Source organism: Babylonia areolata, chromosome 10 (genome assembly GCF_041734735.1).
Source record: "Babylonia areolata isolate BAREFJ2019XMU chromosome 10, ASM4173473v1, whole genome shotgun sequence".
In the NCBI taxonomy this organism is placed as follows: domain Eukaryota; kingdom Metazoa; phylum Mollusca; class Gastropoda; order Neogastropoda; family Buccinidae; genus Babylonia; species Babylonia areolata.
Window position 1 is genome coordinate 11292830 of NC_134885.1, and position 110417 is coordinate 11403246.

The window sequence follows — 110417 nt, forward strand, 5'->3', positions numbered from 1 at the left end:
GAAGGGGTGGATGGATGGATGGGTAGCTTGATGGATAGTGGGTGAGTGCAGGGGTGGATGGATGGGTAGCTTGATGGATAGTGGGTGAGTGCAGGGGTGGGTGGATGGATGGGTAGCTTGATGGATAGTGGGTGAGTGAAGGGGTGGGTGGATGGATGGGTAGCTTGATGGATAGTGGGTGAGTGCAGGGGTGGGTGGATGGATGGGTAGCTTGATGGATAGTGGGTGAGTGCAGGGGTGGGTGGATGGATGGGTAGCTTGATGGATAGTGGGTGAGTGCAGGGGTGGGTGGATGGATGGGTAGCTTGATGGATAGTGGGTGAGTGAAGGGGTGGATGGATGGATGGGTAGCTTGATGGATAGTGGGTGAGTGAAGGGGTGGATGGATGGATGGGTAGCTTGATGGATGGTGGGTGAGTGAAGGGGTGGGTGGATGGATGGGTAGCTTGATGGATAGTGGGTGAGTGCAGGGGTGGGTGGATGGATGGGTAGCTTGATGGATGGTGGGTGAGTGAAGGGGTGCCGATGTTCTGTGACTAGAGGGGTGAGTGGATGGATGGGTGGTTGGGGTTGAGGGGTGAGTTGAAGGATGGTGGATAATTGGAGGCGTGATTGGAGGGTATAGGACGGGTCTTTTTAATTGTGGGGGAACCATGGTGGGTTGGTTTCTTAACGGTACACATGCACCCACAGGGCAACGAAATGCTGCTGGTGGTACTTGTCTTAAAGTACACACACACACACACACACACACACACACACACACACACACACACACACATACACACACGCATGCACACACACACAGGGCAACGAAATGCTGTTTGTGGTACAAGTGTCCTAACGGTACACGTGCTGTTGGTGGTACCAGTGTCTTAACGGTACACATACACCCACAGAGCAACGAAATGCTGTTGGTGGTACTGATGTTCCTACGGTACACCCACACTCACAGGGCAACGAAATGCTGTTGGCAGTACTAGTGTACTAGTGTCTTCATGGTACATATGCTGTTGGTGGTACTGGAGTCCTAACGGTACACATGCTGTTAGTGGTACTTGTGTCATAACGGTACACATGCACCCGCAGGGCAACGAAATGCTTCTGGTGGTACTGGTATCCTAACGGTACACATGCACCCACAGGACAACGAATGCTTCTGGTGGTATTGATGTCTTAACGGTACATGTTGTTGTTGGTGCGAGTGTCTTAACGGTACACATACACCCACAGGGCAACGAAATGCTGTTGGTAGTACTAGTGTCCTAACAATACAAATGCTTTTGGTGGTTATAATGTCCTAACAGTACACATGCACCCACAGGGCAACGAAATGCAGCTGATGGTACTAGTGTCCTAACAGTACACATGCACCCACAGGGCAACGAAATACTGCTGATGGTACTAGAGTCTTAACAGTACGCATGCACCCACAGGGCAACGAAATGCTGCTGGTGGTACTAGTGTCTTAACAGTACACATGCACCCACAGGGCAACGAAATGCTGCTTGTGGTACTAGTGTCTTAACAGTACATATGCACCCACAGGGCAACGAAATGCTGCTGATGGTACTAGTGTCTTAACAGTACACATGCACCCACAGGGCAACGAAATGCTGCTGATGGTACTAGAGTCTTAACAGTACGCATGCACCCACAGGGCAACGAAATGCTGCTGATGGTACTAGTGTCTTAACAGTACACATGCACCCACAGGGCAACGAAATGCTGCTGATGGTACTAGTGTCTTAACAGTACACATGCACCCACAGGGCAACGAAATGCTGCTGGTGGTACTGGGACGCATGAGGGCGGAGATTCGTCGAAATGACAGGGGAGGGATCGGGTCCTTCAAGACGGCTGAGTTCTGGTTCAACAACATGACCCGCTACATGGACCTGCTGCTGGAGACCCAACGGGAACTGGCTGTGGAGATCACCCAGGTCGGCACACAGACACACACACACACACACACACACACACACAGACACAGACACAGACACACACACACACACACACACACACACACAATTTAATCCCTGAACTGAAATCATCTTCAGTGTTGACGATCTTCAGCAGTCCATTGCTAATGTATGACTTTTTCAACTCCTTGTTAAACAGTCCAGTTGGTTCGCTGTTATAGTTAGTTTTTCATTAGAAATATGTTATATTGTTATGATTTTTTTGTTTATTTTTTAAACAAAACTTAAATCAATAATTTTCACACACACACACACACACACACACACACACACACACACACACACTTTGACTTACTCGTATGCGTACACAGTAATCGCCCCCCCCCTCCTCCCACTCGATTTTTTTCCTTCCCTCGTCTAATATCACGTACAGTGAAAAAGACGTTAAACACACACACACACACACACACACACACACACACACACACACACACACACACACACACACACACACACACAGCGCCTGACACAGGATTCCATTTACTCTGTCTGCTTCGTTTTGTGTCTGTGTTTGTGTTTGTTACTGCGTCTGTTTCCGTGCGTCTGTCTGCGTCTGTGTTTGTGTCTGCGTCTGTGTATCTGTATCTGTGGGTGCGTCTGTATTTGTGTCTGTGTCTGCGTCTGTGTCTGCGTTTCTACGTCTGTGTCTGTGTCTTGCGTCTGTTTCGGTGTGTCTGTGTTTGTGTCTGCGTCTGTATCTGTGTTTGTGTCTGTGTCTGTATCTGTGTCTGTGGCTGCGTCTGTATCTGTGTCTGTGTTTGTGTCTGCGTCTGTATCTGTGTTTGTGTCTGCGTCTGTATCTGTGTTTGTGTCTGTGGCTGCGTCTGTGTCTGTCTGCGTGTCTGAAATATGTGACTGACCGACTGACTGACTGACTGGTTGATTGATTGGATGGTTGATGGATAGATAGATGGGACTGACTGACTGATCTATTGATTGGTTGATTGGATTGATTGACTGACTGACAGACTGGTTGACTGATAAGTTAATTAACTGTTTGATTGCCTTACTGATCGACCGACCGACTGACTGACTGGATGGCTGATTGATCGAACCGAACCGATCAAGCGATGTACCGATCGATCAGCTGATCAATCGATCAATGGGTGGCCGGCAGGTGCTGGACGAACGGCAGCAGAGCAACCTGCAGAAGATGGTGGCCATCTCTGTGGTCTTTGTCTGCGTCTTCATCCTCTGTCCTGTCATCATCTACGCCGTGTACTCGCTCACCAACGAGATCCAGAAGTACTCCATCACGTTGGCCGACAGGTCAGGAAACTTTGTCTCTGTAGGATGCAGCTAAGTACACATATTGCGCTGGAATTAATTAATAATGACAATAATGATGATGATGGTGGTGATGGTGATGATGATGTCCAGAAGTACTCCACGTTGGCCGACAGGTCTGAAAAGCCAGGGTCTCTAAGCTCTGCAGGCTGCCGCTTTGTGCACACTTTTAGCTGGAAGTTGATTAATGGTATTAATGATGATGATGGTGATGGTGATGATGATGATGATGATGTCCAGAAGTACTCCATCACGTTGGCCGACAGGTCTGCAAACTCTGTCTCTGTAGGATGCAGCTAAGTACACATATTGCGCTGGAACTTAATTAATAATGACAATAATAATGATGATGATGATGATAATGATGATGGTGATGATGATGTCCAGAAGTACTCCATCACGTTGGCCGACAGGTCAGGAAACTTTGTAGGATGCAGCTTAGTACACATATTGCGCTGGAACTTAATTAATAATGATAATGATGATTATGATAATGATGATGATGATGGTGATGATGATAATGATGATGTCCAGAAGTACTCCATCACGTTGGCCGACAGGTCTGCAAACTCTGTCTCTGTAGGATGCAGCTAAGTACACATATTGCGCTGGAACTTAATTAATGATGATGGTGATGATGATGATAACGATGATGATGATGGTGATGATGATGTCCAGAGGTACTCCATCACGTTGGCCGACAGGTCTGGAAACTGTCTCTGTAGGATGCAGCTAAGTACACATATTACGCTGGAACTTAATTAATAATGACAATAGTGATGATGATAATGATGATGATGATGATGATGATGATGATGTCCAGAAGTACTCCCATTACAGTGGCCGACAGGTTAGGAAACCCTGTTTCTGTAGGATGCAGCTTAGTACACACATTGCGCTGGAACGTAATTAATAATGATAATAATGATGATGATGATGATGATGATGATGATGATGATGTCCAGAAGTACTCCCATCACAGTGGCCGACAGGTCAGGAAACCCTGTCTCTGTAGGATGCAGCTCAATACTCATAATTCGCTGGAACGTAATTAATAATGATAATAATGATGATGATAATGATGCTGCTGCTGATGATGATAATGATGATGATGATGTCCAGAAGTACTCCATCACAGTGGCCGACAGGTCAGGAAACCCAGTCTCTGTAGGATGCAGCTTTGTACACACATTTAGCTGGAACTTAAAATGATACTGCTACTAATGATAATAATGATGATGGTGATAATAATAATAATAATAATAATAATAATAATGATGATGATGATGATGATTTCTTTTCTAAATATGATAATGATGATGTATGATGGTCAGTCGCGTCCCACAATGACCATGAGAACACCAGAGGAGGCAACTGCTGTCCCAACTATCTGGGCCAGAATTAACTTTGATTATTGTGGAGAGTATCTTGCCCAAGGAACATCCCCTCTCTCTCAGCCAAGAGGGTTTTAGGACAGTCGGCATTGGGGTGGTTCCAATAGCCCAACTGGTCCCCAAGGCTGCAGCACTAAGAGCCAGTGCGATTTTGCCTCCTAGTTTGACAGTCACAGTCCTTCATAAAAAAAAAGCAGCTGTAAATGACTTCCCATTGCAATGGAGAAACCATTGATCATACAGCTTTCACTTTGCTGTTGGCCCAACTGTAAGCTTATGTTCAATCTGTGATATAAGCTGAGCGTTGGCCTCAAGAATAATTATAATAATAATGATATAATAGTATTTATATGGCGCAAACTCCCAATATAATGGGCTCTAAGCGCCTCACATGAAACAATACATATACACAAGTGCATGATAACTTACATCCGCACATAAAAAACAAAAATGCATGTGTGTGTGTGTGTGTGTATATGTATATATATATATATAGAGAGAGAGAGAGAGAGAGAGAGAGAGAGAGACAGAGAGAGAGAGGGAGAGAGACACTGAGCCAATACTACAAAGTCAATAAAAGCAGACAAAAGAAAGTACATAAGTTAGAATATATATTATACGTAAATGATACAGGTTTTGGATGGAATGGATGGGTTTTTTTTTTCATATTTGACTATTTCGAATAATTTATTTTCTATGTATTCGCAGAAGCCTAACTTTTCCTAATTTTGAAAACGTGGAAAAAAGATCATTTATGTTTGCTTTTTTTTCGTGTTTCGTCTATTCTGTCCCCATTTTCTTTCTCATTTATGTATTAATTTTCTTTGTATTGCCAAAAGGGGAATTTTGAAAATTTTTTTTTTTTTTTTTAAAGAGAGAAAAAAACAAAAACAAAAAAAAAACAAAAAAAACTTCCCAATTTTTTAGATCAAGGAGCGGCAACGACAATGATAACGATTTTTTTTTTTCATTCAGCCGAAAGCCCCACTCTGGAGAGGGTCAGACTGAAAGAGAATAAAGGAGAGAAAAAAAAGACAATATAATGATAACGGACAGGACAGAGACACAAACACACACCACACACACACACACACACCATCGTCTTATATCACTGATAGTAAAAAGACGCGAAACTAAAGAACGAACACACCATCCTTACCCCCCCCCCCTCACGTCCCCCCACCCCACACCGCTCCCCCCGCCCCCGCACTAACCCCCCCACCCCCACCCATACACATACACCACACACACACACCCTACGTCAGTAAACACACTCACATCATTGACACAAAGTGTCCTAAACAACACAACAACAAGATACCAGAGCAGACAACAATGTGAGATGGCCAATATAACCTTCCGATGGCTCTGTGGTTAAAGAGACTGCCAGAAAGGTGACTCAGTCCTGAAGTGCCGACCACCCTGGAGGCGCGGGTTCGAACCTGCTGAGGACCAGGTTGGGGGAAAAGAGAGAGAGAGAGGGGGGGAGAGGGAGAAAGGCGGCAATACAAGGGCATCCAGGAGTCATGACCTGGGTGCGGCCCGGCCCCCTTTGAGTGTAAGGAGTTAATTAAGGGTTGAAACACTTGACTGAGGGGGGCTTCTTCTCTGAAGACCTTGTAGTAGTCCAGCTGTCCTTAGAGTTTCTTATAGAATAGAATAGAATGTCTTTATTACCAAATGCACCGGGGTCACAAGGAATATTAGGGGGATGGGGGGGGGGGGATAGTACATAACAAGGTACGAACATAAATCGAAAATCATACACAAACACAGATACAGTAGAAATTAGGATACATACAAGTGTATATCAAAATAAAAACTTGTGCATACTCACACATGCACGCACTACACACAAACACACACACGCACACATGCACGCACGCACGCACGCACTCACACACACACACACACACACACACACACACACACACACACACATACATGTTTGAACAAAAGCTGCATATTACATATGGATGGGGCTGATGACTAGATCTTTCGGTAGATGGTTGTTGGTTGCACAATTCTATTTATCATACTGGATTTGTTCGAGAGACAGGGCATTGACTGCTTTTGGGGGAAAAAAACTATTGGCGAAGCGATTGGGTTTTCGTCCTTATACTTCTGTACCGTCGACCAGAGGGGAGCATCTCGAAAATCCCAAAAGCTGGATGTGGTTTGTCCTGGCTGGTTGATTTTGCTTTTTTGAGTAGCCGCTTATAATAAATTATATGTCTTGTAGAGAAGGTAGATAACCCTGGTATCACTTCCGGCTTCACTTCCGGTTCACTCACGTAGCCTAAACTGCTCGTCTCTCCCACCACCACCACCACCACCACAGAACCAAAGCGCTGAACAAGGAGAAGAAGAGAACAGACACGCTGCTGTACCAGATGTTGCCCAAGTCGGTGGCCGACCAGCTGAAACGAAACGAGGTGGTGACAGCGGAGACCTACTCCGAGTCCACCATCTTCTTCTCCGACATCCAGGGCTTCACTCAGATCTCAGCCCGCAGCTCACCTGTCCAGGTATGTGTGTGTGTGTGGGAGGGGTGGGGAGAGCGGAGGGGGGTGGGGGGGGGATCTGCTGAGGTACGGGGATGGGTGGGTGGGGGTGTGTGGATGGAGTGGGTGTTGGAGGGTGGTAGCGGGGGAGTTAGATCACTGTGCGTGCTTCTGTGTTAATACTCCAGGTTTTGGTTTTGTCGTTGTGGTGGTGGTGGTGGTGGTTGTGGTGGGTTTGTGTGGTGTGTGTGTGTGTGTGTGTGTACATGTGTTCGTGCCTCTGTGTGTGTGTGTGTGTATTTGTGTGAGGGATCGTGCGCGCGTCTGTGAGAGGAAGGATTTGAGAAAGGATGCGCGATCGTGTGTGCGTGTGTGTACGTGCGTGCGTGCGTGTGTGTGTGTCTAAATGCTCGCACGCACATGTGTGTGTGTGTGTGTGTGTATCTGAAAATGTCGCGCCCTCATGTGCGTGTGCGCGCATGCGTGCGTGGGTGTTTGTGTACGCGCGCGCGTGTGTGTGTGTGTGTGCCACAGGTGGTGGAGATGCTCAACTCCCTGTACCTGTGCTTCGACGAGCGGCTTGCGCTGTACGACGTGTACAAAGTGGAGACCATCGGGGACGCCTACATGGTGGTGTCAGGTAGCCGAACCCCGTCTTCTGAGCGGACATACACACGTACATGCATGTGCACACGCACGCACGCACGCACGCACGCACTCATGCATAGTGCGCCACGTTCGTCTCGTTCACGCGTGCATGCAATATCGCGTGCGTGCATGTGTGCGTGAACACGTTCGCGCATGATACACAGACGCGTGTTAGGGTTCTGAGGGGAACTGTGGTGGTGATGTAGAAAGGAGAGAGGGAGACTGAAGCGAAACCATGTGTGTGTGTGTGTGTGCGTGTGTGTGTCTGTGTGTGTGCGTGTGTGTATGTGTTTCTCTATGTGTGTGTATGTGTGTGTGTGTGTGTGTGTGCGTGTGTGTGTCTGTGTGCGTGTGTGTGCGTGTGTGTATGTGTTTCTCTATGTGTGTGTATGTGTGTGTGTGTGCTTTTGTGTACGTGCGTGCGTGTGTGCATGTGTGTGACAGAGAGAGAGAGGGGGGGCGGGAGAGTGTGTATGTGTGTGTGTGAGAGAGAGAGAGAGAGTGTGTGTGTGATAGACAGCGTGTATGTGTCAGTTGTGTGTGCGTACGTGCTGCACGCGTGTGCACGCCCACGCATAACACGGATGTTGATAATCACTATTCCTATACATGTCTCTCTGCTTACACGTGCGTGCGCGTCTAAGTCTTTGTGTCTGTGTCTGTGTACCCACACCCCGAACCACGCCAAACTCTCGCTAACTGTCTGCGTCCTCGCTCGACAACAACATTAATGATGGACAACCCTCTCCCCTTCCCCCCTCTGCCCCCCCCCCCCACCCCCACCCCCCCCCCACACACACACACTCCCTTCCCATGTCGCCCGCACGTACTCAACGCGGAACGTGTCGCCATGGCAACAGGAGTGCCCAAGAAGAACGGGAAGCGGCACGCGGCAGAGATCGGCACCATGACCCTGGACCTCTTGGACAGCATCAGTCGCCTGGAGATCCCTCACCTGCCCGGCACCAAGTTCAAGCTGCGGATCGGCTGTCACAGTGGTGGGTGCTTTGATGTGTGTGTGGGGGGTGAGGGGGGGTGTTGGGGGCGGGGGGGGAGGGGGGAGGGTGCCCCACGTTCACTTTGCGGAGCCCAAAAGAAAAAAAGAAGAAGAAGAAGAAACAACAACAAAAAACAAAAACAACAACAACAGGCCAACAGAGATCAAATACGTAATCAATCTCAGGTTCGAATCTCGGTAACGGCGCCTGGGGAGTGAAGGGTGCAAAATACATTGTTCAATTTGCACAGACTTGGAAGAAAAGATAAAAACAACACAATATTAAAAAAAAAACAACAAGAGTTACAGCAAGCTTGAGCTTATTTCGTGCTCTTCCATGTAATTCAAACGCAGTGGAGAAATGGTGAAATATATACATGATATCTAAAGGAAACAAGTAGAAGTGCGAATCACAATATTATACTCTCTCTCTCTCTCTCTCTCTCTCTCTCTCTCTCTCTCTCTCTCTCTCTCTGCATGACACATTACGTCTCTCTCTCTCCACCCTTTCTCTCTTCTTTCACCCCTACCCCCCCCCCCCTCTCTCTCTCTCTCTCTCTGTGACACATTATGTCTCTCTCTCCACCCTTTCTCTCACTACCCCTCTCTCTTTCACCCATATATCTATCTATCTATCTATCTATCTATATATATATATATATATACATACACATTCATATATATATCCCTCTACCTTTCTATAATGTCGATATGTCTCCTTCGCTGTCATTCTCTCTCGGGGAGAATTTTGGGGGTTTGGAGGGGGTCACATTATCTATCTATCTATCTATCTATCTGTCTATCGATCTATCTCCTTCACTGTCACTCTTTCTCGGGAAGAATTTCGGTCGTTTGCTGGGGAGGTGGGGGTGGGGTGTGTGCGGGGGTCATATTGTCCTGGGTGATTTTTCATCTTATTTATTTTTTGCCCCAGGTCCCGTTGTGGCGGGGGTAGTGGTAGGGGGAGGGGGGGGGGGGGGGCACAATGTCCAGGGTCAATTTTTATCTTGTTTATTTTTTGCCCTAGGTCTTGTTGTGGCAGGGGTGGTGGTGTTGGTTGGGGGGACGGACGGGGGGCGGGGGGTTGGGGGGAGGAGGAGAGAACAATGTCCAGGGTGATTTTAAAAAATTTTTTTTATCTTATTTATTTTTTGCCCCAGGTCCCGTTGTGGCGGGGATGGTGGGTAGGGGTTGGGCATATTGTCCAGGGTTAATTTTTCATCTATTTTTTGCCCAGGCCCCGTTGTGGCAGGGGTGGTGGTGGTGATTGGGGGGATGGGGGGGGAGGGCACAATGTCCAGGGTGATTTTTTTTTTAAATCTTTTTTTAATTTTTTTCCCCATGTCCCGTTGTGGCGGGGGTGGGGGATAGGGGCCTGGGCACAATGTCCAGAGTCAACTTTTTTATTATTTATTTTTTGCCCTAGGTCTTGTTGTGGCAGGGATGGTGGTGGTGGTGGGGGGGGGGGGGGTTAGGGCACAATGTCCAGGGTGATATATATATATTTTTTAATTTATCTCTCTTTTTTTGCCCCAGGTCCCGTTGTGGCGGGTGAGTGGGGGGGGGGGGGGGTAGGGGCTGGGGCACAATGTCCAGAGTCAATTTCTTTCTTATTCATTTTTTGCCCAAGGTCTTGTTGTGGCAGGGGTGGTGGTGGTGGTGAGGGTGGGGGGGGGAGGGGTTAGGGCACAATGTCCAGGGTGATATATATATTTTTTAATTTATCTTCTTTTTTTTTCTTTTTTTTTTTTTTTTTGCCCCAGGTCCCGTTGTGGCGGGGGTGGGGGGTAATGGCTGGGGCACAATGTCCAGAGTCATTTTTTTTTTCTTATTTATTTTTTGCCTTGGGTCTTGTTGTGGCAGGGATGGTGGTGGTGGTGAGGGTGGTGGAGGGGGGGAGGGGTTAGGGCACAATGTCCAGGGTGATATATATATTTTTTAATTTTATCTCTTTTTTTTTAAAATCTTTATCTTTTTTTTTTTTTTTTTTTGCCCTAGGTCCCGTTGTGGCGGGGGTGGTGGGCTCCAAAATGCCCCGCTACTGTCTGTTCGGCGAAACGGTCAGTGTGGCGGCCAAGATGGAGTCCTTGGGAAAACGTGAGTTATGACTGACTATGGGTCGTGTGTGTGTGCGTGTGCGTGTGTGTGTGTGTGTGTGTCTGTGTGGTGTGTGTCTGTGAGTGTGTGTGTGTCTCTGTGTGTGTATGTGTGTGTTGTTTGTGGGGGAGGGGGTTGTGTGTGTTGTGTCTGTGAGTGTGTGTGTTGTGCGTGTGTGTGTGTCTGTGTGTGTGTGTGTGTGTGTTGTGTGTGTGTGTATGTGTGTGTGTTGTGTGTGTGTGTGTGTGTTTGTTAGTTATTTTATATATATATATATATATATATATAGAGAGAGAGAGAGAGAGAGAGAGAGAGAGAGATGCACAAGTGTGTATGCGAGTGTGTGAGAGTTCGTCGGGGTATGTGTGTGTGTGTGTGCGCGCACACACACACACACGGGTGTGTACGTGAGTGTGAAAGAGCCATAATATACTTACCGAGCAGTATTTGTCTCTGCACTGAAAGTTATCAGTCAGCTGGTTTACAGTGCCCACTGTGGTTGGACCAGCAATTGCACATACACACACACACACACACACACACACACACACACACACACACACGCACGCACACACACATACACACACACACACACACACACACACACACACACACACACACACACACACACACACACACACACACACACAGACTACACACACAGTGAGGCGTTCTTAAACTTCCCTGTCGGCTTGTTGCAGCGGGCCGCATTCACATCAGTCAAACCACACACGACGCTCTTCTCTCCCTTGGAGGCTTCGTCATGGAGCAGCGACAGGATGAAAACGTCATGGTGAGTGCTGCTTTGACGTCATGTTGATGACGAAGGTGATGACGATGGTGATGACACACTTTGACATGATGTTGTTGTGGACCTGTCGGCATTGAGAACATCATTATGTCTTTTACCCTTTACCTTCGAAGGCACAAAGTACATAAATTTTGTATCTGTAAACCTTTGTCTGAATGGAAAAGAAGAAGAACAACAACAACAGATAAAAAAAAAACTAAAAAAAAAACCAACTAATCCGTTATTCCTCCTTGTGTGAATAGATTGAATAGAGTGAATAGACCACTTATAGGTAATGACAATACAATGTCGTCAAAGCATTCCTCTCGCTCGTTTGATTTGATTTGATTTGATATGGATACTTATACAGCGCCTGTCCTCTGTCGGAGACCAAGCTCTAAACGCTTTACAAACTTGGGGTCATTTGCACAACAGGCTGCCTACCTGAATAGAGCCGATTCGAAGCTGCCTTCAGGTGCTCATCAGTCGTTTCCTGTGTCATTCAGTCAGGTTTGAGTCACACGCCATCCTTTTTGTCAATAGACCCTTACAGGCAATGGCAACACAGTGTTGTCAAAAGTGTCCTCATAGACCCTTACAGGCAATGGCAACACATTGTTGTCAAAAGTGTCTTCATAGACCTTACAGACATTGGCAACACAGTGTCGTCAAAAGTGTACTCAGACCCTTACAGGCAATGGCAACACAGTGTCGTCAAAAGTGACCTCATAGACCCTTCCAGGCAATGGCAACACAGTGTTGTCACAAGTTTCCTCATAGACACAGGCAATGGCAACACAGTGTCGTCAAAAGTGTCCTCATAGACCCTTACAGGCAATGGCAACAGAGTGTCAAAAGTGTCCTCATTGACCCTTACAGGCAATGGCAATACAGTGTCGTCAAAAGTGTCCTCATCAACCCTTACAGGCAATGGCAACACAATGTCGTCAAAAGTGTCCTCTTGCTCGCGTGCAGAAAGACCGGGAGCTGATGATGTTCTTCAAGGGAGCCTTCACCACCTACTGGCTGATCCACAGGGAGGGCATGACCCGGAAGAACATGGGCACCGGAGGCTCGCGCTACTCCAGCGGGGAGTCCGACGACGACGAGCTGCATGCCGACGGTAAGGGACGCCTCCTTTTGGAAGTGGAGGGGGCGGGGGAGGGGATTGGTTTAGCGACTTTTTGATTGATTGTTTGTTTCATAGGGTGAAAGGGAGTGGTCGGAAGGCAGACGGATGCAGAGGCCGGTGGATGGGGTAGGGAGTGTTTTGGATGATGGAAGAGAGAGAGAGAGAGAGTGTGTGTGTGTGCTTGTGTGTGTGTGTGTGTGTGTGTGTATGTGTGTGTGTGTGTGTGTGTCTGTGTGCACGTGACGTACTCATGCGCACGCACGCAAGCGCAACCCACTTGCGAGCTGGAACCCAGCAATGCGACTCTTCTAATATACCGTACGCGCGCGCGCGCGCGCGCGCGTGTGTGTGTGTGTGTGTGTGTGTGTGTGTGTGTGTGTGTGTGTGTCTGTCTGTCTGTGGGAGGTAGGGAGGAGGGGCGTGGGGGGGGGGGGGGGGGGGGCTGGGAGGGGCTCGTGAGGGCTGTGCGTACGTGCGTTTATGCATGTGTGTTACAGAATGCAGCCATCGAGGGAAAGCTACCAACATCGTGTAAACACAGAGAGAGAGAGAGAAGGGGGAGAGAGAAGGGGAGAGAGAGAGAGAGAAACAGAGAAGAAGGGGAATCTCTCAGCCAACAGACGTGGGGTTCAACTCTCCGCCTCTGACCACCTTCGCGAGAAAAACATCCATGACGACGATGACGACGACGACAACAACAACGATGATGATGGTGATGATAGCGATGATGACGACGACCACGATGGTGATGATGATGAGGAGGAGGAGGAGGAGGAGGATAAGGATGATGATACTGATTGATTATGATGATGGTGGTGGAGGTGTTTGTGATTATTATGATGATGAACACGATGAGGAGGAGGAGGAGGAGGATAAATAAGGCCGCCATCAGTCTCATCGCCAACAACATTTACCTGTGTAACACTAACAGCCTGCTGCGTGGAGTGACAAGCATGCCAATATCGCTTTATTGTTCGTCAGTGATGGTTGGAAGGAAGGAAAGAGAAAGCAATACAACTGGATGAATAAAACTAAAACAGATAGCGGAAAGCAAGAGCCAACTTCTCAACCATAGACAAAACATAGACCAAAAAAAAAAAAAAAAGAAGAAGACAAAGCGTTTCATTTAATATAACAAATAATGTCACCAACCCACACACACACACACACACACACGCGCGCGCGCGCACACACACACACACACACACACACACATGCGCGGAGGTGTTGCATCATCATTATCATCGTTTGTTGCCGTTGCCAAGTCTTGTTTCATTTGTTTTTTTGAGTTAGTGAAAACGATCACCTTCCAGTTCATCATGTTTGTTTGTTTTGTTTTGGTTTTTTTTTGTTGGTTTTTTTGTGTTTCTTTTTCTTCTTCTTTTTCTTTTCATTGCAGTATATCCAGTTGTTGTGGTTCAATTATTAAAGTCACAACCGAACCTTCTTTTGTTATTATCAACAAGTGTCACACTTTTTTCTTTTTTTTTTCTTCTTAAAGTCTTATTTTGTTTGTGTTGATCGTCAGAACTCTCCGTGTTATTGTTATCATCGTCTTCGTCGTCTAGTTTTAACTCACTCAGTACGGCCAGTCCTTTCTTCTCCTCTACACAGACCCCTCGGATGTCCAGTGGGTGTCTCAATGACCCAACCTTTAGCTTCCGTCGTCAGAATTGTGGTATTCTTTGTGAACATTCACCTCTTCAGTGTAAGAGCCTTTCGCTTGCAATATTTTGATGGTGATAATTGGGGTGAAACGCTGTTAATGTCGTCTCTTTCGCCGTTCGTATGGAGAGGGTTAAGCTTCCCCAGTTCAGCATTAGCTCGTCAACATCTTTCTCATTAGTCATTGATGTTATCAGTGTTGTTGTTTCTGTTGTCTTACTCCCTGTTGTTATGAAACCTTGGCATGACGTTTCTGGTACTTGAAAAAAAAATGTTTTGAGATGTGTATTGTATTGTATTGTATTTCTTTTTATCACATCAGATTTCTCTGTGTGAAATTCGGGCTGCTCTCCATAGGGAGAACGCGTCGCTACACTACAGCACCACCCATTTTTTGTATTTTTTCCTGCATGCAGTTTTATTTGTTTTTCCTATCGATGTGGATTTTTCTACAGAATTTTTTGCCAGGAACAACCCTTTTGTTGCTGTGGGTTCTTTTACGTGCGCTAAGTGCATGCTGCACACGGGACGTCGGTTTATCGTCTCATCCGAATGACTAGCGTCCAGACCACCACTTAAGGTCTAGTGGAGGGGGAGAAAATATCAGCGGCTGAGCCGATGTGTCATTGGATTCCAAATGAATTTTTTTGTGTGTGTGATTCAAAAAGACCTCAAGTGCGAGATTTGAGATCAAAAGTTTGCTTTTCCATCTGTTCCATCTTCTTCCCTTGATCCTTCTTCTCCTCCTTTTTTCATTCTCTCAGTGGTATATTTCCTGTCTTCTTCTGGCTGTCTTTTTTTCTTTTTAGTTTCTTTCTTCTTTTCCTTGTTCTTTTTTCACCCTTTCATTACACCCCTTCTTCTACATCTGCGCGTGCGCGCGCACGCACACACACACACACACACACACACATTTCATTTTTCCTATTTTTGATGTTGGTAATTGGTTGAATGTACACGTTTCAATCTACCTGTCTGTCTACCAGTCTATCTAATCTGTCTATCTGCTTTATCTATCTATATCTATGCCTATCTATCTATATATGTATATATGGGTGTTGCGATTTATCTTTCTATTGTCGATTATTCTTGCGATTTGTTTCCAAATCCTAACAGAACAAGATCATGAATCAGTCATTCCGTCCGTTTTTGTGTGCGTAATGCACCGTTTGTGTTTGGTGACTATATATATTACTGAATGTTTCGTGGGTTTCCATTTATAGATATATACAAATATCACTGTTGTTTGAGAACGTAGTCATATGGGAATCCTTGAACCTGTTCTTCTTTAAGCCCATCGCACACGGGGCGTCAAGCAGCAAATTTCACCTGACAAGCAGCAAGTTTCGCGCAGCGCCCAGTGTGCCAGGTTTTCAGGCACTGAGAGTCCCGCGCCACGCAGCGAGATCGCCGTCGCCGCGCGTGGTGTTTCTTCGATAGAACTTGTCCTATTCTCCCGCGACAAAAGCAACAGACGTGCGTGGAGCAATCAATCACGAGACCAGCTCGTTTCACGTGAGACATCGTTTGGAATCTATTTCAGCAAGTTTCAGCACGTGACTTTCCAAATTTGGAGCGTGATGCGTGGGAAGGTTTGTCGCGCGTGTGCGAGCGACACACCTCGCTACAGGTTTCAGGCGTCCGCGCGACAAATGTAGCGAGGAATCAAAAACTGATGCGCGGCCGACGCTGACGCCCCGTGGGCGACGGGCCTTACATTGCCGAGGTGAAATCACACATATAACACGACAAGCAGTGCGCCGTAAACATAACCTTTTCCGCAACTAGATTGAAAAAGGATAAAGGTCCCATAGTCTTGTACAGCTATCAGGGCATTGAATTCACATCCACTGTGTCCAGGGCTTGTTACAGGAAGGTGGGGCCCAGTCCTCTCCTTCCGCCAATTTCACTAACCTTCCCCACCCAAAGTCAGGGCCCATTCACCTCTGGGTGTCTATGGGAAACCCCACTGAGATATATATCCATCTATGTATATGTCTATGGGAAACCCAGCTGAGATATATATCCATCTATGTATATGTCTGTGGGAAACTCCACTGAGATATACATTCATCTATGTGTATAATATGTCTGTGAGAAACCCCACCGAGATACATATTCATCTATGTATATGCCTATGGGAAACCCCACTGAGACATATTATATTCATTTATGTATTATGTCTATGGGAAACCCCACTGAGATATATTATATATTCATCTGTGTATATGTCTATGGGAAACCCCACTGAGACATATTATATTCATTTATGTATTATGTCTATGTCTGTGGGAAACCCCACTGAGATATATTTCATCTTTGTATATATATCTCTATGGGAAACCCCACTGAGATATATATTCATCTATGTATCTGTCTATGGGAAACTCCACTAAGATATATATTCATTATGTATATGTCTGTGGGAAACCCCACTGAGATATATATTCATCTGTGTATATGTCTATGGGGAATCCCACTGACATATATATCCATCTATGTATATGTCTATGGGAAACCCCACTGAGATATATTTCATCTATGTATATGTCTGTGGGGAACCCCACTGAGATATATATCCATCTATGTATATGTCTGTGGGGAAACCAGAGTGAAAGTGCTTTTTCAAAGGGCATGGAGTCTCCCGTCGGACCAACGGATGAGTAGGCAGGCAGGCAGGCAGGCAGGCTTATCTGTCAGTGTGTGTCCGTCCTCATATGGGAGAAGAGGTCGATTCTGGGTGCGCAGCACTGCCCACAGGTGTTGCAAGGGGCATAACACCGTGCCGACACGGGGCCATCGGATCGTGTATCACTGAGGTCAACACTGGATCAGCAGTTCAACGTCTTACCGATTCTGTCCACAGGCCTTAAGGCGACTACAGGCAAAGCAAACCGAGGCAAATTCAGTTCAGTTACTAAAAGAGGCGTCACTGCATTCGGACCAATCCATATACGCTACACCCACATCTGTTAAGCAGATGCGTGTCAGCGAATCCGAGGCAAAGAGCGAGAGTACCTGCTCATGACACCGTCAAACTTAATGTTCAAGTTCTTTCCATCCATGACAGCAAATTTTCCTGATGGATTTCAGCCTTGGTTCTCTAAGCATTCAGGCAGACTAAAGATCTTCTGTAGAAAACTGCAGACATTATTAGTGTAAAAGACTTGGTTAATTTTGTGTGTACATAATTATTGATGTCGTTTGTATCTCCGCTTGTCTCTGCAAAGTGAGTAAAAAATGTTCTTCTGAGATCTGTCTTCGTTCTGATTCTTAGAAGTGGAACGTGACTCTTTCTCCTTCCCTTTCTCCCTCTGTGTGTGTGTGTGTGTGTGTGTGTGTGTGTGTGTGTGTGTGAATGTGCACGCATAAAAGTGTGTGTGTGTGTGTGTGTATTGCCGATCTAAACCGAATATAGAGCAGCAGTAGCATGACCAGTGGTCAAATCGAAACGGATACAAAAAAATAGATAAATAAATAAATTAATTAATTTTTTTTTTAATTTTAAATAAAAACCTGACGTTTCAGCATTCCACAACATTATAACTTGTAATGTTTCAAAAGTCCGACATATATCTGTCTAAACAGAAAGAAACAGGCGGACAGACATACGAAGGACGAGAGACTGAACGAGAAAAGAGAGAGAGGGGGGACTGCGAGACACAGAGAGAGAGAGGTATAATAATTATATCCAAAGAAACGCAGACGGACTGACAGAAATGGGAGAGAGAAAGATTGAGACAAGAAAAGAAGAGAAAAAAAAAAGATAAGACCACACAAAATTCGTTATGTCCGAGGATAATAGATTAAAACTGGGATCAGGGACAAGAAACATTTTTTTCGTCGACATGGAAGACAAAAGACTTCAAACACTATATTCCCAAGAAGGCATCACTGGAGTTGGACAAAACCCATATTCGCAACACCACATCTACTAGGCAGATGCCTGACCAGCAGCACACACCAACACGCATTGTCAAGCCTTGAGTGCATGCAGAATTATAATTATATTTGTGTACCTATCAGGGTGGATTTCTTCTATAAAATTTTGCCGAAGGACGATCCCTTTGTTGCCACGGGTCCTTTTTCAATGCGCCAAGAGCGTGCTGCAAGCAGGTTCCCAGTTCATCGTCTCATCTGAATGACTAGATGATCAATTTGATTTTCCAGTCAAACTGGAGAGCAAGGGTGAAGCCGGGAATCGAACCCAGCCCCTCACGGACACTGTATTGGCAGATAAGTGTTTTAACCATCCTGCTCCTTTCCTTCTTTGTCAAGAACTGAGATTATTGAAAGCAATGCAACGTTTATACACTTCATGCTTCATACTTAACCTGCTTCTGATCCTGTTTTGTTGTTGTTGAGAGAAAATCAGATTCTTGTTTATTCCCGAAAACGGAGTATGGCTGCCTACATGGCGAGGTAAACACGGTCATGCACGTAAAAGCCCAATCGTGTTCATACGAGTGAAAGTGGGAGTTGCAGCCCCCAAAACGAAAAGATTCTTGTTTACAAAGTCACTCAGTATGAGTGCCTCAGTATGAGCATAACAAATTATTCTTTCAAAATAAGTGATGCCGTCACTTGTGCAATTCGCTATGCCTGAAACATGATGATATGAAGATATGGATACTTATAATGCCTATGCTCAGTCAAGAGACCAAGCTCAAAGCACTTTACGAATTCGTTGTAATTTGCACATGCTGCCTACCTGGACAGGGTTGACTGATAGCTGCTTTTCGGCATTCATTTCCTGCGTCCTTTATTCAGGTTTTGGTCACAGACACACACACTCACACACAGACATGTAACTTTACGTGTATGACTTTTTGTTCATTATCCCACCGTGTAGTTAGCCATAATATTTCCAAGGGTGTGCATGCTGGGTATGTTCGTTTCCTAACGTTGACATGGATTACGGTATCTTTTACACGCATATTTGATCTTCTGCGTAACACATCCACACGAGAAGGGTTTAGGCACTAGCAGGTCTCCACATATGTTGACCTGGCAGACGGGCGCAATAGCCGAGTGGTTAAAGCGTTGGACTGTCAATCTGAGGGTCCCGGGTTCGAATCACGGTGATGGCGCCTGGTGGGTAAAGGGTGGAGATTTTTACGATCTCCCAGGTCAACATATATGCAGACCTGGTAGTGCCTGAACCCCCTTCAATCGTGTGTATATGCAAGCAGAAGATCAAATACGCACGTTAAAGATCCTGTAATCCATGTCAGCGTTCGGTGGGTTATGGAAACAAGAATATACCCAGCATGCACACCCCCGAAAACGGAGTATGGCTGCCTACATGGCGGGGTAAAAATGGTCATACACGTAAAAGCCCACTCTTGTGCATACGAGTGAATGCAGAAGAAGAAGTTGACCTGGCAGATTGAAAAAATCTCCACCTCTAGTTCAACCCACCAGGTGTGTCGGGGTGCTCCTCAGGTGAGAATTCAGTACTCCTAACAATCTGACCACTGCAATTGCCTTATACAAAATACATCACTAACATACAAAACAGTTACTCAACACAGGACAAATATTCATCACAAATTTTATTTACATTCCTGAGGAAAAAAAACTACGAGGAAATTTTTAACAAAAACGTGCAAAATGTAATTGAGAATAAAATCAGCTCTCTGTACATAGAATAACATTCAATGTGAATATATCCGACCTAATTATATGGAATACGTCTCAGATGCATACATTTTTTAGCTACATGTGCCTGTTCTTCAAAAAAAACCCAAACACATGCAATACTGTTTAAACGACAATTATCCACTGTTAAATAAATGTTATGCTATAATTTACTGATAACAGCAAGCTGTCTTGCACAAACCTATAAAATGTTCTTGAGGGAAAATGTGAAACTACCCCTTTCCCTCTGCTCTTTCCATATCCACTGACTGTATGAAGTTGCTGCCACCAAAAATAAAAAATAAATAAATAAATAAAATAACAAAAGAAAAGCAAAGTAGCATGAACTGGTTGAATTCTGGAAGTTGGTACGGATGGGGGACAAGGCATAATTTGCATTCTGTGCAGATAGGCAGGAATCATCGTCTCTATATTTCTGACCAACATGAAACAGAAAGTGTGGAATCAGTATTTTCAAACGGGAACGAAAATGGAGAAACCAATACTTTTCATGCGAATACATACAGAAAAAACAAGAGATTGAAAGCCTTCATCACTCCTGTGATTCCTACTGATTTTAAATATATAGAAAAAAAAAAAGTAGGGGAAGGTGGGGAGGAGGCATGGGCTTGGGGTGATTACCTCCTTGAAAAAAAACTTTTTTTTTTTCTTTTTTTTTTTTCTAGAAAGAAGTGCTGGGTGGTAACATGCAGCTGATACCAAAAAATCAGACTGTTGTGCGGAAGATCAAACTGATTTGAGAAACCACAATGTTGATCAACCAGAGTTCAAACCAGCAGACAACTTGAACATTCAGAGGTCACCACTGCTTCACAGTCGTTTTTGTCAACCAGTCATAACCAACACGAAAAATATTAGTTCTTAACCTGTTAACGTTAGTGCTTGCCACTGTTGAACCGAACGTTGCATTCTAGAATGTAATCATTTCCCCCCATTTCATTGTCTTAATGTGCAGGCAAATGTGAGGGCCAAAATGACCAATGATTTAACCCGGTCCTGCTGACTTTGTCATAGCTTTCCAGTATGGAAATTTCGTAACAAAAGCTTCAAACACTTGTCCAACACACCACAGAGCAAGTGACATGCTGGCATGATGGGGACCCAGATGTCTCTCTCTTTTATTCTTCATGAGATTCTCATGATACCTTCCGAAATTTCCATTTACATGTGGATGCTATGAAGGTTGCCAGCTGACAGCTGTGAACAACTTTCAAGCGTTGTGTCCAGCAAATCACTGATAGTTTTATCTATTCACTTGTTTTTTAAGCACATGTTAAAACATTTTCTTGAAATGACTAAATTTCAATTTATACTCCTTTTCGTTGTTCTCTTCTTTTTTTCATGAACAGGTTATATGGGCCAGTATGCAAAGTCATTTTACACTTAGCTCTTTTTATTAATTTATCACTATAACCTAAAGACAGGTCAACATCATAGGCCTATTGTCAAAACATGTATTACCAAGTCTGAATGGATAAAGAAAACCAGTAATTCTTAATAAAGCTTAGGTTCCAAAGAGATTTTAATTCTGGATGTTCAGGGATTTTTTTCCCCAATTATGTCTCCCATGCTTCTGACCAATTCTTTAACTTTACTAAGTCCATGTTGAAAATGACCTCAGATTAAGTGACACACTTTCTCTTGGGTTCAATCTACAAACATTATCTATCAGGTGACAGCAGCTTTCATTCAATTCCATGCAATAACTGCAAAATCAATCAAATTTCTTTTTTTCCCAAAAATTCAATTCCATACCATATAAAATTCAATAATTAAAAATGCAAACATAAACACATAACAACAAATGCTGCCTTTAAATGTTGCCATTCCGTGTGTCTTGCAAACAAAATGCGCCAGTTTACAATATTATGGACACTTGCGCTGTTATAGTAAAGCACTTTATTGACATCTTCCACCAATTACCTACCAATAAAGTGCTAGTATTCACAATGACCTGAATCAAACATTTGCAACAATGAGATACGAGATCACAAACACATTTCATTCTAAACTATCCAAACAGAAGCATCCAAACAGCATATCAGAGAACTAATCTCTTAAATCTGAAGAAAAGAAAAAAGTCTCCTGCTTCTGAGACAAGTTTTTATATGATAAGCATTAAAGAGATGAGAAAAAACATGAGGCACTATTTCAATTTTGAAGATGAGTGAAAATGAAGCACTGTTTCAGTTTTGTAGAAAACTAAAAGTGCTATTTTGGTTCTGCTGATGAATTAAAAAAATTAAAATAAAAAATGATACACTATTTCAGGAACAGGTATGATCTAAAATGAAACACTGTAGATAACTAAACCAAAGCTCTATTTTAGTTTTGTTGATGAACTTTAAAAAAAAAACCAACCCAGCAAAGCACTATTTTAGTCTTGTAGATGAACTAAAACAAGAGAGGCACGGCCTTCAAGACTCACTTGTGATAAATTAAGTCCCCTAGCATTAATTACAGAGTAATTTCCCTTTTTTACTATCTGCACAAAAACGTTTGCAAAATAAATAAAACTTCCATGCTTAGCAAAAGAAGTTCCTGTTTGAGCAAAAAATGATAATAATGACTCCTCTTGTTGTGTCAGAATAAGAGGTCAAAGTGCCAAGTTTAGAGAATACAAAATAATAAATATAAATATAACAGTAAATGCAGTTTGCATATAATTAGGCTTCTTTAAAAAAAAAAAAAAAATTTGTGCCCATCCAAGAGGTGCAATATTGTTTTAAACAAGATGACTGGAAAGAACTGAATTTTTCCTATTCTTATGCCTAATTTGGTGTCAACTGACAAAGTATTTGCAGAGAAAATGTCAATGTTAAAGTTTACCATGGACACACAGACACACACACACACAGACAACCGAACACTGGGCTAAAACATACTCACTTTGTTTACACAAGTGAGTCAAAAAGAAGCACTATTTCAGTTTTGCAGATGGATTAAAAATTGAAGCACTATTTCAGTTTTGTAGACGAACTGAAAAAAAAAATTAAGCACTATTTCAGTTTTGTAGATGTACTTAAAGATGAAGCACTATTTCAGTTTTGTTGATGAACAAAACGATGAAACAATTCCAGTTTTGTAGATGGAAAAAAAAAAAAAAAAAATCCAACCAAACTAAATACTATTTCAGTTTGCAAATGGACGACAATTGAAGCACTGTTTCAGTTCTGTAGAGAACTATAGTGAAGCATTTAAGAAGCACAATTTTAGTTTTGTAGATGAACTATAAAAAAATATTTAAAAAAATGAAGCACTTTTTCAGTTCTGTAGATGAAATAACATGAAGCACTGTTTCAGTTTTGTAGATGATCTAATATGAAGCACTATTTCAGCTGTGTAGATAAACTAAAAAAATAAAGCACTGTTTCAGTTTTGCAGATGAACTAAAGTAAAACATTATTTCCGTTTTGTGCATGAAAGTAAGTGAAGTGCTATTTCACTTTTGAAGATTAACTAAAATAAAGCACTATTTCAAATTTGTGGATGAGCTTTATATGAAGCACTATTTCAGTTTTAGAGCGTATTCCATGGGCCATCTGCTTCATCGTCAAACAAGAAACTAATGCTTCAAGGATTTACAGAATGAGTTTGCCTCTGGTGATGGTTCACAGGTCACATACCCCGATCCCAACAGCACCTCAGAGGTGAAAACACTCTACTCTTAATGCTGTCCAAAAGTATCAAGGACAGGAACATTTTATTTAATAAAATTTATATTAAAAAATAAATAAAAATTAAAAAAAGCGGCGAAATCATCCCTGACTGTCCATGATCACTGCAGTGCTAACTAGAGGTAAACCCAACTGCATACAGGTTTAAAAAAAAATGTTTTAAATCATTCAGTCTCTTCTTTCAATAAGACACTCATCTTCATAACGCTTTCATTTGTGCTAGTACATGCCATGAACTTTGAATGTTGGTTATACAGATTGTACAGAGAAAGAATATGTCATGGTAATGATGTTGATTGTTCTCTGATAAATAAATAAATGAATGAATAAGTAAATAAATAAATGCAAGGATGAAACTGAAAATAATACATTCTTTCTCATACATCATGTTTATCATGTGGAAATGCATTCAAACAACTCTAATGATCTGAACAGACAATTTTCAGTATTCATAACCAAATTTCTACAGCGCAAGATAAGGAGTTTAGAAACCAGCAATGTTACATGAGCGCTGTGGATACAAGTCACAGACACAAATCTTCATACAACCAAATCTTCGTTACGTGTACCCTTGTACTGCTGAAAGAGGAAGGTGGAAAAATGGTTAAGACGCTTATCTACCAATAAAGAATCCTTGAGGGTCTGGGTTTGAATCCTGGTCTCACCCTTTCTCCCACGTTTGAATGGGAAATCAAATTGAGTGTTCATTCAGATGAGACGATAAACCAAGGTTCTATGTGCAGCATGCACTTGGCACACTGAAACCGAACCCACAGCAACACAAGTGCTGTCCTCTGGCAAAATTCTGAAGCAGAAACCCACTCTGAGAGCCACACAACGATATATATACATATATCTGTGCATGCACTCGAGATCTGACTAGCATGTTGGGCTGAGCCACGTTGGCCAGGCATCTGCCTAGCAGGTGTTGTGTAGCATATAAATATTGATTTGTCTGAACGCTGTGACGCCTCCTTGAGAAACTGAGACGGTGGAATTGGAAATTCAAGACACAAAGTTCACAGGCACATCCATTTCTACGCACTATCATAATGAAATCTTCACTAACTCTATACTCCAGAACGTAATACTTCATTCATTCTTTGCTTCTTCTTATACCACTCTATATTTTATTTTGACTCACTTGCTACTGTTTTCACTCCTGGCTTTCTTCAGTTATCTAACACAACGTTTTTTTTATTTCTCCACATTTGACATCATCAGCAAAAGCAGCATTTAAGTTTCTAGACTCTGTCAAATGCAAGAGAAAAAAAAAAAAATGACCGAATCAAAAATCTCCTGCCGAATCTGTTGCAGTTGCTGGTGAGAATTACTGCAACAGACTTTGCAAGAAATTAGTTGCTAATAATTTCTAATCTACATGATACTGTTACAATGTTAGTTACTGTATGAATTGAACGGAACCTGCATGTGACTGTGTGTGTGCTAGGTGTGTTTTGTGTTTATGAGAAGCTATCTTTATGGGAGTAAGCTGCATATATGATAAGCATGGTCTGAATTGCTTTTCTCTGAGATCAACAGATGTGGCTTTTAAGTGGAATGGTTAACCCTTTCGCTGCCAGGAAAATAAGATTTAAGTGAAATCTATTTGCCAGGGTTTTTCCACAAAAAACGGGTATAAATTTTCAAAAAATTCTGTGCTCCTTGTTAATGGAGAAAGACCCATAAAAGTATATATATTCTGAAAGGGAAATGAATAAAGAATACAAAACACATAATGTTTGCCCATTTTATATATTTTTAGTGACATGCTGTTTTGAAATCAGTGTTTTGTTTTTTGTCACATTTTCAGCTTGTTCATTACAAACATTAGTCAGGTAATTTGCACTAAAATATCATATTTTCTGGACAAATGGATATCTGCACACACAAAATCATACTAGAACAACCACAATATAAAAAAAAACTGAAAAAGAAATAGATACATAATGCATTGTGACTTCTGCAAGTGATAATACGGATGTGAGGCCATGCCCCTCAGTCTCCACCCCCCTTCCTCTTCACCCCTCTCACAGGGTCACTTTGTCTAGTTCTCATCAGACCACGTTGGCTGAGTGCCAAGAAAACAGCCCACACTGTGTCCTGCTAAAAATTCGGTGACTTCTGTCGTCTGCTAGAGTTGAACAGCCAGCATCACTCACTGACAGTTGCATCTTGGCCACTCTCTTGATTGCTCCCTTTATTTTCTATCAAATCGTCCTATAAATGTTCACCACTGTCTTCTCCTTCGAATTTATGCTTCAATTCTTTCGGAGCATCAGCTAAAGAAAGTAATCTTGGTTGATTTAGTTCGCCACAATCACATGTCTTGAGCACAGAGTCTGTCCGACATTTTGTTGAGCGAGCGAGGAGAGGAGCCAGGCAAAGACTGCGGCCAGTAACCCAACCAAAACGTTCAAATAAAGGACTGCCTTATGACGCAGATGGTGTTTCTGGCCATGAATAGAATCTAGAAAGAATCCCCAAGCTAAAGCTACCAGCATTTTTGTCAACGAACTGAATGCAAAGCAGGGAAAAGTCAGAATATTTCGATGATGAGTTATCTCGTCATTGTGGCAGCGAAGCGTACGTGCTTTCCATGGCAAGTTATTTTGTCATATAGGCAGCCTAGGGGTTAAATCAATCAATATGTCAGTGGTGTTGTAAGTAAATACTGCCTTCATTTCTTTCCAAGAGGAGATGTTAATTCTCATGTGATTTCCTGCCACTCCCTCCCTCCATCCCTTCCCCCTTCCTTTCTTCACAAAATGGGCATTCCAAGTTGCTCTAGAAGGCTCGAGGAGGGGACACATGGTGCAATACCCATGACCCAAATTGTTCTCTTCCTGAGTTCTGAACGCTTCTCAAGGTGGAATCATTTCATTGTGGGGTGGTGAGGAGATGGGGTTTGGGGGTCCGGGGGGGTATGTGTGTGTGTGGAGGGGATGGAAATGTGTGTGGGGAATATGAAGTGGTGCCCTATCAATCTGCCTTGGTTTTTCTCACTTAAATTTCTTTTCAGCTACAGCTGAATTTCCATTTTTCCATTCAATCCTGCACCTGCAAGCATACACACTTTGATATACATCTGCGTGTGTCACACACACACACACTATCCTCTATTTGTCTCCGAGATTCCCTCTTGAAAAGAAACCCATTGCAAATGTTTCAATTCAAAACTTCAACACTTCAAAATCATGGTAAAAAAACAAAATGTTCCGCAAGCTTACGATAAGTATGACTGTTCAGGGTGTTCTCATCAGATAAAAATGAGCAAAATCTGACATGCTTCAAAATACAGAGGCAAGAGTACACAAACTGTGAGTAATAAAAACAAATCATATCTGAATGACCACCCCTGACTCCTTGAAAACATCACAACATCAAACAGTAAAACAACAAAGCAAACTTATATTACTGAAGGCTGTGTAACAAGCCAGTTTTATAAACATAAATAATATCCAACTGCAACTTACAACAATAAAGTATAACTGAAAGCGTACAACACAAATGACACTGAGCAAGGAAACCAATGAAGCAAGTGCTTTAACTGGCAAAGTGTAAGGCATCAGATCCATTTGTTGTATTTGTATTTCTTTTTATCCGAATAGATTTCTCTGTCTGAAATTCAGGCTGCTCTCCCCAGGGAGAGCGCGTTGCTACACTACAGCCCCACCGATTTTTTTGTATTTTTTCCTGCGTGCACTTTTATTTGTTTTTCCTATCAAAGTGGATTTTTCGACAGAATTTTGCCAGGAACAACCATGTTGTTGCTGTGGGTTCTTTTACATGCGCTAAGTGCATGCTGAACACGGGACCTCAGTTTATCATCTCATCCGAATGACTAGCGTCCAGACCACCACTTAAGGTCCAGTGGAGGGGGAGAAAATATTGGCGGCTGAGCTGTGATTCGAATCAGCACGCTCAGATTCTCTCGCTTCCTAGGCGGACGCGTTACCTCTAGGCCACCACTCCACTAAACTTCAAGGTGGAAAAGTAACTCACAAATACCCCCTCCCTACCCAAATAAACAGACCAACAACAAGTACAAGTGTTTTCAGGTATGCACTTCCATACCTGGCTGAATGCTATTTTATGCCTCTGTGGTTGCATTTGTGTATACATGCAAAGGTCTTGCTAAAAATTTCTGCGAGCGCGAGGGTGTTTTTGCATGCACAAGTCTTGATCTGAAGTACTAAACTTATTCAATTATGTGGTCTTTCATGCCCTGCTCTCATGGTGACCTCTGTTTCAATCCCCCTCCACTTCCATGCTTGGGATGAGTCCTGTTAAAGTCTTTGGTGTTGGCAGATTCATGGATGGGCTGTTGCTGGAAGGACGTGGTGGCAACCTCCACTCCGGAAGGCATGCTCACTCACTGACTCAGTCTCGCTCTATCACTGTGGGATTATTGTTGTCAAGTGGGAACTCAGCAAGCAGCTGGTGTCCTGTGCATGTTTAGAACAAGATACTACTGAACTCTGAAGTGACTGTGCAGCAGTGCAGGGTCTCCTCTGGTATGTGCCTTCCTGGCGACTTAACGCTGCTAGTTCCCTGAGGGCTGCCGATGTTGGAACTCTGACCAATGAACCCAGGTGTGGCTGTGAACGTGGGACTTTGAATGAGTGGCGTTGGAGTAATACCACATAGATGATGGGGCAGCAAAAAAAGAAGAAAAAAAAGAGACCTATTCAACACAATTCTATCAAATATCAATGAGTTGCAAATCTAGCTTGGTAATATATAGCAGTAAAACAACAGTGCAACCCATAGTTCTTCATAATAATTCATTATGTCCTTGGAAATGCACTATTATCATGACTGGTATGTGTGGAGTAAAAATTAACTTTTCTTCTATTTTCAAGCAAAATTTGGTCTCAACAAAGTATTTCCAGATAAAACTTATTTTCTAAAATTCACCACACACTCACACATACACACACATAACCAAAACAGAGTTATTACACTGATGCAATTTGTACATTCAACCTAAAAGTTTTCAAAGTAAAACAGGTGCCTAAGAAAAAAAAAAGCCTAAAAATATATAAAGAAATGTCTGCAAAGAAATTCTGTCTGGCAACCCACCCTATCCTGCCAAATTCACTGCTGCTGACAGTGAGAGAGGAAAGAATTACCAAAAAGTACAAGTATCCACAGATAAGGCCCACTGACATGCACAGATTCCAATCGACAGCAATTTCTACTGAAAATGGAAGAATGTGGAAACAAATAATTGAAATCACCTTTTGCAGGCATGATACTAATTGTCCTGTAAAGTACCCACTCCGCTCACAATTCATGAACTATCACTCATATCAGTCAGCATACTCAATATAATGTGCGTATAGGTTTTAAGCCAATCAGCCTCACTTTTTACTTGTAGAAAAGTACAGGATTCTGAAGACAGTTTCAGTTTCCAACTTGAAGAAACTTACACTACCCTGGCTGTACCCCATGGATTCACAGAAAATATATTAATTCATGTTTATACAGGAATATGATAATCAAACGAAATTATGAATAAACAAGATGTAACCATGACAAGAAAACTGATGCAACAACTGTCCAAAACAGTGGTACAAGTTACAAACAAAAAAAACAACATCAGTGGCCTATTCACATGACGCTTTGCCACACATCACGTCGTAGCCTGAGTTTGACCGGGGGTAAAGCTGGCTGCGGGGCACACCACTGTGACGGCTCAGCAACCTGCCCGGATGACCTGGCCACTGCCCCTGGAGAAGGTCCAGCCAGAGACCTGTGAGGTTCTCCTGTATCACAGCCTGGCCTCACAGCGTCCGCTTCTCTCTGTTCACTTTTCACATAGTAACCACTGCACGCGCTCTGTTTCACCTTGCGCGCTTCTCTGGGTTCAATCTTCACAAACCGTGACTTTCCGTCCTTCTCCAGAGTCTGATAGAAGTCCATCCGTCTGTCGTCGTCTGGGTGTTCTAACTTTATACACAAAGTTATCGGCTCTTTTCGTTTTCTTTTCTTTGGTCTAACCTGCGACATGCTGGCAGGGATTGCACACTCAGAATTGTTCAAGGCCGCGACCGGACCACAGAAAGGCAGCAGGGGAACAGAGGAGGAGGACTTGTTCAGTTCCTGGTCCGACTCCTCTTCCCCGAGAGGAACAGGGGTTAGTGAGCACGGCGGGTTGGGGGAAAGGTAGGGTGCCTGTCGCTCCAGGACAGGGGGCTCGTGGAAATTGTGGTTGGAGTCCAGCGACTTGTCACACACATCACCCGTCATCTCCCCCAGCCCACTGTCATCATTGTCCAGGTCCAGGGCCATAGGAGAGTGGTCCACGTTGGGGTGACCTACAAACTCCTCAGCCTCGTTCAAGAAACTTCTCTGCGCTGCCTCTGAACACAAGTCCCCTCCCTCTGCATCCTGCTGGGCCGAGCAATGGCGTGGTCGTAGCCTTGGGCTTTGGCGTACTGGTTCTCTATTCAACGACTTGTTCTTCAGAGGCGACCTTCCGTTGGGCTGCGGAGAGTATGAGCCATGGCACTCGGAATGGACGGAGTGTTTGGGTGGGGAACACAACACTGAGGGCACAGTGGTGCTGCCTGCAGCCAGGTGAATGTCCTGGTCTGGGCAGGTGTTTGGCACCAACCGGGGTGGTGGTCTTTCCGCCCCATCAGGGTCTGACCACAGCTGGCCCTCTTCCGGCCCCAGCTCCAACCTCTTCTTCAAACGCTTCAGACTCAACTTGCTGGACCCTAACTGCCACTCTTTCCCCCGCCGCCTTGGCACACAGGGACTAGTCAGTGTGCAGTTTGTCTCTCTCGGGAGGGCCTCCCCTCCATGCTGTGTTGATAAGGCAACTGCGTTTGAGCTGCACTCCTTCTTCAGTGAGTATGTGCGTATATCTTTCTCTTGAGCTAGCTGTCCCTGTTCAGTACTTAACACTTCTGTCTTTGATGCAGCTAGAGATGATTCCTTGAGCACAGAAACAGACGGAGATAAGAGGGGTTCTGGTAAAAAACTATTCCCCTCGATGATGATTTCGGCATCATATCGGGTGATCTTTCTCTTCTTTAGCTCCTGGAAGTTCAATAAGTCCGCATGCTGCTTCAGTCGTCGAGCTCGACCGTTCCAGTTGTCTGTAGATCAAAAACATATGTGTGAAAATATATCCTGACATCATCTAGGAATTTACCCTAACACTGCACTATGTATGTTTGAATACTAATCATACTTTTACCATCCCTTGCACAGTTAAAATTAAACATTTGCTTCATGATGAGACACAGAAAAAGAAGAGTGGTTAAAATTCACTAATTCAGATGGACATACACATTCATGGGTGTGTATAATTATATTTGTGCATGCACACACATGAGCATACACACTCATGTGCATGTAACGAAGTATACGTGTGAGCATGAAGAGAGTGCGTGTGAAAGGGTAAATGCAAATGGAAATGATTTTACAGTCTCAGAGATCAAAAATCGTTATCTGTCAGCACTGATTCATAAAACATCTCAGACAGACACTGCTGTATCTGGACCAGATAACTAATAACAAAAGCACCTGTACCTCTACTACTTAACGAAACTCTCCTGGCAATGCCTATAGGATAAAGTAAGCTTTCCACACTGCACTCAAAACTACTGCATAAACAGGAGTGATAAATACTCAGCATGCAAACCAACCAACCGAAGAGGGTTCAGGCATTAGCATGTCTGCATGTGTTGAACAGAGAAATCCAAAGCCCCTCCTCTACCAGTAATGTGCAAGCAAGATCTGAACCCCAGATATCATCAAATGAAGGCTAATAATACACTCATCTGTGACAAATATTTCATTCTTTGTTTCTCTCTGTTTAGTTCTCAAAGTAAGGGTGTGGATGAAGAGGTGGTTTTGGCAGACAAAATGTTCTTTAAGCTTGACTGCAGATCTTTCCTTCAAGTCGTTAGGTTTCACGTTGTTTATCAAAGTTATAAAACCATGATGGCGATCTCTATTCACTTCTTTGATATGTGGCAAAGATGTGACTTGAGAACAGGGATGAAATCATAAAGCCACAGGATGGAGAATGGAAGTGGAAGTATCTACAGAAGTACATGTGAGCAGTGGTAATTATAATTCAGTCCAGAAGCTTAAGTGTGCAGTGGTAATTATAATTCAGTCTAGAAGCTTAAGTGTGCAGTGGTCATTATAATTCAGTCTAGAAGGATAAATATGCAGTGGTAATCAAAATTCTCTCTAGAAGCATAAGTGTGCAGTGGTAATTATAATTCAGTCAAGAAGCTTAAGTGTGCAGTGGGAATTATAATTCAGTCAAGAAGCTTAAGCGTGCAGTGGTAATTATAATTCAATCAAGAAGCTAAAGTGTGCAGTGGTAATCATTATTCATTCTTGATATGTACTGCTTCTGTTTCATTGTCAATAGCCCACCTTGCAAGCTTGTGCTCCTGGTTGCAGTGCCATTTGCCATGGCTCGCTCTGCCCTGGTGCTCATGCGTGATGGAACTTGGCGCAGCCGGTCCATGTTCTCCTCCACAATCTCTTCTTCTTTCGGCTTGAATGCTCCCCGCTTTAACCTGAAATTATTCATGTTGGTTTAACATGCCTGACTGCAAAAACTGTCTTTGCACCAAAGGCATTTTAAAAGCAACCGGCAATTAACTCTTTTACCACTAAGTTTCTGTGGGAAAAAACACTCCACAACGCTCTCAGTTATACGATTCAGTCTGTGGACTGTGGACTTGACCACTTCAAACTTGAAAAGACGGGGGAAGGTTAGTCACTTTTCCCATTGTGCAGGAAAGTTGGCTGCCGTTGTCAAGCTTTCATACAATGTGAAAAACGGTCCTTTTAACAAAACACCATGGTGTCGGTTAAAATCACCTATGGTGGTGAACTATCTGGTCAAATAAAGCCACCTACGGCAGTGAAAAAGTTTTAGCTGTTCTTTTCAGATAAGTTAAAATACAAAAACTTTGCTAATCCCATTTTCTTCCTGTCTGAATAGGACTGTCCTGTTGCAGCAGAAGTAAGTGCTACAGACAAGCTGCAGCAGAATCAAGTACTACAGACATGCTACTACACACAATCTGAACTGGAAAATAGTGCTCATCAGAGAGTTCCCCCTTCCGGTTCCCTGATTTATAGCAAACGCATGATCTCAAACACAACAGAGGTCAGGCAGGACCTCCAAGACTCAACTGTCACCGTCAATCCACCAAAAATGCCTTTCTTGATAACTCAACTGCCTGACTGGTAGTGGCTGTGATAAAGCACTATTTCAATTGTCTGGTCTGAGCACAACTTTGTCTCAAGTGACACCGAAAATGTAAAATGAAAGAAACCAATTTGGCAAAATCCTTGTTTCAAATATATATGCAAGTTTTTACATATTCAGTTTACTTTCTATCTTTACTTTAGCCAGTCCCCATCCCCCATCTCTCCTCCCACATGCAGGGGTGTACATCAGCACTGAACATCATACAGGCTGTCAGAGGGTTGAGGATGTCCAATAATTCCATTGCTGAAGAGGACAAATGTCCCATTACTTTTCATCAGCAAAGTCATTGTGTCGACCAGCTGGTTTCAATGTCTCTAGATCCATCTTGGTTTGAAGAAGACAAGTGTCCCTATTATGTTTGGGCAAGTCAGGACATTTGTCCTATTGTTTTGTCCATGTGGACGTACAACCCTGCACATGGCTATGTCAAATAGCACAGTATGCTATCCTATAGCATAGTATCACCTGAATCATTTCCTTACTTGTCATGCTAGTGAGCACAATGTTCACACAAAATAGATTCTTCCCTTCCTCCCCAAAGCCACCCCCCCAACCCCCCCAAGCTACACCAATCAACTGTTCCTCTTCATCTTCTTCTGCGTTCGAGGGCTGCAACTCCCACGTTCACTCGTATGTAAACGAGTGGGCTTTTACGTGTATGACCGTTTTTTACCCCGCCATGTAGGCAGCCATACTCCGTTTTTGGGGATGTGCATGCTGGGTATGTTCTTGTTTCCATAACCCACCGAACGCTGACATGGATTACAGGATCTTTAACGTGCGTATTTGATCTTCTGCTTGCATATACACACGAAGGGGGTTCAGGCACTAGCAGGTCTCACATATGTTGACCTGGGAGATCGTAAAAATCTCCACCCTTCACCCACCAGGCGCCGTCACCATGATTCGAACCCGGGACCCCCAGATCGACAGTCCAACGCTTTAACCACTCGGCTATTGCGCCCGTCAACTGTTCATTTATTCACCACTGACTGAGGTGCACTGTTTCTATTCCTGTAAAGATAACTTGTGCATCTGTCGTTGTTATTCCTTTTAAAAAGAACCCAACTGAAAGATGCGCACAGAAAAACACGTACCAAAAAGCAAAGTAAACAGCAAAAGGCTTATGACATAAGTCTAAAGTTGTAACTTTTCCTTGCATATTATATAAACCCCAATAGAATGAAAAACAAAAATCCATCAGCAATAATAAAAAATTAACAAATAACATTCAGCATCCTGTTTGCCATTATCCCACAGAAGTGCAAGGAAAAAAACAAAAGAAAGAAAAGCAAAGCTGAGGACATTAATTTTTCTGATTTCACTGTATTTTCAAAAACTTACTCTTCACATGTTGTGCACTCGCAGCAACAGTTGTCAACACCAAAGAAGCTTTCACCGTAGCTAAGGAGAATTTCATCCCCTGGGACGATGTCACGAATGACTTGAAGGTACGCTGTGTTACCCACAGGTTTGAACTGCACACAACAAACCGCTACACTGTGAGAACAGATTCAACGCAAGCAACAAAACAAAATTGAACAACACCAGAAGACTGATGAGAGCTCTTCAAGACTGTACAAAAAAGACCAACTGGCACACAAGTATCGCTTTTGCTGAAGTATGTTAGAAGACAATCATGAACTTAAGTCTTAAGTTCATCTTTCAAGAACTAAACTCACTTTACACGCTTAAAAAAAAAAAAGAAAAAAAAAGAAAAAAAAGAAATGAATGTGGACACTTTGAATGTAAACTGTGTCATTGAGTAACATCATGCTCTCACTTGTTATTTCAATAGCACATCAACATCTCATGCAGGCATTTCTATTCTTTACCTCTAGATCTAACCGTGCACTGCTTTGAAAAGCAAGAAGATCAGAAATAGCAAACAGAATTACCATTACTTCATGGCAATTTTCTTCCCCCCCCCCACCCCCCCCCAAAAGTATGAGGTAGTTTTTTCATAGTAATTTATTCTATGCACAGTTTTTAACCCCAAATCAGGGGTGGTGGGCGTTTACAAGATACACAGCGTTCATGTGGTAGCTTCCAGCAGCAGCACGATGGAACAACAGCTGAATGAAACGCAAATTCAGTACAGGCTGGAAGTCCAAACCAACACTGAACAACATTCAGTCAAAGCCAACAACACCACAAGGCCTGCCTGCACTGACGCTGACTGTGCATCCCTCAACCCCGACCCCTTGCCCTGCCCGCCCCAGCCCTCTCACCAGACAGTTTGGTCTGCAGTCGTGATTCATGTAGGCAGCGGGCCCCAGCCACAGCTGCGACTTCTTCTTGCGGTTGGACCACATGACGCTGAAGTCGTTCTGCCCGCACACCAGCAGCTCTTTCTCTTGCTGCGGCGTCAGCTCCCCAATGCAGCCCACCAGCATGGAGATGAACTCGTTCTTTTTCCTGACCACAACAGCATAACGTAACATAATTCAACCCTTCTTTTCCACAACTACATGCCTGCTACAGCCCACCAGCACAGAAATAAACTCGTTCTGTTTCTTGCCCTGAACACAACAGCATAACATCATTCAACCCTTCTACTCCAGAACTACACATGCCTGCTACAGCCCACCAGCATGGACAAGAACTCTTTCTTTTTCCTGCTCACAACAGCATAACATAACATCATTCACTCTCTCTGTCCCACAACGACACGCCTGCTACAGCCCATTAGCACGGAGATGAATTTGTTCTTTTTCCTGCCCACGACATCATCATAACATAATATGATTCACCCCTTCTGCCCCACAACGACACACCTGGTACAGCCCATTAGCATGGAGATGAATTTGTTCTTTTTCCTGCCCACGACATCATCATAACATATGATTCACCCCTTCTGCCCCACAACGACACACCTGGTACAGCCCATTAGCATGGAGATGAATTTGTTCTTTTTCCTGCCCACGACATCATCATAACATATGATTCACCCCTTCTGCCCCACAACTACATGCCTGCTACAGCCCAGTAGGCCTGCACTACATGAGACCACTGCAGTAAAAAAATTAAAAACATATATAAATAAATAAAAAGAAAAAAGAACAAAAAAAAAAAAAAGAAAAAAAAAAGAGTGGCTTAATAAAATGGCAAAGAACGATGGAGAATTGTCAAATTCACTGACTGAGCAAAGCTTTGTTTTCCTACTTCCAGAATCTGTAAACGGTTCAACCCCAAGTACCTAACAAGAACAAACTAAACTAGCATTGTGTGTTGATACGAGAACACTCACACCCAGTCCACAGGGGAAATAATCATGGTTCGAAATAATTCCTACCTTCAGTAAAAATAGTAAAAACTTTTCTTTTTTTTTTTATAGTGTTGACCTGCGCAGTTCCTAACAACTGAACGTGACCAATGCTCTATTCTTTTTTTTTTTTTTTTGATTTAAATAAAAATGTCAAGACAGGTACTCGGGGGGAATAAATGCAGAATCTGTGCTGGTTGGTTAAAAAAAGGGGACATAAATGATACTGAATCTGTACCACAACATTCTTGATAATGCAATACTTAAATTTAGTTTTTAAATCAGTACAGAATTTTAAGACAGAAACATACCCCTTTCACATTAAAGTTTGCATTTCCTAGCAATAGAGGTGTCATAAACCACAGAGTCAATAATAAAACTATGCAAAACCAAATCATTCAGACTGGTTTCATTCCCCCCCTCCCCCCCCAACCATCCACAATCACCCCCCCTCACCATCCCCCCCCCCCCTCCCACCCCTCACCTAAGGAGCTCCTATCACCAGTCACCACGGTTGCTGTGATGTAGCTACTGGCATTTCATCTTCATGATATAAATTCTCACCACCTTCTATGCTACAAACCCCTATTTCAAAACCCAGACTCTGCATTCTCTTCTTCTTCATCAGACTGCTCAGTTTCACATCAAATCAAAACAAACTCAGCATCACTATAATCAAGATCTTCATCCTTTACACAAAGCCACAATTTTCCCACAGACAAGTTGTGAATGAAACACCATGCAGCCAGTTTCAACTTCCTCCAAGTCACTCACTACACAATAACCAGTGTTTAGAACTGAGAGTAGAGGAGGGGTGGGGGGGGGGGGGCACTGTCAGTGTGGAATGCAAATGTTCTGGGTTGTGCAACACTGTAAATCTACAGCCAGTTACTGACAACCCCAAAGCATCTGTTTTCTGTCACACGCACAGGGGGGGCGTGGGGGAGTGAGTGGGTTACACGTTTACTGATGTCTACGTAAACAGGTGGGGAAGGGAAAAAAAAAGAGGAAAAAAGAGGAACCCCACAGTAAGTGGAGTGTTCGCCTTGTGGTAATGCGTCCAACTAGGCAGCGAGAGAATCTGAACAGACTGGTTTGAATCCTATACTCGCCAATATTTTCTCCCCCTCCACAAGACCTTGGGTGGTGGTCTGGACAACATGACAATAAACCAAGGTCCCATGTGCAGATTGCACTTTGCGCACGTTAAAGAACCCACCGCAACGAAAGGGCTGACACTGGCTAAATTCTGTACTAAAAAATACACTTTGATAGGAAAACAAATAAATTTGCATGCATAAACAAAAACAAAAACAAAAAAAGTTTAAGAAAAAAAAAAGGAATAGCCCGCTCACTGTAGTGACATGTTCTCCCAAGGGAGAACAGCCCGTATTTCACATGCAGTTCAGAGTTCTAAATCTATTGTGGCAAAAGATTAATACAACACCTTTGAAAAATTCTCTCTTTTTTTTTTTCTTAAAGAGGAACAGGTCCAACACTGACAACATTGACAATAACATCCCTTACCAGGGTTTGGTGGCGACTATTTTCCCTCCCTGGTTCTCTTCTGCTGAATACCGCTGACAGGGCTTGATCTCAAAGCCAGCATCTTTGTCAAACATCTTTAGAAAGCAGAAAATCTGGAAAGAAAAACAAAAAATAGAACAAAAAAAAAAAAGAAAAAAAAAGACACAACAACTATCAAATGTACCATACAATGATACAGCAACAGGACAGAAACAACAACAAAAACAACAAAATTGCTTTTAAAGGTTGAACAAACAAAAATAAAAAGTTCAGAAAAGGAGACTTTTTCTAGACCCCTGCCATAAAAAGTTCAGAAAAGAAGACTTTTTCTAGACCCCTGCCGGAGTCTGCACTAGCTGGGTCACGGTCATGTGTAATTAAACTTAATTTTCCAGGATTAGGGGTACCACTTGGAACTGAAAAGTAATAATATTAAAATGATTACAATCAGACTGAGAAACAGTAAATACATACTGCCAACCAGAAAATATCATTCCTCTGTAACAGCTGTCCCAATCTACTGATGTCAAACACACTTTGCAGTAAACTCAGTTTTTATATCCCTAAAGTTTAAGTTTGATCATGTTTATTCACTAATGCTACCAACATTTAAGTGAACAGGTGCATGTAAGAGTGTGTGTGTGTGTGTGTGTGTGTGTGTGTGCGCGCGCGTGCGCGTGCATGCGTGTGAGAGAGAGAGAGACAGACAGACAGACAGAGACAGAGAGAAAGAGAGACAGAGATATTTCAGGATATTTTTCCAAGCAAACAGAGATCAACAGCATTATTTTCACAAAACAATAAATTCATGATCATCTCTCATGAACCAAGGTTGATGATGCTTTGTGCCCTCATCAGCAAATATCACAGTGAAAAATATAAAACTAATCAATAAAATAACAGGAAAATGAGCCACCAGTCCTGCAATGATGTCTGCATAATTAGGAACAAATGTCGTAGCCCAGATGTGAACTGTCTTCTTAAGTCTCTGTACTGCAAGGAATCTGATCACTTACATGCTGACGCATAAGTTTCTGCTCACGCTCAGATTTTATCAACGGTCCAATCCGTCGTGGATCACTGCTGAGCAGACGATCGTGGGCTTTTTCATAGTCCTGGTCAACAATAAAGTCTTCCACTATCTTCTTGAGTTCAGACTGGTTGGAGAAAGGACGGAATCTGAAACAGCACATTCATATTTAAGTCTTAAGCTTGACAATAAATGAGTGTCCATACACGGTCCTTTTCCATGTTGGCTTGATTTATAACAACATAAAAATGACAATAAGATTTTTATCCCCCCCCAATTTTGTTTTAGAAATAAAACACCCTATCCACAAAAATTTACTTTAATTCAATTACTCAGCTCTCATACACTTCACGACAACCATTTAATTCTATCATATAATTTCAGGGAAAAGTGGTTTAGTAATAGATCTGCAGGTTAGAACATAGACATTACAAATGCTGAGACAGAATACAGATATTTCATTACTTCATTATATAAATATATATATATATATATATATATATATATATACAGTTTACACATCTGTCACATACCACAAGATGTTAATACTGGAACACTAGTTTCAATATAAAAAGTAAAAAACTTTACCAAAACACCGATGTGAAGAGAGAAAAACATGCACACAAAGTGGTCTTCTTTGGCATTCAATTGATTTTTAACTTACAGCTCGGGATCATGATGCGCCGAAAATGGAGGACTTGCTGGCCTGAGCAGAGCAACAGAAATCATTAACTTCCAGATGTGAACAAATTGCAACTCTACTCAGCGTGAACAAACAACACAGTTTATAAATTTCACATCAAGGCAAGTCGAATTCTAAGATCCCTTTTTCAACTGACTGATGTGACAATTATCAGTCTGATATATGTTCACATGTCTGCTTTCGGTTGCAGTCCAGTGGTGTTTAGAATACTCTACAAATCTATAGTTTAACTGTGAAGCTTAAAATGTCTACATTGGTGTATGCATTACTTCATACATAACCCAGTGTATCCCTGCACCTGCCAGTGCAGTATGAAAGGTGAAGTCACATTCCAATGTCTTCTTCCTTGTGAGTGTGATCAAACATTTTTTTAGTTTCAAAAGCCAGAATGTATAATACTTCCACAAAGTAAAGCGCTGTTTTAATGCTTTGCCGAAGTCCTCTGTATCCCTGATGCATATGCTGCAGTAGCGAGGAGCTAAACATGTTCTGGCATTTTTTCTACTTAATGATTTTATTAGCTCTCTGTCTCTGTGTTATCTCTTCTGCCAAACATCCGGCTGGCTGTACTGGGTTAATCTTAACTCTCTCCATACGAACGGCGAAAGAGGCGACGTTAACAGCGTTTCACCCCAATTACAACCATCAAAATATTGCAAGCGGAAGGCTCTTACACTGAAGAGGTGAATGTTGACAAAGAATACCACAATTCTGACGACGGAAGCTAAAGGCTGGGTCATTCAGACACCCACTGGACATCCGAGGGGTCTGTGTAGAGGAGAAGAGAGGACTGGCCGTACTGAGTGTGTTAACAAAGTCCTGGGTGTCAACAGTACTTGCTACCAGGACTACTCCTAAAATGACAACTCCAAATGGCAAACCCTGGCTTTTACAAGTTTTAGTTCAGGGTGTCATACCTATGTAATCTGATATTCTCAGTCTCAGCTCAACTCCAGATCCAAACAGTAGTGGTGTACAAGTCCATATTAGTTCTCTCAGCATCAGACACTTCACAAACATGAAAAAAAAAAAGGTTAAAAAAAAAAATTCCCATGTACAAAAAAAGAAGAAAAAAAGGGGGTGTGGGAGGGCATGGAGGGAAATTTCCATATACTCGCCTTAACAGATTACAAAACACACTTCCTACAGTGCAAATTCTACCACTGCCCCAAACAGCTAAAACAATAAATAAATAAATAAAAATAAAAAAGACAATTTTCTGCCCTTGTCCAGTTCTTGATTGGCTGATTGAGTATGGGGCAATAGTGTGGGACCATCACCATTCAGGTAACATCAAGAAGTGAGCACTGTGCTGCTCACTTCATGACTGGAGATGCCCTTATCAGGGAGGATAAATCTTATCTAAGCACTGCCAGATTTTCAGATCCCATAGGACAGGTCACTGCAACTGTCCCTTTTCCATCAAGCAGTATCAGGGGCGGTGCTGGAATTACTATCACATTGCCTTCTACAGCTTCACAGTGAATTTTAAAGGTAATTATAGCCTAAACATTACACACTCTGAACAACCAAGAACCTAACAGTTAGATGAGCGTTTCATTGTCTCAAACGCAAAAACAGAGAAAGAGCAAAACTCTTTTCATTTACTGATTTAGACAGTAGTTGAGTGGGACAATTTAAGTGACGTTGACATCAGGCCAGCTGATGCCACCCAAACCTCTGAAAAGTGCCAGTACTAGAGACAGTGGCGCAGGCTCCTTCCGCCCATTGCATGTAATAATGTATAATTAGACTCAAGTAAGTGGACCAGCAATGAATTCCACAATAAGGGTAACCATGGGCACCAAAGACCATGGGGGCAATGAGAAAATGGCAGCTCTGGTGTGCCACATAAAAAGGTCTAGTCATTCTTAAATATGATATGGAAGAGACGAATCATGGTGGTTCAGTTCAATTTGGCTCTGAGTGAATCCCAGTAACCACAGTGCCAGACCTGGGCTGAATACATTCCTAGTAACACACCAGACCAAAAACCACATCAAACTACAAAAATTCTATTTAACCAGAAAAAAGAAGAAGAAAAGTGTATAATTACTTTAATTACTCTACTGCAACTAAACCCAGAATATAAACATGCCTCTGACTCTGAGTCTGATGTGGGTCATTCTACCATAAATCTCTCCAGAGGAACTGAAAAACATATAACTACTGAAAAGATTTACACAATCACACTTATTTCAACACCAAGAACTTTTTATCTAAATCTAATGCACAGAGTAGACAGCCAAAAATTCTAAAGGGCAAAGCAAATAGCAGACACACACAGACACAGACACACAGTGACACACACACACACTGTGCAAAAAGCAAAATGCTAAAAAAAAAAATATAATTTAAAAACAACAAAAAAAACACACAAACAAAAAAAAAATTTTAAGCACAATCAACAGTCACTTAAAAGTGCCAAACAATGAAGTCCAAACAAAAATAATAAAAGTAAAATTCAAGAATACATAAATTGTACAACTGAATCACTGAATGGATTGGGAAGGTAGAAAACGAGAATGAAACAGTGAAAGAAAGAAAACTGACAGTAAGAAAGAGAGTAACAGATACTGAGATAGACTGAATTTGTAGTACACATTTTTACAATCACAGGGACAAATGAATGAATCTATGAATGGTGTTGACAAGCATCCAATGGACAACAACAAAATCATGACGGAGTGTCATCCCATCAGTAAACAACAAGGTCCTCAAGTTTAAACAGTAAGTGATGCCATTTTTTTTTTTTTTTTTTTTTTTTAGCTATCACTACATAATATTTCAGCCATCACTGAAAGATAAGAGGCAACTGATATGAATGAATTTTAAAAAAAAGAAAGATTAAAAATGAAAAAAAACCCTAAAAGTTAAACATAAACAAAGGAAGTGTAAATCATTCAAAGGACACGGTGAAAGTTTTGTTTGAATAATCTTTGCAGAGCTGAACTCTGAAACTCGCCCCAATTTCAAGTTTAGTTTAATTTAAAACGAAAACTGATAAGTGAACAGGTATGTAAAACCAACCTTCGAGTCATCTACTGAATTACCTGATGTTCATCTTGTGTGTCTGGAAACCCATATATGGGTCAATAATCAGACCAGTACAAACATCATCGTAACGACACAGCTCCTCCGGAGTCATAGATGTTGCTGGGGTCCCACGTCCTCCTCCATTACAAGCCACTTTCTGTGATGCCATTCTGGACCTGAACAGGGTTTTTTTTCAACGTAGACAGATATTTTCTATTCAATGACATTATCTAATCAAACAAACATATCTGACAGAAGCATCAAAATGTATGTGCGTGTGTGTAAAAAAAAAAAAAAATTGTGTGTGCATGGTAAGTGTGTGTGTGTGTGTGTGTGTGTGTGTGTGTGTGTGTGTGTGAAACAATGTATAACAATTACAGAAAGTGAAACATGCTTTACAAAAGTGAAAAACACAAAGATTCTATCTGTAGCTATTTCAAGATCAAAACAACTAGATTGATCAATATTTGCAGTTTTTGCAATGTGAACTCCAATGCTTCATGTGCTCTTTTCAGCAAATGCATTGTTATTAAATGGAAAATGTGGACAAAAAATTCTTATTTTCTATCTTTAATGCCAAATTTAGTGTTGACAAAGTATTTTCAGAGAATGATTTCTTTAAAGTTCATCATGAGTACACAAATATGCACACACAAACACACACACACAAATGCATGAGCATGTACACACACACACACACACACACACACTCACACAAAGTAGTCAAATGTCATTCAGAAAGCCTTTTTTTTTCAACACAAAACAAAACTTCCATTTTCCATTTTTTGTTAGTTAGCCTGTCAACATAAAGTTTACACTGAACCGTTTTGCTTAAACACTTTCAAATGTCTTCGTGACCAACATCCAGTAATGCAAATGAAATGCACCACTATAGTATATCTACAGCTTTGATGAGGTGTGAAAACTGGTGAAGATGAAGACTGAAGTAAGAGTTGGAACCCATTCCCTAGGTGATTTTCTTAATTCAAATGTTAAATAAAAGAGTATAAAGAAATATGAGATCAAATGCAAACAACTGAATAAATAAACAAACAAAAAGGGATGTGAGAGGGCCAAGAGACCACAAGATGCCAAACAAACACTACTGAACGTATACCATTCCTTTACAAAACAATGAGACTAAAAATCAACACTTTACACAAAATCTTCATTTTTTTCTTCTTCTTTTTTTTTTTTTTTTTTTTTTTTTTTAAACTCCAACTCCAAGGGCACTGAAGGTAGGCCTATCGAGACAACATGATTTTAATACAACTTATACTGTGTAATACTAAACAGGCAAATTAAGATTATTCAAAAATTTGCAATCAAAACAATTCTTTGCGATAAACAATAAAATAATAGATAGTTGGCAGCTATCATGCTTTTCAGTAAAATCTAACTGCAGTGTAAGTGAAAAAAAATGAGAAACAGACAAAACAGATAAATAGAAAATAGGAAATACTACACATTTTTAAGTGGACCAATTTATCCATCCACACACCTGACACATCACAAAAAGCTAAAAACTGGCCAAAGCAGGCACAATTATATCAATCTACTACCCCACCAGTTCTCCCACAACTCCCAAAAACAACATCCAAACTCACACACCTCATCATCATACTCTCAAATCAGATTAAAAGATAAAACTCTTGTGGGGAAAAAAAGGGCTAAAATACTGTCCCGTATGTTTAATTTAAGAAAGTGTATGGGTATTGGGCCAATCACTGAATCAGTCAGAAATGGGTAAAAGCCTTTCCAATCAGAACTGAACTGACTGGAAAGGCATTTTCCAAGTTACATGTTCGTTAAAAAAAAGGTAATCATGCATACTATCTCAACAGACTTACACTTTACAACATGACCAGGCTTTCATAAATAACAGATGACCTGGTATATTTATACACATATACAAATACAAAATATGTATACAAAATTTGCTAAAATGTAATTTAAGATAAATGATGACAAACCTTCTAAGTGCAGTTCCAAATTTCCTGGTGGAATTTTTCGACTTGAGTCGGTCGAGCTTGTTTTTTGAAGGCATTTTCACAAAGTCCAATTTATAATTCACTGAATCGAATCTCTTTTGTCAACGAAGAAGTTCGTCCATTTCCATCTGCTGTTCTTCAGACTTCTGGAATCGATGGATCTTGAAAACAAAGAAAATATTGAAAATCAAGCGGGTTAGAAAAGGAACACGTGTAACCAGCCTAACCAAAAAATTAATAGTGACAATTGAGAATGAACGAGTACAATGCAAGATACATGCACACGGCATCACAAGTACTCTTCAAAATCTACAGGCTAAAACTATTAAAAAAAAATAACCAAAGCGCATCTCGTTTCGACTCTTCGGAACATCTATTCAAACGGAGACTACAAAAACATCAACAGGCAACGTGTGCGTTATGTCCCTTCGTTACATTGTTCTCTCGGCCTTCACATTTGCTTAATGCAAATATTGTAGGGCATCCAGGAAGGATCCCCCCCCCCCCCCCCTTCACAGAATTACTGAAATGATAAAGAATAATGTGAAGACATATACAGATTCACTTTAAATGCTGTTAGTGTGATCATCGGTATTAACTATCACTGTCAAGCATTTCTCCTTTATCTTAAAGAGTGTGCAAAAGTTTGCAATGAGAAGAAGACAAACGAGCTGCTCATTCTGTCATCACAATTTCCTATGGGTTGCCTTCGCTACGCTAACGACAGACTACTAACTTGATTGATACTGGAAGACAGATGCCATCACCAAGTGGCTCGCGACGTCAGAAACAGGCAGACAATAAACCATTTTAGCCATACTGATCACTCACTTCTACATACATAATTTCAAACAATCGCAAACTATGAAAAATTACCTGAAGCATAGATCCTCCGTTTCATTCAGAACTGCAAAATGGCTACCCAGTTATTCTGGTTCCGCAAAAGAATATAGTGCCCAACTGACATTTTCCGTCTGGTAACAAGGACAAAATGCTCGTGATATTGTGTTCATGAAGCATCGAGATTTTGCTAGTGCTAACCACAGATTGGGTAAGCTCAAATATAATTTAGGTGTTTTAAAGTAACGTCTCACAACGCGGATGAATTTTTCGAACATCATCAAAGCAATGATTCAAGACCCATGGGATGACAAGAGAAATTTAAAGTGTTGGCATGTCAGCTCATTCAAATACACGAATATACAGGCAAATTCATTACTATGAAGTATTATCTAAATGCAACACGAGCCTGAGTGATTGTAATTTGGTCTATTGTTCTGAAATCATAAGACTGTTCACATCTCAAGGGGGACGATGAGTTAAAAGGTCATGCGTCGACGAAGAGTTATTTCCCCAAATGCCCTCAGAAAACGTGGGTGAAAAAAACAAAACAAAACACACACACACACACACACACACACACGACATGATTGATTCCTGAAATGTTCGTGGCGTGCCCCACAACTCAAAGATGTTTGTTTCACATCACTTACCCACATCAGGACTATCTCTTTTAGTTAATTTGTTGATTTCTACAGTACAATGCTTCGTCGTTGGGTGGATTGTGTCAACTGCAGAGGCTGAAAGAACAAGTGAAATGGATCGATTCGAGAAAGAAGTCGGAACGTTGCGGATCTAGCTACATCGAAAAAATGTTGCACATTCAGCTCTGAGTTTGACACAGCCAGGTGCCGACAAAAATCTTGAAGTGACACGTGCCTCTGATACAGAAGTGATTGGGTTTGAATCTATCCGGTGGTTATGAACCCGCCACTCACTTCCGTCACACGTGCGTGGTCCTCGAAGCTGTCGATTTCCTTTGCGCAGTCTCAAAATTAGTTACCACCCTCCACTCTCCCCTATCTCACATGCTTCATAAAAGTCATTTCCACGACACTGATGATCAGTTACAGAGAAGGCAGACACTACAAGAAACAGCACAGATAAAATATTTGAACAGTATTCCGGCAGAAAAAATCTCAGAAACTTTATATTTAGTAACAGAGTAACAAATTATTGAAACAAATTAACAAATAATATCAAACGTGCACAGGTAGTATAAATACTTTTAAGAACCACATTGATAAACACCAATGATGAGTTATTGACCGGCAAAAACAAAATACGATTTTCAGTGACAGATAAAATGACTGACTGCTAGTCCGGCAACGACCTCAGCTGACCAACAATAAAAAGCAGTAAATCTGAAGGGGCATAAAAAACCAAAAATGGCTAACTCGGTTTAACAACGCCCCAAATCCTGATCCTGATAAAATGACAAACTAACAATGTAAATGGCGAGCCAGCATCGCCGTCAGTTATGGCAATGCGCGCATCAGTGCAGAGAAGCCCGCTCCACAATATCAATCAAGAGTTGAAATTGGCTAAACATTCAAACATGGAAACATGCAATGCAAACATAACCAAAGCTCAGGCTTACTTCGTTGCAAAAAAACCGATGGAGTTTCAGTGGCAACTAAAGCCGACTGAAGAGTCGCGCCATGGACTGACTAGAAAGAGTGTATGTGAGCCGGTCGGGAGACTGAGAAGCGGGGACCGCCGTGCTTTTGTTCATACTAGTGATAAAAATGCACATCAGGGTATATGACTCAACTCAGGTTCACCCGGGGTTCAGGTTCAGGTTAGGGGCTGATGTTGATCATCGTAGCCTCACGGCTTTTTACGCCCCGTCTCATTTATGATTACCACAAGGCCTCACGGCCTTCTTTGTGCTATGTCGTTATCAGTCTTGTCTCAGTCTAAGTAGACCCAGTTACAATTATCTTGGACCATCAAAGTCAAACCAGATGTCTTTTAAAATTTTGTGATTATCGATAACTTACCGTGTGAGCATAAGAAGTTGAAATTGGCTTTTTTTCGCGACCTGCCCACACTGAGGAACTAAATACAGTTGTATTGCTACCTGACCATGTCCTTGTACTCGTGAGCGGGCAATCCGACGGGCGTGCTGAGACAGATCGCGACATTCTCTGTAGGGTACTTTGAGAAATTAATGTGATAAAATTTTAACATAACAATGCTTTTATTCCTGGTTACTTTCTTAGAAGAAAGATTAATGTTTAATTCGCAAGCAATTTTATATTTTTCGTCTACAAAGGAAACACAAATTAATCAGTAAAAGACTGAACCTGGCCGACCGGACGCGACGATTCCCATAATCTCCCCCCCAGACCATGTTATGACAATTGTTTTTTTTCTGGTTGTTTTTTTTTTCATTTGCTGTGACTTATGTTGTATATCTGAAAAATAATTTCCATGCGATATATATATAGATTTTTATTCTTTTTCTTCCAGTGAAAAGTAGATCTGATGCTGTGGGCATGGAGTGCTTTGTCAGTACACTTAAACTTTTGAGAAAGATCTATTCCATGTGATTTTACCCTGTTTGTCATCCCTTTTGAAAAGCCCAAAACACATTTTTTTTCCTTGTCTTCTTCATAAATTTATTATCTCATCCATTTGTTGTGTCCATGATTTATCATTTTCTTTATTTATAGTCGATTTCAGCGGCCTCAGTTTATCAACGAACTAAGCGATCACCCGCGTGAAAACTTAAATGTCGTCTGGTTCGCTGGGTTGAGAGGAGTTGAGCAACGGGTACGTTCTTATGCTGGGCTGCCTGTCCAGTTAGAAATCTGAACAGTGAGATGCCACGACAAACCAAAAAGGTTCAGCGTGAAGATCCATCGACTCCACCTCAGAGAAGAAACCCTCAGAATGTTGCTGATAAATATTCTCCGAAAAGTGGAGGAAGCAGTCCAAATCTTGACGACGGTATGTTGGCAACTTGGTGAGAGAAAAAAAAAAAGAATAAAAAAAATCAGGGGGTTAAGCTTATCAAAAAGCTTTGCATTTTGTGAACTTTCGACGCTGAATTCATCAGTTATATTACAAAGCATAAAATAATTTCTAAGACATAACTGCTTAAATATTTAAGTTGCTTCTTTTTCCGTAATACCCAAAATCAAGGTAAAGATCAAAATGATCAATCTCAATAATTGTGTATTCACAAAGGTCAGTCCCAGCTATTCATCTCAATGTACATAAAGTAAAAAATATTCCTTCCAAAATATTAAAATCTGTATCTGGGTAATTTTATCTGCAAAGATCAGTCATAAAGTGCATATTCATTTGTCCAAGCTGGAGTGAAACTGACTGCTAAGAAAAATATTGTGATAATTTGCAGCAGATGATGGAGCAGACTGACACACATAGCGCTGCACGCACACACACACACACACACACACACACACACAGATAGGGATATATATAATACATGCCTGCATACAGTGCAAAACATGCATGTGCATGGAAAACGTGTGCATTTGTGTGTATGTGTACCTCTTGTGCTCTCACATTCATTTGATAAAGATTTATGTTTACTGCTCTGTGTGCATGTATGTGTGTGTGCATGTGTGTTTTCTACTTAATTGTTTTGTGAGAGTTTTCATTCTGGGGTCCTTTCATGACAAACTGGAATGATTGATAAGTAGTCATGTAGTTGATTTTATTTGTTCACTTAGCGTTCAGTGTACTATATTAATATGGTAAATGAGAAGCATAGCCTGTTTTGCCAGATTAGAAAGTCTACAGTTAAATTTGCAAAATCTGTGAATGAGTTCAAGAACCTGATTGACAAACTGCCCCAGCTAGGAGAACTATTTTATGGCTATGATGAGTAGAAACCCCATTAGGCACGACCGACCTACAGAAAAACAATCAATACCAAAACTAAGAGGGGACAAACATTAGACCTCGCGGTCTAGGTGTAACCAGACACCGTCCCTACTACTACTACTATAGAAATGATTAATTCATGTTGATAAAATTGACCATCTTATAAAGAATTAAAACTAAACACAAACTTGATGGCTTTAGAATATTTAAATCATAAAAGAATGCTGGAGTTTTGATTAAGGTCATGCATTCTCCACTGTTCTGACAGATTTCTTTAATGAAAGTGATTTCGGGTCCACTGGCCCAGAAACTTGGTTTGGTCGTGGGGGCTTTGCACTGCTGAATACATCACCAACATTCTCCATTTCTGGCACTCATGTGTTAGGGCCTGAATTACAGCAAAGCTCCTCTCTGTCTACTCAGATGTTGTCTGCCCACTTTTGGTCTCTGCCTCATCTCCTTTTCCATTGCGCTGTTCCCTGAAGGATGTCTTGGAGAGCCTGTCGGATCTTGTCACGCGGCCATACCACCTCATTTTCTTATTTTTCACTGTGGTCAGGAAGTTTTTATACTGACCCTATGTGCTGTTTGATATTTTTTTCTTACTTATTCATTTGTTATGTTGTCTTTGTAGGAGATGCCAAAGTGTCATCCTGACGCACCTCATTTCCACTGTCTGGATCCTTCTCTGAAGCTCTGCTGTAAGAGTCCAGGGCTCAAATGCATACAACTACAAGAAAATGGAGAGAACCCGTGCATACAGGAGCTTCAGCTTTGTTTTCACATTAATGGTCACAATAGCTGAGTGGTTAAAGCGTTGGATTTTCAGTCTGAGGGTCCCGGGTTTGAATCTCAGTAACAGCGCTTGGTGGGTCAACATGTGTGTAGACCTGTTTGTGCCTGAGCCCCCTTCGCGTGTATATGCAAGCAGAAGATAAAGTACGCACATTAAAGATCCTGTAATCCATGTTAGCTTTCGGTGGGTTTTGGAAACAAGAACATACCCAGCATGCACACCTCTGGAAAACAGAGTATGGCTGCCTACATGGCAGGGTAGAATCGGTCATACACGTAAAAGCCCACTCGTGTACATATGAGTGAACAGTGGGAGTTGCAGTCCATGAACGAAGAAGTTCGCAGACTGATGTTCTTGTCTTTCTATGAGGGCTTTGTCTTGCCAGTGCTGTTACAGTCTGTGCAGCTGTTGCCAGTATTTCAGCATTGGGCCCTTCTTCACTGACGATGGCACCAAGGTACATAAACTGCTTCACTGTTGCCAGCTGATGACCGCTAACATTGATGCTGGTCTTGTCTGGGTCTTTGCTGTTTGTCATGAGTTTCATCTTCTCATCACTGATCTCCATTCCGTACTTGATTGATGTTTCATCTAAGCAGTTCACCAGATTCGCTAGTTCTTCCTCACTGTCAGCCAGCATATCAATATCATCAGCGAATCAGAGATCTGTGATGGTATGTCCTCCAATGTCAGAGCAGCCTTCCAGAGCATCTTTCATACATTCCAGGAAGATGTTAAAGAGTGTAAGAGATAGAAGACAGATTTGATGGACCCCACCTGATGTGTGGAACCAGTTGCCAACAGTTCCTTGAATGAGGACTGCACTGTTGGCTTTTGCATACAGTTTTATGGTGTTGATCAACTTTCAGGTATAGCAGACGAAACATCAACCCCCTGTAAATTGTAACATAACATGTATATTTGTTACCTTGGGTCTGTTCCTACAATTGTTAACAGTGTAAAATATTGGTTTGATTTTATTTAGGATTCATTTTGTGTTTTATTCTTTTAGACATGGAAGATTCTAAAGGAATCCTGGCTGGACGAACAGGAAAGAAACGAGCATTTGAGGAAGAGGACTGTGGACCAAGTGGAGACTTTGGGTATGAGTTTGAAGTTGAATATGCTGTACATTGCAGCTTTCTTTATCAACAGGGCAAACAGTAAAGACAAAATGATAACACTCAGTTAGCATCAGACAGCACTACACATGCATATCAGAATAAAGAGTGCAGAAACACAAGCCATTTAGCTTTGTGGTTGACGAAGACAACCTCACACTTCAGACCTCTGCATGCAAGATAAACTACATGTGTTGCCACATAATTCAGCTGGTGTTTATGAGTTAAAGTTGTGAGAGACTTGACACGAACATGTGTCATGTTGTAATGGTGTCTGTTAGACAATTTTGTCACGACACCTGAATCTGAATCAGTGCTTCCCAAACCTGTGTATATTTCAACAATTGCACATGTCTCGTTTCCATTTTCATTTTCATTGGTCAGTATAAATATCCAGTCCTGATCACAATGATACTACTTTGTTCTCTTAGTCAAGAGCAAGTTCATGAGATTTGTCTATGACACATTTGCATTGTAGACAGGGTGTTACTGTTTGTCCTAGAATAAATGCTCATTTGTTGGAGGATGGACTTCATCCATTTGGAATAATATATACTGTCACTGGAATGGACCAGTCAAGATCTACAGTATCAGCTGTTGTGAACATGACGCAATCTGTTTGCATCACATATAGAGGTGCCTCAGCTGTATACTATACAGCTGAAGCGGTTCATTTGTCAGCTTCTTAACTTACATCAAAATATGTGAGTGCATTGAAGGAGAGCTCAGTGACAAATGAAGGGACTAAATAGAAATGGCAAAAAGATATAATTAGTTACATATATCTGAAATAGATTTTTAAGAAAAGCGTATTTAATCAGAACTCAGAAGCATTAACTCTAAGGTAATGTGTAAGTTTAATTGGGAATAATGTACTAATTGAGCTGAAAATTAAGACATGTGAAACAAATGATCAGAGTGGGGTTTTTTGTTTTTGTTTTCTACTTTGTTAGAATTGGGAATCCACAGATCCATTCTGAGTGAAGTACCACAAAAAAAAAAACATCTTCCTAGTGGCTGTTGCTTTTGCAAATTACAGGAAAGTTTTTACATGTTGACCATTACCTCAATTCATCAACATTTTGCCATACCCATCTTTCTCATCCAGGCTTGGGTTAGGCAATGTTGAGTTTGTTTGTTTTGTTGTTGTTGTTTTTTAACGCCTGTACAGATTCATTACTATGCAATATATGTTTCATGTAGGTTTTTGGTTACTTTGTTTTTAGAATTTGTGGCTGGTAGAACTTGCGCAAATTTATTAAAAGTGTGTTGAAAATCTTGTTAACATACACTTAAATCTTGCAGCATTTCTTAGTGTGGTTTGAAGTATGTGAATTGGGGCATCTAACATGCCTTTTTTCAGTACTTTCATGGTTTTCAACATGTTCGTTATTTTCTTCTTTTGAAGGTCTGAAATGCAGAAGATGTTGGAAGTTTTTGGAGGTAAAAATAGCTAATTTGAACTGGGAAGACCAGAACACCATTAACATAATTAAACATGTGTGCTTCGCTTTTTATTTATGCATGATTTTTTTGATTTTTTTTTTTATTGATGATGCATTTATCAGTTTCATTTGTTGTTGTTTTTTCTATGTTTTTGATATGTCTTTTACATTAATTTCTCTTGGGTTTTCTTTACATCTTTCATTGTTTTCATGATTGACTTGTAACAGTACACTGTTAACATAATTAAACATGTGCTTTGTTTCTTCTTTATGCATGGTTATTCTTTATTTCTTCTTGTATTGATGATGCATTCATATTTTGTGTGTGGTATTTTTTTCTATGTTTTTGACATGTCTTTTAGTTCAGTTTCTCTTGGGTTTTCCATACATCTTTCAGTGTTTTCATTATTGACTTGTAGTTGTAATGGTCATATTCATTACTTTTCATCCTGGATAAATGGATATGGAGACAGTAAATTTGTTGGCGAAGGTAGATGTAGTTGATTGAAGTTAGTGGAGTTGTTAGAGCACTGGACTTCTGTCCCAGAGGTCAGAAGGTGAAATCCCATTGGTATGTGCTGGGAGATCTTTCTGTCTACATAGATATATGTATGTGAAAGGTGGTATTGCTTTAACTCTTTCCAGACGAAGGAATGCTCACGCATTCCTTCACAAAACGTATTCGGTTTCGGACGAAGGAATGGAATAGCATTCTCCAAAAGTAAAATTCCATCATGCGCTGTACACGTGATTTTGTGATTAGCCAAGCAGAGTGGGCTATTCTGGGTCACTCCACAATCGAACAGTATGATTGGTTAATATGGGATGTGTGGCCTGTCTCGCACACATGCTGACAAAGTCACTGACCGGTCGTCTGCTCACGTGCCAGCCTGTTAGCAAAGCGGCCTCTTCTCGGAATGTTGTGAAGCGAACAAGGCAGTGACGGCAATGTTTTAGGGTTGCCGAAGTACTTGAAATGCTACAAACTGAAGGGTCGGACATTGAAGAGGTGGATGATGGCGAAGAAGAAAGCGAATTTAATGCAGAAAGCGAGCATGGGTATGGTGATTCGGGGTGAAAAATTGGCAGTATTTTCTACATATGGCAAAACTGTAAAAATAAGATGAGAAATTTGATTTTTTTTTTTACATGTAATAGCTCAACACGTAATAAACCAGTTCTGAAAGTTTCATTTTCTTACACAGTATTTTGTATTTTTTGTTAATTTTTTTCCTAACCCTTACAAATGGGCCGTCTGTGGGGAAAAGCAAGGGAGAAAACTTGTCGTCCCGAGTGAGTTAACCATCATAAGTGTAAACTTACAGGTTAAGGTTTGGTTCAACACTGTGGGTCATTTGAACTGTTCACCACAGAATCAATGGGTCATTTTCAAAAATAATGGGTAAGGATAAATATCCCTTTCTGCCTCCTTTGGCAACCTGGGCCTTCTCAAATATCCCTCCAGTTACATTCATATTGTTTGCTTGAATCTGCTTATTAGTCATATGCCAGTGTTTCCTCTTTCATTTTCTGGTTTCGTTTTTTTTAACAACGTCATGGTTAAAGAAGACATCTTGATGGATGTCATTTTAATTGTAGGAAACTGAGAATAGAGAAAAAAATGCTCTGGTGATCCCAAACTGACCGTAATTTATCTAATCTTTAGACAAAATAAGAAGATGCTTGGCATTGACCTTGTTACTTTGATCATACCTTCATTTCATTTGATTATTATGAAAAATTGGCCTGAAAAGTTTTCAACCATTCTTTCCAACAGCTGCTGTTTTCCAACAGCACCTTGCCTGAATGTGACGAAATCTTGCCATGTTATCAGTTGTTCTTTTTTTTCTTGAGACATCAACCAGATTACCAATTACATCATGCTGAAAAATGAAGTTACAGAATTCCAAAGTAAGACAACAAAACAATTGAGATCTTGGCATTCTTCTACACAAACAGGCATTTAAATACTAAAAACATTTGTCATATTGAAGAAAAAAAGTGTTTGTGTTAATAAACATGGAAGAAAAATAGTGGGACATATAGTGATATACAAGTAAGATGAAGATTTATTTTGATGAAAGGATATATCATTGTTTTTATTTTAGAATGTCAGGTTACTTCCTGTCAGGTGTACTATTGGATTACTTACAGCTGACATATCAAAGACGATAGGCGAGAAAAAGAAACGTCTGGAGCAGTTCACACAGTCATCGCTAAAAACTACAGCCAAGAGAGTGGAGCAGATCTGGAAGGGACAGCAGTCAGAGAGGTAGAGACGTTGAAAAATCACCATTTTAAAAAGCATTGACTGTTTTCACACTTGCCATTGCAGGCTGCTTGTATTGTCTTGTTGTGTTTTGTGTGGGGGATGATTTCAGAGTGTTTATCACTAAAAAAAAAAAAAAATAAAAAAATGACATGTCATGGTCAGCAAAAAATGATAACTTGCTGCTTGGGTTGTAAAAAAAACACCTTTTTGTACACATATAAATGGAAAGTACTTGAATGAAAAGGAATAAAGGATGTGTGTGTGTGTGTTTTTAACTCTTGAAGCATCGGAAATGTTAATGCCTGTACTGTTACACTTACTTGAGATTGACTTGTAATTTTTTAGACAGTAAAAATGCAGTGATAATGCATTCTTGTTTTTCGGCTCATTTGCATGCAAGTCATTGAGTACAGTTCTTCATTTTTTGTTGGTTCATCTACATGCCTTCTTTGCTGGTGTTTTTTGCTTTCTTTACGGTTTTACCCATTACAGTGAATATTTTTGTTTTCTATTATTTTAACATGGACATTTGACTGCACAGTTAAGTGTGTGTGTGTGTTACATTGTGTATTTCATTTGTTCAGGACCAAACTTCAAGAGGAATACTGCAGGCAGGCAGAGTCTGTCTTTGCACAGTGGAATACTGATATTGAGAAAATGAAAGAGCAAGAGGAAAAACTTACCGTGAGAATACTTATTTTTGTGCGTGTGTATTTTGTTAGTATCATAAGTATGTGTGTGAGTGTGCAAGAACATTCTTTGTGTGTGCGTCTTTGTGTGTGGACTTATATGCGTGCTTGATGTGTGTGTGCAATTATTCAAGTGCAGCAGAAATTCTTGCAACAGGTGTAGTACAATGGACGGACAAGAAAAAGAATGAACAAGAGAAAATATCTTTTTCGAGTTTTTTGCAAATCAGTATTGCCTTTAATATTTGAGCACAGAGCCAGCGTTCTGATTGTAAAAGTAACATGATTCCACAGGGACATATCTTTTATCTTGATTATTTGAACAGAATTGAACAGGAAGGAATGCATATTTTCTTTTTAAGAAATCAATTTTGTGTGTTATTCAGAATCTTTTTAAGCAGCAGCAAAAAGTGTTTCAACAGACGAGGGTCATCCAGGGACAGAGGCTGAAGACCATTCGACAGCTGAACGAGCAATTTGTACGGGTCAGTATCTCTCTGATTTTTGTGATTTCAAATTTGCAGAGGTTTTTTTTCACCATTTTTGTCAGTTATGAAGTGATAGCAGTGGTATTGAGTTTGGATATTTCAATTTTAAAAAAATCCTCTATCCTTTCTTGTATTTATCATTCTCTCTCTTTATCTCTTTATAGTCATTTTGATTAGACGATGGACTGATCATGACACCAAGAGTTGTCTGTGGCAAAATTTCACAGTAAAATGTGTGTGTGTGTGTGTGCATGCGAGTGTGCTTGTGTGTAACTGAAGCCTGACTGAATGACGCAGGAAAAGATTGATGAGCGCCTAAAGGCTGCTGTCATTTGGCTCTACCCAGATAGCAGGCTGTTGTGAAATAACTATTTGTAAAGCACTAAGAGCTTGGTCTCTGACCAAGGATATGCGCTATATAAGTATTGATATCAATCAAAGCCTTTTTCAATCTTAACACTCCAGATTTGGTGTTTAACAGATCACTTATATCCACATAATGTCAGTTTTGACAACTGCAGATTTGATTCTTTACAATCTTGCTGTTGTTCTTTTCCCCAGCCAAAACCAAGAAATGGAATTGAATATTTGTCAAACATCTGTGTGAAATTCAGGCTGCTTGCCCTGGGGAGAGTGTGTTGCCACAGTGCAGTGACAGTGTTTTCTTCTTGTTTTCTGTCTGAGTGTATTTGTATGACTATCAAACTGGACATTTTACAGAATTTTTTCCAAGATTAGCTTTTAATGCCATGGATTCTTTTCTTTGTAAACTGGACCTGGAAGCTCTACAGCTGTGTTGAGGATCTGCAGTGTAAAGCTGCCTTTATCGCGGAGACTGTGGATTGTCCATCTAACGAATGAGAAGAAAGAAGATTTTGAAAATGGAGATTGAAGACGATTTTATAAGATATAAAAATAAATGCCACGCCTGTGGTTAGATTAGTGTCAAAGTCTTCACTGCTGGCAGATTCAAGGGGACTGTGTTCTGGAATGTCACATTGGAAGTCTCTGTTCTTGAGGAGATACTCACTCAAATCTGACTTTTCAACGAAATGATTATTGTTGTCAGTGGCAGACAATGATGGCATTTGTGTTGTCCTGGGTTGAATAGAACAGGTACCGCTGAGAACTACTGAAGCAACTCTGTAGCAACGTAGGGTCTCCTCTAGTGTTTGGCCCTGTGGCAGCACAGTAGTGATAACTTCCTGTGGACTGCTGGTGCAGGGGCTCTGACTGAATCACAAGGAGCCTGGGTGTGACTGTGTTTGTGAAATACAGGATAAGCAGTGAGAGGATAATGCCATAATCTTTTTTGTGATGTTAAAAAAAGTTTCAAGATGACATGGAATGATGAAGAAGAAGTAACCATATTGTTGCTTCTATTACAGGGTTTGGATGAGCTGGAAAAGAGTCATGCGAACCAGCAGAATTCTGTGCAGTCGGAGCTAAAGAAAGAAATGGCTCTGTTGCAAAAAAGAATCCTGATGGACATGGTAAGTTGATTCAGAATCTCTGAGCTTTTTTTATTCCTGCTTTTTAAAGAATGCACACACAGTTTTTTATCGATTGGAAGTGTGTGGTTTGAACATAGGATGTTCAGTCTGAGTTCCTTTGTTTGATCTTGGTGTTAGTGCCTGGTGGGTTAACAGTGGAGTTTATCCCAAATCAACTTACACATCGTTCTGCTAGTGCCTTTACCACCTTCTTCTGTATAAACATACAGAAGACCAATTGCTCAAGTTAAAGATCCTGTAATCCATGTCAGTGTTTGATGGCATATGGAAACGTGAACATACCCAGCAAGCACACGCCAGAAAATGGAGTATGACTGCGTGCATGGTGTGGTAAAAACGGTCATAAATGTAAAAGCCCATTTGCAGTTAACCAGTTCAGTGCCAGAGAATTTTGTATAAAAAAACTGCTCTCCCCTTGCCAGGGAATTTTTAGAATTCGGGGGTAATAAATCACAAAAAAAATCTAGCACAAAAGCTATGGGCGATACAGAAAGAAAGTAAACGTTTTTGTGAAGGAAAATGAGTGTAGATTCTGCCTCAGGGTTTTTTGGGTTTTTTTCCCCCCAATTAGATTGATTGTAGGTAACTGTTCAGGCATGAAAAGTCAAGATAGTAATTTTTGTGCAACAAAAAAGTCTATTTCCACCTCAACATAATGACAACCATAAAGAAAAGAAACAAAATACAGCTATGAATAGCATGCCTATTGTCAGATTATACCTGCAGAAGAAATTAAAACAGGCTCTAAGTTTATGAAAACAAATCACAGCTTGTGCAGACGTGTAAGTAAATCACTGCCCCAACAATGACAAAGGTGGGTAAAGTCAACGTAAAAGGTCAATCACGGTCTCAGAAACTGAGCTGGCAAGCTTTTTGACAGCGAAAAGTGTTTACAAGTGAGAGGATGAAGTTCTTTGATGATGTCCACTCCTTTCAAGTTGCATGTGGGGCGATTAAAGTGTCTGCTGTGCATCCGGCTTGCCACCTCTTCAAACAAGTTATCCATCTGATTCAGCAGGGGGGGAAAAGTGTTTAAAACAAAAAGCACGTTTCACAGCCAGTGCAGGTTCAGCACTGCGTTTCGTGAAAATCGTGGGGCATTGGCAGCTGTCATTTCCCTTCTGTCTGCTTTGAAATGTGAGTACACTCTTCCCAAAAGCCACGCCCCCTTGATGACCTCTGGCTGGCATTCAACCTGTCATCTTACATCACTCCTCTCCCTCTCCTCCCCTTCTTCCAACACTGGTTGCACATATTCTGTCAGTCATAGCCACTTACACTGTCTGATTGGATGGACGGACTGAATTACCATCAAATGGGCTGTCAGTTTCATCACTGTCGTTGTCAACCACCTTCGTTTTCAAACCAATCATCAGGCAAGAGAGATCCTTATCCATTGCGAAAACTGTCCATAATCACAAGCAGAGCTTTCAGAATTGTGTAAATCTGCTGACTGTGACTATTTGCTTTACTAGACACAGTTTTCAACACATTTTTTTGCACATGATGCAACCCCCTTTTCCATGCATGTATCACGTGGTCAGTTAGCAAATTATTATTGAGTGGAAAGGGAGCTTCTACCTGATGTATGTTCATTTAAATAGTATTTTTATAATCCAGACACATCAAACTAACTGTTCAGTCTGTTTATGTGAATTGAACCAAACTCCAATGAAGGAAAAATCAGAACATATGCAGGACATCAGTGGACACTATAGGCACTATGGCAACACTTGTTGTAGGACTTCAGCTGACATAGGCACTCTACTGGTAAAGAGAGAACATGGGAGTTGCAGCCCATAAATGCAAAAGGAAAGAAAGAAAGTAATCAGTACCGTTATCAAGATTCAAGAATAAAATCAGTGTATCAGAATGTATGGGAAGGGGCATAAAAAAGTGACCATCTCCGATGCCGTCTCTTCTCCACTCAGCTGAGGCTTGTTTTTTTAAGATGTTTTAACTTCCTTAACCACTACTTTTTCAGATCTGCAATCTTTTATATTGTTGCCTATGCAGTAATGCATTTTAACTGAATCCAAGAGACGACTACTTATACACTTGAGTCATGTCAAGTACATGTTTAGCACTTCTTTTTTTGTTGGTGTGGGGGGTCATTTATCATAGTAGTGTTATTTATCATATTGGTATTTTGATATTGTTATCATTTTGAAGTACCAGAAGTGTCTAATATCAGTTCACTTATTACTTTCTTACATAAAATAGCTCAGCTATCTTTTCTTCTATGTTGCAGCAACAACGAGAAGTAACCAACATGAGAAAGTCTCTGCAAACCATGCTGTTCTGATCCAGCAGTTGAGTTCACTTATCTTTCAGTATTGATTCCAAAATGTTTGGATTGACTTGCTTTCATATCATGCTGTGTTTTTGTTCTTGACTGAAACCCCCCTTTCTTTGTTCACAGATGTTGAGTGATGTTGACTTTAGTGATAGAGTTGGGTTTTTTTCACTGTGTTCTTGTGTCATGATGTACATTGATGAATTAAGTGTTTGATAGTTTGATTTAGCATTCTGTGTTGTAAAATGGGGAAACTGCTCAGTGTTAGAGTAGGTGGAGACCATTTGTTTCGAACATTAGATGCATTTTCTTTGTAATCCATTCAGAAAGTCAAGTTTGAAAAAATGGCAATGATTTTCTGTAATTCTTCAAGATAATCTTGGAACCCAGAAATAATCAACAGTTGTATTTATTTACCGTTCTTTGTGGACAACTTGTTAGGAAAGAGGAAGACTGTAAACTTAGAATGGATAAGATCTGGTTTCATCGTGTTCCATGGCCAGCTTCATTGTTAAGTGTGCTGCAGGCTTAAATGAGAAGACTTGATTTCCACTCCACAGATATTTTTGGGAGTGTTGCTCAGTTCTCTTGACCAACACTGCTGTTGTCTGTAACTAATAGGCCATTGATGCAGGAATATGTTCAGAAAAGAAGCATACAGTACAGCCTTGTTGCCCAGTCCCAGTCAGAAATGGATCTCCTTTACAGCATTATCAACATCATCATTATTACAAACAAGAGAAAGTGTCTCCCTGTATGTGGCCTTTCACGCCCTGCTCTGCTCCTATTCCATGCCAATGGAACAGTTGTGTCAGACTTTAGGAATCAGAAAACTCATGGCACTGTCGCTGTGCGGATGTTGGTGGAAGCCTCTGCTCTAAGAGAGGCTTTCACTCAGTATGATTTCATGACTCAGTTATTATAGCCATTAGAGGGCTTAGGAGGTTGTGTCTTTTGAATGCTGAAGAAGAGGCAACAAGTCTTCTCTGGCGTGTGGCATTATTGTGACTCTCTATGGACTGCTGAAACGACAGAATGAGCTCAGGTAATACCAGTGTATGGGGGATTTGTGATGTTGAATAAAGTCATGGGGTAGTTTAAAAAAAAAAAAAAAAGAAAAAAAAAAAAAAAGTTGCATTTTGATCGTATGTTTTAGTTCAGGTTTCAGTGATTGTGTTGTTTATGCATGTCAGGTAGAGTGTCATCATGAAATAGAAAACGAGAGCTGTTATATGACACAGTCTTTCCAGTTTTCAAAGGTAGTGTCATTGTGATAATCTTTTAAAAAAAACACCCATACTGACATTCTCCAATACAAAACTGAGAAAAAAAATAATAATGAAAATTTGTTGTAAATTTTAAGAAATTATATGAATTCAGAATGAATAGAAAGTTTTACCATTAAAACAGTAATGTCATCACTCTGACAGCACATTGTTCTTTTTGGCTGTGCTAATCAAAAACAAATATTTGAAAGTAAATATTACACATGCACCAGATTGTGTAACTGCCCTTTACTGTAAATAATTACCTGTGATGTTAAAACAATAGTTATGTTGCAGGACTATGAACAGTGTTGATGATGGCCTTAAAATCATGACTGAAGAACATGAACCCTTTCAGTGTCCCAGGACCAAAATTTCCCTCCCCTTCTGGCGTGCAAAAAATTGCCCCAGGATGGAAATTTCTGTCCACATCATTGTAGGGATTTTCCTATCACAAAATATATATTTATAATATCTATTGATGTGAAATTGTCAAAACTGGATAGTTTGTTCATTTCCCTTCGAGAAAATTTTAGGTTATATATATTTCTTTTAAAAGTTTGGATGCAGGATTTTTTTGTTGTTATTACCCTCCTTGACCAAAACATCTCTTGGCAAATAGTAGTCACTGAGCATGAAATTAGGTTTGACACTGAAAGGGTTAAAGAAAACAGCAGTGATGACCATGTTACAGGATACTGATGCCAAGACCAGAATTTTGAAGACTCAAGTATACTGTACAGGACTTGTGGAGACGTGAAACAAATTCCTTCAGAGCATGCCCATTACTTCTGATGCTAATAATATGACTGGCCCCCCTAAATCCCATCAAAGCACAAACCCCATAAAACAACACAAGTTTCCAGCAGGCAGCCACTTGCAGATGCAGGTACAGCTTTGAGGTTGCACTTAGGAGCTGATACACTGACAGTGTTAAAATAGATATTTCATGGGGAAAAAGTATTTAATTTCAAGAACCTGTTTGTTGAAACAGTTCTGTTTGAAATATACTGACATTCACAAATGCATGCGCACATACATGTATGCACACACACACACACACACAGAGGCTTGGTCCTGCAGCTTCCATACTTTGGTAGTTTTCAACATGGGAGAGTTGGTCTCAGCACCAAAGGACCTTACAGCAAAGTGTAGAGGTCTGTCACTGGGGAAGACATCAGAACTAGCCAGAGTCCCACACGTGGAAGTCAATAACTTCAGAAATGTGGGGTGTACAGCGCTTCCCGATGTACGTGTGTGTACAGGGCTCCATGATGTACAGATGTGTGTACATCACTCCATTATGTACAGCTGTATGTGTACCACACTCCATGATGTACACGTATGTGTACAGCGCTCCATAATATACAGAGGATGTACAGTGCTCCTTAAGTTAATGTACAGGTGTGTGTGTGTACAGCGCTCCTTAATGTACAGGTGTGTGTGTACCACACTCCATGATGTACGCGTGAGTGGGTGTACAACATTTCTTAATGTATGGGGGTGTGTACAGTGTTCCTTAATGTAGAGGTGTATACAACAAACCTCCATAATGTTCAGGGGGGTGTACAGCACTCAATGCACAGGTGTGCACACAGCACTCCATAATGTACAGTGTATGTACTTTGCTCCAAAATGCGTCCTGTGTACAGCACTCCATGATGCACAATGTTTGCAGCACTCCTTAATGTACAGTGCTCCATTATTAACAAAAGCAGTCCTGTTGTGACACATTCTCCAGGTTGATTCCATGTGTGGGATGGAGAAACATTTCGTTCAAACCTGTTTTGGAGTGCAGTGTTCGCTTTTGAGAAGAATCAGTGTTTTCCCATTCAAGCACTTGATATTGTGTTGACTTTTCCAGCTGTTTTGACCGAGCTTGGCCAACAAAGTGTTTCAGGGATGGTGGGTCAAATGTTCTCCCTGTGTCAACGATGCAAAACCTTTGAAAATGATATTTTTTCAATTTTGTGTGCGTGATGCTACATCAACATCAGCCACTGTAGTCATGCTGTAACATTTCCAGAGAAGGCAACAAGGTTTTGGTCCCATTCCTCTTTATTCCACTTCTCATAAAAAAACGACGTCCTTAGTGCACTAGAAACAATACATGTAAGATATCTGGCTGAGCATTTCATCATTTCTGTTTTAAAAGGCATACAGTGACACTCCTTTCACTACCCAAGTTCCACGCCATAATACATAAAAGGCTGGGCAGTGGTTCCAACCTCCATTTACCAGTATTATGACACAATGTGTATCAGTATTAATAATAACCCTTATCAAAAAGCAGTAACCATCTCCTGACGTAAGAGTTTCCCATTTGCTATGAGAGGCTATGAATTAAGCCAGTTAGCGTTAATTTTGCCATAGACATTCACTCGACTTGTGCACATGTTCAAACTCTAGATCCACTTGGAAAATACCAGTTAAGTATTCATCAGTTGTATTGTTCACTACATACACATCAAAGGGAAAGAAAACAAGACTTAATCTGACATTTCACATTCACAAAACCACATTTGATATAAAATGTCAATCCAATTAAACCTGGCTGTGTATCAAGGTATGAAAAGACTCGGAGATGTCTTCTATAGCTTATGACTCTTATGCTCTGATTAAGTAAAATAAGAATTAAACCTTGCTTTTGCAAAACTGCTGGTGGGATAACCCTAAAAGACAGTGGTAAGACTGGGATATATATTTTTAAAGCAAGGAAAGAAATATTGACTGTTCTGCCTGGCATCTGATCTTTGAAAAGGAAAAGCCTTTACTATTTTATTCTTACCCTTTGTGATAATACAAACAGCAGAATTGCAATGTTACAGCAATTTTTGTTGCAAGAAATAAGATTTCTCAATATTTTCCATATTAAAAATCCAACCTTTCTCTCTAAAAACATCTTTTTTTTAAAAGAAGAAAAAAAGCAACATAAAACAACTTCAGAAAAAAAATATATTGGTCTGTTCCATTTCTACAACAGAACATAAAGCACTTCAGAATTGGTCTGTTCCAATTCCGCAACAGAACAAAGCACTTCAGAATTGGTCTGTTCCAGTTCCGCAACAGAACAAAGCACTTCAGAATTGGTCTGTTCCAATTCCGCAACAGAACAAAGCACTTAAGAATTGGTCTGTTCCAGTTCCACAACAGAACAAAGCACTTCAGAATCGATCTATTTCAGTTCCTCAACAGAACATAAAACACTTCAGAATCAGTCTGTTTCAGTTCCCCAACAGAACATAAAGCACTTCAGAATTGGTCTGTTTAAGTTCCCCAACAGAACATAAAGCACTTCAGAATTGGTCTGTTCCAGTTGTCACTGCAGATTTCCCCAAATGAACAAGTCATAAGTGGAGTACACAAAAAAGCAGCTCACCTGACCTGTCTTCCTATTTTTCATAAGTGATTCACAAGGCTCTATGAAATGTGTGTGTGAAACCTTTGCAGACAAGGCCTGACTAAGCACGCTGGGTTACACTGCTGGTCAGGCATCTGCTTGGCAGATGTGGTGTTGCATATATGGATTTGTCCGAACGCAGTGACGCCTCCTTGAGATACCGATACTACAGACAATTCCAAAAACATTATGATTAAGTTGAAAATAAAGATTTATGTCGGAGACCTAAACTGCTGGCAGGACAGGTCAAAAACCTGGAATGTGTATTCTCATGTCCAGAAGTTAATCTTATGCACACTGAAAAAAAAAAACCTCGAACATGCTTAGGAGACGACGCTTGGAAGATACTGACAGGAAAATGTAAAGAACAGGTAGCTGATGTAGTGCTTGACTCTAGTCTTCCTTTGAGTCTCACATACAGAAACCAGTTAACAAGGTAAACCTGACTTCTGGGTTGATGAGAAGATCTTTGGGTTTGTTTTTTGTTTGTTTGTTGTTTTGTGTGTGTGTGTGTGTGTTTAAGGTAAAATTTGTTGACTATATAAAGTACTGACCAGTCATCTGGTGTACAGACATTTGCTTTGGTCAAGTTCTGATCTAAAAAGACCACAGCCAATTGCTTTAGAAAAGGTGCCAATAAAAAATGTTGAACTGTTCATAAAAAGAATTGAATACATGTCCTGATGTACATCAAATTTGCATTCGTTTAAAAAAATTTGAACTGAGGAGAAGGCACTGAAAAATAAAAGCTTATTTACCACACATGGCATCTAGGTCTGTTAATTGTTCCTCATCACACACACACAGAGACACTGGTTATTTGCATTCCTTCTAAATCAACCATTACACTTCAAGTGACCGATCAAAGCACAAAATTATGTATGTTCCATTTAGAAGGCTCTGAAAAATAAAAGCTTATTTACAACATATGACATCTTGGTCTGTGAATTGTTCCTCATCCACACACATGCACTGGTCATTTGCATTCCTTCTGAATTGACCAATACACTTTGACTGATCAGTCAAAGCTCAAATACATGTTTCATTTACAAGGCACTGAAAAATAGCTTATTTACAACACATGACATCTCGGTCTGTGAATTGTTACTCATACACCCACAATGAATTTCTCTGAATCGATCATTTCACTTTTGAATGACTGACCATGACGGGCGCAATAGCCGAGTGGTTAAAGCGTTGGACTTTCAATCTGAGGGTCCCGGGTTCGAATCACGGTGACGGCGCCTGGTGGGTAAAGGGTGGAGATTTTTACGATCTCCCAGGTCAACATATGTGCAGACCTGCTAGTGCCTGATCCCCCTTCGTGTGTATATGCAAGCAGAAGATCAAATACGCACGTTAAAGATCCTGTAATCCATGTCAGCGTTCGGTGGGTTATGGAAACAAGAACATATCCAGCATGCACACCCCCGAAAACGGAGTATGGCTGCCTACATGGCGGGGTAAAAACGGTCATACGCGTAAAAGCCCACTCGTGTGCATACGAGTGAACACAGAAGAAGAAGAAGAAGAAGAAGAATGACTGACCAATCTTCTGTGCTTAAAAGGCACTGACAAATGAATACTTATTTACAACATGTCTTGACAGAACGCTGATGATGTACATCTTCCCTGCACTTTCCTCTTTTCAACCATTCAGTCTGGTTGGTGGCAGGGTTGTAATCTGGAAGCAAACAAGAGCATGTGTGTATTCAGTGACCCATGTATTCAAGAACAGACAAGGGGAGAAGACAATTTTTTTTTTTAGTCTGCTGCATATGTATGTATATGCACCCAGAAGATCAAATGCACACATGAAGATCCTGTAATGCATGTCAGCGTTCAGTGGGTTATGGAAACAACATACGGATGATACCCAGTATGCACATGGCGAAAGTGGAGTATGGGTGCCTATATATGCGTAAAAAGTAATGTTTGTTGAGCATGCGTGCATGTGTGTGAAACCTGACTGAATGACACAGGAAATGAATGATGAGCACCCGAATGCAGCTCCCAGTCGGCTCTACCCTGGTAGGTAGCCTGTTGTGCAAATTGTTCTGTCTGTAAAGCACTTAGGGCTTCTTGGTCTGTGACCAAGGATAGGTGCCATATAAGTATCCATAGCATCAGCATGACATCTGTACTGTACATAGTGGAGTAGTAGATAGTACACTCTTGCACACATGCATATATATTAGTAAAATGATTATTTTCTGGAGCATGATAAATTCCTAGTTCTGCCGTGGAAATGTCTTTCACCCTTCCACTGCCTGGATTATTATCCCAGCTTTGCTGTCTGCATCACAACACTGACACATTTGATTTGTCTTGTTCATGAGTCTTGATTAAACTTCCATAGTTCCCTGTTGTGTCGATTTTTGTAACAGTTCCCCCCCACACCCCCATATTGGTATCAATTTATTGTCGGTGCTCTGGGCCCCTGTGCTAAGGAGGTGGAGTGCAATATAACTGTCAATTATAATTAGTAGTAGTAGTAGCATCACTGGAAATCGTCTTCCTACATCTAACATACTATGTAGAATATGCAATATAACACAGGTAAGCACAATAACAAAAGCTCATTTTCATTGGAAAAAGTTTTCCTACGTGCTGTGTAAATTACACAAAATAACACAGGTAAGTTCCCTTTTCTATCAAACAAAATAATGAATGAGTTTACACCCCAACAGGTGCAAAAACTGAGTGTGTAGAGCACTGGATTTTCAATCTGAGGGTCCTTGGTAACAGAGCCTGGTGGACTGAAGATGGAGATTTTTTCCAAACTTCCAAGGTCAACATATTTGCAGACTGCTAGTGCCTGAACCCCTTTTGTATACATATGTATGAAATCAAATATACACACTAAAGATCCTGTTACCTATGTCACACTAAAGATCCTGTTATCTTTGTCAGCGTTTGGTGGGTTATGGAAACATAGAACACACCCAGCATGCAAACCCTTGAAAATGGAGTATGGCTGCCTGCATACATGTTAAGCCCACAAGTAGATGAGTTAATGTGGGAGCTGTGGCTCATGGACACTAAAAGAAAGGAAAGAACTCTCCCTCACCTGCTTGCAAGGGCTGAGCATGTCAAACATGGCGTAACACGGGTCTGTCAGGCCATGGACAGCGATTCCCTGATCCTGACCGTCCACATAGAGATGCAGACAGTGTGCAGAATCCAGGGCCAACCCCACACGACGGTTCTGTGCCAGGTGACGAAGTATTGCGCCAATCTTATTGTTGTTATCCTGAAGGAAAAGAAAACAACTGCTGGGGCCAAGTGCTGTTTATTGTGAAGGCCTTGAGATCACACAGGTCACTGGTGGCCATAACCTGGGTTAAATCATGGTATTTTAGTGTTAAACATAACAGAGATGGAAACAGAGACATGGGTTTCAGACATCAGCTAAGCTTTTCCATTACTTCAACACAAGTGATCTTACTCTTCATTGTCATTAATGTCTAATATCGGTTCAGTTGTTCATTTACACTACTACTCAGCGTGAATATATCTCCCTCTGTGTCAGTTTGTGTGTGTGTGTGTGTGAAAAATTCTTCTTCAGTTCTTGAAAAATAGCAGAACGAACAATACAGACACACTGAATTAAAGATGTCTGATCACCAGCAGAAATCTGAAAATTTATAAAGCACTTTCGGCAAACAAGTGACAGACAAATGTGTGTGTGTGTGGCAAAAACAAGTTGACAAATGGAGAAATACACAAAGAAGAGAAAGACGATGTGCGTGTGTGGCTGTATGTATGATGGAACAAGAAAGCATTTGATTTTATGCATATGATTTTCTTACAATATATGACATTCACCATACTGTGTGGGCCTGGCAAACCCATATTTTTCTTAAAAAATAATTTGACAGACTGTGTGTGTGTGTGTGTAACTGTTGAACTTGTATGCTTGCATGCGTCCTATCATTTCAAACGAAAATTAATGTTTATAAGCACATTATTGCACGCCAACTTTAGCAAAAAGCCGACCACACAAATAAACATTGTATGTAAAAGAGTGTGTACACATGCGCATGAATGTGAGTTGGCATACATGTGTGCATGCATGTGCCTGCATGTATGTCTGATGTAAAACAGCACGCGCTCTTCCTGTGTCCTCACTGTGTGTCTGCCTTCATCTGCATGTGATGAACGCATGTGATCTCGATAAATATTTTCATATAACAAAAACAACTACCAACTGAAGAAACACATGAAAAATATCATTTACCGTGTTACCATATGATGCTGTCAAAGAAGGACAGATCCAGGCTGACCATATGTCAGGTGGCTTGAGTTGAAGAATCATGTCGACTGACCGGGAAAGCAAAGCCAAGCTGGCAGGGGACTTAGCTGTCAGACCAAGACGGAGGGTGTGGAGATGAGACTGTTGTTGTTGCAACCACTTGTCAATATGCACCTATATGACATGCCCCACCACACACATTCACACACATAATATACACATCCACCATCACACATGCATACATAGACATACACATTGTGTCAATTAAAAAAGGAGGGTCAGTTGTATTTACAAATATACACCTTATCACATACACCTTATCACACAACTACTCTCTTACAAATGTATCATGACAATTTTAAAAAATATATGTAGATTAATAATTTTTATTTCATGGGACTGTTTAGGAGGGATGGGAAAGAGGGAGTGGGGTTGAAATTTCAAAAACAGAAATGACTCCAATGCAGATGTCCAACAACTGCAGATAACTGATAAGAAACCAAAGTGAATCTAAGAGGTACACTATGTGGACTTCAGTCATTCCCTGTACCTGTCCACCATTGATATCGAGTTTTGAACACAAACCACTGGCAGATTTCTGGGTGAATGAACAGCTTCAGAACTGTTCTGTCAGAGCCTATGAACTATCCACGAACCAGTCTTCCCCAGCCCCTGCATGTAGACGGTACACAGGAGTGGTGGGAAGTTTCCCCATGGGAAGTAAGACATTTGGCTGCAAGTCCTTCAGTTAAGAAGCCCCTCCTGTATGGAACTCCCTCCCTTCTGTCAGTTCTGACCTTCACAATCACTTTCTGCTTGCATGTCAAACTCCCAAACTCTCCCATTCAGAAAGTTCTCCCTTTACTAGAAACAGATGCATGTATTGTATATTTTGTTGTGCCTATCTTATTCTTGTTGCTTATAATCCAGCTGACTGCACAGGGCCATAACAGGACTGTCAAACCATACAAATGTTCAACCGCATCAACATAAAATTGTCACATCGACAAAAAAACACCAAGCCAAACCCACAAAACGCAGTTCAAGATAAAGTATCCCAACCATTTAGCTCATTGCAGCAAATAAGACTAGGCCATGCTGAGGACACCAACCATTCCGCTTAATTTATCATCCCCAGATTACAAAAAATTGTAAAAAAGAAAAAAAAAACCCAATACTTCAAAGCCAAACAAAAAATGCATAAAAAAGGCCATACAGGCAAATAACACTGCAGAATGGGCAGCTAGTGCCCATCCCCCTGATTACATCTCACTACCTAGTCACCAGAGCAAACAGAGCAGATAGTATATCATAAACTGCGAAAAAAAGAAAGGGGAATGGACTGTGAAGGCAGAAAAAGGAGACAACAGTGAAGAATGAAAAAAGGCAGAAAAGGGGACATTTCAAGCACAGAATTTCCAGAAGGCGGGGATGCTTTGTGCCTACCTGAGTAGTTTTGTCCTGATAAGTTGGCGGTGATACCCTGAATGAGACTGCAAGCTGGATGCAACTGAAGGAATGGGAACCGAGTTTGTTTTTTTCTTGCAGGAAAAAAATAAAATAAAAACAACTCTAAGCCCTCTTTCTGTCATATACTTTTGCTGGCACACAGTGGCAGTCTATTTGACCCATGTATGTTTGATAAAGATACTTGGTTCTTTTAATTCTCCCAAGACCATTTTTTAAGAATACAGATCCTTCTAACTTCTTTATTTATGTAATATTTAAAGATAGCGCTCTATTATTTCATTAACCCCTTCACTGCTAGTACGATTTGCTATGGGCTATGCTGAGAAAATTTTCAGAAAAACAGGAAAAACACGCCAATGATTTTAATTTGCTTATATTTCAAAAAGTACTGAAGATAAGTGCATAAAAGTATATATCAAATGAAAGGAAAATGAACCAAGATTTTGTTTTTGATACTCACATGTTCAAATAATGAGTCAATCTGACAGAAAAATTCCATCAAATGCATTAATAAAAAAAATTGGGACTGTCATTCCATCATTTAGGTGCTACAATATCAACCAGGTTATCAACCTGTCTTTCTTGTGACTGTTGTGATCAACCACACACACTGTCAAGGCTGAGCAACAGTGTCCAGGTGCATAAGACTCCAACACAGTCCACACAAAGAATGAAAAGGGTGTACTCACCCAGGATCTACCGCCAGTAAAAACGCTGTGTGGGGTACTTGCAGAAACAGTCTTCAAGACACAGTGCTGGTTTGCTGGGGCTGTCTGGGCAGTAGAACCCCACACCCTTTCTTTGTCCTTTCTTCCAGCAGACTCTGCACCTCCTTTGTGGCCAGGCCTTCTGTGGGGTAGGTTGGATGAAGTGTCGTCCACACAAGACAAAAAGCGTGGTCATCTTTAGCAGTGTCTTGGTCACCAAAAATCATGGCACTAATTACATCCTTCTGAAGTCCAGGAGTGTACTGCTGTTGCCTGCTTTTTTGTAGAGGATGTGTGCATTCAGCATGGCAATTTGTAGAAAATGCACACACAGCTATTTGTACCACTTCAAGGTTTTCCTTGTGACATCGTAGGGCTGCAGCTGTTGGTCATGATGGTCCATGGCACCCATGTTTTTGTTGTAATCCAGAATTGCTGGAGGCTTGTTTACTGCCTTTTGGTCTTGCTGCTGCTGGTCTTCAGTTGTAGGTTTGTGGCAAGTTGTCAGCTCCAGATGGTCCAGGATGAACATCATGATCATCAGCATGCTGCATACCTGAAACACATTGCATAAAAGACTAAGTCTGTTGGGTTTGGTTTTTTTTTGTTTTTTGTGTTTTTTTTACATATAAAAAGATCATGAAATTGTACCATTTTATTTCTGTTTGTTTTCAGAAGCTGAAATACAAACACACACATACCTACCCCACCCCCCAAAACACACACACACTGAAACTGGTTCATGGTATGCCACACCCCCTTCATTCTCTCTTTCTCATACAAAACAAAATGACAACACACACACACACACACACACACACACACACCACACACACACTTCTACAAGTGTTGCATTTACAAAGTAATTTAGACACACAGTTCTGTATATCATTCTCTGATTTCAGTTTTATAAACATCATCTCTTCCCCCCCCCCCCCCACCCCCCACCTCCCTCTCTCTCTCTCTCTCTCTCTCTCTCACACACACAACAACAACAACAACAATAACAACAACAAACCAATACACACTCAGGAACGAACACACAGAAAGCTGCAGGCGAGCGACACACGCTGTCATCAACAATGAGCCAGCCAGCAAGCCACGCCCCCCTGGGCTGTGATGGTCACACACAGTAACCCACGTGACTGACTCTCACTCACACACACTGATCAGTGACTGACGAAGCCACTTACCACAGCTAACACATTCAAAACACACACAATGCAGTCATATTCATTGTTACAACAAACGGAGAGCAAATAATAAACTGACAAACCTCGAAAACACCCACCTGCATCTTGAATCAGCTGAGCTTGCTTGTCTTCAGTTTCGTCACACAACGCCACCTCCACCCCCCTCCATTGTCAAAATCAGCGTCTTCGGCATCAATTTCACGCAGTTCTGTCTCATTCAGTCCACAATCTTCATCTCTACTGTTTGCATCGCGAAAGAATTCTTTCAATACAAGTGCAAGTGTTTGGGTTTGTCTGCGTTCAGCCATGGCTTTGCAAACACAACTTGAGCTTCGTACAAACTTGCAAAACTTTCGCCATAAATATGACAATCTAATGAATAATTTTAGGTTATGGAACTCAGGAGATAAAGAGCTCTCAGGGGAGCTAATTTAATGGTTAGCAGACTGTATTTTCTGTAATGCGGGACTCGAAACATGGAACGTTGTAACATGACGTACGGCGCACGTCAATACAGCATTGCTGAGCGACATTTCATGACGTACGCCGTACGTCAACAGCGCAGTCAAGAGGTTAAAGCAGATGTGGTGTAGCATATAAGTCCTCACACTTTTAATGCCTCCTAAGTGAAACTGGAACAGGCACTCTGAGATAATTCTGCATAGTTTGTGTGAGATACATGACTTCAAGATTATAGTAAAACTTAAGTTACGTGTCAAGAAACTTGGTCTGTTTCTCTGCACCTTTAATTACCCGAGTGTCTGCTAATGGGTTGGGCTAATCTGTGTTGACTAGGAACAGTCTGCCTTCAAGGAAGAAAAGTCAACGTTGTTCAGCATTTACTTCTGAATGTTCCTGGCCTCATTTGGATTTCTTCCCAGTGTGTGTGAGGACCACAGGGAAATGGATGCTCCCATGAAGGTCACCATGCTCGTTCCCCTCCAAAGAAAAAAAAATGTGACTGCACACAAACTGAAGCAACAGTTAATGAACTGCTGCATGCACTAAAGTCTGTGACACACTTGCAAGTCCAGTTCAGAGGAACAGCTTCCAGAAGAAGACAATGGATGAAGTATCACCACCCCAAAGATGAGTATGACCACTACAATCAGCCAGAACCAAGAAAGGCTGAGGCAGTTCTTGCTTGTGACAGCAGCAGATGGTTTCTTTGCAAGCTGGTGGGGAAGTTTTGGCTTGGGGAGAAAGGAGGGGCGAGTGGGAGCATCACCTTTTTGGACACCTTTATACTCTGAATTTTATTTTTCCCCTTACCCCCCACCCTGCCATTTTCCACCTCACTCCGCTCCCAAAAGGTAACAGATGTCTCAGTATCAGTAGCTCAAGGAGGCGTCACTGCGTTTGGACAAATCCATATACGCTACACCACATCTGCCAAGCAAATGCCTGACCAGCAGCGTAACCCAACACGCTTAGGCCTTGAGATAAATAAATAAATAAAATAATAAAATAAAATAAAATAAGCAAATAATTACAGACCACAGAAAGCTTTGGAAGAAGAGCACGTTTCTCAGTCTGCCAGAAATGTAAACAGTCCAATTCTCTGAAGGTGACAGACTTTCTGCTTCCACCTTACCTGGCATTATCTGTTTTTACTGTAGCATCAGTGGGCTTCCCTTGGTTTGTCAACTCAGGACTCTGATTCTCATCACAATACCATGGGGGAAAATAGAAAATGTCTGTGGATAAGAGTAAATTCTACAATCATAAAATGAAAGGAAGAAAAACAAACCTACCTCATATAACATATTCACTTCAAGTGGGTCACGTGACAGCACAATGCCATTGACTTGGTCATCTGATTTGGACGCTGTGCGGTTGTTGTTGCTTAACGTAACAGCGGTTCCATGGTTGTCATGGAAAACAAAGTCCACCTGCCACACAGACACTCACATTCTATCAAACCACATAAAGTGAGCAACATGCAAAATATCATGTGTAAATAGAAAAATTTACCTTCCACTGTTTTGCTTACAATCAAATAATTACAGATCAGATATTAGAAAAGAAGGTTATCTGAGATCTTGGCTTTCACAAATATCAACCACAAGACAAAAACTACAGAACATCCCAAACCAACAAAACATTAAGAACTTGTCCATGAATTTACTCATCCCTACACTACACTTGAAACAACACAGGTTACATTCAAATAATAAGGTAACAACTACACTACTGAACATATTGTGACTATGAAATAGGCTGTGATAACTATGCACATTAGTCCTAATTTTAGTTGTTTTTTGGGGTTTTTTTTTTCTTCTTAGCTTCCCCATCCACTCCACTGTTCCAGTGGCATTACTCCCACACTGCTCAACTTGTCTCCCATGCACAGCCACACCCGGGTCGTTCTATCAAACACTAAGCACCTGTAGTCCACAGGGAACGATTGATGTTAGGTCACTAGAGAGGCCACCCATCAACAGAAACCCTGCACTGCTTCTGATTCACTTCAGATGGTTCACTGGTGTTCATTAGTGCCTGCTGATTCAACATGTGCAGGACACCACCTGCTAAGCCCCTACTAATAACAATGAGGAGCTTTTTTCCTCCCCCCCCCCCCGGCTGCCCCATCTGCACCGTTTCTGCAGTATTACTCCCACGCCAATCATTTAAATTTTCCCATACATGGCAACACCCGGGTTCATCTGTCACAGTTCCAGCGTTGGCAGTCCACAGGGAACCATGGATGTTAGGTTACCAGGAGGCCACACACCATAGGAGACCCTGCACTGCTGCTGAGTCACTTCGGTGGTGTTCAGTGGTGCCTGTTCTGATTTAACGTACTTAGGACACAACCTTTTAAGCCCCCTGCTAATGACAATAATGGCTAAACTGCGGAGCCAGACTGAGTGAGCATCCCTCAGTGGAGACCACCACCATGTCCCCCAAACAGCCCCCCATGAATCTGTCAACACTGAAAACATTGCCAGGACTCACCCCAAGCACGGAAGTGGAGGGGTATCAAAACTGAGGTCACCATGAGAGCAGGGCATGAAAGGCCACAGACTTTGAGACCGTTTTGTTTTATATTGATGATGATGGAGGAGGAGGAGGATGACGATGACAATGTTGCTATGGAGGTCCATTTTGGTTTGGGACTGCGTGACAAGGCTGTAATCTACGCTTCCTGTCATAAGGATATCCCAGCATTAATCAGGCCCGAGAGATACAGGCACTTGCAGTGTTGGCCAGGTAATTAGAGCAACACACCCAAAGACACATCCGTGAAGTAGATGACCCTCAACTGTGTGGTCCCAGTCTCCCCATTTAAGCCCATAGCACACTCAACTCTGGGTAGAAGCTGGCCGCCAGCCGAAAAACCCACCTCCGCTGGGATTCAAACCCATGTCCTCCCAGCCGTCAGTCTGCGATGCTAATCACTTTACCACGGTGGCTGGTGACAATGAGAAGCTTTGTCATGAACCAAAGTGAATGAGCATCCCTCCAACGGCAGTCCCCCATGAATCTGTCAACACTGAACACCTTGAGAAGAACTCACCACAAGCATGGAATTTCCCCCTGTACTTTTCACTTTCTGATCAGAAAACAAAGTTTAAAAAGCATCTTTCTCAAAACACCTCTAGTACCCAAAACAAAGCTGCAGAACTGGAAACAATAATTAAGAGCCAGTCCTAGTGTTCATGTTCTGATCTTTCCCTCACAATCCAGGAAGAACAGTTGGGTAAACATTTGAAAAACTGTGCCGTGAAAACACACAGGTGAATGGTTTGGCAAGGCTGACAGAAAGAGAAGACAGAAAGTAAAAACAACAACAAACAAACTATAAAATAGAATTAAATAAAAACAAAACAGAACAGCAGAAAAGGGTAAGTTTTGGTGTCACATTTCTAGTCTAAGCAGGACAGCTGAAAAAACAAACCCCACATTTCTATAATTTCCCCCAGCATTATTTACATAAAAAGGATAAACTGTTTTTAAATAAATAAAACCACAGACATCAGCAATGTACAATCCAGTTACAGAAATAAAAACAACACTCCTCATCATTTCCCCCTTCCTCCCCATGTGAATGAGAAACACCAGGTGCCATTCTGCCATCTTTACAAGTTTCATATGCTTCCTGGATTACTATTCAGTGCTTTCTGAAAGTATCATTTTCATCCAAATAGTGACACTATGTCCCGAAGTTTGCTTTTCCTGTAAGTGGTATCACAGAAACTCCTGAGATGTAGTTGTATCAACAAAAGAGTATGTGGGATAAGATATACAATATGTCCACTTTTTCGAGAACATGATCTAGCTTACCAAATACTGTCAGTGTGATCATAATTTTTCTTGCCTTCTTTCTTTGTCCCCATACTTCACATAATTAACTTGATCATCTTGTGTAAATATTGTGTATTGAATGCCTTCCATAACAATCCTATTCATATAATCAGCCCAACCTTATGTCTTTTTCTCCCATTCATGCATTCTCATTCACATGATCACCTTGTCCCTCTGCTTTTAGTTAATTTTGTTATTGGGTGAATTTATCCCTTCATAAAGGTTTTACTTCCCACCACCAACCTTTGTTAAGCTCCATTAATTTTTAGGTATTTGTTTAAATTGTAATAAATGAAAGTGTTATTTAAAACCAAACAGATGGAGTTTTAAAAATATTCAATTTTTACAGTGCTTCTTCTACAACAGAGATGATAACTATTTTTGTTCTCTAGAATATGACAGCCAAACAATAATCATATTAATTTAGAATACTAATTGTTAAAGAGTCTTAATTGTGCTCAAACTAAAATTACCTCGTTGATGGCATTACCATCGGCTGTCACAACAATGACTTCACCCAGTCTTGCCAGCTCTTGTCTGATGAGGCCCATAACTGTCGAATTCTTGACAAACTTGAAGCTTGGAACAGCCTTTGCATCTGGCAAGGTTGTGCTGAAGTCAAGGTCATCCACACGTTTCTCCATCATATGTGACATAGCAGTGACCACCTGGGGATTCTTTGTCCCTTCCACTCGCTCTGTCACATGTCTGTGAGTTGTCAGCTTGGTCTGTCTTTGCAGAAGTGTGTTCTTTCCCTCCATCACAGCCTCCCGTACATCAGAGCAACTGTTTTCCACCTGGCCTTTCAGACGAGTAGAGTTTTCATTGACCAAGGCAACAAACTCGTTGTTCACTTCCTGTATCTCTGAAATGGCAGCTTCTGCATATTCATTTGTGTCATGCAGATGCTGATTCAGTTTATCGATAGCTTTCTTGAAGTCAGCATTCCCTTCTATCAGTCTGGTTTCCAGCTCTTTGAGCAAGGCTTTGGACTCCCATAATTTCTTTCCCAGGTCTTTCACTTCTGCACAGTTTCTGTGCTTGGACCTGGCACACACCAAACATAAGCATTCTTTGTGTGTTGAGCAGAAGCGTATGGCAAGCTCTACAGGATGGGATGAGCATGGGGGAGAATAATTTGCTACCAGTTTCTTTGCCGTCAATTTAGAAAGGTCTGCCACTTTGTGGTGTTTTGAGACAGATAGCAGCCCATGAGTCTCTAAACAATCCTGGCACAGCATGTCCTTGCACGTCAGGCAGAAAGATGCTGCTTCCACACCCTCACAAACGCAGCAGTTGTGCTGTTTGTTGAGGACTTGGTCTGGCTCAGCTGCCAGATCCATGGAAAAATCTGTGGGAAATCCACTGACCACATCTTCTAAGTTTTCAGGCTGCTGGTCTCTGGATTTCACAACGACATCCTGGCACAGAGGACAGCGAGCATTGTACTGTTTTTTAATTAAGGTCAGTAGACATCTGCAACAAAGAAGATGGCCGCATGGTAATATTTTTGGATTTGTGAATGGTTCAGTGCAGATACTGCACTCCTCGTCACTGGGCTCTGCAGGCCCTGCATCTGCAGTTGCCATTGTTCCCTTGAGGGTTGTGAAGTGGAATGGCAACCTGCAAATCACAACACACAAACCATGATGTTAGATCAAGTGCAGTCACTCTCTGTGAGCCTTTAATACTGCTTTACCAAGCAGTTTCGACCCTCTTAGTTTTGGAGTTGAGTGTAAAATCCTCCATGCTTGGCTGCTCAATACCATGGTTCCCATACCACCACCTTCTCTGAATATAAGGACATGATAATGTCTGAATGACCTTTCAAGGGTTGTAAAGCATAATGCTACAATAAAACCAACTCCTGGCTCTACATCAGATCCAGTTTTGAAATGCAGCCATTATCATTCATGCCAGTCTTGATTTCACATGTGAATTTTGTATGCGACTTTCCTTTTAATCATACCATTTTCCTAATGATGTGGTTAAACTAAACACACACACACACAAACACACGCACAAACACAGAGCACAAGCAAATGTTTTCCATGCACTAGTAGATTTTCCCTTTACCATGCCTGATGTTTCTTTTCACTGAAAAGATTTTTTCAAAGAGAAGAATGATTCTTTTTCTGCTGAAATTCAATAGTTATGTATTCTATAAAGTACTTTTCCTACCTTCGCGGTTTCGTTTCCTCTGGCAATCGATGTGAGTCATCTTTCTAACGGTTTACTTCTGCTTGATAAATGATCCTCCAAATTGCGTTTAATTTCTGACTGATTTTTTCATTTAAATTTAAAAGACCATGTTTATCATTAATTCATAATGCAGAAACAAGTGCTTTATAACATGTTTGTTTTTCACAAAAATTTTGAACCAGTCTGTAAGATCATGATCATTAAGTTAATATGCATGAGTAAGATCTTATGCCCATGCCTTCCTTAAGGTAATGCACTTGGTTAAACTTGAAAAAAATATTTTGAAATTGCTTTTCTTGCCAGCAGACCAACATCACAACCAGCCACTTTTCTCAGAATGCCAATGGCTGACTCATGTGTTGTGGATATCAACAAAATTCTATCACAGCTGGTGAACTGATTTGATGACAGATATCATCAAGGAAAATAGCAATCTCTTGTCATAACTGTTCAACAAAAATGGTGATAAACCTGAAATCACATCATTGAAATGCTCACCATCATTTTGTTTTTCAACAAAGCATGCTTTTTCTCATTTCACTTTATACTGTACGAAAAATAAAATGTATGGCCTGAAACCTCTACACAGAATTATCAATTAAGGAAGTATGTTGAGCCACAGCCCACTTTCTCAGTTTCTGTTTACCCTAGCCTTTGAATTTAACCTGACTGCTTACATCTGCCTTTGAACTTAATTCATTTACTCGCTTACCCTTGCCTTTGAACTTAACCCAACTATATGCTTACCCCTGCCTTTGCACTTAACCCTGCAACACCTGGACCTTGTCTTTGAACTTAACCATGCAATACACTTAATGCCTTTGAACTTAACCTACCTACTCGTTTACCCCTGCCTTTGAAGTTAACCGAGCTGTATGCCTATCTCTTGTCTTTGCACAAAACCCTGCAACACCTTAACCCTGCCTTTGAAGTTAACTATACAATACACTTACCCCTGCCTTTGAACTTGGCCCAGCTACTCGTACCCTGCCTTTGAACTTTACCCATCAACACGCTTTCCCCTGCCCTTGCTTTTGATTAACTTTGCAACATATTTATGCCTGCCTTTGCACTCAGACCTGCAATACGCTTACCCCTTTTTTTACTTTCAGCAACAAGTTTACCCCTACCTTTAAGCTAAACCCAACAACAAGCTTACCCCTACGTTTGAACTTCACCCAGCAACAAGCTTACCCCTGCCCCTGAACTTAACCCAGCAACACCTTACCCCTACCTTTGCACTCAACCCTGCAACACCTTACCCCTACCTTTGCACTTAGTCATGCTTTCAAGTTGTACCTCAGAAGCTCAGAAGGCCGACACTGGTGGCATTACATTTCAGTGGACTGTGGTTATTTCAAATTAAACACAGTCAACATGGCAAAAGTTTCTCAAATCTTCATGACTATGGCATCACGATGTCAAACCTGTGACAGTAGTGCCCCAAAACACTTAAAGGCCCATAAAGTGCTCGCGAAAAATCCCCTGTCACCTCATTCAAATGCATTCTTGAGGCTGGACAGTTTTTTGCCTGGCCACTCCTGCTCTTGCTTCACTGACAGGCTGTCATGAGTCAGAGGAACCTATTTCTGGCTGCAAGACATGGAAAAGGTGTCTGGTCTGTTGGTATCGTTTACACTGAGCAGCAGTGTCCCAGTACCACTGTTTACTCTAACCCACACACACTACGCCTCACACCAGTTCAAACAACGGTTACAACCACCATAACGCAATATTATGCAACTAGTCTAGTATTCATTTTGTTGTAACAAACTTTTTTTTTTCAGTAGGATATGTATGCCTTTTATCATAACTTTTTTTTTTTTTTTTTTTTTAAACTGTCCAATTATAAATCAGCTGATTAGCTGCTGAACACCACAATTTTGTGTGTGTGTGTGTGTGTGTGTGTGTGTATGTGTGTGTGTGTGTGTGTGTGTGTGTGTCCTGTTGTTTACTCATCTGAACTTTACAAACTCATACATCATTTTTTTTTTCAACTGATAGATCATGAACATATTTGTTCATTTCAAATGATGGATGCTGCATTTTGGTATTTAATAAATTAAATATATGTTCTCCATCTGTTTGCCCCTTGTTCTTTCACACACACACACACACACACGAGAGAGAGAGAGAGAGAGAGAGAGAGAGAGAGAGAAAGAGAGAGAAACACACTCGCTAACTCACTGCACTCCATCTCATTCTTTCTCGCACAGGCAAAACTGAAATTCCACACATCAGCAGCCAGATGCCCTGTGACCTGGCCGACTGGGTTACTTTCGTTGTCAGTGGGTTTACTTCTGACTGATGACAGCTGCTAAATTAAGAACCTGCATGACGAGTACAAGGACTGGATTGGTCCTTTTGACTAACAATTTCTAATTCGAACTCAAAGTAGGCCAACGCTGAAATATTTTCTGAAACTCGCTAAGCTGTGATATTTTGTAGTTGTTTTGTTTTTTTTTTTTTCATTCATATCTTTCTTCAACATAAAAAATGTACCTATGCAAACTTATAGCTGTGTTTGTGGCCTGCTGGTATGTTTATTTCTGTGATTGAAAAATCGATGTGGAGCTGTCATTTTCCCAAAAGAACCCGAAAAGAAAAAGCTGAAGACACACCTCTTTTTACACAGGGTTTTCCGTGGTTTTTAACAAGAAGAAGTGGCTACGAATTTGTCGCCAACAACTCACATAATCTCGAGTTGCATAACTTTGGAGTAAAATTCAAATATTTAAAGTGAAACACTTGAGGCCAGTACTTGAACTTGAACTTTAAGGATTACATGAAGGATTATGGCTTCCAAATTATACATTTCTCCATAGGAAGCTAACCATAATATCAGGAATTGCGCACTCTAATAAACAGTTAACAGAAGGAAAGGGAAAAAAAAAAGGTCCTATTGACGAGGCTGTTAAACTTAGAGCACAAAAGCCGTGACACATGATATATATGATAATTTACACTGGAGCGTTCGGTGAGAGGGATTTCCTGGTAACATTCCTTGTTAAGTGTCGCTACCCTAGCATTGTATCAATTATTCGGGATGGCTATTTCTAACAATGGGTAACGCACTTAAGGGATATTATGGAAACTGGCGTGTGAGACTGACCGTTGTACTGAAATACTTAGACTGTTCTGCTGGGTGTTGGTACTTCGGTATGTCGTCGTAGTTGTCGCAGTGCAAGGCGTAGTCTGCCTCTGCTGCAGCAGAGCGTTGTCAATGTGGTCAATTTTGAGGGCGGAAGCGGACTGACGAGACCACTTGTTCAGTATTGTCACTGTCGATACCTGAACGCCGGTGAGTTGTTCTCAGCCTGTGTCGTCTGCTCCCGCTTACACGAGTGACCGCCCTTCAGTGATTGCAGTCCCGGGGTAACAGGCTAGATCTTATCCCTGGCTGGTTCTTACTCCGGGTAAGCACCAGCTTAGGCTACTTCTTAGCCCGGGTAAGAACCAGCCTAGGCCATTTCTTATCCCCCCCTGGCTGGAATATACCCCCTGTGTACACTTCGCTCACCCAACCAGTCTGTATCACATTTACACACAAAACACATGTTGATAATGATCAGTTATGGTGATGATTATGATTATAATAACAGTACTAATATTAACAACAACAATAATAATGATGATGATGATAAAGGGAATGTATATAACTCCTTCCAACGCTCAAGCCACTTTGCAATTAATGCAAAAAAGTGATGTTATGATGTTAGTCAAAAATGTGATGTGATGTTCGTCCTTCGGATTCGAAGATGACCATGGCTTCAAGAGTCAGATGGAAGATCTCTCTCTCTCTCTCTCTCTCTCTCTCTCTCTCTCTCTCTGTGTGTGTGTGTGTGTGTGTGTGTGTGTGTGTGTGGGTTCAGAGGTGACTGGTGAGGCCAATCCGGACCCTGAAATCTCGCCCACACGTGGGACACAAATGAGTGGGTGCTGTTGTGGCAGTGGATGCTGCTCGGGCCTTGCGCACAGCACGCTTCCGTTGCACCTCGGTGATGCGCCTGGCTTCAGCTGCATGGGCTTTTGTGGTGATGATGCTGTGCCAAGCTGGACGGTCCAGAGCAAGTGTCTCCCAAGTGTTGATGTCGACGCCCAGGCCTTTGAGGGACGCTTTGAGGCAGTCTTGGTATCGTTTCTTCTGTCCTCCAACTGAGCGCTTGTACTGACACAGCAGCTGATTAGACAGTCGGCTGTCTGACATTCTCACCACATATCCAGCCCACTTGGCTTGGACATTCTGCAGAAGGGTTTAGACGCTGCAGAGGCCAGCTTGTTCCAGGACTTCCGTGTCGGGGACTTTGTCCTGCCACCTGAGTGTGGAGGAGTCTGCAGAGACAGCTCAGGTTGAGCTGTTTGGCGTATCTGCTGTAGACAGTCCAGGTCTCGCTGGCGTAAAGGAGGGTGGTAAGGACCACTGCACAGTAGACCTTCAGCTTAGTGGTAGAGCTGAGTTGTCTGCGCTCCCAGACGTTCTCACGGAGTCTCCCAAAGGCGGTGCTGACTTAACCAATCGCTAGCGTCTATGTTCACACACACAAGACAAGCACACACACACCACCACCCCCACCCACCCACAGACATACTCGTAATGTCCTTCACGTGCCATGCCACTCCCGCTCACATCAGAGAAGTTAACAGTGACCTAGTTGGGATGCAGTGCAGGGGAGCATGTCTATTTCCCTAGGTCTAAGTTCTCTCAGGTCTATGTTCCCCCACAGCTGACCATGGTTGACCACAGTTCAAGAGTGCTCAGACTGCATTATGTTGTCGCATTTGTACATTACGTCTTTGAAGATGTTTGACGACTGTATGACCACTATCAGAGTTCAGCTTGCATCACATTGTATGCAATATTGCAACGTTTTAGCAGGATTTCACTGTACTGTTGGCCATTACTGACCAGTACTTGCCACTGCTGACCACTACGTCAAATTCTTCAGACTGCGTTGTTTTGTCACATTTGTGCATTATCAATACGTCCTGGTTTTTTGGTTTTGATTTTATTAACTGCAAACTGACCACTGCTGGTCACTGACAACCACTACCCAGTGACCACCACTTACCACTACTGACCACTACAGTCCACTGACTACTACTGACCACTGCTGACCGCTATCCACTGCTGCCCACTACTGACCACTGACTACTGCTGATCACCGCTAACCATTGACCACTACTGACCACTGCTGGCCACCATATACTGGCCACTAACCATTATTGACCACTGACCACCAGCGACATCCATTGACCACTGATGCCCACTGACTAATGCTGACCACCACTGACCACTGCTGAGCAACACTGACCACTACTGACAGCTGACCACCATTGGCCACTATTGACTACTAGCACTACTGATCACTTACAACTGCTAACCACTGACCGACCAGAACCAACCACTGACCACTATATACTGACCACTTATGACTATTGACGTCTGACCACTGCTGACCACTAACCAGTTTTGACCACTTCTGGCAACTGACCATCACTGCCCAGCACTGACCACTGCTGACCACCACTGACCACTGACTTCTGCTAACCACTGACATCAGTGTCCACTAATAACCACCGTTGCCTATTACTGTCCACTGCTGACTGCTGACTACCACTGACTACTGCTGACCACAATCACAGACCACCATTGACCACCACTGACCACTATATATGGACCAATACTGACCACCATTGATCACCATTAACCGCGGACAACTTATAGCTAACAAATTCCATCTGCTTCCTATGAACAAAAAACAAACAAAAATGAAAACCGACTTCGGAGACAAATATTTTTTCATGCACACGCTTGTCTCGGAAGTCATTATACTCTGTGCATTCCATTACAAGATAGAACCCATCCCCAGTCACAGCCATATTACAAACCTTGCAAACTCTCGTGGTGTGCCACGACGTCTCCCTCTTTCTATTTCCAACTCAAGATTACTAAGCATATTTCATCAAAAGCAGTCATTGTACATCAGAACGACTGAACGTCTCTAGGAACGAACTTCATGTTCAAAGATAATATCAATTAAAACAGGTGTTCCATATCGAAAATTTTAATTGCAAATAAGACAACAGTTTTATCCAAGCAATAAGTTCATTGATAACTTTCCAGTTTTGAATAAAAGCCCATTGGTAATAACTATTGTGTGAAATTAATTTCTCGCAGTTCACATACCCTTCATTCTAATGTTGTTAATCTTGACACTCTTCAAATATCAATGTATTTCAGAGAAAAAGAGAGGGGGTAAGAAATGGCCCAGGGGATACAAACTGGCCTAGGCCAAACATTACCCCGGGTAAGATGTTGCCCAGGCCAGTTCTTACGGGGATAAACTCTGGCCTAGGCCAGTTCTTACGGGGGTAAACTCTGGCCTAGACCAGTTACGGGGATAAACTCTGGCCTAGGCCAGTTCTTACGGGGGTAAACTCTGGCCTAGACCAGTTCTTACGGGGATAAGATCTGGCCAGGGTAAGATCTGGCCTGTTACACCGGGGTAAATGTCTGCTGAACCCCGTTTCACAACACCCTTTATAATGCAAGATCCTTTTCCAGGGTAAGCAGCAGACGTCCAGCTGGTTGGCACAGCTGCTCGCCGAACCAACAATCTCACAAGCAGAGATTGATTATATATTAGATTTCGAATCTAGATCTGAGTTCGTTTCACAGAGGCGTTAAATTTAATAGTTTAAGCGGTTGGCAAGCCAATTAGTGGGCTAACTCTTATCCCATGCAGGGGATGTCACTATACGTACTGTGGATTCGGGAACAGGGTTTGTTGTCAGATTATTAAAACTGATCAGGATATATGTTACATAATAATAATAATATGTGACCAAGCACGCTATGCTTGCTCCAAAACTGCTCACACACAAGCTAAAGCAGACGACGTTTTCCCTCCTTACCAGCGCACAGAATATGTGACGTCACTCTGCTTACATCATTTTGTCCTGGCCAGACCACCTGCTGACTGCTCGACCAGTGTCGCGTCGCGATACGTCATTGGCTGAGAGCAAACTTGTGTTTCTGTTCCACCGTAATTAATTAATAACTCTTTTGTCGGATCAGTAAACTACTAGTATTATATACTGGCAGAATCGTCTTAATTCCATCTTTAAATCTATTCCATTTATGTTCGCCTACGTGAAACTGATTTAACGCAGTTTGTAATTTTCAGCGACGAGCTCGTTAAAACTGACCCTGTTCAGGTGACTTAAATTAAGATTATAAATTCATCTTAAATAATCAACACATTCTACACACTAGTACTTACAGCGATACGTAGCGAAGTGTCACTGTTGTGAGAACACACCCGACACACTGCCCGCGACACAGCAAGAGACAAAGAGAGCAGGTGCTGGCCACGGCTGGCTCGGGTGTGGAAGTGACCACTCATCACCCGCTCGGCCAATTTATACAAATTAGGCGAACTACAAAGACAATCACGTGGGCTGCAAACCAGATCGTCACTAATCTGAAGAAATCTGATGAGAACTGTGCTTGTTACAAGGTGTTCAGTGACAGATTTCTAGATGACTACTGAACCGATTTGCATCGGATAAGTTGCAAAAGAAAGAGCTCAACGCCTACTTTATAATGAGTGTAAAATGAAGTGTTGCTTTAGCTTGTGTGTGAGCAGTTTTGGAGCAAGCATAGCGTGCTTGGTCACACCTCCCCCCATCTTTTGAAATCCATCGTCCGCGATGATTAATTAAAAGTAATTCTTGTGAGGAGACTTAGCTGAGCATCAAACAAGAATTATTGGGCAGGTAAGGGAGTTAATTTAGCTGATAACTGATAGCTAAGTGAATGTGAAATGACTGCAACATTCTTAGGAACAATACCCTACTTCTATATTCAAAGTGGCTTTAGCCAGGTTAAGTTAAGAGTTTGGACTTAGTCGAATGCACCCTAACTTAACTTTGAAGAGTTTGATATAGAGAAGGGGTCCCAATTTGGTGAAATACACTATGAAGATGGAAAGCATTCATTTGTGTGCCAATCAATCTATCTCATCACTGTCAGACACGCATGTAAACAAGCATACATGTATAATAGCATAGATTATGAACATACTTTGCATTGCTAAGACCTTGTGACCAGCTAGATCCCAGGTTAAGTTAAGCAAGAAGAGAAGAAAAAAAACATGAATTTGTGCAGAAATATCTGAAAATGAAAACAAAATTACAGCATGAATTATTGTAGCATGTTCATAGACATGAAAACATAAAGCATTGCATAGGCCATATGACAATGATAGGTCATAGGAAAGGCAAGAAGGTAAGAACAGAATAATTAAAAAACTGATAAAACATGAATAATGCATCACGACTGTCTCTGCTGCAAAAGAAAATTAGTTTGACCAGTCTCAAAACACTGTTAGTGGAGTCCTGGTTGCCAGTCGTGTGGATCGCCTTGGTGCAGGATCTGGTGGTAGTGGAGGCGGCTCTGGTGCAGCTCGCTGGGTTGGTGTCCTGGGTCTTGGCATGGGCCTGGTCAGCCACATACCACTGTCACTATCGGTATCAGTGTCTGTGTCAGACACTTTGTCGCCCTGGTGGTGCAGTGGGACCGGGTCTGTAGGCGTGACAGAGGGTGGTTGTTGGCTGGACCTCTGTGGTGCGGGGCTGATGACAGGTGGGGACAAGTGTGGGACGACAGCATCAGGTGTGGTGCTGTGGCGCCTCCGTCGTCTGCGTCTCCTGCGTCTCTGGTTTGGAGCTGGTGCAGTTGGCGTTGGTCCGGATTGCTCAGTGTGTGTAGTAGCGACACACTGGTTGTGGACTGGAACTGCAGGCTGGTGGTCTGCATTCAGCTGCCTGGCCCTCAGGTAGCGTCGCTTGTGGCGACACTGGTGCTCTGTGTGACCAGACCTCTCACACCAGACACAGTGTGGAGGGTGTGGGGTACGGTCAGCAGCACAGCGTTGAGGATGAAGCGCTGGTTGTGGAGGATGTGGGTGGTGTGCTGGCATGGGGGACTGCAGCTGACGTCGCAGGCTGGTGTTTTCAGCTACGAGTGTAGCCAACTGGGCTTCCAGGCGGACAACAGTGGTGTTGTCTACGCCAGGGCAGATGTTGTAGGTGTGGTGGTCTTCCCTCAGCCATCGCTGGGCCTCCTTCTTCGCTGCCTCGAAGGTGGTGTCAGGGTGGTAGCGGATGAGGCGCCTGACATCACGCTTCAGTGTGGCTGGCTGAAGGCCTCTGGCGAAAGCGTCGCGGAGGATGGTCGCTGACACCTGGATCATCCCATCTTCAGCCTTGTTGACTTTGGTCCATAGGTGCTGAAGATGGGATGCATAGTCGATCACCGTCTCCTTGGGCTGCTGCTGTCTGTTGAAGAACGCAGTGGCAAGGTCGGTGGCGTCTTGCTGCTCTCCCCAGTTCTCCTCGATGATGTGAAGGATCTTGGCTGGGGTGTCCACTTCGGTCGCTGGCAGCCTGACGATCTGCTGGCGAGCTCTGCCGGCAAGGGCTGAGATCAGCCAGAGAGAGGCTGTCGCATCATCCAGGGGCTGTAGCTGGAGTATCAGGCTGGCCTCCTGGACGAAGTCGTCGACTTCACTGTTGCCTTCCTCACCGGATAGCGTCGGGAGTTTGGGCAGGAAGTCAGTTGAAGCCATCTTGATGTGGGCGACGTTTCTTGTTGTGGACTAGATTAGTGACGATCTGGTTTGCAGCCCACGTGATTGTCTTTGTAGTTCGCCTAATTTGTATAAATTGGCCGAGCGGGTGATGAGTGGTCACTTCCACACCCGAGCCAGCCGTGGCCAGCACCTGCTCTCTTTGTCTCTTGCTGTGTCGCGGGCAGTGTGTCGGGTGTGTTCTCACAACAGTGACACTTCGCTACGTATCGCTGTAAGTACTAGTGTGTAGAATGTGTTGATTTGTAAATTGTGTTATTCGACACAGTACTTGTGTTCATATGAGTATGTTCAGTTATTGCTTTGTTCAGTTAATTCTTTGTTTAGTTATGGCTTTGACAAGTTAGTCACAGCTCGGCTATGATTGATCTAGAAAATTGCCATGTCGTCATATGCTCGTAGCGGTGTTCCATTTGATTCTTAACGTCACAGTCAGTGACGTCTCTGGACACTAGTAGTTTGTTCCAGAATGTTCTAGTGAGTGCGTAAAGTTCATTCACCACTTAATGGTTAAACCATGATGGTGCTCCACTTACTATCTGGTCTATCAGTTTGCCAGTATAATATCAAAGCCACTGATTCTATTATCTTGTTTATTATTCATGTATTATTTTACATGCTGATATCAATTGTACTGCTACAGTGTGCTCAGTACTCTAAGAGGTGTGTAGTATTCTGCTGTTGTGATTACAAGATAGTGTTGGATTAATTGTTTCAATCACTTTAACTGAGCTATTTAAATGTGATTAGAAATGTCATTTGATGTCAGCGTTTGGTCTTCATACATATGCATTATGTTGTTGCATATCCCAAACCCGAGTGATAGTCTTTCCATGTATACATGTGCTTTACTATTCACTTGTGTTGACATGTTGTGCTTATCACATTTGTTTGTGTCATTCCAGGCACTGTCTTCTTCTTCTTAGTTCTTCTCCTAGTTGTCTTCTCATTATTTCTTCTTCTTAGTCTTCTTCTTTTAGAATATTGTAAATAAAACAATAGAAAACCCCATTTGTGACTGGCCTCTATATGTTCCTGGCCTGTGCGTAGGATCTTGTCTATCCTTTAATTCATTCAATCATATTTAGTTAAGTCTTTTGTGCCGTACCCCCTTCAGTAACCACTCGGTACACGGCTACAAATATTAATAATGATAATGGACATTTATGCAGGACATTTCTCCAGAAATACAGCTCAAAGCGCTTTACATTTCATTCCCCACTCCCCGCCTCCCCGTGAATCCCCTCCATCCTTACCCCCACCCACTCACTGTGGCACACACGCAAGCACGTTAAAAACTCACGCAACTGAACGTTGGAAACTACCCACCCATCTATGACGCCCTCCCGGGCAGAAAACGCATCCTTGCAACACGCACCCAGGCACACGAACGCACAGACCCCCCCCCCCCACCCCCACACACACACACACACGGCAAACAGCCTCTCTACAAAATGGCATGCACCCAAAACCAGACCACACCAAGATTATTTAAGAGAGAGAGAGAGAGAGAGAGAGAGAAACAAATAAAACTGCTGTTACTGCTGTTAGAAAAGATGTGTTTTCAGAGGAGACAAGAGATTTCAGCCAGACAGAATGACGCTTTTTTTTTCTTTTTTGTAATTTGTTCCACAATGATGGCGCCTGGAAAGAAAAAGATCTTTGGCCCTGTTGCTTCTTTTTAACAACAGGAAGTTTTAAAAGCCCGGTATCAGAAGCAGAACGAAGGTGACGAGTTGGAATGTACACTCAGTTCAAGGCGGTCAGAGAGGTAGCGAGGGCCAGAGCTTGAGAGGGCAGAAAACGTCAGAGCAGAAAGCCTGTATTCAATTCTTTTTCAGAAACTGGTAGCCAGTGAAGAGAGTGGAAGAGAGGAGTAACGTGTTCAAATTTCGAGGATCTGAAAATAAGTCGAGAAGCATTGTTCTGAACTCTTTGAAGTTTATCAAGTGAAGTTTTTGGAGCGCCGACAAGAACAGAGTTGCAGTAATCAATCATAGACAAAACAAACGCATAGACATGTATTGGTTGCTTCCATAAACAGGTAATGGCGAACAGCACTAATTCTTCGCAACTTAAGATAAGCTGATTTGCAAATGTTTGAAATGTGTTGCTGAAATAACAGACTGTGGTCAAGACTGACACGTACTGAAGCTCCGCACTGATTTGGAGACAGGAGTGACAGTGTTGTTTACCAGAAGAGAATGCGGGAGAGACGGGTGGTTCATAAATTTCTTGGGGCAAGCAAGCAACAGTTCAGTCTTTTCATCATTTAGCTGTAGTTTGTTGAAGGTCATCCAAGACTTCATTCTTATACACTTTTGCATTTGTGTCACCAGTTTATCAATTTCAGCAATAGAAGCTGACTGATAGAGTTGAGTGTCGTCAGCGAAGCGCTCGTGCGAGAGACAGTGTCTTTTTATAACATCAGACAATGGGGTAGCATACAGATCAAACAGAACAGGGCTAAGGACTGACCCCTGTGGGACACCAAATGATAACGGAGTTTCGTTAGAATATTTGCCATTTATGAAGTCTGGGTTCGATTCGTTATGTAGGACTGAAACCAGGAAATAGCAAAATCGTGAATGCCAAAAGAATGTTTAAGTCTTTTAATGAGAAGTGTATGATCAATTGTAGTCAAATGCTGCGGTAAGCCCGGATCTAAAAGAGCAAGAACTGAAATTTTGTCATCATCAAAACCGCAGAGAATGTCGTTTACAATCTTCAGCAATGCTGTTTCAGTACTATGACCTTGTCGGTAAGCAGACTGATGGTGGTCGAAAAGATCATTCTGCTCTAGGGGTTTAAGAAGCTGGGAGAGGATGACTTTTTCTAAAATTTTGGAAAGGAAGGACACATTTGAGACAGGTCCTTAATTTTTCAGATTGTTCTGATCTAAGGAAGGCTTCTTGATGAGTGGACGCACAACAGCGTGTTTGAAAACAGACGGAAAGCAACCAGACAGAAGTGAATCATAACAACATGAGTGATGTATGGAAGCAGGACATCAAAACATTCAAGGAAAACAACTGAGGGGACAGGATCGATTTCACAGGACTATTGCGCTCCGTTAAAGCAGATTTTCTTTACAGTTTGTTCATCAACAGGTTCAAACTGGAGGAAACAAGGCCCTTTGTACACACGATCAGCTGCTGGTGTAACCAGGGGAACAACAGAGTCGAGATTATGGCGTATCAGTCGTTATCTTATTGGTAAAAAAAGTCTGCGAATTTCTGTGAGAGTTCTTAGCTCGTATAAATTGTTGGAAGGCGTGTTGTTCTTGCTTTGCCAAGAAGAGTGTTTGTGATGCTGAATAATTGTTTGCTTGTTGTGCTTGCCTGAACTTTTGCTGGGTAAAATGTACTCTTGGCACGATCAGCGATGTCAGTGGCATGGTTTCTGGCAGCCTGAAAAACCTGCCAGTGGACTGTAAGGCCAGAGGCACGCCGCGCCCTCTCAGCACGCCTTCTTTCCTGCTTGGCCTCATGATGCTCAGGTCCCACAGTCTTGTACCATGGAGAAGGGGGCTGGTTAGAGACAAGACGACGGGTCGGCGGAGCGTACTTGTCCAGGGTAGCACGCAGGCACTGAGAGAAGTCCTCTGCTGATGGCCTTGGTGGTAGGTCAGTCTGAGGTCAGCTTTGAAAGCCTGCATATCCATTGAAGCCAGCTTTCGTACTTCTCTATAGCTTCGTGGGTTGGGAGGCTTGGAGAGGTTCAGACTGCACACCACACAGGAATGGTCAGAAGACAGGACATGGTCAACAGCTGCAGTCTTCAGAATGTCATCGTTTTCCCTGTAGAGTAACCCAGTCATCAATGTGACCACGGTTATTGGTCGGATCGGAGACAGACTGACTGAGGTTGAGGGTATCCAGCATGTCAAGAACTTTGGATGTGTAAAACTCAGAAGAACGGTCATAATGAAAGTTGAAGTCACCCACGATGAGCAGGGATCCTGTCAGGTTGTTGGCATATTCTAAGAGATCTGGAAACTGCTGTATGAACACTGCGGCGTCAGTCAGTTTGTTCTTTTTGCTTGGTGGGGGGCGGTACAAACTCAAGATGTTGAAATGAAATTGTTGAAAAGTAAGTGAAAGATGTGATAGTTCAAAAGAAGAGTGGTGGAAAGGAAAATCAGTGGAAAACTTGACGTATGGTCTCAGTTTATCCGACACGACAAAAGCTGTGCCACCTCCCCATGTAGTGGTTGAGCGAGGAAATGAGTCAGTGGTGAAACCAGGGTGAGACAGATCGTGACATTCTGCCTCGTCTCCTACTTCACGAAGCCAGGTTTCAGTCACACAAAATATGTCAATGTCGTTTTCAGTAATGTAACTATTAATGGCTGATCTTTTCTTCCTTTTACCCACTGACTGGGCATTAAAAAGAGCAACTGTCACGTCTGTCGAACCCTCAGTGTCAAATCGGATGATATAGGCACCTGAATAAGATTAGGAAAATGTACAGACCTTTTATTGTCATGGAGAGCCGGTCCACTGTTTACCCCACCGATCACACTGTGTACAGACCTTTTATTGTCATGGAGAGCCGGTCCACTGTTTACCCCACCGATCACACTGTGTACAGACCTTTTATTGTCATGGAGAGCCGGTCCACTGTTTACCCCACCGATCACACTGATCCTTCTCTGCTTGCGTCGTCCAGCTCGATGGGAACGAACACGGGGAGGGGGGGGGGGGCACCCTATGCCAGCACCTCTGATAGCAGCAGTCAAAGACGGCTCAAGTTCAGCCGGTGACACTGACAGCAGCTCCTCACGTGTGTAAAACAAGCCTGACGGTGATAAATACACATTCAGCTGGCGCCTGTGGTTTGAAAAGGGGAACATGACCAGTCACACTGACAGTGGGTTGCACGTGAAGACGAGTGAGTGGACACAAAAATGGCTGATGCTGACAAACAAGAATTGTTGCCAGATTTGAAAGTAATAAAATCCAAATGTAGCGTAAATCCTGGGGTAAAATGGCACAAAACACACACCAGAATGAAGTCCAGTCTGTGCCAGTGGCTGACACGGTTTCAATTTCTCAGACACAAACGTACAGTCACCACATAAACACCGAAAATTTATGGAGCACGAAGCTATGCTGCCTGCTTGGCGTAACCTCACTCTCACATTCCCCCTTTGTATGGGAAATAGCAAAGAAAAAAACCCCACAATGTTTATGTGGTTTGTGGGAAAATGCATTTGGCATAGTAAATGCATTTATAAATCAAGTCTCTTGGGTGGTTTCACTCTTCTTTCAGACCTGTGGGTAGTTGGCTGAGACAGTCGTCTTCGTGGGTGTTGTAGCCTGGACTGCTGGTGATATATTTGAAATCCCTGTTTTATGCAAGCCTTGCAAGTTCTTAAGAGGAAATTGGGGTCCATTGTCACTGATTCTGTGGGATTCTGACGACCTAGTGGTAGGTGTTTTGTTATATATTTTTTTGTCAGATGGGCGTTAGAATCCGTATCGTCCCCATTTCGGCAGGCGAAGTTAGTGGATGCAGCTGGACCGCTGGGATGTGTTACCCACTCTTGTTTGTGCATAGGTTTTTATCATGCATGTTTCTGTTTCTCTTTGTAGCTGGTCGTAGGACCAGAGGCGTGCCATGGTTGTGTCAATGTTTTGTGTGACAATTTATGTATGACATTTTTCTTAACTGTTTGGTTTATGACGTGTTTGTATAATAACGTAGTGTCTGACGGATCTCGGGGAGAGTGTCCTTTGAGAATGTCGTGAGGAGAGCGGCGTCAGTTTGGCTGCTGCAGTTGATTTTCTTTTTCGTTCTGGTGCCCTCTGCAGACGACCAAGTGTCCGCCAGATGCGAAAAATATTTAAGACTTACTGTGCAGTCACTGAAACAATGCAAAACGATGTTTCGACAATGCCAGGGATCTCGAATCTAGATCTGAGTTCGTCAGTTAGCATTTTTATGAGACATACTGACCCACTGAACAATAGCAGTTATTGGTTAATTAATATTTTTGTTGTTGAAAATGGAACTTCTTTTGCTCATGGTATGGAAGTTACGTCAACACACACATATCTCTCAATGTGCCTGTTAAAGGGACTTTATACTTACAGGCAGAAAACTGATTCTTAGTAATAAACTCGTCCAAAACATTACAAACTTGACTCGAGCATGACTGGGCATAAAAAGGCTTTGTGTTTTATACTCAAGTGGGAATACGGTCTTACGAAATCAACATTTTAGAATGACACTAACTACAATATCAGCGTGTTTACTCCAAATGAATATTTCACAGATGCAGACATAACAAATTGTTATCGACAAACCCCACACGGAGGCGGACTTTTGGAATACAAGTGCGACAGTGTGCCGGATTCTGTCAACTATGATAACTCGCGATAACATATAATTGGCATGAGGCGAAGAAGGCAGCGAAATTTTTAATCAGAGATAGAATTGTGCACAGGCCTAAAAACTGACTACATAAATGTCCCAAACAAGAATACAATTAAGTAAACAAAATCGAATTTACAAGCACGTTACATCTCGTCGCATTGCACATGCGCGAAGGAAGTCAAATCTGATCTGTGTTCTTTTGGAGTTTAACGACCTATTGGCGCCTACACCCTTAAGGTCAAGTTTGTTCGGTTGGAGTTGTTTTCGTGGAGGTATTTGTTTGTGTGGTTGGGGTTGTATGTGTTTGGTGGTGGGGGGTTGTTTGTGTGGCTGGTGTTGTATAAATGATCTGTGCCAACTGTGCGTCTATTTATAGTAGTCCACTTGCTCAAGTCCGTAAAACACGGAATACGTAGCTTTGAGATATGTATGAAGTTTTTCAACAGTTATATAATCTTGATAATTATGAAATGGAACAGTTCTGGAAATGCTGAATATCGCATACTTTTAGTCTGGGGACACCCCATTGTTTTTTTCAGTTCTGATAGAACAAGTGTGTAACAACTCCGCTGTTTATATTTACTCTCATCAGACGGTAGAAATAGTTTGCTGTTATTACGCACTCTTTAGTCATTTAGGTATAGCATCGACGGTTTGACGCAGCATCTTTTTTTCCTCAGGTCAGTAAAATCATCCATGTTTAACTTCAAACATCTCATGCACTGACCTACATTGTGGGTGAATATTATAACTCTTATTAGTCGGTTCCCAATTGAGCCAGTTAATATTTTCCGTTTTTCGTCAGAAATGAGTGTTCGTTGAACTGAATGTTGCATGCTTGAAACGAAACAATTCCATCTGAAGCAGGCCACGTTCCCGGTATTTCACTTTTTTTTTTTTCAAACGGACATAAATCTAATTGTGTGTGTGTGTGTGTGTGTGTGTTCATAACCAGGCATCCTGCTGGTTCGGGCAACGGCGGTGTTGAATAATCAAGCGGCGAGATATCCAGGCATCGTAAAGAAGCAGATAAGAGTTCAGGAAAAGGAAGAAAGGAAGAAAAGAGAGGAGAAGAAAGGAAGGAAGGAAGGAAGGAAAGTAGTTAAGAAGAAGAGAATAAGGGGAAGAAAGAAAGGAAGGAAGGAATGTGGCTATGCTGTTACCCCAGTGTGTGTGTGTGTGTGTGTGTGTGTGTGTGTGTGTGTGTGTGTGTGTGTGTCAGATTATCCATGTTTCTTTTTAAAAAATTCCTTTGTTGGATTAAGTGAACATCACAAGTAAGTCTTGAAGGCATTGGCTTGTCTTTTAAATTTTTTATTTCGAATTTTTTTTATTACTGTTACATAACACTGAAGACAAAAAGCACTTTACAAATGACATTTTACATTCACAAAATCATTTCCACATTTGATAAAGTATGTCAATGCAATTAATTCTGGCTGTGCATCATGGGTAGGAAAAGACTCAGAGATATCTTCTACAGCTAATAAAGCAATTTATCATTATGCTCTGAATTGCATGTTTAAGCAAAATAAGATTTGAGCCTCGCTTTGCAGAATTGCTGGTGGGAGGTGGTTGGGAGGCGGGAGAGCTGAGGGAAGGAATATATATATATATATATATATATATATATATATATATATATATATTATAAGGAAAGAAATATTGATTGTTCAACTTGGCATCTGATCTCTCAAAAGGAAAAGCCTTTACTATTCTGTTCTTACCCCTTTTGATAATACAAACAGCAGAATTGCAATGCTACAGCAATTTTTGTGGTGAGCAGTAAGATTTCTCAATATTTTTCATATTTACAATTCATCCTTTCTCTCTGAAAACACACAGCAAAAACATGTCACGTCATAAGCAACATAAAGCACTTCATAATCATCCTGCTCCACTTTCCCCAAGAGAACATAAAACCACTTCAGAATCGTCTGTTTCAGTTCCCCAAGAGAACAGTGCACTTCAGAATCAGTCTGTTCCAGTTTCCCCAAGAGAATATAAAGCACTTCAGAAATGGTCTGTTTCAGTTCCCCAAGAGAATATAAAGCACTTCACAATCGGTCTGTTCCAGTTTCCCCAAGAGAACATAAAGCACTTCACAATTGGTCTGTTCCAGTTCCACAACATAACATAAAACATTTCAGAATCAGCCTGTTCCAGTTGCCACTACACATTCCCCAAAAGAACAAGTCATAAGTGGAGTACATTAAAAAAAAAAAAAGAAAGAAAAAGAAAAGCAGGTCACCTGGCCTGTTTTACTACTTTTCATAAAATTGTTTCACAAGGCTCCATAAAATGTGTGTGTAAAATCTTTGCAGACAATTCCAAAGAAACATGAATTATGATTGTGTTGAAGATAAAGATTGAAGTCAGAGACCAAAACTGCTTTTAGGACAGATCAGAAACCTGAAATGTGTATTCCGATGTCCAGAAGATGTTATAAATACTGATTAAAGCTTGAAGATACCGGGTACTCTGACAGGAAAATGTGAACAACAGGAAGCTGATGTAGTATTTGGTTCTAGTCTTCCTTTGACTCTCACATACAGAAACCACTTAGCAAGGTAAACCAGCCTTCTGGATTGATGAAAATATCTTAGGATTTTTTCCCCCCTCCAAGGTAAAATTTTGTTAGACTGAGTCAATACTTGTCAGTCCTCATCTCATGTACAAACATTTGTTTTGGTCAAGTCCTGATCAAAAAAGACAACAGCCAATTGCTTTAGAAAAGGTGCCAATAAAAGCAACAAAAGTGCTGAAGAACTAATCATGCAGAAAATGGAATACATGTCCTAATAGTAATATGTATCAAAACTGCTTCCATTTATAAAATTTCGAACCTATGAGAAGTGACACATGGGCCACAATGCATTTGAAAATTGTTCAGTCTCCTACTATTCTTACTTCTAACAAACTGTTTGACATTCCTCATTCAGAATGCATTATTTTAAATGGTCATAATTTTAAATGGCTATTTGCATTCCATCTGAATCAACCAATACACTTTGAATGGCCTGGTCAGTCAAAGCACAAATACATGTTTAATTTACAAGGCACTGGAAAAAAAAGAAGCTTATTTACAACACATGACATCTTAGGCTGTGACTTGTTCCTCATCCACACCACACACACACACACACACACACACACACACACACACTGGTTAATTGCATTCCTTCTGAATCGACCATTACGCTTCGAATGACTGATCAGTCAAAGCACAAAAATATGCACGTTTCATTTACAAGGCACTGAAAAATAAAAGCTTATGTACAACACATGACATCTTGGTCTGTGAATTGTTACTCATCCACACACACAGTGCATTCCTTCTGAATTGATCATTACACTTTGACCAATCCACTGTCCAAGGACTGACACGTTTCATTTACACAGCACTGAAAAATGAATGCTTATTTTCAACATGTGTCATGACGGAATACTGATATATTCCTCCTCTGCACTATCTTTTCGACCATTCAGTCTGGTTGGTGGCAGGGCTGTAATCTGGAAGCAAACAAGAGCATGTGTGTATTCAATGACCCATGTATTCAAGATCAGACATGCAAGACAGTTTTTTTAGACTGCTTCATATGTGTGTATAAGCACCCAAAAGATCAAATGCGCATGTGAAAGATCCTGTAATACTTGTCAGCATTCGGTGGGTTATGGAAACAACATACCCAGCATGCACCCCAACCCACACACCCCGAAAATGGAGTGTGGATGCCTACATATACGTAAAAGGTAACACGTTGAGTGTGCGTGTATGTGTGTGAAACCTGACTGAACGATAGGAAACGAATGATGAGTGCCCAAATAAGCTCTGTCGGCTCTACCCTGGTAGGCAACCTGTTGTGCAAATGATTCCATGTTTGTAAAGCGCTTTGGGCTTGATCTTTGACCAAGGATAGGCGCTATATAAGTATCCATATCATCAGCATTATTTCTGTTTGGTTTATAGTGGAGTAGTAGATAGTACACTCTTGCACACATGCATATATATATATATATATATATATATATATATATATATTATATTATATTAGTAAAATGTCTATTTTCTGGAGCATGACAAATTCCCAGTTCAGAGTTGGAAATGTGTTTCACCTTGCAACTGCCTGGATTATTATCCCACAGGCTTTGCTGTCTGCACCATAGCACCCCCGGTTCCAGACAAAGTTAACTAAAGACTATTATGTCTGAGGGCCAATCTGTCCAAGAACCTCATTCTCTGAGGTCTGTGTTGGCATGTTGTATGCATGCATGTGTACGTGTGCGCTTTGCCACTGACATTTGATTTTTCTCGTTCCTAAGTCCTGTTTATACTTTTATAGTTCTCTGTGGTGTTAATTCTTGCATTGTAGATTACGTAAAATAACACAGGTAAACTCTTGTTCTATCAAAAGCTCGACAAAATAACACTGTTTTTCACATGACAAAACAATGAATTTACACCCTAACCTATCAGGTGCAACAGCCGATTGTGTAGAGCACTGGACTTTCAATTTGAGGGTACTGTGTTTGATCTTGGTAACAGTGCCAGGTGGATTGAGGATGAAGATGTTTCCAAACTTCCTGCTACCTGAACTCCCTTTGTAGAAGATCAAATACGCACACTAGAGGTCCTTTTATCTATGTCAGTGTGTGGTGGGTTGTGGAAACATGAACACACCCAGCATGCAAACCCTTGAAAATGGAGTATGGCTGCCTGCATGGCAAGGTAAGCATGGTCATACATGTTAAGCCCACTAGTAGATGTGAGTGAATGTGGGAGCTGTGGCTCACGGACACAAAAAGAAAGGAAAAAAAAAAACCACCTCTCCCTCACCTGCTCGCAAGGGCTGATGATGTCAAACATGGCGTAATAGGGGTCTGTCAGTCCACAGATAGCAATTCCCTGATCCTGACCATCCACATAGAGATGCAGACAGTGTGCAGAATCCAGGGCCAACCCCACACGACTGTTCTGTGCCAGGTAACGAAGTATTGCTCCAACCTTATTATTGTGATCCTGAAGGAAAAGAAAACAACTGCTGGGGCCAAGTGCTGTTTATTGTGAAGGCCTTGAGATCACACAGGTCACTGGTGGCCATAACCTGGGTTAAATCATGGTATTTCAGTGTTAAACATAACAGAGATGGAAACAGAGACATGGGTTTCAGTCATCAGCTAAGCTTTTCAGTTACTTCAACACAAGCAGTCTTACTCTTCATTGTCATTAATGTTTAATATCTGTTCAGTTGTTCACTCGTTTACATTATCCATCAGTGTGACTGTAAGTATCTCCCTGTGCGTGTGTGTGCGCTTGTCTGTTGAACCTGTATGCTTGCACGTGTCTATCAGTTCAAATGAAAATTCATGTTTATAAACACATTATTGCACGGCAACTTCACAAGCACAAAGCTGGTGCACAAGCGTACACAGTATGAAAACTTGTGTGTGCACATGCACATGCATGTGATTGCATACATGCGTGCATGAATGTGCCTACATACATGTATGTATGATGCGAAACACTGTGTGTCTGCCTTCATCTGCATGTGATCTCTTATAGATATTTTTTATAAAATGAAAACAACTATCAACTAAAGTGAAACATGAACATATACTGTACCAGGACACCATAGCATGCTGTATATGAAGGACCGATCCAGACTGGCCATGCCATGTCAGTTGACCTCTGAGGCAAAGTCAAACTGGCAGGGGAGCTGGTTGTCACACCAACATGGATGGAGGTGAAATAAGACGCTGATGCTTGCCTCCACCTATCTATATGCACCTATATGACATGTTCCACCACACATATAGTAAACACATCCACCCCCACACATACAGACTGATACACACATTAAGCCGGTTAAAATAGAAGTGGGAGGATCAGATGTATTTGCAAAAAAAACACCTTTTCAAATACACCTTATCACACACACACATGTGAAAACACAAACACACAGAAATTCTTTCTTTTACAAATGCATCATGACAATTAAATATATGTAGATTAATAGTTTTCATTTCATAGGACTGTTTAGGAGGGATGGGAAAGAGGGAGTGGGGTTGAAATTTCAAGAACTAAAAATTGACCCCAGTGCAGATGTCCAACAACTGCAGATAACTGATAAGAAACCAAAGTGAATCTAAGAGGTACACTCTGTGGACTTCAGTCATTCCCTGTATCCTGTCCACCCTTGATGCTGAGGTTTGAACACACAACTACTGGCAGATTTCTGGGTGAATGGAAAGCTTCAGAACTGTTCTGTCAGTCAGAGCCTATGAACTATCCACGAACCAGTCTTCCCCAGCCCCTGCATGTAGACAGTACACAGGAGTGGTGGGAAGTTTCCCCATGGGAAGTAAGACATCTGGCTGCAAGTCCTTCAGTTAAGAAGCCCCTCCTGTTTGGAACTCCCTCCCTTCTGTCAGTTCTGACCTTCACAATCACTTTCTGCTTGCATGTCAAACTCCCAAACTCTCCCATTCAGAAAGTTCTCCCTTTACTAGAAACAGATGCATGTATTGTTTATTTTGTTGTGCTTACCTGAGTGGTTTTGAACTGATAAGTTGGCGGTGATACCATGAATGTGACTGCAAGCTGAGATGCAACTGGAGGAATGGGAACTGATTTTTTTTCTTGCAGTAAAACATCAACAACAACATCAACAACAACAACACACACACACACACCAAACAAAAAACCCCCACTCTAAACCCTCTTTCTGTCATTGTATCATATATTTGTTGGCACACAGTGGCAGTCTGTTTGAACCTGTGTTTGTTTTGTTTTGATGCTTGCTTTCTTTTCATTACAACAAACCATTCTTAAAGAATTCTTCAAACTTAAAAAAATTAATAATAAAAAAAGATATATATATATATATATATATATATATATATATATATATATATATAATACTTGAAGGACGCTCTCTATTTCTTCTTTAAAGCAGATATAGTGTAGCGTATATCTGTCAGTCTTAACACTTTGAAAGCTTTAACCTTGTAAGTGAAACTGGAACAGGCACTCAGATATTCTGCATAGTTTGTGTGAGATACTGACTTCAAGATTATAGTAAAACTTTAAGTTACATGTCAAGAAACTTGGTCTGTTTCTCCGCACCTTTAATTCACCTGAGTGTCTGCTAATGGGTTGGGCTAATCTGTGTTGACTAGGAATAGTCTGCCTTCAAGGAAGAAAAGTCAGCGTTGTTCAGCATTTACTTCTGAATGTTCCTGGCCTCATTTGGATTTCTTCCCAGTGTGTGTGAGGACCACAGGGAAATGGATGCTCCCATGAAGGTCACCATGCTCGTTCCCCTCCAAAAGAAAAAAAATGTGACTGCACACAGACTGAATCAACAGTTAATGAACTGTTGCATGCACTAAAGTCTGTGGCACTTAGAAGTCCAGTTCAGAGGAACAGCTTTCAGAAGAGACGATGGATGAAGTATCACACCCCAAAGATGAGTATGACCTCTACAATCTCCCAGAACCAAGAAAGGCTGAGGCAGTTCTTGCTTGTGACAGCAGCAGATGGTTTCTTTGCAAGCTGGTGGGGAAGTTTTGGCTTGGGGAGAAAGGAGGGGCGAGTGGGAGCATCACCTTTTTAGACACCTTTATACTCTGAATTTTATTTTTCCCCTTACCCCCCACCCTGCCATTTTCCACCTCACTCCTCACTCTGCTCCCAAAGAGATGTCTCAGTATTAGTAGCTCAAGGAGGCGTCACTGAGTTCGGATAAATCCATATACGCTACACCACATCTGCCAAGCAGATGCCTGACCAGCAGCGTAACCCAACATGCTTAGTCAGGCCTTGAGAAAAATAAATAAATAAAATAAGTAATTACAGACCACATAAAGCTTTGGGAGAACACGTTTCTCAGTCTGCCAGAAATGAAAACAGTCCAATTCTCTGAAGGGTGATAGACTTTCTGCTTCCACCTTACCTGGCATTATCTGTTTTTACTGTAGCATCAGTGGGCTTCCCTTGGTTTGTCACAACTCAGGACTCTGATTCTCATCACAATACCATGGGGGAAAATAGAAAATGTCTGTGGATAAGAAGTCCTACAATCGTAAAATGAAAGGAAGAAAAACAAACCTACCTCATACAACATATCAACTTCAAGTGGGTCACGTGACAGCACAATGCCGTCGACTTGGTCATCTGATTTGGACGCTGTGCGGTTGTTGTTGCTCAACGTAACACCAGTTCCATGGTTGCCATGGAGAACAAAGTCCACCTGCTACATAGACACATTCTATCAAACCACATGAAGTGAGAACAGCAACATGCAAAACATCACATATAAAAAGAAAAAAAAAACTTCCAGTGTTTTGCTTACAATCAAATAATTACAGATAAGATATTTGAAAAGGGTTATTTAAGATCTTGGCTTTCACAAATATCAACCACAAGACAAAAACTGCAGAACAGCCCAAACCAATGAAGCGTTAAGAACATGTCCATGAATTTACTCACTCCTACACTACACTTGAAACACAGGTTACATTCAAACAATAAGGTAACAACTACACTACTGAACCTATTTTGACTGTCACACACTAAGCACCATTAGTCCACAGGGAACTATGTTAGGTTGCCAGGAGGCCACACATCAGCAGAAACCCTGCACTTTTCACTTTCTGAACGTGGCTCACGTTAAAACATTTAAACATGCTTTTTAAAGGGCGATAAATTGATTGCGGTATTCGCAGTAAGAACGCTGTTTAAATCATATTATTCTGGTGTATCTTGGGCATTCAAAAAATCTTTAAGGGCAATTAAAAATTCTTTTTAAGTCCACAGTAAAGGAGACGTGGCTATCGCCGCAATCACATTGCAACATTTAGCCGTTTTCTCTGGATCTAGATAGATGTACAAGTTTAGTTACATCCGGTTGACACGGTCGATTCAATTTCTCTTATGTTCATTCTCGTTTTAAAGTTGATATGAAAATTGAGTATTTTGTTTAACTAATAACATGTAGAGCCAAGTACAAGTACTTCTAAACGTCGTATGAAGTGAAAAGGACTTCAAAAGTCAAGACTGGAAATTTTTCCGTTTCATCAATTCAAGGGTATTAACTCTCATGGTTTATTATTTTGAACTAAATTCCAACTGATTCTGTGGATATTTTTTATGGCAGCTTGGGGCATAATCCAGTTAAGTGATGAAGTGATGAGGTGTTCACAAATCTTTCTCTGAATAAATATTTAACAGTCTCCTTCTCCAACTTTCCATCACATGTTATCATGTATTGTCGATTGAATATAGGATTGAACGGGCAGGTCAACAGCTTGCAACAAAATGGCGTCGTTTGCGTTCGCGAAGAATATGAGCACACGCTTGAATATGTATAAATATATGTACACAATTGATTTTTGCCCATGACCTTCAAGGCTCAGCCAATAGATCTATAAAGTCCACTCGTCGTATTGATTTTAGTATTTTCCGAAAAAGACCACACAGTGAAATCCCTGTACACAGAGTAAAACACACAAGCTTTTTATGTATTGAGTATAATTTCAAAATGTAATGTTTAAGACGAGAAAGACCAGTTTAAAGCAAATTAAGCCCCCTAGCATTAATTACAGATTAATTTCCTTTTTTTTTTTTTTTTTTTTTTTTTTTTTTTACTATGTGCACCAAAGACATGCAAAATAAATATAACTTCCATGCTTAGCAAAAGAAGTTCCTGAACAAAAAATGATAAAAATGACTGCTCCTGTTGTTGTGTCAGAATATCAGATCAAAGTGCTAAGTTTAGAGAATGAAAAAATATAAATATAACAGTAAATTCAGTTTGCATATAATTTGGCTTCCTTTAATTTTTTTTGTGTGTGCCCATCCCAGAGGTCCAATATTGTTTTAAACAAGATGACTGGAAAGAACTGAATTTTTCCTATTTTTATGCCAAATTTGGTGTCAACTGACAAAGTATTTGCTGAGAAAATGGCAATGTTAAAGTTTACCACGAACACCCACACACACACACAGACAACCGAACACTGGGTTAAGACATACTCACTTTGTTTACACAAGTGAGTCAAAAAGCATATTTCTCAAAACACCTCTGGTACACAAAACCAAGCTGCAGAACTGGCAACAATAATTAAGAGCCAGTCCTAGTGTTCATGTTCTGATCTTTCCCTCACAATCCAGGAAAGAACAGTTGGGTTAACATCTGAAAAACTGTGCCGTGAAAACACAGGTAAATGGTTTGGCAAGGCTGACAGAAAAAGAAGACAGAGAGTAAAAAACAGCAACAAACTACGAAACAGAATAAAATAAGATAGAATAAAACAAAATGAAATAAAACTGAAACAAACAGAACAGCAGAAAAGGGAAAATTCCTGGAGTCACATTTCCAGTCTGACCAGAAGACGTGAAAAAAAAAAGTCATTTCCATAGTTTCCCCCAGCATTATTTACATAAAAAGATATAGGATTGTAATTCTTGTTTAATAAATAAAACCAGAGATCAGCAACGTACAATCCAGTTCCAGAAATAAAAACAACACTCATCATTCCCCCCCCCCCCACCCCCCCTTCCTCCCCATGTGAATGAGAAACACCAGGTGCCATACTGCCATCTTTACAAGTTTCATGTGCTTCCTGGATTACTGTTCAGTTCTTTCTTTAACTATCATTTTCATCCAAATAGTGACATTTTTTTCCTGTTCATTTTAATATAACTGGTATCATAGAAAATTTATGTTCCTGGTTCCACCATAGTTTATTTTATCATAAGGCGATTTTTTCCCCTTCACAAAGGGTTTACTTCCCACCACCCACCTTTGTTAAGGTCTATCAATTAGGTGTTTGTTTAAATTCTATGAAATAAAAGTGTTATTTAAAGCCAAACATATTATGGACTTTTAAAGACAGTCTAATGCATGAAGTAAAAAAGATAATTGTAAATAATGCCATATAAATGTGTGGAGAGCTTGACAGTTTTCCTCAAAAACATCAACGATGGTATTTGACACACTAAACTCATATTTTAGTTTTACAGTGTTTCCACTACAACAGAAATGATAAACTATTTTTGTTCTTAAAAGTATTACAGCAAAACAATCATGTTAATAAGGAATTGTAATTGTTAAAAGACTCTTGATTGTGCTCAAACTAAAAATACCTTGATGAAGTTGATGTTGATGTTGGCAATGAGTTTGGCTGTATAAACACTGACTTTACCCACACTTGCCAGCTCTTGCTTGATGCGGGCAAAAGCTTCCGAATTCTTGACAAACTTGAAAGTAGAAACAGCTTTTGCATCATCTGGCAAGGTTGTGCTGAAGTCAAGGTCATCCACACGTTTCTCCATTGTCTGTGACATAGCAGTGACCACCTTGTGATTCTTTGTCCCTTTTACTCGCTCTGTCACATGTCTGTGAGTTGTCAGCTTGGCCTGTCTTTGCATAAGAGTGTTCTTTCCCTCCATCACAGCCTCCCGTATATTTGAGCGAGTGTTTTCCACCTGCTCTTTCAGACGACTACAGTTTTCATTGACCAAGGTAACAAGCATGTCATTCATTTCCTGTATCAGTGCATTGACAGCTTCTGCGAATTTTTCTATGGTATGGAGGTGTTGATCCAGTTCGTCGATGGCTTTATCGAAGTCAGCCTCCCCTTCAGTCAGTCTGGTTGTCAGCTCTTTGAGCAAGGCTTTGGACTCCTCTGTTTTCTCTCCCAGGTCTTTCACTTCTGCACAGGTTTTGTGTTTGGATTCGTCACACTCCTCGCATATACATTCTTTATGTGTTGAGCAGAAGAGTCTGACAGGTTTTTCAGGATGGGATGAGCATGGGGGAAAATAATTGGCTGCCAGTTTTTCTGCCGTCAGTTTGGAAAGGTTTGACACTGTGTGGTGTTTTGAGACAGATATCATCCTATGAACCTTTTCACATCTCCGGCATAGCATGTCCTTGCACGTCAGGCACAAAGATCTTGCTGCCACGCCCTTACAAACGCAGCTGTTGTGCTGTTTGTTGAGGACTCTGTCTGGCTCAGTTGCCATATCCATGGAAAAATCCGTGGGAAATCCACTGACCACATCTTCCAAGCTTTCAGGCTGCTGGTCTCTGGATTTCACAATGATATCCTGGCACAGAGGGCAGCAAGGATTCTGCTCTTTTCCGATTAAGGTCAAGAGACATTTCTGACAAAGAAGATGGCCGCATGGTAATATTTTTGGATTTGTGAATGGTTCAGTGCAGATACTGCACTCCTGGTTACAGGGCTCTGCAGGCCCTGCATCTGCAGATGCCATTGTTCCCTTGAGGGTTGTGAAATGGGATGACAACCTGCAAATCACAACACACAAACCATGATGTTTGATCAAGTGCAGTCACTCTCTGTGAGCCTTGATGTAGCCAAGCGCTCAGCTGGCTTCACTGACTGTTTTACAGCACAAACTGAAAGCCGAACTTTCACAGTCGCCATTTTTTGACAGCATACCTGCTGCCTTTCAATGACACACACATAAGGCGCAACCCATTCCAGGTTTGAATGCAAAGTCCATTCTTAACAATCCTTAAAACATTTATTAAACTAAATCAATGTATCATTCATTGCCAGAATATATCTGTTGTGCCTACACACACACACACTTTAATCAGTTAGAAGCATATTTGATTTGAGTTTAATGTTCGTCAGTATCAAGAGTTTAACTGATGCTAAGCTTACGTCATTGTCTTCTGGTCTCATATAATGCTACAGTACATATACAATTCTGTATGTGACTGCTGTTGGAAAATAAAACCACACTATTATAGTATTTGGGTGAGAATAGATCAGGTATTTTGAAGATACGAAGCCGATTTTCAATGTCGACACTTAACGACAATCACTCCACAACAAGTGTCGGTCAATGGCTTGGCCAATTTTGAAAACTGTTTCTGACACACCTTATTTAATTGAATATCTCTTTTGTCGGATCAGTAAACTACAAGTATTATATACTGGCAGAATAGTCAATTCCGTCTTTAAATCTATTCCATTTGTGTTTGCCTACATTAAACTGATTTAACGCAGCTTGTAATTTTCAATGATGGACTTGTTAAAACTGACCATTTTCAGGTGACTTAAATCAAGATTGTAAATTCATCTTGAGCTCTTCGTTTTGCGACCAATCCGACGTTTCATTTTTTTCATTGGTTCAGGAATCATTTAGAAATCTGTCATTCAACACCTTGTAACAAACAATTCTAGTCAAATTTAACCCGATTTAAGCCATTATGTTTCACGGGCCACACGGGCGTCACTGAAGTTCGCGTAACCTCCATAAATAGACAGAGTGAGTGATCACTGGTCATTTTCACCTGGCTGGTCACTGGCTATAGCCTGCTCTCTCTCTCTCGCTGTATGGCACACAGTGTGTGTTGCCCCAATGGCCAGCATCTCACCACATTACTAAAAACCCTTTTGTGACTGGCCTGCTATATGCCCCTGGCCTGCACATGGATCTTTTCTGTCCTTTAATTCAGTAAATCAGTAATTCTTTTGTACCGCCCCCTTTTATGATAATACCACTTAGTTCAATATAAAATGGCTACAAAAGTGGTGTTGCCGACAGGATATTGAGCCACAACAAAACAGATCAAAACTATATTTCTTTTATGTTAAATTCTTTAATCCTCTTGATTAAAATTTATTCCAGAATTAAACAATCCCTTACCATTCATCAGTGTTACAACTTGGTGCTTGCAAGCAGAATGTCTTATTTCTTTAAATCTCTAATGAAATTCTAGTCCCTTTACCACCAAGTGTACTTTATCACACTTAATACTGCTTTACCAAGCAGTTTCGACCTCATTTTTGGAGTTGAGTGTAAAATCCTCCATGCTTGGCTGCTCAGTACCATGGTTCTCACACCATCACCTCTGAATATATGGACATGATAATGTCTGAATGACCTTTCAAGGGTTGTAAAGCGTAATGCTACAATAAAACCAACTCCTGGCTCTCAGGCGTCAGATACAGTTTTGAAATGCAGCCATTATCATTCATGCCAGTCTTGATTTGACATGTGAATTTTGCATGCAACTTCCCTTTTAACCATACCATTTTCCATCTGCCTTTGAACTTAACCTAACTATATGCTTACCCCTGTCAATACACTTACCAATGCCTTTGAACTTAACCTACCTACTCGTTTGCCCCTGTCTTTGAAGTTAACCAAGCTGTATGCCTACCTCTGTCTTTGCACTTAACCCTGCAACACCTTAACCCTGCCTTTGAAGTTAACCATACAGTACATTTACCCCTGCCATTGAACTTTACCTGGCAACACGCTTACCCCTGTCTTTGCTTTTGATTAAGGCCGGCACTGGGCATTGATCCCAGACCTTTCTTGGTTCTTGAGTTTGCTTTCATTGCCGTCTGGCATGAATTTTTCAGTAATGGCTGATAGAACCGGTTCCAACAGAAAACTCCGACCAGGAAGCAAACTCTTGATCCACAGAATGGTTACCTTCAAACCTCCTCCTGACTCCATATGTACCAAAGCTTCCATCAAAATTACCAACGAACACCCACTAGATTTTTCAACTACCGATCAACGAACTCTCACCAACTAAAATTACTGGATGTTAAAGATTAAAGATGTCATTCAATGACATTCTCGACGGGATCTCCGCGAAACACAGCTTCGTATCGATCGTGGATCAACGCCAAGCTACTTCCTTTGATTAACTCTGCAACATAACCTACCTGCCTTTGCACTTAAACCTGCAACACGCTTACCCCTTTGAACTTCTGGCAACAAGCTTACCCCTATCTTTAAACTCAACCCAGAAACAAGCATACCCCTACCTTTGAACTTAACCCAGCAACAAGCCAGGAAAACAAGCTTACCCACCTTTGAGCTCAACCCAGAAATAAGCTTACCTCTACCTTTGAACTTAACCCAGCAACAAGCCACGAAAACAAGCTTACCCACCTTTGAGCTCAACCCAGAAACAAGCTTACCCCTACCTTTGAACTTAACCCAGCAACAAGCCATGAAAACAAGCTTACCCGCCTTTGAGCTCAACCCAGAAACAAGCTTATCCCTGCCTTTGAACCTAACCCAGCACCAAGCTTACCCCTGCCTCTGAAATCAACCCTACAACACCTTACCCCTACCTTTGCACTCAACCCAGCCACACCTTACCCCTACCTTTGCACTCAACCCTGCAACACCTTACCCCTACCTTTGCACTCAACCCAGCCACACCTTACCCCTACCTTTGCACTCAACCCAGCCACACCTTACCCCTATTTTTGCACTCAATCCTGCTTTCATGTTGTGCCTCAGAAGGCTGACACTGGTGACATCACGTTTCAATGGACTGTGGTTATTTCAAATCAAAAGCAATGAACATGGCGGGAAGTTTCTCAATCTCATGCCGCCGGCAAATATCCACGTATATTTCTTCCCCTCCATTTCTCAGAATGGCTGACGGAGTGAACGTCCACGCCTTATTGTGAACACTGCTCAGTCTGTCCTGAGGGGAAGAACTTGTGGATATTGCCCTCGAGCCTATGGCGTAACTTTATCAAACCTGTGATAGTAGTGCCCCCAATCACTTGACAACAACAAGTGGCTACGAATTTGTGGCCACCG

The 110417-nt window shown here is 41.5% G+C and overlaps 4 protein-coding genes across 8 annotated transcripts in view; 2 read left to right on the plus strand and 2 right to left on the minus strand.

The window, feature by feature from the left end:
- LOC143286659 (uncharacterized) overlaps positions 1-13366 on the plus strand; it is a 19317-nt gene extending 5951 nt beyond the window's left edge. The window contains exons 6-14 of the mRNA XM_076594297.1: positions 1773-1943; positions 3100-3251; positions 7005-7191; positions 7702-7807; positions 8676-8813; positions 10811-10909; positions 11611-11702; positions 12675-12822; positions 13329-13366. Coding sequence (XP_076450412.1) covers positions 1773-1943; positions 3100-3251; positions 7005-7191; positions 7702-7807; positions 8676-8813; positions 10811-10909; positions 11611-11702; positions 12675-12822; positions 13329-13366 — 1131 coding nt within the window. The remainder of the gene's footprint in view (positions 1-1772; positions 1944-3099; positions 3252-7004; positions 7192-7701; positions 7808-8675; positions 8814-10810; positions 10910-11610; positions 11703-12674; positions 12823-13328) is intronic.
- Positions 13367-22838: 9472 nt separating this feature from the next.
- LOC143286774 (uncharacterized) lies at positions 22839-44802 on the minus strand. The gene is made up of 8 exons (XM_076594548.1): positions 44628-44802; positions 42672-42830; positions 38902-39064; positions 37886-37998; positions 35325-35511; positions 34438-34571; positions 32244-32389; positions 22839-30946 (listed from the first exon to the last, which is right to left on the minus strand). The coding sequence occupies exons 1-8, from the start codon at positions 44699-44701 to the stop codon at positions 29451-29453; spliced, it is 2472 nt and encodes an 823-aa protein (XP_076450663.1). The 5' UTR covers positions 44702-44802; the 3' UTR covers positions 22839-29450.
- Positions 44803-47497: 2695 nt separating this feature from the next.
- On the plus strand, positions 47498-61426 carry LOC143286449 (synaptonemal complex protein 3-like). The gene is made up of 9 exons (XM_076594019.1): positions 47498-47637; positions 48164-48440; positions 51152-51242; positions 52669-52703; positions 54860-54977; positions 55562-55661; positions 56053-56151; positions 57543-57647; positions 59920-61426. The coding sequence occupies exons 2-9, from the start codon at positions 48314-48316 to the stop codon at positions 59971-59973; spliced, it is 729 nt and encodes a 242-aa protein (XP_076450134.1). The 5' UTR covers positions 47498-47637; positions 48164-48313; the 3' UTR covers positions 59974-61426.
- A 1854-nt stretch (positions 61427-63280) lies between these two features.
- On the minus strand, positions 63281-82105 carry LOC143286776 (uncharacterized). 5 transcript variants are annotated; one of them, XM_076594552.1, is made up of 6 exons: positions 81877-82105; positions 77036-77983; positions 74009-74146; positions 68870-69058; positions 67700-67882; positions 63281-66313 (listed from the first exon to the last, which is right to left on the minus strand). In XM_076594552.1, the coding sequence occupies exons 2-6, from the start codon at positions 77903-77905 to the stop codon at positions 66278-66280; spliced, it is 1416 nt and encodes a 471-aa protein (XP_076450667.1). In that variant the 5' UTR covers positions 77906-77983; positions 81877-82105; the 3' UTR covers positions 63281-66277. The 5 variants fall into 5 exon arrangements, 4 of the variants coding, with proteins under 4 accessions (XP_076450667.1, XP_076450666.1, XP_076450664.1 ...); XM_076594551.1 differs by having other exon boundaries at positions 77036-78038; XM_076594549.1 differs by having other exon boundaries at positions 77036-78185.
- Positions 82106-110417: the final 28312 nt, after the last annotated feature.

Excerpts from the sequence above, each read along its gene's own strand:
- LOC143286774 (XM_076594548.1), bottom strand. The coding sequence starts at position 44,701 with ATGCCTTCAAAAAACAAGCTCGACCGACTCAAGTCGAAAAATTCCACC. Across the intron at positions 32,390-34,437 it reads GAGTGCACAACATGTGAAGA|GTTAAAGCGGGGAGCATTCA; the intron begins GTAAGTTTTTGA and ends GAATAATTTCAG. Across the intron at positions 30,947-32,243 it reads CAGGAGCACAAGCTTGCAAG|ACAACTGGAACGGTCGAGCT; the intron begins GTGGGCTATTGA and ends TTTGATCTACAG.
- LOC143286449 (XM_076594019.1), top strand. The coding sequence starts at position 48,314 with ATGCCACGACAAACCAAAAAGGTTCAGCGTGAAGATCCATCGACTCCA. Across the intron at positions 52,704-54,859 it reads GATGTTGGAAGTTTTTGGAG|CTGACATATCAAAGACGATA; the intron begins GTAAAAATAGCT and ends GATTACTTACAG. Across the intron at positions 54,978-55,561 it reads AAGGGACAGCAGTCAGAGAG|GACCAAACTTCAAGAGGAAT; the intron begins GTAGAGACGTTG and ends TCATTTGTTCAG.
- LOC143286776 (XM_076594549.1), bottom strand. The coding sequence starts at position 78,151 with ATGGCAACTGCAGATGCAGGGCCTGCAGAGCCCAGTGACGAGGAGTGC. Across the intron at positions 74,147-77,035 it reads ATGGTAATGCCATCAACGAG|GTGGACTTTGTTTTCCATGA; the intron begins GTAATTTTAGTT and ends TCTGTGTGGCAG. Across the intron at positions 67,883-68,869 it reads CAGCATCATATGGTAACACG|GATAACAACAATAAGATTGG; the intron begins GTAAATGATATT and ends CTTTTCCTTCAG.